Source organism: Carlito syrichta, unplaced genomic scaffold (assembly GCF_000164805.1).
Source record: "Carlito syrichta isolate Samal-C Ts95f unplaced genomic scaffold, Tarsius_syrichta-2.0.1 Scaffold308809, whole genome shotgun sequence".
In the NCBI taxonomy this organism is placed as follows: Eukaryota; Metazoa; Chordata; class Mammalia; order Primates; family Tarsiidae; genus Carlito; species Carlito syrichta.
In genome coordinates this window covers 276,749-420,927 of record NW_007252905.1, presented here as the reverse complement: position 1 = coordinate 420,927, position 144,179 = coordinate 276,749, and the positions used below count along the sequence as shown (strand labels likewise).

The following is a 144,179-nucleotide window of genomic DNA, read 5'->3' as shown; positions in this document are numbered from 1 at the left end:
AGGACGGAGTGAGGGAAAAGGGCGCCGCGAAAGAGGGACCCGGAAAAGGACAAGGGGGGGCAGGGAAAGGCTCCCAGCGCCACCGCCTCTGGGGTCGGAAAATTAAGTGGCGCCGCCTGCGCGCCCGCCCTACCTGCTCCGCACAAGAGACACCAGCTATGCCGCCGCCGACCACCACAAACTTCCCCGCCACCGGGGGAGGGCGCGCTGCCTCCATGCTCTCAGACTGGAGTTTACTGAATACTTGGTTTTCAGTGGTTTACTCAATACCTAGCCAGAGCTGTAGCAGTTTGGCTTCCGGGAGAGGAAGCCGCGGCGGGGCGGACACTTCCGGTGCCTTGTCGTGAGTATCCGGCCTACGGGTGCCCGCGAGCTCACGCTTAGTCCTCTCTCGTGTCTGCCCTGGGCTGCTTTTCCAGAAGTGTGGCGGCGAGTGGGAGTTTCTGGAGCTTTGCGTTACTGTTACTACACCTGAATGTAGTTATTCTACGAAGATTTGATTAAGAGGAGACAAAATTTTAAAAAGAAGATGGGTTGCCAAAAGAAGTTTGGCAAATTGTTTATTTAAAGACAGACCCATGTTCTCACAGGGCAGAGCACTCATAAAAATCAGTTTTGTGCCTGGGAGAAATTAGTCTTAGCACAGATCTTAAACTCAGTGGTGGAAGGAGACTTCAGGAACTTCACTCTACCCCACTGCTGTCATCTTTATAGATGAAGAAATGGATTCTTTGAAAACCTCTTGATTGCCCCTTCACATAACAATTCAAGATGTTTTATTTGTAGAAGCACATTTTTCATGACACTGAAACAAAGCAGTACTGCTTAGTAAATTATTCTCTACGGAGTTATTTTCATTTACAACTTTGATCTCATCTAAAATTTCCAGTAATATAGAGAATCGCTTGCCATTTTGTAAACAAAAAAAACCCCAAGTTTTCAATAAATAGAACGTGTGAGGGCTGGGTGAAATATTCTCAGTCTTAATTTTACTGTTAAACATTTTTTGTGTGATGTTCAATTGCTTTTTAGAAGTGGCAGAATTACTTAAAAATTATTTTTACTGTATTTACATGATTTACTATTCACACCAGTTTACTATTTACTATTATCTTTACTGTCTCATGTAATTATTGCCCTTGTTTTGTAATAGTAAGGTCCTCTTTCTTTATGGTTCATTCTAAAACTGATAATTACTAATGCCTCTTTCATTCTTTAAACTCTGAGAATAACCAATCTATATGAACAGAAAAACCTACCACTTATGTAATTACCGATATTTAGTGATACCCATAATGGTCATTGTGCTTTGACTTACTATGTTAAATAGTAAGCAGTTTAATAAGTGAGTCCAATTCCTGTTACTAGTTTAGCAACCAAACAAAACATTTCTAGGAGAAAATAATACATTAAGCACATTTCAATCTAGTCGTGCTTACCTTGCCATCTTATTTTCCCATGATCTCACTCACATTGTGCCCCATTCAGACTGAACTACACTAGCAGCTCCCAGGATATCAATTTTCTTTATTTTTTGAGTATTTGTATGTTATCTTTTCCTCAACTTCTTTTCTCTAGTTAACTTCTCATTGACCTTTGGTTTCATCAAGCCACCATTTCCCCTAAGAAGCTTTATCTAATGTCCACAAGACGGACATTATGTAGTCCACAACTGATGCTGTGTATTCCAATAACATCTTGTCATTCATTGAATTTAGACTTAACTCACTTTATTGTAACTTCCTGTTACCTGACCCCACCACCATCGTAAACTCTATATTTAATCTCAAAAATGATTTTTTATCTCCTTTTGTAACTCCAATTTCAGTTAGTATTAGGTTTTCAGAACAAATGTCCTAAAAGAACTAGGAAGTGGGTGGAAAGTGAGATGACCCTGAAGTCCTTCTAAAGACTTCTAGGTTCATTGTCCAGGGTCAAGATCCTCCTGTGAATTATGACAGCTGTTTCCCTTTTGTGGAGATTACAGAAAATAATAGCTGAAATTTAAGTTTCCAGAGGAAATCTAGGGAGATCATTGTAGATGGGAAGGGAAGCAAAGCAGTGGGAAGCTTCTCTCTCAAATGCAAAGGGATGGTGATCCCACACTCTCCTTTTTTTTCTACCCTATTTAAAGACTGGCTTTTGTCAAGGATGTATAGTGACAAGACCTAACTGTCTCCCCCACTGACATAGCTGCCTCCCACACTGACCTGAGTATCCAACTTTCAGCAATTTCTGAGGTTTTATTAAGGAACCTTCAGGGAAGAGCAATAAGAAAAGGTTAGCAATGAATCTTGCCTTAATGTAGATTGATTAAAGTAGGTAAGTATGCTGAATGTGGGGTGAGTTAAAAGTAAGATATAGATAACTTTGAAACATGGAATCCTCAGGGAGAGCAATATAGGTACAATTTAGGAGAAGAATAGACTGAAGAGAAAACTGGGCTCTTAAAAATAAGGGAGGCTTCATGTAAAGAGGCAGCAGAAATGACAGAATGTCAGCTCCCTTTTAACTCTGATGAACTCCTTTTAACTCCCTTTTATTTCTTGATCTGAAGGATTTTATCTGAGTCTCTGAAGATCCAAAGAAGGACTAATGTGTTCCTAAATATGGCGTATGTTAAGAGGTGGAAAAGATTAGTGGGAACTGGAGTTAGCAAGAAAAGCTTGGGAGAAGATGTGGAATGTTTACTGAACCTTGAAGGCCTAGTAGAATTTGAATAGGCTGAGGAGAAAAATATAGCAACCCAGGTAGGAAATATCCCAAGAAACAAAATCTTAGTGGCAGAAATAAGCATGGGAAATACAGGAGATAGTGAAAAAGAAATAAAGATAGTAGTTGACAAGTTAAGGATTAATCTGGAAAAACTGAAGAAGATTAAACAATATATAGCTTCCTTTATTTTATTTCTAAATTTTCTGAAGTCTGCCATCCCCATTTACCCTCTTGAAAGTCATCCCTAACTTTTAAACTGTCAGAAAATCTAGCTTCCTATCTTTCTCTAAGCTGACTTCACAAATATCTACAATAAGTATTTACGTTAATTTTGAACTCCTTTATTTAAAATTGGGAAAAACAGTGACATTTTGTGGAATAGTTAATGATTAAAAGCTTTTAACTCGGGTTCAAATATGGCTTCTGCTTTTTTTGTTGTTGTGTGATTGACCATTCAATGAGTTATTTCATATGGGCCCCAGTGTCCTCTTTGACAAAGAGGATATAAAATCTACCTCGTAGAGTTGTTTTGATGTATGACACAATATATTTAAACGTCCTAGCACGGTGTGTGCCACCTAATAGGATTAATGGTTAAGTTGCCTGCCTGTGTACTGTTGAATAGTTGGTATTTCCTGGTCTGAAGGATTTTATCTATGCTTATAATCTCAACGAGTTTACAATGCTTTTAACTCCCACATGTCCTCAAGCCTAAAATTTGTGAAGTTTCCTGAACATATTCTCAACACTATCTTGACTTTCTCGATTCATTTTGAGTACAAACTGGATTCATATTGCTCTAAAACCTCTTCTTTGTTTTTTATTTGTTTATATAACTGTTGTATTGAACAAGTTGGAATTTCTAGGGAACAAGCTAAAGGAAACATTTTTATTTATCAACACTTTTCCTGGGAAGGTATTTTTTTTCCTCTAAATTAAATTCTTGTTAGGTTTCAAAGTTTTTTTTGATCCTTCTCAGGTAATAAAATGTCTGGTGCTACTTATTATTAAAAACTGCAGACTCTTATCCAATTAAAGCTTTACCTAACTTCAAAGCTGGCTTCTTTTTCTTTTTTGTCTCAGCTCTTCTCCTGACCAGGCGCTGATGCTTTAAGCAGTTTTAACATTTGAGGCTGGATAAAGAGGAAGGGGAGCAAAGATGTTATTTAACAGTTGTCCTCAGTGAGCAAGCTGAGAGAGTTGAGAGGGTGAAGAAAGAAGCTGACAAATCCAGTTCTCAGAAAGAAATATCTCAGACAGCGGTGAGACAATAGATCCCTGCACCTGCCATTAAGAAAAGATGCTTTATATAACAAGCTTTTTTTTTTGGTAAAACATGTGCAGCTGATCATATCTCAGACTTTCTTGCAAAATACCTGACCACTACAGGGGTGGGGAAGGTTAGATGAACAGATGAGGAGTTATCTAGGCTATGGGCATTATTTCTTTATGAAGGGTATCTATGCCACAGGCATTGTGTGTGTGTGTATGTGTATGTGTGTGTGTGTGTGTGTGTGTGTTTTAAATGAGGGATTTATCTATGCTATAAGCATTGTTTCTTTATGAAGGATTATCCATGGGCATTGTTTTCTTTTTTGTTTATTTATTTATTTTTTGAGTCAGGGTCTCATTCTGTTGCTTAGACTGGAATGCAGTGATACAATCACACCTCACTGCAGCCTCAAACTCATGGACTGAAGGGATCCACACTCCTCAGCCTCCCAAGTAGCTAGGACTACAGGCATGAACCACCACACCCAGCTAATTTTTACATTTTTTTGTAGAAATGAGGTCTCTCTTTGTTGCCCAGGATGGTTTCAAATTCCCGGACTCAAGCAATCCTCCCACCTCAGTCTACCAAAGTACTGGGATTACTCACATCAGCCACCACGCCTGGCCTCCCACAGGCATTTTTAAAGACCTTGCTTCAGAAAACCCTGTTATGCAGGAGTCAAAGCTCAGTCATTAAGGTGGCTTTACTTCAAGATATTGTCACTTGTCATACAATAGGCTGTTTTTCTAAACTATGAATCAGTGTTGCAGTACAACTGTGAATCTGTGAAAGCTGGTTGTTAAAATTTCAGGAAATGTGAGAGATGATTGTTACCACAGCTATTTTTAAACATTAAATTATATAAACAAATAATCAAATAAGTTATATTAAGACAAAGGTAATAAATATTCAAAACTCATTTTCTAATTATTTTGCTATTATCTCCACTCTTGAGGTTATTTGCACCTATTGTATCTATGACTGAAAATATTATATATTGTTCTGCTACTACACATTTCTTCTCAATGCCTCATTCAGTGATGTCATGTTGATAGCTTGAAATTGGTCATGATGAGAGTATTTACACCATGGAAAATGGCAAATTATACAAATCAGGGTTTGATTTATTGTATTGTTAATTGTCTTGTTTTTAAAAAGTTATGGATTCTAAATGGCTGACTCTAAATGTTGATTCTTTTTCTTCTGGGGTACTTTTATGGGCATATAGGAATCCCCACATCACTGGGAAATTTTTCCCCTTCGATCACTAGCAGTCTCTCATCTGTAGTTCTGAGATCATTCCTTCTCCAGATTCAACCCCTTTTAAGATGACCCAGGAAACACATTCATTCTTTGTCTTCATCAGACCCTGAACATACACATCAAGCACCTCTTCTCTCTTCTGCTGTCAGACTATCTAGCTAACCACACCTCTGCCTTCAGCTAAATTGGGTACCAGTTTCTGTGTTCCTCAGATTCCAGGGGCTACATGTAAAGCTCTCCAAATAGTTGTCTTGAAGTCTGCCTCACTTGTGCTAGGGACAGGGAATGAGTGATGAGGTGAAACACTTTCCCTTTCCCTTTCCTATGTGCACTGTGAGTGTGTTGCTGGGGTGGGGAGTTAGTTCACACATCATAGCTATAACTGTCTCCAAAAGAATTCTTATGACTGGTTTCTTCAATTCATTAAATAATTATTTATATTCATTTATATATCCTCAATCAATATGCTTGGATAATGCTGGCAAAACCATTTTTAGTCTTTTAGCATGTGCTATCTAGGTGGTCTAGTATTTTGTGTAGAAGGCATTGGGTATTTGATGCCTGTTATATTGTTCTTAACCTTTGGAACTGAGTAAACCAGAAAAATCACATTTAAACCCATGGTACACTATGTTTTATAAATATCAGATTTGTCCTATTTAAAAAACATAAGGCATTTTTAACACATTCCCTCAAACTCAAAGTGTAGTTTTCCAAGTTCTATCAATTCCAAAGTGTTTCCCAGTTTCCTCATTTCAGTTTTGATCACAACCACAAATTTTGGTCTTCTTCTCTCACTTGGACTATTAAAATAGTTTTCAGATTGACCTTTCTTCTGCCATTCTCTGTTTCTAAACTTGTCCCCCATGCTCCCTTATAAAAGGGAGATGTAGTTCCGCCACTTCCCTGCAACTGTTGCTTCTGGCAATTTCCAGTTCCCTGAACGCATTAAGAATTCTCATTTCCTCTATTATAGGCCTCCTTGCTCCACCTATAGAAGTCTATGAATCTATGAAAAGCAAGCTCAGCTGCTATCTTACCCAGCGTTTTCACTCAGAAATGACCACACTGTAGCACTTTATTGCATTTAGTAGTGTTTCTTGTGTTAATGTTTGTTGTGTCCCTTCTGGGCTTCATTGAGGCAAGGAAATACATTTTATTCATGTTTGATTTTCTTGCTTATGCCCCAAATCCTAGCACCTAGCACAGTGACTTAAGAGATACATACTCAATAATTGTTTCTTGAGACTTTATGGCTAATACAGGAAGCCATGATCATGCCACTGCACTCTAGCCTAAATGACTGAGTGAGACCCAGACTCAAAAGAGAACCTTCACATTGTGACTGGATCCACCATTGTGATATATGAATTTGCCTTGTTAAATATTACTGTTCTTTTTTAAATAAAGTTTTAATTTAATTTAATTTAATTTTTGAGTCTTGGACTCACTCAGTCTTTTAGGTTGGAGTGCAGTGGCACAATCATGGCTCACTACAGCCTAGACCTTCTGTGCTCAGGCAATCCCAAGTAGCTGAGACTACAGGTGCACACCACTATGCCTGGATAATTATTATTTTTTTTTTTGTAGAGACGAGGTCTTACTTTGTTTCCTAGGCTGATCTCAAAACCATGGGCTCAAGCAATCCTCCTGCCTGAGTCCACCAAAGTACTGAGATCACAGGCATGAGCCACTGTGCCTAGCCACTATTCTTTTTTTTATTAGTTTGCTATGATATTTTTAGACCAGATGGTTCTGGGTTTATAGGTGTTGTGGTCATTCCACAGTATCAAGATGGAACCCACATCTAGAAGTTGATTCGGATGTGAAGATTAATGAACACACACTCACACACACACACACACACACACACACACACCATGAAGAAATGAAAAGATTTATTACTTACATAATGTGGCTTTCTGGGGAGAGCAGGACAGGCTCACAAGCTGATCCAAAAATGCTTGAGAGAGCTGAGAAAGGTGACAGGCTCTGCTTTTAAGGTCACTAGGAGATTGAGTGGGGGTGAGAGTACTGGCACACATGGCCTAGGCCTTGTGTGGTTTGAACATTCTGGAGCCACCAAGGAACGGTACACTCAAATGTTCTCAGCTTGTCTAGATGTGGGGCAAGAGGAGAAAGAGGAGTGGAGAGGTCGGAAAGTTGTCAGCAGATTCAACAACGGAATTAGGCTCTTTATTATCGTAGGTAGCTTTCCTCTTGGGTTTCCAATGCTAATGTGTTTATAAACTTTCTAAGTTCTTTTCAAGCCATACCATGGAACTTCATAGTTCAATTTCAAGACATATCACCAGAAAACACCTTTATTAAGTTATAGATACACAAGGAAATTCCAAAGCCAAACACAAAATCTTTTTTATTATCCACATTTTTTTTTCTATCATAAAAAAACAGAAATTCCCTGTAGCTTTATAAACTTTTTGGATCATTATTAAAACTTCTAAAACATGCCTTTCTTTTAGTCTTTTAGTGTGAAATGCTGTTTTGACCCAATTTACTTGTCTCCTTTTCTATGTCACCTATAAATAAATCATTAGATTTACTGCTTGCATGCTATTTTTTAATTAAAAATTTATACTTATGTAAATCATTAAAGCAATTATTTGTTAATTGCTATGTTTTCCACATTTAAAATTATTGTGACAGCACTTGAAATAATTATTTTAAAATTATCTTGATGCTTAATTATTTTTTATTTTAGTATGTCAGGTAACATTTTAACATCAGTTACACTGAAGTTCGGGGAAATTCAGATTGCTTATGTATTAATAAATTAAATCTATTCACAGCTAGTTATTATACTAAAGAAATAGGAAGAAACAATACTTCATATTTTTGTTTATTAAAGTCACTTGGATTTTCTATAAAATAAAGATGCAAAGAAAGTAAAGCATATCCTTTTTTTTCAAATGAGAATAATGTTAAATTATGGTATGTGGCTAATTTATTTCAATTAACATACATTATTGAAATTAGAAATAGTTTTTATCTTTTAAAGAATTTTATTTCTTTTAAAAATAAAAATGAAATAATTTTGTTGTTTCAAATAATAATACAGCACACACTAACTTTTTAAAAGTTAACATTAACCCAAGACAGATGCATATGAAATTTTAAGCAAATTTCTCCTTTTTAATTTTCTGTTTTTATTTTCAAGTTTATATGAGACTTTAAATTTTAGCTGTCAAAATATCTTTTAACAGCTCATATATGGTAACAATGATTCATATTGAGAATGCCTTATAAAGCCCAAACTGAAAAGAAACATTCTCATTTAATCTTTAAACTTTGGGGGTGAAGTCTCACCAATTTCCGGTTGGGTTCAGATCAGGGCATTCAGTACACGTAGAATACTTTGCAGAACAGTGATATGAAAAAGTATTTGATATAACACCCACAATTTGTTATCATTGCGGCTGTGAAATCACAGTTCACAGAAGAAAATTTCTCTCCTCAGTGAGAAGAAGCATTTATTTCAAGAGACACATCAGTTGGCTATGCTATGACACATTTTTTTAAAACATATTTGAAGTAATCTAAATTTTTTATCAGTTATAGAATAGTTACAGCATCTGGTGTTTGTAGAGAATTGGGCACCCATTCATTCCCTCCTTTATTTTGACCCAGCCATTTACCTCAGGAACCTACTTACACTATCCTTTTCTGTATTTACCAGTGTTTTCTGGAGAAAAGGAATTTTATTGTCAATTGTCAGACGGTCATGACTTATGAGGTCATGATGTAACTACCTTCCTTACAATCAAAGGTAATTGAGAAATAAGCCAAAACATTTTGTAAACCTAATAATATTGCAAAAATGTGAGCAACTTTTTGGTAATATTTTAATTTTATTTTTACATCTTTGGGTATTTTTCTCTTTCCTATGCTGGTTAATTTTATTTTGCCTGTGCCTGGCTGCAGTTATTTTTCAGAGGTCTGTTCTTTACCAAATTTTCTTCTCTTTCTATACTTCTTTTATAAGTACATCTGCTGCTAGTTGCATATCAAATATGCATCATTCCCTGCTACTTCCTTACCAAGAGAACCCCAAGTTTGTTTGAATTGACAACGTGCCACCTAAAAACATTTGCTTCTCTGGACTCTTTTAGCCAAAGCAGGCATGTGACACAGTTCTAGCTAATGACTAAGTGGATTTGGAGAAAGCTTTTATTCTAATATAGGTGCTTTAAGTACCCCTTTTTTGAAATGTGAATGTGAGATTAGGGTAGAACAGTCGTCTTGCTATCACAAGATAGCAGATATAAAGATGAAGGCACATATGCTAATGATGTGGAGGGGAGCGGTGAAAAGGTTCTTCTCAAAAGGCTTAAGTCATTTTTAAACTCTGGATTGTCTACCTCTAGGCCACTTTTTTTCTGAGACAAATACATCATAATATGCTATTAGTTTTCTGTTGCTTATCACTTAGTGTAATCCTGATTTCTCATTGATTTAATTACCTAAAACACATACATTTGATTAAGCCATATGTATTCCTATTGCTTATCTCTGCTTCCTCTTCAGTGTACTATTTGAAAATATAAACCACTGGAGGCAACATTCTATGTCATTTGCAAAGTCATAAATTACTTTTTGTTCAAAAGAGTTCAGTGATTTATTCTGGCATTTCTCTGTGTGATTTATCTGCAAACTTTTTCTGGGAGCATGATGTGATTTATGATTTTGGAACTTTGATGGCAGTTTGATTTCCATACACCATTACTTGACCACACTGTTGTCAATTCATGTTAATTGCTCCTGAAAATCCAGTCCAAATTAATCTTTTTGTTAATTTACAGTGTGGGAGGGCATAACATATTTTGTCAGACATAGATTCCAATTTGCCACCCTTTCTGTATTGAGGTTGCTTAGCAATGAGAAGAAAGTAGCTCACTTTGCAGACTAACTTGGAATTAATATCTGTGTACCTGTATCTATCGGTATATCTACATCCATATCTGTATATCAGATTGAGATAGCAAATAGTTATATAAATATAACTATTTCTATGGCAATGGCTTTAGTTTGTTTCCCAATTGCCATGGATTTCTATTTAATAGTTTAATGTGGAACATTTCCAAGTATGAATATATTTCTTCAGTCTCTTAGAAGATTGTATTAACCAAATATGCTCAGTAAGTCTGTTTTATTTAATAATGAAAAACTCTAACAAAATGAATTAAGAGGAGTGCGTTTGGATTATGCAAATACAAATCAGTACAACCATTCTAATGTCACTTGAAAGTCTTTAAATTGTTACCTTTTCACTCACTTATTCGTTCAACAGATATTTATTGAGCAGCTGCTACATGCCTGACATTGTTCTAGGCACTTGGGACATATCAGTGAATAAAACAAATAGAAATTTCTACTGTATCAGGTAAAGACAGACAATTGGAAAAAATACATAGGGCTGTATGTCAAACAGTGCTATGTGTGGAAAACAATTAGAAAAGGAAAAGTGGGATCGATAATATGCATGCTGTTGTTGAAAATTTTAGTTAAGGTCAATAGATAGCTTTTATTGAAAGATACTATTTGACCTAAGACACAAAAGCAGTGAAAAATGGATATCTGGGAGAAGAGCTTAACAGATGATGGGACAGGGGTAGAACGGTGGGAAGACAGTGTAAAGACCCTCAAATGGTATCATGTCTGGCATGGAGGAGGCCATGCTGGTTGGAGCAGAGTGCATGCAGAAGAAAGAAGTACAATATGAGTGGAGAGAGCATTAATTAGAACTTTGTAGCACATGTAAAAATTTTGGCACACATTTAGTGAAACAAGGAGTCATTATAGAGCTTTGATCAGGAGAGTGACATATTCTGAAGACAAGGTCAAAAGCAGAGGGACAAAATGCAGCAAGTGAGAGTCAAGGATTTTAGATTTTATGCCAAGTCCAGAGATATAAATCAGAACCATTCCGGACAAACTGAACATAAAATTATATTCCTCAGTGACTTTGAAAAGAGCACTTTTTCCTTTTGCAGAGAAAGTTCTACTTTCCTTCTCCCTTAAATCCACTCCAGTCATGCTTTTCTCCATAAGCCATAGAAATGGATATGTGTTACAACTGTTCTACGAGGTCAGAAAAGTGTCCTCTTGTCAAAAGCAACATTTTATACTGTAAGAGAAAAGAAAAATAAGTGTTGCGCCAAAATCAGCAGCTAGAGAGATGTTATCCCGTCCAGTGAGATAAGGAAAACTTCAGGTGGAAAAGATAATAGGGTCTTCTTTTGGGGGGAAGGAGTGTAGAAAGAGGGAGGAATGGGGAGATCAATTTTATATATTTTAAGTTTTCGATATCCATTGGGGATCCAGTGGAGATAATGAGTAGGCATGTGTTTAAAGTTTGGTAATAATGTCTGGACTAGATATATCTATTTGGTAAAGCCCAGTCTATAGGTAATATTTAAAAGTCCTTAGCCTGGATGTGATCACTGAGGAAATAAGAGTAGAGGGAGTAGAGAAAAGGACTAAGAACTAAACGATGAGGTAGTCCAGTGTTAGACATATTTTGTGGAAAACAAGTGTTCAACAAAGGATTCTACAAAATGTCACCAGTAAGATAAGAGGAGAACCATAGAGTGTGATGTACTTGAAACCTAGCGATGAGTTTCCAAGAGAACAGAATGATAGACTTTGTCAAATGCCACTGATAAGTCAAGTAAGATAAGACTGAGAAATGTCCATTGTATTTAGAACAAAGAGGTCATTATTAGGTTGACTATATAAGATATTATCAAATTTGATCTTTGTAACACAGAAAGGGAAGGGAGTTAACTATGATGCAAGACACTAGCATAAGCCAGACCGTCCTGGGGAAAATTGGACATAAGCTCACTCTATCATTAGTGACCTTGAAAATAAAATTTCTTCCATCTTTGCAAAAATACTTCTTTCATTTTCTCTTTAAAGTATTTCTCTCCTTTTCTCTTAAATACTTTTGGCCCCATGATCTAGGATAAAAAATTGCATTTCATTTATCCACATAAATGAACCAGTTTTGCAATTTTTTATCCTAGATCGAAAAATGTCTTCTGGACAAAAACATTACTGAATGCCAGGATTACACTTTATTTTATCTTCCACTAGATTTTGGCCAGCAAATTTTCAGATTTAAATATATGTATTTATTTATATGTCATATATATATTTGGGTATATATATTTATTTGTATGTCACATATATATTTGGGTATATATATGTATATATATATACATATGTACACACACACATATGCTTTTTATTATTTCAGTGTGAAGGTTGGCCTGATTTACCAGATCAGGGCTAAATAAACATTTCTTATAGTGGTACAGAGAGTAAATATTTTTGACTTTTCAGACCATGTGATGTATCTCCTAAATATTCCACTCTGTCATTAAAGCATGAAAGCAGTCACAGATAATGCATAAATGGATTTGCATGACTGTTCCAATATAACTTTATTTATGGACACTGAATTTTGAATTTCATATAATTTTGGCATGCTTTGTATATTAAACAACTGAAGAGTTATATGAAATTGCAAGAAATAATACTAAATGATTCATGTAACTTTTACCCAGTGACCCCAATGGTAAGATCTTGAAAAACTATAGTTCAAAGTCACAACCAGAATATTGAAATTCATACTTGCAAGGTACAAAACATTTTCATCACAAGGATTCCTCATGTTTCCCTTCTATAACCACACCCACTTCCCTCCCATCCTCACCCGTTAATTCCTAGTAGCCACTAATCTGGTCTCTAGTTCTATAATTTTGCCATTTAAGGAATGTTATATAAATGGAATCAGGCAATAAGTAACCTAATAGGATTGACCTTTTCAACTCAGCATAATGTTCTGGAGATTCATCTGGGTTGTTGCTCCATCAGTAGTTAAACATGCTTTTGTTGGCCTTCTCTGACAGCACTGTGTCAGGGGAATGGATGGTGCTAGTACTTAACTGCCAGGTGAAAATTTAAGTCCTGGTTCAGCACATGTCCTCTGTTGATAACTGGGGCAGGAGGTAGGGGGGTCATTTTTATTTCGGGGGGGTGGTGGTGGATGTTTTGGCTCTTCATGTGCTCTCCTTAGTGGGAGTTGCTCCATTACTACTGGAAAATGGTGAAAATCTTGACTCTCTACTAGGCTCTTTCTGGCACTATCCAGTAGGAAGCGGGGAGGGGCAACTTGTTATTGCTGAAAAAAATTTCAGGCTCCCATGTGGTCTCCATTGACACCATGATGGGGACAGGGTTCATACTGGTTGGCAAGGATAAATGACTTGGCTCCTACTTTCCCTTCTCTGACACCACCACAGGAGGGGTGTTGATCTGTCTTGTTATAGCCTCTCAGTGGTGGAAGCCTTTATATTACCTTTGCTGGCATGAATGGAGGTGGGACCATAGTTTTTCCTGCGGTCTTCAGCTGACGTAAAGGGATTTTATCTAAAAGTTTCCCATCTGTCTAGGCTGCCCCTTTCCTGGTTCTCTGGATAGAGAAAACAAAGGAGCTTTATTTGTCTGTGCTCCTTGTTATTTCTGGATTGTTGGTTTCTTTAGCACTCGGTTATGCATATATGTGGCAAAAACATCAAAACAAAACATGGAAATTAACCACCATGTCATTTTTAGAGTCCAAAAGTCCCTAGTTGGCTTGCTTTCTTTTCTTCATCTTTCAGTCTTCTCATGTTTGTTTTGTGTATAATATCCTGGATTACCACTTGTGCAAAGTAGGAAAAATAGGGAAAATTATATTACTTCATTTTTCCAGAACTGGAACACATCACATTCCATATAATTTTTATGTGCTACTAAACATTATTCTTATTTTTTTTTTATTTTTTAAAAATATAAAAACTATACTTAGTTCACAGGCCATACAAAAGCTAGTCATGAGTCAAATTTGGTCCACAGACTGCAGTTTGCTAACCTTCTGTTCCAGACTGTCATTACTAATAGTGGAAACCCATTATCTTTAAGTTTTTTTACATAGTCTATATTCTGTGCCTGGAGTTTCTAATATCTACAGTTCTCAGTAGTCTGATTCTGTTTGTTATTTCTTCTCCCTCAAAGGATTTGTCTTTCCATTGTTTGTGAAGCTAATTATTTGATCTTAATCATGCACCTAAGTTAAGGAACATGTTACTTTAGGTAGGATTTTCTTCAGCTTCCACTGATACCCAGGGGCATCGCTGACTCGGAACCTTTGCTCTAGAGTTTTGGCTAAGTGTAGAAATCTCATGCTTAGCTTCCTTTTGTTGCCTCTGGCCTAAGATCTAGTATCCAAATATTGGTACTGCTCTTGTCCTCATCTCTTAGAGGAGCCCAGGTACAGGTTGGGAGTGGATGGGGTACATAAAGTTTCATAATCTTTGTAGACCAGCTGTGCTTTCATGAATGAGCCATAGTGTGTTGAAGAAATGTGCTTTCTTTCCAGAAGCTGTGTCCCTTAGTAGGAAGGTCTTGTAGCATTCTCATTTGAACTAATACTGGAAGCAAAGGCAATGTTCTATTTCTGTATGTTTATTTATTATCTTTTCCTTTTAATACATAATATGTACATTATATTTTTCTAACACGATCTAAAGTTTGTCAATGTTTCCATTAGTCTCAAACAGTTTAGTAAACTTCATGATTTAACTTCTCAATATCCACTGAATTCCATCTTCCACATAATTTTTATCCTTTAGTCTCTTAGTTATACACAGTTTTAATTTTTATATTTTATTTTAAATGGAATTTTTATAAATTATGTGTGTACAAATATCAAATAGTTTCAAAAGACTAACAACAAAAAATAGTCTTCTCTGCCACTTTTTCCCTTTTACAGATTCCTCTCCTTGGAGGCAACTATTTTCAATATTTTTTAGTTTCTTCTGGTACTATCTCTTTAAAGAAAAAAGAGAAATAACTGGCTTCCTGCTTTCTGTCTATTTTTTACTATGGAAGATGTAACTTTCTTAAATAACCCATTCTACATATTTCCTCATATATTCACACATGGACATTATTCCTTTTCATAATATAATAGAATTCATTAGAATTTTGATTAAATCAGTATTCAATGTTTATATGATTATTCATAGCTGATTCAAATATTATACTATAATCATATTTCTAGAACTTTTTGTTTTTCCTGGAATTAGAATTGCCTTGCTTTTTTTATTTGCTTGGTTTTCTTTGTTCTTATCACTAATTTCTTTCCAAACTCTCCCAAATAATGAAGTTATGGCAAGAATATATTTTCCTACCATTTTGTGTTACTTACTGTCCTCATGAAGTTTACATTCAAGAATACTAAGTTCAAACATTTGCTATTCTAAATCACTAAGTTAAAACATTTGACATTCCAGTTCAGTACATTCAGAAACATCAGGTAATGTATTAGTTTGGGGTTTTTCTTGGAAATATCCAAGGAAATGGTGTCCTTTTGATGCTACTAAACTGTTAAACCACAGTTTTTGCTGCACAGTCATTTCTCTTCATTATCATTCCAGAACTTTTATTCACTTGAATTGGATTTCTTGTTTCCTGAATCCAGACTTGTTATTTTTCTTGGTTTAATTCTTCACTTTTGATGAGTATGCCTAGTACAAAATAAAAATGTGGAGTCTCTTGTTTAAAACTCCCATGTTGATCAGTAGTGGAATTGTACCTGTGAGTAGCCACTGCACATTAGCCTGGGCCATGTAGCAAGATACCATCTCAAAAAAAAAAAAAAAAAATTAAGACAGGACAACCAGCAGACCATAAAACCAAGCATGATATCCTCAGTGAGCATGAGACCCTGGTAACTGGACAAATCATACATACTCATAAAACTGCCTCTGTTCTCAGGGAATTTCCTGGGAAATTACAATCTAAAAAACTTATCTTCCCTGGGCTATTTCTACCTGGGGAAAAAATAATAGAAACTTGACCTGAAGAGTTATTTTTGGAGAGGAGGTGATTTATTGTGAGTTTGTGTGTGTCTGATAGTCTACATTCAAGTGTACATCATTTCACACTCCTGATTTAATTGTGACTGACAGACAATGAGGTCTAGATTTCCTTCCTAGCATTGCCTGACAGATTTGCCGATGTCGCCAGGGTAAAATGAACTCTCAGGCTGAAATAACAAGACATTTGAAAGCATAGTCATTTGAAAAGAAAAATAACAGATTAAGTTACAGATATAAACAAAATGTTAGAACAGATGCAACAAAAATTAAAGTAATAGACATAATAAATTTGGGTGATACTTAATCAACTGGATATTTAAAAAATTTTAAACATGTGAGGTACAATTCAGGGTTAGGCATACAAATGCTCATTATGCAAGTACCCTTGTTGATAAAGTGTGCCCCTCCCTCCCCTGGCAGTTTCCCTCAACTGCCAATTCCACCCTCCTCCCCTGGCAGTTTCCCACTACTGCCAATCCTTTTCTTATAGTATCATAGTTGTTCAAGATCTGCTTATGAGTGAGAACATATGGTACTCTGTTCTTTGTTTCTGTGATAGACCACTGAGTATGATAGACTAAATCCATCCAAGTTACTGTGAGATCCATATGTTTGTTCTTCTTTATGGCTGCATAATATTCCATTGTGTATATGTACCACATTTTTTTTAATCCAGTCCAGCTTCAGTGGGCAGCATGGTTGGTTCCATGCTTTTGCTATTGTGAATAGAGCTGCAACAAATATGCATGTGCGGGTATATTTTTGGTAGAATGATTTGAGTTCCTCTGGGTATAATAAGGGAATTACTGGGTCATAAGGAAAGTCAATTTTTAGTTCTTTCAGAAATCACCACACTGTCTTCCAAAGAGGTTGCACTTATTTGCATTCCCACCAGCAGTGCAGAAGCGTTCCTTTTTCTCCACATCATTGCCAGCATCTGTCATCATTTGTTTTATTAATGATGGCCATTCTTACTGGAGTTAGGTGGAATCTCAATCTGGTTTTGATTTGCATTTCTCTGATGATTAGTGAGGCTGAGTACTTTTTCATGTGTCTATTGGCTACCCATTTATCTTCTTTTGAGAAGTGTCTATTCATGTCTTTTGCCCACTTTTTAATTGGGTTGTTTGTTTTTTTCCTTTCGGCATGTTTTAGTTCCTTGTAGATTCTAGATGTTAGGCCTTTGTCAGATATACAATTGGCAAATACTTTATTCCCATTATGTAGACTGTTTCCCCACTCTCTTGATGGTTTCTTTTGCTTTGCAGAAGCTTTTCATGTTTGATGAGGTCCCACTTGTCTATCTTCACTCTTATGGTATGGGCAGTTGGGGTTTTGATCAGGAATTGATTGTCAGTTCCAATTTCCATAAGAGTGTCTCCTGTATTTTCCAAGATTCTTATAATTTGATGTTTTACGTTTAGACTTTTGATCCATTTAGAGTTAATTTTTGTGTATGGTGATAGGAAGGGGTCCTGTTTCAATCTTCTGCATGTGGTCAGCCAGTTTTCCCAGCACCATTTACTGAATAGGTTCGCCTCTCCCCAGTGTTGTTGGAAGCTTTGTCAAAGATGAATTGGTTGAGAAATTGAAGCTTTGCTTCCAGAATCCCTATCCTGTTCTATTGGTCTGTATGCCTGTTCTTGTACCAATACCAGACTGTTTTGATCATTGTAACCTTAGTAAAGTTTAATGTCTGGAAGTGTGATACTTCCTGCTTTGTTTCTTTTGCTAAGGATTGTTTTGGCTATTCATGGTCATTTATGTTTTCATATGAATTTCTGTATTGTCATTTTCAGGTCTGAGAGGAATGATGTTGGTAATTTAATGGGTATTGCATTAAATCTGTACGTTGCCTTTGGTAGGGTGGACGTCTTAACAATGTTGATTCTTCCAATCCATGAGCATGGAATATTTTTCCATTTGTTTGTGTCCTCTTGGATTTGAGTTCTCATTGTAAAGGTCTTTCAGTTCTCTGATTAGGAAGATACTGAGGTATTTCATTTTTTTTTTGTGGCTATTGTGAATGGGATTGTACTTTTTATTTGGTTCTCTGCCTGCTTGCTGTTAGTGTATAAGAATGCAATTGTCTTTTGTACATTTATTTTGTACCCCAAGACTTTCCCAAAGTCCTTTATCAGTGCAAGCAGGTTTTTGACAGTCTCTAGGATTTTCGAGGTAAACGATCATATTGTCAGCAAAAAGGGATAACTTAACTTCCTCTTTTCCTATTTGGATACCCCTGATTTCCTTCTCTTGTCTAATTGCTCTAGCTAGTACTTCCAATACAATGTTGAACAAGATGGGTGAGAGTGAGCAGCCTTGTCTTGCTCCAGTTTTCAGGGGAAATGTTTCCAGCTTCTGTCCACTTAGCAATATGTTCGCTGTGGGTTTATCGTAGATGGCCCTTACTATTTTTAGGTATGTTCTTTCTATACCTAGGTGTTTGAGGGTTTTTATCAAGAAGGGCTGCTGGATTTTAACAAAGGTTTTTTCTGCATCTAATGATATAATTATGTGCTTCTTGATTTTACATCTGTTGGTGTATTTAATTACATTTATGGTCTTACGGATGTTGAACCAGTCTGACATCCTGGGAATGAAGCCTACTTGGTTATGGTGGATGATTTTTGAGATGTGTTTTTGGATCTGATTTGCTAGAATCTTGTTCAGAATTTTTGCATCTATGTTCATAAGAGATATTAGCCAGTAGTTCTTTTTCTTTCTTTCTTTTTTTTTTTTTTATCTTTACCCAGTTTGGGAATCAGTGTGATGTTAGCTTCATAAAATGTTTTGGGGAGAATTCCATCTTTCTCAGTTGCCTGGAATACTTTCAATAAGATTGGTATTAGCTCTTCCGTGGATGTTTTGTGGAATTCTGCTGGAAAGCTGTCCAGTTCAGGGTTTTTTTTTTTGTTGTTGTTGTTTTTTAGTTTTCTTGTGACAGTCAATTTCCTGGGTTGTTATTGGTCTATAATCTACTGGATTTTAATGCTGATTTAAACCCGTATTAATGTACACAGTGTGGTAACAGCACAGTAGTAGGTAAATTAACAAATGAAATAGAATGAAAGACCAGAAATAGGCCTAAATGTGCTTGAGATTTTGGCATATGACTGTGGTGGCATGAGAGATTAATGGGGACAAGAGATTGTCCAATAAGTGAAGCTGGAAAAAGGCATATACATATGGTCAATGATAATATTGGATTCCTATCACCTTGAGATGAATTAAAGATTTACATATTAAAACAAACATTTTAAAACAAAACATCCTTTTTAAACATTTAGGGTTTTTTAAAAACATCTTTAGGCAGGGTAAAATTTTCTAGTCACAAGTAAACAATGGTTGCAAAAGAAAAAATTTTTTAAATTGACTACATTAAAAGCAAGAATGTTTTCTTCCCTCAGACCCAAGATAGCTGCTGAAAAAGCAAGAATTTTTGTTTATAAAAAGCTAACATAAAGAATAAAATGACAAATAACAAAGTGGGAGAATATATTGAAAATACACACAACAGGCTAGAATCAACAATGTACAAAAAGTCTTTTAAGAAAAACAGACAAGAGAAATAAGCTGGCAGATCACACAAAAATAAATGCAAATAGCTAATAAATATATGAAGGTGTTTAATCTCTTTAATAATCAGATAAATATACATTAAAACTATGAGATATCATTTTATACCCATTCATATCAGAAAATACCAATGCATTCTAATGGCACATTCAGCATAATTACTAGAAACAACTTGCATTTGTCTCCAAAAGCTGGAAGTTTATATACCCTTTGATGCACCATTTCATAGAAGTCTATTCCCAAAAGAAATTTTTTCACTTTCACAGTAGGAGTTATTCTTGATAGCAAAACCCAGAGAATTACCAAATTTAGTAGATGACTAAATTGTAGTGCATTCACTCAATGGAGCATTCTGTAGCGATAAAACTAATGAGAATAATAGGTGAAAATGTGGATGAACCATAGCAATAAGTGAAAAACTTACGTCTCTTCAAGTTATATATAGCTGAATCTCACTATATCAGTTTAAAACAATTAAACACACACACACACACACACACACACACATACATACACACACACGAACACATGCATTCTCTCTTTTTCTCTCTCCTTTCTCTCTCTTTCTAGAAATGCACATAAATGCAAATGCAAACCCATATAAAAATGAAAGAAAGGGGAAAAAAGGGAATGATAAACAAAGGATTAATGATGAACTCAAAATTCAGGTGGATGGTTAAGTCAGACTAGAGGAGATGGGGATGGGTTGGCGGGGGAAACCAGAATGTTAGATATAGTTTATTGACAATGTTCTAAATTTTATAAATAAAAGTATATCAGACATGAATAATGATGAGAACAAGTTACAACCTAAGGATTACGATTAATTCAGTTTTGTGCTCCCGACGTTAATAAAATAAAATATTCTCACATGAAGGTTTTCCTAGAAAGCTTACTTTCCACATTTTAAAAATAGAGTACAGAAAAAAATTCTGAGGGACCACGCCTGACTACACGATGCTCACTGAGAGGAAAGAACTTGTGCAATGGGGCAAAGAGAAACACATAATGAGTTTGATGTTCAGAAAAATAGAGCAGGATATGCAGACTCTGAAGGAAACTTGTGTACTGTAACTCAGAGATAGGGCTGTCATTTCAGAGGTTGTTTTCAATGACAAGAAGGGTGATGGTGTCACCATCCACACATGAATTCATTCCAATATGTCACATAAGTGTTAAGTCTCAATTTTTACTAGAATTCCTGCAGAACTATCACAAACTGGCCACTTCTGCTGCTGGAAGCCTTGTTCTACACCAGGAGTCAGCACATTCTTTTCTATAAAGGGATAAATAGTAAATACTTTTGGCTGTGTAGGTTATATATCACTGTTTCAACTAGACAACTCTACATAGATTTATGAAAATAGTCATAGATAAAATTTAAATGATTGGGTGTGACTGTATTCCAATAAAACTTGTGGCAGGCCAGATTTGACTCATAGGTCACAGTTTGTTAACTCTTGTCTTATAACTATCCATTCAATAGTTGGTCCCTGTGTCTTGCAGTAGGGGAATATGGATACAACATGCTTGCCATCTTGATTAGATGGTCTTTAGCCTATGTCTTAGAGCTATTCCACAACAGTTGCTTCAACTCCCAATATGAGAAGAAACAAAAGTCTGTGAGAGTTGCCAATCTGAGATGAAAATTTGAGGGAAAGTAAATGGTAAAAGGATTTGAAATGAAGATTCTTGGTTTTCTTTGGGAGATGAGACTTAACCGTGCTTTTAGAACTCAGGATACCTTTCTAAGGATGGTGTACAGAACAGTCTGTCTACACTTTCACTGCCTGTGTATTTGAAAGTTTGAACCAATTTGATAATGATAAAGCGCTTTATCCTACCAGTCATTCAGAAATTGTTTTAGAAGAGCTTTGAAGGATCTCTGGTGGTCTTTGGACATATTTTTCTCCATCCTACTTTTTAGGATGGATAACAATCTCACTTTTGCAGTTACTATGCTCAGTATCATCTGCGCGCACACAGACTAAAAGAGCAGCCAAAACATCTCCGTAGCCTGCTTTTCTGATTTATACGCTTGCCTAGAACTTTTACTTGACAGCTAATAGGACAAATGTCTTCAATATACCAATCACACAACTGGGGCACTTTTGTAGTGGGCAATTGGGGGTTTGTGGTGGACTCACCAGCTAGTTGCAGAGGTGTATGCACACATGTCTTTGGGTACAGCATTATATATGATAAGATAGTACTGACAATTAAGAAACAACACTGAATATTGGAAGCAGAACAAGGGTCAACAGTGACAGTTTAACCGACTCTATATTTCACTGCTGCTGAGGGAGGGATGATGACCTTGAGTAGACGTTTATTCAAAGAAACAGCATTGCCTCTGATTTAAAAAAAGAGACAGTGAATAGAAACAAAGACGCAGAGAAGAACAAGTTGTTTATGACAAAGGGGGTAATTATTAGTGTTTTAGAAACACTTTCCCTATGGTTAATAAATCCATTTGTCATACAATAACAATTAATTTTGTGGACTTTGGGCAAGTCCATTTAAGTCATGGGAAAATTATTTTGTGTAACAATTCACCAGAATAACTAAAATACTAGTTAAAATAATTTGGTATGTTAACAACTCTTTATCTGAGGAGTTGCTACAGAATTTTCTAAACATTTCACTTATGCAAAGCCTTTCAGAAAACGTCAACTGGCAAATCCTTTAGACTATCCCCAACAGATATTCTGAATGTATACAGATTTTTACTGCCAGTGGCATTAAACTTATTCAACTCACTGATGATCTCTTCTTTGGACTTTTGCAGTAGCTATTTGGCTCTGTTCCTACTTCTCCTAGCTGGCCCTTTCTTCATACAGCCCCTAAACACAAACTTGATCAAGTCATTTCCTGCTTCACACCCTGCAATGGTTTCCCACTTCCAATGGAATACAATTCAAACTCCTTGCTGGGCATACAGTGCTGTATATGACCTGGCCTCTGCTAAGTGCTTTAATTTCATCTTGTCCCCCTTTCTCCTCAGTGAGTATAGTTTTTCTCTTTTTTCCCTATAGTTTACTAAAAAGGTAAACAAAAGTCATTTGCTATCTCTTATTAATATTATACAATTTTGTTCAGAAAAGAAAACCAAATTTTACCTTTGTATAGCGTATTCTTAATGTTAAAGCTAACTTTAATGAAGCTTATAATTAATTGATCTAATTTTAATCAGTTTGACCATAAGGCGAGATTTCCATAAGTCTTTTATAAGCTATTACAATTTTTTAAATTAAATAACAGATCAATGTTCCAAGAAAATTCTATTATTCTGATGCAGGAGCCCAGATGCTGACCTTGCATTAATGTGCTTTTGATATTAATGTTTAATTTATAGACAAACCCTGAACTCATTTTAGCCCTCAAAATTGACCCTTGCAATTTCACATGCCTACCTCTTCTGTGTTAGTCCCTGGGCTTAAAGGGATTGAATAACTTAATTTCTGGCCTCATGTCTCACAAAGGCAGTTCATTTTGATTGTTGCCTTCTCTTGGGTCTGAAGATAAGGCCTTGACTGGTGTGTTTTAGTAGAAGTTGATGCCTTTTTCACACCCAGGAGCCAAAGCCCTGTAACTTAATAGCACTTAGGAAGCTTATTAAAGATGTTAAAAGACTCAGAACATTTGATCAAAACAGAATCATAGGTCATTGTAAAATAATATTCATTTAACCAAAGTGATAATCAAAAACTTTAAAAGTAATACAGAAAGTTACATGGATGTAAAAACCCAAATACTTTTAAATCTCAGCTTTCATAAGTGGTCAAAATCCTAAGGACAATGACATAGGAATTATCTTGACAAAAATGTAAAGTCTGATGTTGGCCACTGAGCAACAGATAAAGAAAAACTTCTGGTAATATATTTGTTCTCTTTATGGAAGGCTCATTTAGATAACCTGAAAGTCAAATATGATTAAGAGGGTACTTGAATTACTCAGACACAAAGTGTCTGTCCGAGGTTATGGATAAAACAAGAAATTGGAAGACATATTTTGAACAGGGCAATAAATGACTTAGTGACAGCATTAGAAGTTTTTTTGATTATGTGGAATAATTCAGACATATCAAGAAAACTCAAGAGTATAGAATCAAATTATACTGGAGGAAAGCATTTCTTTTTTTAGACTTTTAAGATGACCACTTCTGCTTGATGTCAAAACAGCAGCTAGAACTAGAGGAAAATATTGTAGAAATTGATGAAAAAGTTGAAGGAGAAAGTTATTGTCTTAAGGTCTTTTGTAGGAGAAAACGCTGAGAGCACCAAGAAACAGCAAAGTTGCACTTCTGAGATGTACATCTGAGAATTTTTTTAAAGAAACAGATTATAGAAAGAAAATCATTCTCTTTTCCTTACAACCTTCCTTATCAAAAATGCATCTTGAGCCGGGCTCGGTGGTTCAGCCTGTAATCCCGCGCCTTTGGGAGGCTGAGGTAAGTGGATTGCCTGAGCCCGCGGGTTCAAGACCCGCCTGGGCAGCGAGACCTCATCTCTACAATAAATCAAAAAATCAGCCGGGCGTGGTAGCGCATGCCTGTAATTCCGGCTACTCGGAAGGCTGAGGTGGAAGGATCGCTGGAGCCCAGCAGGCGAGGCTGCGATGGCTGAGAGCGGCCACTGCACTCCAGTCTGGGCAACCGAGTGAGACTCCAACTCAAACAAACAAACAAACAAACAAATACATCTTCATGTCCCCTACTTACTGATTTCTTTTTTCCTTGTTTCATTGGACCTTTTTCCATAATTTGAATCAACCTTTAGATAACTTATGAATTAGACAAAATTATTTTTTCTCAATAATGGCACAACTTCTTTAGCACATTTTATGTAGGAATTATATATGAACTAGAATTATTATTCTTAGTAACCTTAAATTTTAGTGAAAAACCTAGGAAGCAAGAATTCCTGAACTGTCTATCAGAGATGAGCATTTTATAGATGCGAGCATTTCACAATTTTTAAAAAACATATTTCCTCTTATCATAGTATTTTCTTTTCTTTTTTTTTTTTTTTGAGTTGGAGTCTTACTCTGTCACCCAGACTGGGAGCGGCCACCGCAGCCTCGACCTGCTGGGCTCCTGCGATCCTTCCGCCTCAGCCTTCCGAGTAGCCGGAATTACAGGCATGCCCTACCACGCCCGGCTGATTTTTTGATTGATTGTAGAGATGAGGTCTCGCTGCTGGAGCGGGTCTCGAACCCGCGGGCTCAGGCAATCCACTCACCTCAGCCTCCCAAAGGTGCGGGATTACAGGCTGAGCCACCGAGCCCGGCTCACAGTATTTTCTTAATTTGAAATGACCCAGACATTTATCGAGCATCCAAAGTAATTTCAAGATTTTAAATTACACAAAGCACATTTATGCTTCATTCATTTTTAATAATTTATCAAGATTACTTATAAGAACTGAGATATTAGACACAGCTAGTCATTAGTTTCTTGTTAGCCATTTATAGAGCTTGTGTGTAAGAGTTCACCTAAGTAAGAGACTCAAAGTTAATTACATGGGTATTTTTGCCAATAACTTAGAAGATTCAACTGTTTTTAAAATTAAACTAGCTACAATAAACTAGTCTTATTTATCACAAAAAATCAAACAAAGATCATTTTGTTCTTGGTAGGTTAAACTTTGGTGCCAAACCCCCAACACCTTAAAATATCCAGCAGAGACAAATATGAAATCCAGACAAAAATGTATGCTAACAATTTCAAAGACTTTTCCATTTTTATTTTCCTAATAATCTTAAAACCAGCTTGTGCATTCAAGATTTACTTAAGTCACATGAATGTGAAAATGCTTGGACTTAACTACTTATAAGCACTCTTTAAATTATAAGCCAGTTGGGTGCACTATAGGCACAGCATGCATAATAATAAATGGTATATAATAAATGCATATACATGTAAACACATCTAAACATGTATACCTATACATAAACAAAGATACAAAGATCCAATGGCTTTTACTTCAGGGCTCTAGTTATGAAGTAACTGTAAACTCATGGGTTGGCCAGCGTGGTGACTAAAGCCTGTAATCCCAGCACTTTGGGAGGCCGAGGAGAGAAGATTGCCTGAGCCCATGGGTTCGAGACCAGCCCGGGTGACTCTACAATAAGTAAAAAATTAGTCAGGCATGGTAGCCTGCGCCTGTAGTTCTGGCTACTTGGAAGGCTGAGGCAGAAGGATCACCTGAACCCAGCAGGTTGATGCTGGGGTGACTGTGAGCATGCCCCTGCACTCTAGCCTGGGTGACGGAGTGAGACTCCGACTCAAAACAAACAAACAAACATACAAAACCTCACTGATTTAACGAACACGTTCATATAGCTATACTTTGCCTCAACAAGTAATCCAATGAGGACTGTGAGCCAAATTTTGTATAAAGAATTTTATTGATTTTCAAAGGCCAATCCTCCTCAGATTCCAAAGAACACTGGAGTCAAACAGCACCACAGGAGAACATCAGTACAAACCAGGCCTGATCTACTTAGAACAGGGGCATAAAAGCCGGGGTACATGGAACTCCATCCTGCTTTCCTGTTCATCTGCAAAATGAATCCAACTGTGTTAGACAGCACTATAATTCAAAGACCCATGGAGAGCCCAGCCTCCAACCTCCCCAGACTCCAAAGAACACAGGGCCTAAACATCATTTCAAAAGAATAGCATTTTCCTTTGTTCCATCAGCTTATAACTATATTCAGACTAATTCTGAAGAATTCACCCAAGCAGGTTGCATTCTGTAATTGAACTCTGATTTCCCTTGATTATATTGCCAAACATAAACAATTATCAAAATACAATCTACTGCAGTAGCAATCAACAAGCCCCCAAAGTGTCCAAACTGAAACGGGGTACTTCTCACTCTCAGTTTGTCAGTTTGTTCAACCTTCTAATAGAAACTCCTGTGGAATTCCCCAAAATGAGAGAAACAGATCCTGCTCTCTGCTACCCACAACAGATGCTCAACCCGCTGGGGGACACAGACGTCAAATTTCGCAGGCGGTTATTCCCTGGCAATCAGTAACATGGTTGGGGACCTGCAACGAAAGGACCAGAAACCCACCTATGACCAATAAGAGCAGTTGCCAAGCCAGGAGCAACACTTTCAAAGTCAACACATCATTTTACCGTCAAGACGTCAGAGGTTCACTAGAATTTCTGTTGCTTGCCTCACAGAAAGTCAATCACTGAGAAGGCAAGTTATTGCCAGGAAAGAAGACTTTTTAATTGAGTAATATCAGAAAAGGAGAATGGGAGATCAGTCTTAAATCCATCTCTCCCGCAGGTTGAAATTGGGGGTTTATATAGTGAGGGAATAAATGTAAAGCAGCAATTAGGGAGGAGTAAGGAAGTGATTATGTTGAGTGAGGGGTATGGCATTTCATTGTCTGGATGCAACTTCTGGGGAGGTTCAGACCCTCTCTGAAGTGTCAGTTTCCTGAGGAAGGAACTCAGATAAGGCAAATGTTTAAAGTTTTAAGACCAGGAGGGTCAATTTATATGTTTATTAAACACACACACACACACACACACACACACACACACACACACACACACACACACACACACACATCAGTTCTATGGGGAAATTGGGCAGGTTTCAAATAGAAAACAACCCTGCCTCTTGAAGCCTCTCAAGAGAGCTGAAAGACTGGTGTTACCATCTCTACTCCAGATGAGGTGGTGGGAGAGATCAGGGCACTTTTGAAGCAGTTCCTGGGTTTTGTCCACAGAGCTTCATTATAGGCAGACATTTTTTTGTGTCTATCCTTCAAACAACTTAAATAGTAGAAAATAATGAAAGAAGTTTCAGCAGCAATAGCTGAGAAGCAGTGCAATTAACATCTGAAAAATACTAAGAAACTAGAAAAAAATGCTCTGATTTGGTTACTAAGTACACACACACACACACACACAAAACCTCACAGAATTTTAAATATATTTACTAAATAGACCTTGAAAAGGAAAAAGATTCTATCTTAATCTTATTTGTTGATTTATTTTCTTTCTTCCTTCAATCAGAAAAAAAAAATCATGAGTAGGAACCTAGACTCTTTGGTTTATTACAATATCTCTAGAAACTAGAAAAGTATTTGCAGCCAGGCTCGGTGGCTCAGCCTGTAATCCTGTGCTTTGGGAGGTTGAGGTGAGTGAATTGCCTGAGCCCCCGGGTTCGAGACCCACCTGGGCAACTTGGCCAGACCTCATCTCTACAATAAATCAAAAATCAACCGGGCATGGTAGCACACGCCTGTAATTCCGGCTATTCGGAAGGCTGAGGCGGAAGGATAGCCGGAGCCCGGCAGGTCGAGGCTGAGGTGGCTGGGAGTGGCCGCTACACTCCAGTCGGGGTGACAGAGTGAGACTCCAACTCAAAAAAAAAAAAAAAAAAAAGTATTTACAAAGTGTTGGCACTCAACAAATATTTGTTGAATGAAAGAACAACCTTAGCAACTTTTTGATGTAAGTGTTATAATTGTCCTATGGTATAAAGTTTAAAACTTAGGTTAATTAACTTGTCCAAGATCACAGCTAGTCAGTGCTAGTGCTGGGTTCAGCCACTGCTTTTAAATATCCAATAGCATCACATTATGTTTCCCCCTTTAAAATATCAGTCCTAATATTGTTTCCATTCCATTCCAAACTCTAACTGGATGTGGCCATCTCATTACTTTACACAGATCCTAATCTTTCACTCATCCAACCCAGCGAGAAACTTACTGATAGGATAATCTGTAAAGGCTGGTTTGCTCACATCTGTCTACTGTTCAAAAATGTCAGTGGCAGTCGGGGTGCCGTGGCTCATATCTATAAACCTAGCGCTCTGGGGTCTTGAAGTGAGAGGATTGCTTGAGCCCAGGAGTTTGAGACCAGACTGGGCAACATAGCAAGACCTCTCCTCTACCAAACCAAACCAAACCAAACAAAAAACCCTGGCGCTGTGGTGCATACCTGTAGTCCCAGCTACTTAGGAGGCTGAGGCAGCAGGATTGCTTGAATCCAGGATGTCGAGGCTGTGGTGAACTATGATCATGCCACTGTACTCCAGCCTGGGTAACAGAGTGGACACCAACTCAAAAAGAAATTTAAAAAATCAGTGGCATCCTATAAAAATGGATATTTCTGTTTATGTCAATTCTATGCTTCCAAGTTTATTCCTGTGTCATCTTTTAAGTTATCCAGTTACATTGCAAATTGAACTCACGCTCATATATGTGTGTGTGTGTGTGTGTGTGTGTGTGTGTGTGTGTGTGTGTATGTATATATATATGTGTGCATCTTAATTTACTAAATGAGTAAATTAACATGCTATTCTTCGATTTACAACAGACCATTTAAAGGCTTCTTAATCACAAAAGGAAAAAACTGAGGACAATTAGACTCAGCAAAGTTTAGTGATATTAACTGAGTTATTTTGTTGTCTTTGGACAGGATATTATACTTGAAACAAAGGTCATATAAGAGTTAACTATTAAAAAAAATACAACAAAGTGGAGCTTCTTGTTCCAAGTGACTACAGTAATCTTGGAACCTGTTTCCAAGATTATAACCTGTTTTATGCAACTCTAAGAGCCAAAGAAACCTTACCAAAGGATTAAAACTTGCTTAAACAAAGATCCTTTCATTTACAACTCTGCGGCTCTAAGAACAAGAAGCTCCAGCTTACAAATTTGCAGTTTTTTATTGATACTGGTTAGTTACTATGTAATTTCTAAAAAAAATCTGTTCTTACAGTTTAGAAGCAATGGTGAATGGAGATGTTGGTGAATGCTAAGGTAAAAGTCGTTCATTTATTTGAGTTGTTGTGGGTTGTGATCCAGGCACTTTTACTTGGAATAATACAAGGTAGATGTAAAGCTTAGCTATGAGTATATAAATTTGGGAGTTTTCTAGTTATCTTGTCTATACTTTCCTGATAAAGACTACAATCATATTTAATACAGGATTTTTTTTGTGCAACAGCAATAATATTGTTTACTTATGCACACACATAGATTTATGTTTTGAGTGTTCAAATATGTTTTATCTAGTTCTTCCACATCTCTCCTTCAAATTCTGATGAAGTCCCATGTTTTCCACTTTCCTCTCTTTCTTCCCTGAAATTCTGCAGCATTCGTTGTCTATACTATACACTCATCCACACTTAACATTCTCATATATACACTTCATTGGAGTTTTCTTTCAAAATTCAAAAGTGAAAACCTGTTTCTTTAAAAAACCAAGTAGCACAAAAGCATAAAAAGAAAAAAAGTTCATTTGGTTCGTAAACTTTTACATTCTTCCTATGCTCATGTAAAACAAATATCATTACATATAATTATATACATATGCTCTCTCCCTACTTTTCTTCACAAGCTTAGGATCATCATGTGCGTGACTTGACTTTTTACTGTATTTATTTAACTATGAACCATGGACATTCCTTTAGGTCAGTATGCATATCTAAATCATTCCTGGACTATAAATCCTTAAATGGGAACATCCAGTTCTGTAGAATGTGTTTCCAAAAGTAGAATTACAGAAATATTTTCTACTACTGTTTCCAACCCTACCACTTCTCCAGCCCATTTCACTGCATGTTATTAATCTTTTACAGTTCTGTTAATTTATTATAAGAAAAAAATGAGGATATTCTGCTATTTTCATCTTCATTTCCTGGGATGCTAGTGAGATTTAGCATTTTTCAAATAAAATTATTTTCATAATTTTTTTATACATTTGCGTTTCCTTTCTTACAAATCCCCATTCACATATTATACCCATGTTCATTTTCTGCTTTTCAATTTGCAGAAGTCATTTTTTTTACATTAGAGATATAATTCTTGCTTTTCATGTGTTTCAGATATTTTATCCACTTTTAAACCTTATTTTATTATTATGTAGACTCTGTAAATTTTTTCCATCATAGTTTCTTGAGTTTTTTTTTTTTGTCTTTTTCAAACGTTTTTCCTCACTCTAACATTTTCCCAATTTCTCAGATATTTGAATAACATTTTTTGCATTAAAATTTTTAATCCATTGCCCTTTTTAGATTTGAGCATGGTATTAGGACAGAATATCACTGTTTTTTTTTTCTTGTTAGATATAGATTTAATTATGACATTAAGATCCTTTATTAAATAAGCTTTAATTTTTCTGCTGAACTATTATGGAAATACTTATCACATATTACATTTTTATTTATACTGGATATAGTTATGAACTTAGTTTTGCACCAGCGACCTGTTTGTCTATTTTGGTGCTTATAATATGCTATTTTAATCAGATTAGAATCACAGGAGATTTTAGTATCTTCTATGGTAGGTGTCTACCATCTTTTTGGTATATAAATCTTGAAATCATTTTGTTCAACTCTAAATAAAAACCCAGATAAAAACCAGTGTCTCAATGAAATTATGGGTAAAGTTGCAGAACTGAATTCGTAGAGGTGAGCATATCACCTTGTTCAGGGATAACTTGCTCTAGGTATAGTATATTTTCTGAAGAGAAGTCACAACCGTTCATAATGTAGCTGAGCCACTAAGACAAGCTGACCAAAGTGGAAGGAAGATTCTCATAGACTCAGTCACACAGAACTCTTTCAAAAGGTTCTAAGGTTTACTTCACTGAGTTTTGAAGCATTGTCTTGTGTGTGGGTCCATGTTTCCTTCTTGATATCTAGTTCATCAGATCTGGAAAGAGGGCTACCACTTGCAGAAACCCTAAATTTACCTTTTCTCCATGCAGATCACTGAGCAACAGTTGAGCCATGACTGTTCTCTACTTATTGCTAAATTGATGCAGAACTGATTCATTATCAGTTCTGTTATTATTATTTTTTGGAGGTAAGCTCTAAGAAATACTATTTACACGGAAATGTAGTTGAGGGAAGGCATTTTATCATAGTAATGTCACTTGGTTATTTGAACCCTTTATAATTATATGTCAAAAATCAAATAGTGTTCTATCACCAAAGGTTACTATCAATGGACAATTTGACTTTTGTTCAAGTTTGTTGAAAGCAATACAAATTTTTATAGAAGAATTTGTTACTCAGTTATTAGAATCATTCAGTTTGTCAGTTTCTGAGAACTATAACTAACAATTTTATCTAGACTTATAAAAGGATTACTAATTATACTTGTTTCACTTTTTCTTATAGGCACCTTTTTATTTTTAAGCTACACTTAATAATATTGGTTTAAAAAATTAAATTGGGCATTGTCTATTGCAGGATTTCTTTCCATAGGCTGAAAAAGTCATATTTATCTTTGCCAAACTTAAAATTTTAAATCTGACTGGACTCTAAGAGGCCTCAAAAATTTTTGAACAGATTGAATGAAATACAGATTTTGGAGAATTTTATATCTATATTGATTATAAATCTCTTTAATGGTTAAATAGTTATGCTTCTCATTATGCCTTTAAAAGAATTACAGAATTTATCACTCTCTGAATAGGAGCAATTCATCTTAAATAAAGGAAACTGGATTTCCAAAGTTTAGAGTGTCGTTACCTAGAATGATTTTTGGGAACATTTGTCTTTCATCTGTATATAAGTAGATATTCTGATTTTAAGAGCAACGAAAGTTTCTGTAGGAAAGTTGACTGCAAAGGTATAAGATATTTGGCCACTACTAAGCAGGAGACTTAGAACATGGTCTCAAAAGATTCTAGTCCTGGAGGCATGAATTCTTTGACAAAAGTAAGTGAGGATGAAATGCACCACAGTAAGATTTAACATAAGAGAGATAAGTCTATTCTTTTGTAATATTGGAAAAGGAAATTATGCAAGGGGAGGTAGAAAAGAAGGATTAGCATGATGGTTAAACTGCAGGTATATTTTCAGACAGATTGGTTTTACAAAAGAGTCTAGATGGAAGATGAAGAATTGAAAGTGGCTTCCCTTAAAGCTATCCATGCCCGTGTACCCCTTGGAAAATTTGTGCACCCTAAATGTTCACATCTTGGGTTGAAGACCACTGTTCTAGACCACCTATGGAACTTGAAAAAGAAACATGCAAGATGAGGCTTTATGAAAACACAAATTGCCAACTCATCCAACAGGTTGTATAGGCGGAGGGGTATACTAGAAATAAGAGGGGAACCCATTCTTTCTTTGGAGAGAGTTGGACTGTGTGTCCCACTTTCACTGGCATGACTTAAAGGTGAGCTGTTCTTTCTCCTGAACCCAGGCCTAGATTGAACATGACTTTAATCTTTTATATTTGTCATCTGCAGTTTGAGAAAGAACGCATGCTTAAGATGTCTAAAAGGCAAAAAAAGACTGTGGCTGGAGGCAAATCAAAGAGAGGGCTTCATTTAAAAAGGAGCTGTACCCCAGTAAAACAATGGGTCAGCGAGAGCTAGGTTTGGGCTGTCTTAGTTCTCTAGTGTTGGTCATATGAGGTAACTATGAAAGCTCAGTAGAAGGAGGCTAAAAGTGTATGTTGAATATCTAAATTTGCAGGGAAAAATTGTTCATGACCAGTCAGAGGAGGTGTGTTTACCTCACCAAAGATACTTGAGATGCCAGATCATGAATGGCAGAATCTCCAAAGAATTCACAAAAGTGGTCATGAAAAGTCAGTTTTAAATGTCTGCCTTGGCCAAAGGTAACTAGGATGTTATTTCTTACCTCATTAACTATTCCCCTAATTTCAGCTCTGAAGAAGATATCACAGCTTTGTTCAATTGTGGAAGAAACAAGATGCAGGGAGAGAAACTGGGAAGGAAAATAGAGGAATAATCTGGAACCTCGTCCAGATAGGCTTTGAATCTGCTGTAGTGGGAAAGAAGGAGCTTTAGTAAAAACAAAGTATAAAGTGAACTAGATATGCTAATTTAGGACTCAGTCTTCTTGGAGGACTAAAAGTGACCAGAGGACTTTTTATTTTCTCCTTTGAAAATCAACAGGAAGTAGTGTGGCCTGAGATTTCACTTAGTATCAGGAACAAAACTGGCTCTATAAAACAAATTTGATAGGTGACGGAGGAAGAAGACTAAGTCTATTTTCTGCTATCACCACATAAGTTCCGTTTGTTCAAGATGCTTACACTTATAATTCATTTTAAATATAAATATTGCTTAGGAGCACAAGAGTGGATTATTTCAATTTTAAAGTTCTTTTTCAATAACACACCCCTTTAAAGTAACTATTGCCTTCTTCTCAGAAAAACACCAGGATTATAACTTTTATTCTCTGCAACTTTTCCTTCACTAACATGTGCTAATATTTCAGTTGATATATATTTTGCCATTTAACCTGTAAGTTTATGAATCATGGGAATAGATTTAGCTTCAGAGTCATGTCATCAATTCCAATGGGATGGAAATCGGTAAGACAGTCAGGAGCAAATCTAATTTGGAGTACTCTATAAAAGGATATTTTAAAAGTAGAATTTGTCATCTATTGTAATGATTATAATTTCAGATATGAATATAGAATTTTAAGTCTTTCAGAATAGTTATTTATTATGTGACAGGAAGTAAATGGGATTACATGTTCCATATTTGAAACAAGGATAGAAAATAGAAAATGTCTTAGGAGTTTCTGAATACAGTTACTTAGAGGCAGAACAAGGACAAGCTAGAGTTCAAGCCTGACAACTTTTCAGTTATTTTGTCTACTAGCAGGAGCTACCAATTATTAAAACTTACACGGCCATGTTTTCTTAAGCTTTGGCCCCCTTCCCTACCTTGGGGAGGTGAGTCTCCTCTTTCTCTCTAACTGACTTTCTAAGTAAGCTATATTTTCTAATCTAATAAAAAACTTATAATACATCAGGTTTTCTGACAGGTACTTTATATCATTTATCATATTTTTTATTATATGCCATGTGGAGACCTACTCTTTTTAGGATCTGACAAAAGAAAATTTAGATATTCTCTATTTGAGTCAATTTGAAGAAACCTAAAGAAATCTACTGACATGGTCTCCTGGCAGCCCCAAAGCTGTTTAGGTTATTTGGGTTTGAAAGTTAGAATTAATTTGGATGTGGCAGCAGCAGCTTGAATGTCTCAAAATGTCATCTCAGTTCAGTATATGATGTAAATGTTGGCAAGGCAGAAAAAGAATAGAAAAATGCAGACTGGGAAAGGTTGATGGGGGTATTTAAAAGCTGGGAGACAAGGGAATTGCATCTTCATTCTTAAACAACTTCCTGAATCACATTTTGCTAACTTTTTAATTATTTTCATTATAAATATATTCGTATTTCAAATTTTTATAGCTAGCTTTCACAAGTTTACATTCCTTTTCTTTTTGTGAGCATTAGCCACTTTAAGGTTCGTACATTTGTTGAGTAAAATAAAGTATTAATATTTAAGAAACTCAATGCTATACAAGTTTAAGTTTGGCTGCATGCATTGTATGCCTCCTGACACTGCAAGTTTCTTCATGTGATTTAACATTTTCTAAGAAATTCTAGTAACAAAAAGTTTTTTAATATGAATATCATCCACTGATATTTTTTGCCTTACAAATTATAAAGTTTTTTGTTATAGTAGTAATCTGTTATTTCATTTACTTTTATAAGAGGGTGAGGGTGGAATTGGCAGTAGTGGGAAATGGCCGGGGCGGGGGAGTAGCACACCTCGTCAATAAAGATACCTGCATAATGAACATTTGTATACCTAACCCTGATTGTACCCCACATATTTACAAATTTTTATTTTTATTTTTTTTGAGTTAGAGTCTCACTCAGTTGCCCAAACTGGAGTGCAGTGGCTGCTCCCAGCCACCGCAGCCTCGACCTGCTGGACCCCAGCGATCTTTCCCCCTCAGCCTTCCATAGCTGGAATTACAGGCGCGCGCTACCACTCCTGGCTAATTTTTGATTTATTGTAGAGATGAGGTCTCATCGAGTTGCCCAGGTGGGTCTCGAACCCGCGGGCTCAGTCAATTCACTCACCTCGGCCTCCCAAAGTGTGGGATTACAGGCTGAGCCACCGAGCCAGGTAAAAAAAAAATTTTTTTTTAAAAGAATATAACATAGTGATTTAGTGCCACAGTATAAATTTATTTGCATTTTAAATGGAAAAACAGCACATGAACTAGTATTATGAAAAGTCCATGGGAAGCATTTCATTTTGAAAAAGAAATTGGATAGTTCTTTTCCTATTCATTTAAAAAAAATCTCTGTGGGGGCGTTTTTTTCTTCATTTTCTAGTGGCACTCATGTCATTTGCTATTTGTGTGCTCCCATACTTTAAGTGTTCGTGTTAAAACTCATGCTAAGTGAGGTTCATTGGTATGGCTACCTAATATCTAAATTCCATATGAACTATAATGTCAGAAATATACACTTGAGTAGTGAACATATCTTTGATTTTGCTATAATACCTTTTGTTATAGTTACATGAGAAAATAAGATGTTTATACGTATACAGGAAGAGTTTAGAAGTTAGACTATTTTTTGAGCTTCTATTTTCCAGTGGTGACACTGATCGTATGCTCACCTCCCAAGCCAATGTTGGGTCTTAGCTTGTAAATATCTTACCTTCATAAAAGTATGCTCTCATTTGTGGGTATTTCTATAGGCTATTTCAATATATATTCCCAGAGAAGGCTAGGAAGAAAAGTGTTTAAGTGGCAAATTTCCAGATAAAAACATATAGTAAAATGTAACTATAATGATTATAACTATTTTTAGACAAGTAAACATTTTGTTCTGATGGCTTTTTGTATTATAGATAAAAAACAATTTACATCAGATTACTGGTCACAGTGACCAAGCTCATATTTGGTGATAAAGTACATTATCCATTTTAGATGATTCAGCTCCTAAACTCAAATATGTCAAAAAGGTATCATGTACTACAGATGTGTGAGATTTTAACAATATTAAAGAGCCTCTGCACATTATATATTAAAAAAGCCACAATTAAGCTTTCATTGGATTGTTGTACCATGGTGCTTACAATGACAAAGCACAAAAAGGGCCTATGTTCAAAAATACTCTGGTGAACTAATACTATACTTGCAGCAATTACTTCATATAGCAATTCCTTCTTGTAGCTATTACAATCTCCTAAACATCTTGACCTGTGGGTTGAAGATTCATAAGGATTTTCACATCAAGAGTGATTTGTCTTTTAATGAGGGACTCTTGAACTAAAAAGAACTTATAATACACAAGAATAAATTTGAAATTATAACAAGTAATAGGAATTAATTCTGAACAGAGTTTCTGCTCAATACCTGTTGCTTGACAGATTATTTATATTTACAAAAAGAGGAGATGTGAATTTAATAAAAGGAAGTGAATTATCTCAACCAGAACACAGTTTTATCACTGTATGTGGGACCACAGCCTCTTAGGCTTCATGTGAATTCACACTAATTTTTTTTTTAACATTTCGGTTCCAAATGTCTCATATTCACAAGTTTATAAGATATTCAGGGCATTATGATCATGAAGATGAAAAATAGTGATGCTAAAAATCTGTCTACACATTTTCTGATAGATATAATTTTCCTTTTATAATGCCTGTCCATCAATTCAATTTTTAAAGTGTTTAACTTATTAACATATAATTTATAGCATGTGGTAAGATTTATGACTATGTAAATTCTGTTCTTTTAGAATTTTAGAATTTCCTCCTAACTTTTCTAATCTCCTTATAACCTGAATAAACTCTATCAGATGTGCTGTTTCTATATTGTCTATTATATCCTTTTAAGGATTTGTGTGCCACTTACTGGTCATAACCTTTGTTCTAAATAACAAAAGGAATGTTCTCACAGGGAAGTGGGTAGATTTTCAGAACCTGTATGGCTCTGTTAAAATTTTGTAATTCTAGATGTGGTTGTGCAGTACAAGTGTCTTTGTGACAGCTGGTTATTGAACAGGAAAGCATTGAGTGATATAAATCTTATTTAGGATTATTGGGAAGATTATTGTCATTATTCTGTTTTCCCTTTGTTTATCTTTAAACATTTCCTTGCATTGTTTTGTACCTACTTTTGTTACCTACCTTTGTCTTCTCTCTCTCTCTTAAAATCTTTCCAGTTAACAACAAAAGTACCCACTGTAATACCATACCATTCTTTTTTGTGCATACAGTATTATGGCTAAAGTATCTATGCTAAAGTATCTATGTATACACCAAAGATATACCAGGTGTATACATATTTTATTCCTAGTCTTTAATAAAACTTTAATACCTACCTAAAGTATGTATTACTATCCCTATTCTACAAAGGAAGTATAAGATGCCATTCTCTATCAACTTCATCACACTATATTAAATCATACATTTATATTAAAGTCCATTTATTCTTTCATTCATTATTCATAGAGTATATGAACTCAACCAATATACACTGAGCACCTGTTATGTGCAAGTAATGGACTTAAGTACTCTGAGGATTACAGGGGCGACACATATCCTTGACCTCAGAGAGTTTACAGTTTAGATGAGGAAATAAGACCTGTGCATGCATAGCCTTATAGGTAGAAACTATAATCATCTTCAAGGTAATCTCAAAACCTCAACTATTAAAATTGTATCAAATACAAAAGTAAACTAAATAAATATTTGTTCATTGACAAAGTGAATGATTGAATAAATTGCACTGAAAGAGTAATGCAGATAAGAGTCTATGTGAATTCAGAACTAGTTGAAAAGATCATGAGAGGTTCCATAGAAACTGTGGCATTTGAGCAGAATCTGGGAATAGACAAGGAAAGTATATTTCAAGTGAGTGAATGTGTGTGAAGTAGGGTGAGTGTGAAGTGTGAAGTTGAAAGAAGGTTAATGTACAATGGAAGCAGCAGTGATGCAGAGGAAAATGTGGCTTTATATATCAGACTCTGAAGTCCCTTAGGAAGGACCTTGAAGGACTGGCTACATAATTTGTGGTATTCACTCAGCAGAGTTTTCACTGAATGATAAAAGAAATTTTTCTTAGTTGCGTACAGAACAAAGATAGTATGAGACTCCCATTTGGATTTGGGAAACAGAAAAAAAAATGTACTACTAACCATCTTTCAGTACTGAAAATATTTAATAAATGTGTTGAACTTTGTTCAAACTTTTTTCCCCAGTTGAAACCTTAAAAAACAAAATAAAACAAAGCAAAACTATCTTATTCTGGGTAGGTAAAGATTGTTATTCTCAATATCAGACAAGTGTTTCACATTTTGAATAATTGTTTTAGTACTATTCTCTTTTGCTGATTTGTCCAGCTCCAAGAAAAATTGATTTGGCATGATCTGACATGATAAACCACAATACCCAGTAGGAGTAGAAGAACATTTTTATTTGGACATGATGTAGAGAAATCGTCTGGACTTCAGTGTCTGCTAAACCTGTACTTCATTCTTGAATTCACCCTTACTAACTGAGTGATATTGGAGAGATTTGCTTATTTTCTACTCCTGAGTTCCTACCAGTAAATGGGATAACAATAGATGTCTCATAGGATTTTGTCAGGATTAACAATAATAATATAATAATATACATAATAATTATAGAATACATAATAATGTATATTATTATATGTATTATATATATGTAGATGGTACTTGGAAGATAGTAACTATTTTTTCCTAATTCTGTTCTGATTTCTTGTTTTCTAAAATAAGTTGATGATTCAATTTATCCAGCTATAGAAGAAATTTGACAGACTTTCACAAATTCCTTAGGTAGGGAGAAGTAATATAATATAGTGACTAAAAAGCACAGCTCTGGTTACCTGTAATCACCCTAAAGCTAGAATATAAGTTCCACGAGGATGGGGAATTTCGTCTGTCTGGTCTACTGATGAATCCCAAGACTTTAAAAAGTTTCTGACCAAGAGTAGGTGCTTAACCAAAACAGAGAATGTTGAATATTTGGGTTCACATCTTGGCTTTACCACATACTAGCTGTTTGACTTTGCAAAAATCACTTTTCAGTCTCAATTTCTTCATCTGTAAAGTAAGGATAATACTATTTATTTCATAAGGTTTTATGAGGATTGAGTCAGAGAATGCATGTGAACAAGCTTAAAGCCCCATCTGGCACATAGTGAATATGTCATAGTAGCTCTAAATGGGAATGTGATGAGTATTAATTACATTGTATCAACTACAAACAGGGTTGGAAAGACAGGGACATTCGCGCATAAGATAGAATTGCTCTCATTTAAAACTATTTTAAGTACTCCTAGCACCTTCCCAAGCTCTACAGTGGGAAATGTGGCCTCAGGCCATTCTGCTGTGGCAAGGTGGTCTTTAGGGGTATGCTTTGCAGGGTGAAAGAGGGAGCTTCTTCAGCAAGGGGAAGAAGAAGGGATCAGCATTGACTGCAGGGAAGATTTGCAGCCAAAATTCCTGCTGTTATTCTTTTCACGCCACGTATGGGAAAAAGGTTCAGGGGAACTTGACCAATGTCCCCCAAGTCTGTGTTACTGTAGGCTGCATAGCCTTCCTGCCATGGTGCGCTAATGAACATATACTCTCCCATAGTACCTCTGAGGGGTTGCTGTGGAGCAAATACAAATCTGCCATCTTTGACTGCATGGTTACCAGCAGCAAAATGGTGATTCTCCTTTGAGAAAGAGAAGGGTTTTCTACGTTTTGTGCCAGGAAGAATATCTATTTCTTGCCTTTTCTAAGACAAAACTTTGGAACAATAATGACATCAAAATTCAAATCTCTGGTCCATACTGTACATTTTGTGTGTCTTTTTTTATTGTGTTATTCTATTTTGTTTTGTTTTTCCACCTTGTAAGCATTTCTACACTGTCATCATGAAGAAATATCAGGATTGAAATCATCTGGGATGCTATTGACATCTCCTACACAGTTCTAAAAAGGTGAAGAATTTGACTTCAATTTTTAAAGAATGACCATTACTTAAGTCTACCCTATATAAGTGTATTTTCTGATGTTAGTAGATGCCTAAGGGGCGCTGGAATCACCATGGAATTTTCCTCCAGATCTTGTTATTCAGTGATTTCTTTAGCACAAAGAAAAATGACACGGCTTTTTTTTTTTTTTTTTTAAATTAAGAAAGGTAGGTTTACTAGAGGAAAGATATGCTGTGAAGGGCACAACTGGCAGGACAACAGTGAAAGTGTCTGCTGTCTGCTGACAACACTGCATTTTAAAGGCATTCTTCTCAGGTGTAATGAGAGGTCCTTATTAAATAATTATCAGATAAGCAGTAGCATTTTTTTCAGATGTCCAAAAGTAGATACTAGTGTTTTCCCAAAACTGTACTATGTCTATTCACCCATAGATGTGTTCTTTTATATTTTTTTCTATTGCTCAACTGAAGAATGATACCTGGTCTTACTGCTACAAAGATCTTGTGACCTACCTTGTAAACTGTAAAGCATACTTTTATAATCTTGTTATTGCCTGATCTTCTTACATAATTCTAACTGAAGGTGTTTGGATAGTGTGCAGAAAAGATATCTGAGTCTCCAGAGGAAAAATATTAGCTGCTATATGAATAACGGCCATAGTATAATTATTTAATTTTTAAAGAAATTGTGTAGGGCTGTCCCAATTCCAGCCAATAAAAGGTGTGACAGTTTATGTCCTTAAGGATATTAATTACAAGCTCAATAATATAGTTATTTTACTAGTTCATATATTGCCTCACAAAAAACATTTGACTGTTAATATATAAAATCTTAGCTTCTGTTTGGTTTCTAATTTGATGAATTTACTTGGCACAGGTACTTAATCCATTTCTCCACTGATTGACCGTATCTCTAGATTGACTATCAAACATTTTTGAGCATCAAGGATAAATTTATAATTTTATTTGTCTTTATCTCTCTAGTTAGAAATGTCACAGAACTATGACTCATAATATTCTTTGATATCTCATATGTATAGTAATAAATGTTGCCAAGCAGAAATATCAAAACTATTTCAACCAGTATATATATTTTCCAAATGATGCAAGTTAAAGAGCAATATGTCAAGAATGACTATTGTACACTTCTACGGTTTCATAAAAGTTTTAATTTTAAAAGTTTAAGCAATAGACAAAGATTTGAATTTTGTTATGATATTTTCTTATGAATTCTTAATTTTCTGTTTATAGTCAAAATCAATAATAAGGGAAAGGAAAGTATACTGGCATATTTTATCATAGTTCAAATAAAAGAGCTTTTTTGCCAAATAAATTGACAAACATGACCTTTTGCTTCTGCATTATTCTACAAAAAAACTCATTTTAATGACATTTATGTAATCACACTTGTTATGGAAATTGAGGATTTTCTTTCAATGATTATTGTATAAAACTTAAATATTTGTCTAATATTATGTTTAGTTTATCATGAGATAAGATTCATTTCCAAAAGGGTTTAGTAACTCAAATCAAGATAAGAAAGCCATAATTAATATGCTCTGATACAATGAAGATACATTATTATTTGAACCTGTTGCTTCCAAAATTCAGGAATTGCCAGTGAGCCATCATTAGGAGGTACGGCCTTTAAGAGGTGATTAGTCAAGAGGACTACTTCCTTGAGAGTAATTAAGGCTTTTATTAAAAAGATTTCATGCAGCCTTTGGCTAGCTTGCCTTTTTGCTTTTCCCTGGAAGCACCAAGGAGCCCTCACCAGACAACTAAACCTGCCAATACCTTGATCGTGGACCTTCCAGCCTCCAGAACTGTGAGAAAATACATTTCTGTCTTCTGTCTCAGGTGATTTTTGTTATAGCGGCACAAAGGGACGAAGACACAGTCCACAGCAGTTTAGCTATTATTTGTAGTTACACGAGAAAACACATCTGGGATAAAATGCTAGGTACTTGCATCTTCTGTTTATATGCTATATTTAGGTAGCACAATTGCTAGATCTATTGTCACCAAAAGATGCTTGTAATAACTGTCAAGTTATTTTCAGAAGATAAAAGCTCTGTGCCAGCACAATATCAAAAGAGAAGATGGAGACTCTTCAAGCAGCCCAACTTTCTTCATAATGTGTAAATAGTCTCAAGTTTCTTGATCATGCACTAGGAAATTCATGAACTGGAGAAATGATTCTAGTTCTAGTCCTCTGCTCCTAGGAACCTAGCAGTATTGAAGAGAGATGTGTCAATCATGCAAATAATGCAGCAATAACATTATAATATAGTATTTTAATACAAACAAAATAGTAATAATACAATATTCTAATATTACATTTATTTTGCATTTAAAAGACACACCCTCAAAAGTGTGGTGAGTGTTCGGTGAGTGGAGAAATCATTCGTAGGAAAATGATGAAAGATTTTTGATGACTTTGTCAATGAAAGATTTCAAAACATTGCACTGAGCAGTTGTTCAGTTTGGAGGTAATGGATGGAAGAGACAGTAGCTGGAAACCAAGAGAAAATGTGATGATAGCAGTTTAATAGAAACAATGAAAACAACCCAGAAGCTTGGCAGAAGTATAAGAAGTAAAATGATGTGAGATAATGCTGGAAGAGAGAATTGGAGTTAACTCATACCTTGAATGTCAAGCTAAAAAAATTGACATATTTTAGTAAGTAAGAAGAAACCTTTAAAATCTGTGCAGAAAATTGATGTAGAAAGAAATGTGCATTTGGAAACTTACTCTGCTACTGGTGTGTAATGAGTCAGAGAAAACCAGAGATCAGAGAGCAATTAGTAGACTGTTGTAGTGGTCCTGGCTTGCAATAAAGAAGACCAGAATTATGTTGTTGATGGGAGCAAACAAAAGACATTTTAGTATCAAGGAGGCTTTAAAATATATATGTCTTAGTAAGTGAGTTGAATGTGTGAAACAAGGAATCTGAGCAATCAGAGATAATTTCAAGATTTCAAGGTTAAATTCTAGTGGAGGAATGATTGTGCTATTATTAAATACGTTGGGGTCAGCAGGAGAAGCATATTTGGAAGGTAGTATAAGAAGTTTGATTTTGGTTATTGTATTATAGATAGGCTATAGAAATAAAACCACAGAGGTTTATTTCTCAGTCATATTGCATGTCTAAACAAATCAGTAGAAAAGTTCTTCCCAGTTAGGCTACTTAGAAACATATAGGAAAGAGAAAGAATGAACACTTTCACACAGGCTTTTTACCAACTGAATCAGCCTGAAAGTGATGCTCATCACTTCTACTCAAGATTGTGATATATTCAGTAACCAAAATATCACTGTTGGCACCTTCAATTACATTAATAAAGCTACACTTATTATTTTCACAAAGTGATTTGGAAGAATCTCACATGGAGAAAGTATTCGGTTCCATGACAGTAAGTCATTCACAATCTTTATAGATTTAGATTCTTTGTTGACCTGCAAATACCAGTCTAACTAAGGATCTAATTCTAGATTTGTTTAACTATTTCACTTTGATAAGAAATTGAATGAATAAGCTTTAGAATACAATTTATAATTATTGTCTACTGTATCAATGTAGTCACCTTTTTCCTTCTCAAAATCTTCCGGGGGAATGATGTTATAGTCACTCTATGTTCTAATCTCTAGCACTAGAGATTGTTAGGTTATTTTATTTTTATTTTTTAATTTTTGAGTAGGAGACTCACTCTGTTGCCCAGGCTGGAGTGCAGTGACATCCTTACAGCCACTGCAGCCTCGACCTGCTGGACCCAGGAGATCCTTCCACCTCAGCCTTCCAAGTTGCTAGAACCACAGGCACACGCCACCACGCCTGGCTAATTTTTCTGATTTATTGTAGGGACGAGATGTGGTCTCAAACCCCTGACTCAGGCAATCCCCTCACCTTTGCCTCCCAAAGTGCTGGGATTATAGGTGTGAGACACTGCACCTGGCTAAAGGTTTATTGTACATAGTCCTTGTTAATTTCTGGTAATTGTATGTTACCACATGCAGTGTTCTTTAACACCACGTTCACTCATTACAATTTTATCAACACTTGGAAGTTAGACCACGGACTTGAAAAAATTATAAAGCTAAATAACAAACCCATATATATATAATTCATGAGAGAATTTTAAGGTAGAAATCAAGTCAATGAGCCAGATTCTTCATTTTCCTATTTAAAAAAAAAACCAAGTTGAGTGCCTTTAGAAATGGTGTAATTCAGCATGACAACGATTTAACTCATAATGTAACTAATGCTACAATTATATATATATAATATTTTAAACTTGAATATAATATTCTATTATGTTACGAATTATTTATTATATATTTACGTTATATATAGGTGTGATGCACAACAAAGCTTTATTTAGACTATTGTGGGAAATTTTTAAATAAGTAAGTTTAAAAGACTGTAATTTAATTGTACCTTATTCAATTTGAAATGTTGAATCTGAATTCACTTTGGAAGAAGGGCCAACAGTTGAACATCACAAATAGGAATTTGTGTGCTTATTTATTTCGTTATGCAATTTATGACATAAAATTCATTATATATGTCTTTTTCTGTAAACTCACCAAAAACAACAAAAACATCTATAATTTGATAATCCAACGTATAATTCATAAGAGAGGATTTTAATGTAGAAATCAAGTCAATGAGCCAGATTCTCACTAAGATTGAGATGCTTCATTTTCCTATTTTAAAAAAAATTACAAGTTGAATGCCTTTAGAAATGGTGTAATGCAGCATGATAACAATTTAACTAATAACTAATGTCACTAATGCTACAACAAAGGTGCCTGACTCACAGTCAGGAAAAAGTGGACACCTTGTAAGATTCTGACTTCAAGCAATGAGTTTCACATCATGTTCAATACTGCAGTCTCCATCAAAGAAAAGTGCTTCATATGCATAATCTCTGCCAGAAACGTCCAATTAGCTAAAGAAAGAATAGGTTTCCAAACAGCACATATTTTCCAGAAGTCTAGGGTCTTTTAATTGAATACATGATTAATAGAACACAAGCTGCTATTGCAATATCCTGTGTAAGAAAATGACTGAGGTTAACTGAAAGCCACTTAGACAAAATAAAGGGCATATACATTTAATAAAAGCTCACTTCTGATAATACACAATGAAACTCTCATGGACACAAATTGCTTTTATATTTTAAAATAACCTTTTAGTACCAGCAATTACAACAAATAATAGAATTTTTATTTATTTATTTTTAAAAATAGCATCTTACTTTAGAAATCTACTACAATAAGAGATTGCATTACAAGGTCACTTACAACTGTTGATTTTCTAATGTTCAGAATTATAATTTTACTATCAGTTGCTTACAATTTATCAAGTTTCAAGTTACCATTTTTTCTTTTGTTCTTAAATTTAGGTCATAAAGGTACAAGCCAAAAAATTGAATTTTTAATTTTATGTTTTTAAAATAAAAATTTGTAACAAGGACTTTTCATTTTAGAAGATACTGACTTTTTATTATGGAACCTTAATTAGTACTACATTTAAAAGAATTCTTAGACAATGTATATGTACTGGAAACAAATATAGGATACACAGACTCACACTCACAGTAGCAATGAAAAAGGCACTGTTGAATTATACAGAAAATCACTTGAGTATTTGAACACAAAACAATGAGAACTGTAGAGGCACGTCACCCTCTTAAAGGGGTAAGTAATTCAGAGGTTCTCTGTTTAAAACCTCAACTGCATTTCTCTTGCCATATGTGTTGGATCCCACATTGGTCGGTGAGAGAATGGCACCAAAGTTGTTGCTGGAACGAACTAAAAAATGTGCCAGGTTCTGCATTGCACATGTGGCGGTGTTGCATTTCCGTTTTTCCACCTGATGACTGGTAACATTGAACAAATATAAAAGGTTAGAGACGTAGAATAGGGATTTCATACAGCCACTGACACCAGTTATCTCATATTTATGAAAACAAAAGGAAATATTTTCACACAATTAACTCAATACCTTAGTCTGCAAACATCTGGATGACAGATTTTTTTTGATACCTTAAAGAAGCAACGGAATCAATTTCTTACTGGGAGTCATATATATTATTCTATTATAGTTAGCATTGCATTTCCCAGTATAATTTTTTTAAAAAAATTCAGACTACATTACAGATAATAATAATAAAGTGTTTTTGTCATATATTTTTAAATGTCGATAGATTTATGTTTCTATATATAAAAATTTTAGGGTGTAATTTTTTTTTTTTTTTTTTTTTTGAGTTGGAGTCTCACTCTGTCGCCCAGACTGGAGTGCAGTGGCCGCTCCCGGCAACCGCAGCCTCAACCTGCTGGGCTCTGGCGATCCTTCCGGCTCAGCCTTCCAAGTCGCCAGAATTACAGGCATGCGATACCACGCCCAGCTGATTTTTTGATTTACTGTAGAGATGAGGTCTTGCTGCCCAGGCGGGTCTCGAACCCGCGGGCTCAGGCAATCCACTCACCTCAACCTCCCAAAGGCGTGGGATTACAGGCTGAGCCATCGAGCCCGGCTAGTGTGTAAAATTTATATGGAACTTGGAATATGTGGAAATAGAAAAAATATTGCTCACATCTTTCCAACAAGAATTAAGCAATATCAGTTAATTTTTAAGTTCCTGGAAGTCAGTGAATCAAAAGTGTTAGAAGGAAATTCTGCAACATGCAACAACACAGATGAACCTTGAGGACATTATTCTAAGTGAAATAAGCCAGTCACAGAAAGATGGATACTACATGATACCACTTATTTGAGGTATTTAAAATAGTCAAATACCTAAATCAAAGAGTTTTGGAATGGTGGTTACCAGGCCCTGAGAGGAGGGAAAAAGGGGAGCTATTAACCAATGAGCATAAAGTCTGAGTTAAGAAAGATTTATGAGTAAGCTCTAGAAATGTGCTATACAATATTGTGCCTATAATCAACAAGAATTTGTGATATATTTCTTAAGAGGGTAGATTTTGTGTTGAGTTCTCACCATACTGAAATTTAATATAATTAAAAAAGAGAGAATGTCAGGTATTGTACAGTCTCAAGAAAAGTCTACTTTATCACCTATCCAGATACTCTAACTATTGCATTATAGTTCTCTCACTCTTAGTATAAATACATGAACATTACCATTTTCTTGCCAGCTGCTTGGACCCTATGGTTTTTAACAATTTTAATGATAGGGCCACATTAAATGTTAGAATCAAAAGATTTTTATGTCAACGGTAAACATTTTGCTACACTTTTTTAGCCACCAAGACAATATAGACATGTCAGAAATCACAATCGTGAATTAAAGAATTCATTTAATTTTAACTTAGGTTTCAATTTTAAAAATTTATGACAGCTCTATATTTTTGTACTACATTTTGTTTCATAGTGTTTTCAAAATGATATTGGAAATGTGTACAAAATAATGACGTTGCTTCCTCTTTGCTGATTGTTAGGAAAGTTAGGGAAATGTTTTTGTTTTCAGCTCCATAGAAATCAATGTATTGGTGAAACTTAGAATAAATGTAATGTGTAAAGTGATACAGTTATGGAGTTAAAAACTTAATGTTCAAAAGTCAGTAGATACACATAATTTGGGACTAAATGCAATAGATTTATCTCAATGTGTTTACTTTAGAAGGGGACTATTTCATTTTCTCTGTTTTTGTATAGAGATAGCCTAAAAGTAAAAGTTTTTACTGTTTTAAAATTTCTTGGAAAACTTTTTAAAAAATCTTTTTTACTCTTATAGTTCCTCCTAAATACAAAAAACTCTTTTTACATTAGTTGAGTGTAAGAGTATGTTGACAGTTATTTAGGCAAAGGAAATACACTTTGGCCTAATTATTTTGTATATATAAATCTTATTAACTGCCTATTCAACTATTTTTCTTTGAAGTTGTGGTAAATATGACCAGTGTACATTAAAAAAAATGATTTAATGCTTTTAAGGGTGAAACCAATCATTCCATACCCTGTGCATTAAATTCTAACAGACAAAACTTTTCCTAAAAATTAGCAAGAATTGTAATTTGGCCTAAACGACACCTCAGATGAATCCATTTAAAGCACTAAAGAAAATTATAGGCCAAGATATGTTTAGCAAGTGGCTGGAACAGTGTGAAATATTCTCTATGCTAAATGCTAAGCAAATCAATTATAGGATTTTAAATTTTTCTAAATAAAATGTGATCTTATTTGAATTAGTTAGAAGGGCCATCATTCTACCTTAAAATATATTGAGTTTTTATCTTTGCTTCATAATTGTGAAATTGCCTTTCTAAACAAGACGTTTCGCCTAAATATACTAGTCAGCATGTTTAAAATTCTATCCAAAGCAATCATTAGGATGAAAAAAAAAAACCGGTTGAAATAATTAGTGAAAAGTATCACATCCCTACATTCAGGTACTTTTCCTTACTGACTACCTGTACAGATAAGGCCCATCTGCCTACCTAGGTAGTAACAAACAACTAAAACTACTGACCACTTATATGCATTTACAAACATGAACATTCCTGACTTTATGAGAATTTAAGCAGCGTTAACAATGAGTCACACTCTAACTCTTAAGTTGTTTCTCTTTGAAATTGTCTCTAAAGTGTTTTATATTTATTTATTTATATATTTTTAAAGATGTGGGATACAATTCAAGATTAGGTGCAGAAGTGGTCATCATACAGGTGAAGTTTGGGCCTCCCTTTGGTCCTCACTTCGCCTGGTTTGGGATCAGCACCCTCCCCCCAACCCCCCCCCCAGCTCTTTCTCCCTTGGTTGTTTATTTCTGTGATAGATCACTCAGTATGACAGACTCTAAATCCATTGCTCCTACAGGGAACTCCTAGTAATTGTAGCTTGGCCCCTATGTGAGTAAATTTTTGACTACTTTCTGATTGCCTTATGGGCAGATATTTTCAACAGAGCATAAAAATGTTGATGGGAAAGTATATGATCTTTTTGCCTTAATCATGAGCATTTGGTATGGTCTGCAAAGTCAGTTTGTTAATTCTTAATCCCATTTTTATATATGTATAAAAGTTTAAAAAATCTCAAATGAGATGATTGAATTTTATGAAGAAAATGACATTGAATAATCAATCTACATTAGCTTTATTTTTTAATGACTAAAATTTGAGAGATGTTCTATATGAATTTTCTTAGCTATTTATGAGAGTTATAGAATATTACATGACTTAACAGCACAGGATGCTAAATCATAACCTCTTAAAAAAAGAAAAAAAAGACCAACATACTGACTTCAGGAAACACATTAAAAAGCAATTTGAAGAATGTTTGGTGAGTATTTATAATAATAATTCAAAGTAAAATATTGTGAAAATAGCTTGAAAATAATTTGATAGTAAGTAATGTTATGCATTATTCTATTTTTCAGAGAGGTTCACCTCATAATAAGTAAACATCCATAGAGACATACAGGGTAAAGGTACTTAGTAAATGTCTATATATAATGAGAGAGAGAGACAAGATCAAGGTATAGACACACATAGTAGGTAATGCTGCTAATTTTCCTGTTGTCTTCAATTGTTCTGTTTATCCAAATGTCATGCCAGTTTTAAAGTTGTCTTTATCCATGAAAAAGCCAACCAAAAATTACAGTCAGTTCTGAGAAGAACATCCTGTAAACTAGATCAGCCCTGAAATAATGAAGACAATCCTATGATTCCTGCTATTATACATTGATGCTGTGGGAATCTTTACCTACTGTCATGGACTTCCACCCCAATGAAAAACACTCTAGAGGAAAACAAAGACAAGATATTGGTAATTCTCACGGGAAGAGTTTTAATATGACTTAAAGCATACTCTTTTCAAAGGTAAATTTAATTATTCTTGGTGTTAAAGAATGTGTAGTTTCAGTTCCATAAGACTATGGAGCAAAACTGATTTAGGTAAAAACAAATGCCCATTATACTATTTATGACCTATACATAGTTTTGAACTTAAGATTCTTTTAAATAAATGGAGAATTTAAATTTTAAAGGATTTCTATTAGAAAGTTATAAGTTCTGCTAATAGTTTCACCTGATATAGTTTTTAGACTTCCTTCAAATAGTCATTTAAATGACATAAAACCTTTCATAATAGGCCTTCCTAGGAAATCCTGATCACACGCTACCTAATAAAAATAATTTTAATAAGTATTAATTTTCATAAATAGCAGCTCAGAAGTAATCTCATGAAGAACAACTTTTTATAATTCTATTTTATTAACAGAATAGTCAGCAATACAGACTGAGACTCTAATAGAAAATGACTTTTTAACTAGTTAAGGTTAACATCTTCAGTATTTTGATTTACTCCCTGATTATTTCTATACACTTCAATTTCCAGGAAATATAAAAGTTTCCTTTTTTTTTGAGGAGAAAGTTTCCTTTGAGGAAAACAAAAATCTATGTAAATACACAATACAATTCTACCTGATGTTAAATGTAAATATGCTTTACTTAAGTTTCTCCAGTTATTTGCAGTGTCAGGGTAATGTAGTAGAAATTACTACCTTTTGGATTTTCCTTCTTTGTATTCCGGCTTTGCCCCTCTAATTTCCAGCAGCATATTTCTTGACAAAACTGGAACTATCCATTCCTGTCTGTCAGAAGTTTCATCAGAGAGATTTATCAGCCACTGGCATTATGCTTTAAAGAACGCAGAATTCAAGAAACAATGGAACAGCTGAAGGTACTGTTCTTAAGCATGATTTAGTCAGAAATCTAATGGCACAAGGGCTATTAATTGTGTTGCAGTACTTAATTCTAATTTCCCCACACTTTACAAAAGAAACAGAATTTTAAAGTTACCAACCTTTTGACAGGTATAGCTCTTAGATGTTGTAATGCAACAGAGAGCACAATGAGTGCTACTGGCAGCTTCAGGATGCACATTGCGTCTCAAGTTTTCTGAAAATAATAGTCCAGTACTAAAATCAATAAATTTCTTACAGTTCTAATTGATGCAATTTTAAATTAGAGCCTTTCAAAAATATTTTTAAAACATAATTTACAAGGATCAACATTTTTTATTGTATAGTCCCTTAATACTGTTCAATTTTCCAGTATTCTGTAAACAATCAAAAAATTATTTTATAATACATTATTCCATTAGTCCTTATTTGAAATAAACCATATGCTTAGTACCAAGTCTGGTTTTCCTTAAATAAATAATACTTTATCAGAAATAGAATATTCTTTACCTTTTTAATGTTTCGGTGTCAGCAATGTCAGCCAATGCCTTTGAGAGCAAGAAAGTCTCATGAAAAGAGCTCAAGCCTGCATCCAGTGGAGTATTTACCCCCTCATTTGGTAACTAGTAATCTCGCTCTTATATACCCCTTACACCTTTGTAAACTCTGACATTAGGCAGTTCAGAGACACTTTGTCATTAATTTCCATCCCTATAGATAGAAAGTGCCTCCCAGACAGCAGAAGCAGATGGGTCATCATCACATTAGCACATCAGTAAATATTAACGTAGCAAATACAGAGTATCTTTGTGCAGTTAATGGTGTGTCATACACAGCATAAATTTGAATTTGCCATCTTTTTTGTAAGACACAAATGAATTTTCAAGGATTAAATGTATGTGTTAGTAAGGAATTGATAAAAAGGTGTTTAAGAATAACCTCAAATATGTGCATATGCAAAGGGAGAAGCCAGAGATTTTGAGGAATATTCCTAAACCAAATGACCCTAGTGGCTTAATCCTATGAACACTCAGAAACAGATTGAGATGTAAGGGCAAGGTATATGAAAGGACATACAAGGAAAATCAAAAGCCATTTACAATAAGGTAGGGGTTGGATTAAAGGCATAAAAGCAGTAATTTTATAACCAGAAACTCATTTGTCAGCATTTAGAGATGCTGACTATATGTAGTCCAGCAGTTCTTTTGATGACTTTTTCCATTAGCATGTAGAAATATCACAATTATTTTGAAAGAACAATTTTTCGCTTTAGCTTCATAGGAAAATTATGAATGACTTGACTCAGCAGAGTACTCTAATTTGTCTTTTAGGATAATTTATTATTTTTTATTTTCTCCAAATTGTTCTTTCCTTTTTCTTGAATTTCTAAATTCTATTTGTTTTAGTCTAAGTTACAACAACTTAATATTATATGAAACAACTGAAATAAATTCCAACTGTCAGTAAAAATGTGCATGTCTGAATAATTTAAATAATACTGAAGTTCTTCAGGTAAAAAAGTTAAGTTTATTGATTTCATATACTTCTTAAAAGCTTAATAATATAGTTTGAGAGTATTTGGTAAGGTTCAGGAGGAAAGAAACAAAGTTGTTTTCAATCTTATTCTAATTATTTGGTGATTCTATAATTTTAATATTTCTGTGAACTTTACTGAAATCCCAAAAGGAAAGAAAAGATAAAATAAAGTGATTTTAAGACAATGACTTGTCTGTAAGACAATGTATTTAACAAGGTGAGCGATTGCAGTGATTTAGAAATGATATAGAAATCCCAAGATATTAATATTGTCTAACATCAAACAGTGCTGAGTCCTGGACCAGGACTTATGGTCTAGTGCTCATTTTCTGACTTTTCTGGCTTGTGGTCTTGTGTTCATTTAGTTAAAAAATGCTTGCCTCTAACCTATATGTTTTAAAATTTTATCTTCATAACTTTTTTCTCTGAGATATTAATGGTGCCAAACATAACGTTTAAACATGGATCCTTCTTCAATCCCTGAGAAATTCATATTATTAAAAAAAAAAAGTTACCTAGCAAAGAAACACAGAGACTTGATATTTTTTTAAGAACCACCATATGCCAGGCATAGTTACTTAATTGATATGTGATACCTCACTTCATCTTTACACCTCTAAGGTAGGTATCATTTGCCCCAATTTATAGATGATGAAACTGAGATTCAGAGACTATAAGTGATTTGCTGGAGGTTACACAGCTGCTCGGGGGCAGAGTGAAGTTCAAATTCTCATCTTTTTGTCCCAGCATGTTTGTTTCTTTGTTGAAAAGAATCTTTATTCTCATATACTAAATTGTCAAATGCTTTCTCTAAGTTGTATATCTTGTTAGAACACCCTGAATGATTTTATTATAGCCAGACATAGCCTTATGTTGGTTTTGTGTAATGCTTTGCAACTTTAAAATATCAGTCTGATTGTTGTATGTGGAGTGGATCAGAAGGTGGCAAGAGCGAAAACAGAAAATCTATTCGGAGGCTATGTCAGTGTTCCGGGCACGAGATGATGAGGACTTAGACCAGGGTGATGGCTGAGGAATCAGAGAAGTAAATGAGTTCAAATCATTTTCAGAATCGTAACATGATTTGACAATGAAGTAGGTAAGGAGAAATGGAGTATAAACATAAGTTTCAGGTGAGACTATAATTCATAATATGGATTAATGGGCTTCATCAAATTGTAAAAAGTAAAAGATGTTTTGTATATCTTTTTAAAAATAATTTTATTTTTTATCAAATTTGTATCTGTCACAGTTTTAAAAACTCAAACAATGTTACACAATTAAAAATAAAAATAGCAATTCTTTCCCTTATTTCTATCTACCCCTGAATTTTACTCTCCACAGGTACTCAATTTTGACAATTTTAGCTTTTCCTCCACATTTCAAAAATACTTACTTCTCTGGACACACTTGATTTATCGATTTTAAATGCTATATGTTGACATCCTACATCAGAGGATGAAGATTCAGCACTTAACATTCTCACTTGTCTTCTCTACCACTCTCCTAAAATAGTTTAATTAAAAAACTGGGGTTATATCAATATTAGATATATGCTTTTTATATTTACATTTTAAGGTTTTTGTTTTAGGAACTTTCAAATGTACATACAATTTTAACAGTTATCAGCAAATGTTCTATCTTTTTTCCTTTATTTTCCCATCCAGTTTTCTCTGACCTCACTCTGAATTAACTAAGACAAACCCTAGAGAACATGTCATTTTACCTGTATATCTTTTGAGTGTTATACCTGTAAAAGACAAGGAAACTTTATACATCATAGTATAAAACCATTATCAAACCTAAGCATGAAATATACAAGAATTCCTTAATATCATTAAATAATTTATTCAATGTTCAAATTTTACAGTTGTCTGGAAAAAAAACTTGTAACTGCTTTGTTGGACTCAGGATCTAAATAAGATTGTTTTGATTGCTCTGCCTCTTTTAACTCTTTTCATATATAACTTTCTCTCTTTTCTTTTTCTTCCTATTGTTTTATTAAATAAATTATGTCATTTTTTGTGTAGAATTTCCCACATTCTGGATTTTACTAATGACATGCATACCGTGGTATTATATAACATGTTCCTTTATCACTTGTATTTCCTCTATACTCCTAGTTTGATCTAGAGGCTTGATCTAATTCAGTTTTCTTTATTTTGGCAAGAATACTTCTCATATGATCCTGTATATTTCCTATTGTATCACATCAGGGAGCACATAATATCTGGTTAAATCTGTTTTAAAGTATTAAAATGATCAGTGAGTTCAGATGGCAACCAAATTGTATGTTTTGAGTTCTCCTTCCACCTTTCACCTGCTGGTAGTAGTATTAATAGTTATTGGTGGAATCATTGCTTATTAGGGGTTGCCAGATAGTGATAGTCTAATTCTATTATTCCTTTACCATTTATTCACTGAAACTCTTTAATAAAGGAAACATCCCTCATTAACTATGTGGTCACCTTGAGGTAATTTCATTTACTTATTTATTTGTTTGTTTGTTTTTATGGCAGAGTCCAGCTTCAGCAGGTTCAGGGTTTCCCGAAGGATGAGCAGCGTTGGTGAAGGAATGAACACAGACCCAGTGCTTGTGTGGGACTGCTCATTTATTAACAGCAAGCGTTATATACCTTTTTGTTACATAACTTTTAGATATCATACATCATTCAAATTTCCCAAAACAGGTTTCTTAGAACATAGATGATAGTTATGTGCAACCTTCTGAGTATTCTTCTCATATTTTTACGATTAGGTGGACAGTCATGTGAAACCTTTTACGTACTCTTCTCATACCTTAACAATTAGATACAATTATTTTCCTTAAAGATATGAAGCAAAAAAGTATGCGATTATTCCTTTAAAGTTAAATACACTCATTACACAGAAACGCCATTACACTATACTTAAATACCCATGATCTTTCAAAATTAAACATAAACCTTCTGTTAAAACTAATGTCTAATCTTTTCCTAGACATCACGTAACAGCAAAGGTCAACCTGTTATATATTTAACTATAGCCAGGTACACTTCAGCAAATATTTTCTGCCCCAAGGGACTAAACTTTTATTTGTGTAATCATAGAGAAACCAATCTTCGGAACACTGACATTTCTCGGGGTCCTGCCGATACAAACTGCACAAAAATCTACAATTAGTGGGCCTCCATCTACAGCCCCATATCTCTCTGACTCATCTCCAATCAAGACCAAATGGTTCCAGTTTGCTTTTAAGGAACACATGATATTTAAAGTTTTTATTTATAATTCCTTGGCAGGGGAAGTGGGTTCCTGCTCATGCACTGGCAGGATGACCTCCAGGGCCCCTATAATACCAGCCCCAGTTTCTTAGCATAATGTTGGGGGTTTCCCTTAAGGGTGTATAAAATTAGTCTGGTAATTTAATGGGGATATCTAGGTGTGTCAGGCTATGATTTTTCCTTTCTGTGCTATAACCACAGGGTGAGTAGATAAAATTCCCCGCAACCCCCCGAGTCTATTTTCTGTGGTTGATTAGCAAGCTGCAGTTTCTCAACCCCTAGGATTTCCACCGGCAGCATGACTAAACAAAGCAGGAGAAGCAGAACCGCTGCTTTCCTGGATGTACCATGCCATCCGGAGTCATCAGTCTCCTTGGCCATGTCAGAAGGCAGACCTTTGCAGTCGGTCCCTGACATTTTTGAGTAGGAGTTTCACTATCGCCCAGGCTGGATGGAGAGCAGTGGCACGCTCACAGCCACCACAGGCTCGATTTGCTGGGCTCAGACAATCCTTCCACCTCAGCCTTCCAAGTAGCTGGAACCACAGGTGTATGCCATCACACCCAGCTAATTTTTTGATTTACTGTAGAGACGAGGTCTCACTAAGTTTCCCAGGATGGTCTCTCACACCTGGGCTCAGGCAATCCTCTTGCCTTGGCCTCCCAATGTGCTGGGATAACAGGTGTGAGGTAGTTTCAAAGCATAAGCAAGATACATGTTTTTTTTTTCTTCCCCTTACCAGTTTTCAGAATGCAGTAGTGAGTTGATTCCCTAGCATCCTCCAAAGCTATCAAACAGTTTTTTTTTAAAAGTCTCATGAACCCATGTGTTTTAGCATATATGTATTTTGATCTCCTTTGTCTTTTTGATGTTAAAATTGTCCTATGCTGGACCAATAGTAATCCCTTCCAGTTGCCTTCAGTGTCTTTTTGGCATTACCTCAGTACTTCGTTTTATAGCTTTCTTAGTAACGTGTATGGTTTTATGACTACATAAATGTTGTTCACTACTAAACCAAATAATATGCTATGATTATATTTCCTTTTTTTATTCAACTTTTTTCTTCTAAGCAATATTTGTCTCCTTTTGATTGTTTATTTTTATATTTGCAAATTATCTCACAAAGTGGTAAAACCATTTTCATACAATAATATTTCATTTTACACCCTCCCTTCCACCCACTCCCATTTAGGTCTCTTTCCTTATAGCCTCTGTCCTCCTACTTTTTTCTGAGCTGTCTGGTTTCTAGGATTGCTGCACAGTTGTTTCTTCCATTTGTCGTCATATTGAAAAATACTTCCACCATTCTTCTGTTTTAAATATCCCATTCTAGCTTTCTTGGTTTACATCCTTGTTTTGATGGAACACATTCTGCAGTAGCTTCCTGGGAATGAGCACATGAAAAATTGAGTCTTTTTTCTTTTCTCTTTTTTTTTTTTTTAAATTATAGAGTTGTGGGGTACAAGTGAGGGTTAACTACACAAGTAGACTACATGCAGGTGAGGTTTAGGCCTCCAACTGGCCCTCATTTCTCCTTATTTAGGACCAGGTACCTTTTGTGTTGTTACATGCCTCTCTCCGCTTCCACCCCTGGCAGTGCCCAGTGACTGTCACTCCCTCTTTTGTGCTAGTGTTACTAGTGTTCAGAACCCACTTATGATGAGAATATGCAGTATTTAGTTCTTTGTTTCTGTGATAGATCACCTAGTATGATGGTCTTCAACTCCATCCAGTTTGCTGCAAAGTTCATGATTTTGTTCTTCTTTATGGCTCTGTAATACTCCAATGTATATATGTACCACATTTTCTTTATCCAGTCCACTTTTGATGGGCACTGGGGTAGATTCCATATTTTTGCTATTGTTCTGAACATATTTTTATTTTGTTCTCACACGGTTGAAAATATGTATAAATATTCAGTTCTAAACATATAATATTTATTAAAAACTAAAAAGGCATTAATTCATTGAATTTTAACCACTAATGTGGCTTTAGAGAAAAGCAATTTCTGACTCTTTGTTTGTGATTTTTAAAACCTATTCTTTGTATGAAATTTCATACTGATATGTTTTGGTCTAGGTCATTTTGGTTGACTGAGCTAGAAACTCAATGTATCTTTTAATTATAAACTTGTGTCTTTTCATTCTGGGACATATTTTAAAATTATTTATTAATAAGTTTCTTCTCTCCATTCTCTCTGCACTCCTTTCCAAAAGGCTTTTCTGATTTAGATTTATTAAATTAATCTTGTATTTATTTATACATTTTTCTCACTATTTTTCCAACTCTTTACTTTTTTTAACTTCTTGGAAATTTCCTAAAATTAATCTACTAACTTTCCTGTAAAAAAATTAACTTTGACTATCACATTTTTAATTTTCAAGAGATCTTGCTTTCCCAATATCCTTTTATAGCATTCTACTTTTGTTTACATGATTTAATGTGCATCCTTATCTCTGAGGATACTATTTACAGCTTTTTCTTTTTTTGTTTCTTTAAAAATTTTCTTCTCTTTGTGATCTTCGTTAAATTCCCACCCTTGCTTCTGAGTATTTTTTAGTCTTTGTATTTCTTACTGGAGCTTTCTTTAAATGTCTGATGCTCTTTAGTGGTTCATTTTTAGACATTTTTTTATTGGTGATGTTTTACAACTTTAAAGGTCATCAAAATACAACAAAGCACACATAATTAAAGTGCATAATTTAACCAGTTTTGACATATATACACAGCCCTGAAATCATCACCACAGTCAGTGAAGCTGACATTTTTATACTCCTAAAAGTGTCCGTGTGTCCTGTTGTAATTTATTTTTTGTTCTGCTCTTCCATCCCCCTCTACTTCCCAAACCTCTCCTCAGGCAACCACTGACATGCTTTTTGTTTCTATACATTTGTTTGCATTTTCTAGAATTTTAAGTAAATTAGGTAGTATAGCACACACTGTGCCATGTCAGACTTTTTTTCACTCAATGTAATGATTTTGAAATTTATCTGCATTCTGTATTAGTAGTTTTTTTATTTTACTTGCTGAGTAGTATTTCATTGTGTGAATGCCACAAAGTGTTTAATCATCAACCTGTGAATGAGCTTTTGGATAGTTTCCAGTTTGAGGCTATTACAAATAAAGTTGCTACAAATATTCATGTACAAGTCTTGTGTTGACAAGAGCTGCTCTTTTCTCTTATTTAAATGTGTGGAGGAGAGATAGAAATTCCACTGATTTTTATTGGTAAGATGCTACAATGCTGATTGGGTATTATATGTACGGACATGGCTTGACAGCTGGTAAATTTCACTGTAAGGTTATTGAGTAGAAATGTAATCATTTATCCGGGAGACTCTCAAATATCAGTACTTGTGATTCTTTTCTCTGGGGACTTTGACTTTCCATTTTTCAAAAAAAAAGCAATTATCTAACATTTTTCTTAAGAAGAGAATATTCTTAATGGATAGGAGGTCAAGTTGGGGAAGAGGATTTAATATTTAATTGATTTTTCCTGCTTTTAATTTGGTGTTTCATTTGTTCCCTTTGTAGTGATTGGTTTCCAAAGATCCAGGGTTTACAGGTTTAATTAATCCAGAGATTAAACTATTGTTAGAGTAAGGGAAAGTAGTTAACTGGATGCTTGGAGGGAAGTAAAAGGAAGGGGTCTCTCTTAAGGCCTATAGTCCTAAAGCACATAAAAATCTCTACTCTTAGTTCTGTATTTTGCTTCTGAGTTATCTGGGATCTAAAATTCTCTAGGCTTTTAGAGACCCTGTAGCAATGTGGAGCAATTTGGCTCACTTAATACTAACATTTTCTTCTTAACCAAATGTAGGACTCTGAAAAGTAAGTCATTATCTCTCCTCAGTCTTTTTCCATCTTTCACATATTATGTGGATATCTTCAGCTGGTTATTCTTTTCTTTCATTCTCTTTGTGTTCTTTTTGTTTCTTTAACTCCATTTTAATATCGCCATGGTTAAGTGAAGTCTAACATTACATGCTGCTTTCTTCAAGAACCTCTCTGTGGCTTTCATAGGTATTTAGACTTATACATTAGATCAGTATTTAATGATTGTATCTTTATACTTTAAAAGTGTCTTAAACAAACTGCTTTTTATTTTTCCTTTAATTTTTTCAATATTGTTCATTTATTGATTTTAGACTTTTTCATATTTTTAAAGTTAATTTTTAAATATAAAAATTTTAAAAGGAACTAAAATTGAAAAGTAGGAACTGACCATAAAATATAAGATACAAAATTATTTACATATGATGATGGAACTACATACAATGTTTGCATATAATAAAGAAAACATAAAAGTTATAATAGTATTTGTGTTAGAGTACTAGGTATGACTGACCTTTCTTTAAGCATTTTTAATGTTGCTATGTAGTTTTAAAACCATCTTGTTAATGTATTGCTATACATAGTTTGAAATTATTATCCTTGGTCTAAATATTTTCAGAGAAAAAATATGTTTTAAAAACAGAACTACTTAGTATCAAATAATACTTTTTCTATTTGACTCCACTATGAATGCTTGCATAGATTATTTTCTATGCAAAAAGCTGCAAATTAGCAATCCTGGTGATTTTTCTAGCACTACCTTTCTTTCTTTCTACTACAAAATAACTTTGCTGGAGAACAAACTAGAATTGTCATTTTTAAAGAATTATTTTCTTCCATCCTTAAAAGTGTAGCACAAGAATTTTTAAGAGAAATGTCTTTTCCAATACAGTATTCACATCTTCTTTTATCAGATTCAAAACATGTGAGTAAAGTTTTGATAAGTGACGGGAGCCTACCTCACCCCATCCCCACGCACTTCGTTGAAGTCTAGGTTAGTGTGAGTGATGCCTTCTCACCTAGGGCTTAATTTTCTTTCTTATGTTTTTCAATACCTTTGAGGATACACACAATCTTTGTTCCGGCCTTAAAGAGTACTCACCACCCCAACTTGTGCAATTGTACTAAATAAGTAATTTTTATGTCACTCTCCTCTCCCCTACCCCTTCTGAGTCTCCAGCGTCCATTTTACCATTTTTTATGTCTTTGTCTTTGGTGATTTGGGCAACTTAGTTTAGCTAAGCGAGAATATGCAGTGTTTGGTTTTCTGTTCCTGAGTTAGTTCACTTAGGATGATGTTCTTCAAGTTCATCCATTTATAGCTGAACAGTACTCCATAATGTATATATCCCATATTATCATTATCTACTGATCAGTTGATAGGCATTTAGGTTGATTCCACATCTTTGCAATTGTGAATTGTGCTGCGATGAACATGGGGGCGCAGGTGTCTCTTTCGTATAACAATGTCTCTTCTTTTGGGTAAATTTCTAGTAGTGGGATTGCTGGATTGAATGGTAGATCTATTTTAAATTTGAAAAATCTCCATATTGCTTTCCATAGAAGTTGTACTAATTTACACTCCCACCAACAATGAGTATTTCCTTTTCTCCCTAACTGTGCCAGCACCTATTGTTTTTGAATTTTTTACAATGGTCATTCTGACTGGTGTAAGGTGGTATTCATTGTGGTTTTAATTTGCATTCCCTTGATGATGAGTTATGGTAACTACTTTTTACATATGGTTGTTGGCAGTTTTTATATCTTCTTTTGAAGGATGGCTGTTCATGTCATTTCCCCACTTTTTAATGGGGTTATTTGCTTTTTTTCTTGCTGATTTGTTGGAGTTCTTTGTAGATTCTAGATGTTAGTCCTTTATGATATGTATGGTTTCTGAATATCTTCTCCTATTCTGTAGGTTGCCTATTTGCTCTGTTGATGATTTCTTTTGCTGTGCAGAATTTTTTAGTTTAATTAATTCCCATTTGTTTATTTTTATTTTTGTTGCATTTGCTTTTAGGATTTGAGCCATGAATTCTTTGTGTAGACCCATATCCAGAAGAATTTCCCCTATGTTTTTTTCTCGGAGTTTTATGGTTTCAGGTCTGACAGTTAAGTCTTTAATCCATCTTGAGTTAGTTTTTATATATGGGGAGAGACAGGGTTCAAGTTTCATTTTGCTGCATGTAGCCAATTTTCTCAGCACCATTTGTTGAATAGGGTGTCCTTCCCAGTGTATGTTTTTGTCTGCTTTGTCAAAATCAGTTGGTTGCAGGTTTTTGGATTCTCTATTTTATTCTATTGGTCCGTGAGTCTGAAGAGCTTAATTTTACTTTTATGCTTTTGTGGAGAATTCAGTATTTCATGATTTACATCTTTATATTTTAAGTTTTTCAATAAATGATTTTAACCAAGAACATATGTGCTTTTTTTCTATCTTGTTTTACTATTTTGAAAAAAGAGCATTTTTAAGGACTTCCAAGATCTTATTACTTCAGACATACAGATTAGGAGCTTTCGAAAGGTGTGATGTTTCCCCCTAAGAAAAACAAATGAACAACAATCTCTGTGTCAGAAGAAACCTTAGGGATAATGTAACTCTCCGTTAATGCCTGAATTATTCATTCAATGATTTTTAGAGCATCTATTGGGTACTAAACCCTTACAATAGTCTATTTGGGGATTTGGGTGACTAAGTAGAAAATAACGATGTGTCCAAACTGCTGGAGAAAAGCGATGCAAGAGTGTGTGGCTTAAGTAACAGAAATGTATTGTCTCATTGTGCTTGAATCCAGAAGTCTAAGATTAAGATGTCAACAAGGTAGGCTCATCCTGAAGACTGTTCCATGCTTCTCCCCCAGTTTCTAGCTTGCTGGTCATCTTTACTGTTCCTGGGATTGTAGAAAAAACAATGCTGGATCTCTGCCTTCATTTCTACATGGCAGTTATCCCTGTGTACATGGCTCTTTGATCAAATTTCCACTTTTTATAAGTACACCAGATATATAATACTATGTGCCCAAACTATCCCAGTATGACCTCATCTTAACTAATTCATCTGAAAGTTCTCTGTTTCTAAATATAGTTGCATTCTGAGATACTGTTTGAACATCAACATAAGAATTTTGGGAGGACACAAATCGACCCCTAATGAGTTTTCTAGACATTGTACATTTTTGTTTTTTTAAATTCTTTCTTTTACCTGAATAGGTTTTTTCTTTCTAACTTTTTCAGTGGAGTTGTTTCTGTTTTATGTTCAATATATTTACATTATTGTTACTTTACATTTGATTAAATTTTTTCTAGTGATCAAATATATGTTCAATTTTAATTAAGGTTCTACAAGCACTTGAAAAAAAGGCACAGCCGGGCTCGATGGCTCAGCTTGTAATCCTGCGCCTTTGGGAGGTTGAGGTGAGTGGATTGCCTGAACCCGAGGGTTCGAGACCCGCCTGGGCAACTTGGCGAAACCTCATCTCTACAATAAATCAAAAAATCAGCCGGGCGTGGTAGCACCTGCCTGTAATTCCGGCTACTTGGAAAGCTGAGGCGGAAGGATTGCTGGAGCCCAGCAGGTGAGGCTGTGGTGGCCAGGAGCGGCCACTGCACTCCAGTCTGGGCGACCGAGTGAGACTCCAACTCAAAAAAAAGAAAAAAAGGCACACTTTCAATTTAAGGTACAAGATTTTCTCTCTATATATCTCCGCATTATCTATTTTATTTTTAAAAAATGTTTTTTTCAGTCTTCCAAATTTTTTTTGTACTTTTCATATTGCCATGTCTTGAACCCTAAGAGGAGAATTAAGCTCCTATTACTTTAATGTTTCTTCCTATTTATTGTTGCATCTCCAGTATTTTCTGCTGTATTAAATGTGCTTTATTTACTAGATGCATAAAAATGCATTGCATATCTTCACTGTGAATTGTTCCCTTTAGTATGTTTAAAGTAAAAAAACAGAAAGCTATGTCATGTTTAATGCTTTTTGTTCTGAATTCTACTTTTTCAGATATTATGGTTATTACTCACTTTTCTTTCCTTCCTTTCATCTATCCACTCTCCTTCTGTCCTCCACTTCTTCCTTTTCCTCCCTCCTTCTCTCCTTTCCTTTCTTCTTCTCTTCTTTCTTTCACATACACTGTACCCATTCTCTTATTGTTACATTTCTGTATAACTTTGTATTTAGTGTGTTTCTTATACACAGCATAATATATATGTTTGGGGTTTTGTCATATTCATATTCACAATGACAAATATTCTGTAGTGCTTAATATTATCACACTTTAGTCCAAGCATGTGAATTTCCTTGGAAATTTAATCTGTACTTTATTTCTGAAAACTCTCATTTCCAGTGGTTTAATTTTTGTTTATATGCTCATATGCTTTTGAACTTAATCTCTGAGAATCTTAAGAGTTCATACTGAGGATTTTCTCTAAGAGAAGATTTGGTTTCATCTGTCACTATTCAGAATTTGCTAACATCTGGGATTATTTGGCTCCAGGGAGTATCTGGAATAATATAGGAGACTCACATTAGCTCCCTAATTTTGAGATGAAAGCAAAGGTTAGGATTTCAAGATCCCAATCCCTGTGTCAATATTTATTCCCAGGGCAATTTTCCTTCACTTACTGATTACTCATGACTCTCTGCTTAGATTTAAGCTCATTGCCTAACCTCTTTACTCTCTGAAAGTTTCTTTCCTTCTAATGAACTTGGTCATAAAAATATGTTTGTCTTCATTTATCTAAGTTCTAGTTGTCTTTTAGTGAGAAGATACTAAATTATAAAGTCATACTTTAAGAAACAGAAGTGTGTGTCATATCTTAAAGACTTCTGAGCTATAAGCCAAATTCCCCTCTAGAAAGGTTGTAAGACTATATTCTTCCAGAAATGTATCTGTTTATTCTTAAAATTGTCAACACAGAATATTATAATATAAAATATATTTGGATTACATGATGAAGGAAAGTAGTACCTTTTGTTAAGTAGAATTTTTTGATTAGCAGTGAAACTTAAAAATGTGGAGTGTAGTTTTTGGATATTTATACAGTTTATTTTTCAACCACCTGGAAATATGGATTTAAATATTAGGATAGGTCTGTCCTGGAAATGTAGAAAGCTTTGGATGTAGAGTATAGAATCCAATAATATTTTGAATTTAGTAAGCAAAAGTTTACTGATGACCATAGTTAGTATGGTTTTAATGACAGGTAAGGACAGAAGCAGATAAAATGGAATAGAATGGCAGTCCTGATAATTATCACTGTATATAAAAGGATCTTAACATATCAAGAGTCATGGTTCCTTTTGAGACTATGATGGAAAAATTGATTCTTTTTTGTGTGTGGGGGGGATGGTCATATGCACACACAATCTTAATTTTGAGTTCAATATCTAGATATTTATATTTCCTCTGATAACCAGCTTTGTACATATTCTTCTCCTGCCACCTCATTGAAGAGTTTTCATCATAGCAGGAAGAAGAAAGACCAATACCTTCAGGAGAGGTTAGGGGTAGGTTAAGATAACACATAAAAAACAAATAAACCTGGCACTTACTAATCACATATTCAATAAGTGTTGGTTTTTTAGAAGTCAGCAGGAAAGGAAAGTTTAGTAAGACAGGAGAGAAGATAGATCATTGTTGGTGTAGTGTCTCCAGAGAAGACACTGGGAGGCAATGGGTTCACAGATGTGGGGAAATTTTAGTCTTGTAGGGAGGAGGGAAATGGACTTCCCACAGATGTGGGGAAATGTGTGTTTATTCAGAATCAGCTTTATACAATATCTCACTTAATCTTCAAAGAACTCTGTGAAGCAGGAAATGTTGCCTTTTAAGATGAGCATTTTGAGTGTTTAGAGAGGTAAGTAACCTTTTCAAATTCATGTTAGAGAGTGGCAAGGTGAAAAATATAACCCACGTGTGTCAAACACCAAAGCTGCCACACAGTTGGAAGAATTATAAAGAAGTTAAGGAATTAATTTTACTATGACTAGGATTGGAGTTCTAGGGGAGGTAAATGAGGGAAATTTGGGTCTCAGTTTTTACTGGCAAATGACAATAAACAATCAGTTAAGAATGGTCATTAGCCTGACATTCTCCTCTTTACTGACTTGTCAGCAATGTTCCTCTTATAACCCGAAGTGGTGCTCGCACAGATCTACAGTAACTTGCTTGGTCCTACTCTCTGACCCCTTCTAGTTTTGATAATAGTGGAAGGTGGAATTGGCCAGATTTTCAAATATGAGCTAAATTAAAGGGAGAACAGAAATAATATAATCAGGTGCATTAGCGCAATCTGTTGTCTTCTCCCAAAGACACTGAGCTTTGCTGTTTTTTACTTCTTCCCTGAGCACTTTCCAGAAAATACAGAAAGAGACCATAAACCTTTGATTTGGTAGAAACCTTAGGACTAACCTTTTTAAAAATTTTTTACACAATATTATTGTTTGCTTGGTTCAGATGAAACTTTAGCTCTTTGAAACTATTTTGTTGTTTTTGTTATTGTTGTTGTCTTTGCTCCACATTTAGGAAGATTTTAGAAATACTATTTTTTCTGTTTATGTTTGAGTTCTATGCAATTTGATCTCATGCTAAGTTAAGATATGATCATATTAACTGGCTCCAAATAGTCATTTCTCTTAGTTATAAATGCTTAGTTATGAATTCTGTGGTTGGATCTACTTATAGATAGGGGTTTTAAGTGATAATGTATAGTCAGAGGCTTTGATTAGGATTTGATTGTTAAAACAGATCTTATAATTACTTAAGAGGGATATGATTTTGTCATAGCACTGCTCAAAGAAGTAGCATACAGTTAAAGATGAAATCTAGCTATTTCATAACCACTGTTAAAAAGTTTAATAGCATATGCCAAAAATCCTTTAAGTTTAGTGGTTTTATTGTAAGTATAAATTGATTGGGTGACAAAATTGCCAAGCTTACTGACAGATTTTTGCACATAGCCTACGTTCTTCTCCTCTGACTCCCAGAGGAACAAAACAATGAAGCAACTAAACATGTAGAACAAGGAAAGAGAATTTTTATGTTTCAGCATAAATGAATTGAAGTTATTTCTGGCATTATGCTTTTGCCTGTGGGATTACTAGTCAACACCTATGTGGACTGAAATTATTTTGAGTTTCTGAAATATTTTGAATTTTAGAGGCTCACAGCTACAAAATTTTGTCTATAAAAACAGGCAAAAAGGTGTGTTCATATGTAGGCAACCTATGTCTCTTATTCTTTGCTTCCTTTGCATTTCCAGAAATTAGTTCAGTTTGGGGGATGTAGATCTGGACAGAAATGCTTAGTGAGATCCAATTCTAACCTGCCAACCTTTGAAAGAAAACAGCAGATCTTATGAGTGATTATAAGGCTGATACAATTGGAGATCTGATATTTTCCACAGGAATATAAGTAACGGGAGGCATCTTGAATTCCTCTTAACCTGGCCTTCAGGTTTTGTCTGAAAATTTTGTTTACTGCCACATATCCTTTGAAACCCTGGAGAAAAATCTCCTAAAGTCAATTTCAAATTAATCCATACTGGGACCCAAAGGCTTAGGGAGTGCTATTGAGCTTGCCTGGAATTGATCTCACCTCAGATATTTGGAACGTAATAAAGTCTAATTGATCTTGGCATACTTCATATATTCCCTTTATCAATGGTTAATTTCCAAACTTAAAATTTTACTAGTATGTTTAAAAGTATTGTAAGGTATGCAAAAAAAGTTGAGTCACCAAATATATGATGGTTCTAGAAGTAATTTGAACTTTCCTGAGCTGGGTGAGAACTGTCTTCAGTAGATCTGCAATGGGACCAGGATTATGTTGCAAGTGGACTATAAACCACACTTTGAGAAATTGCACTAATAAAACACAGCAACTTGTTTATTTCCAGCACACTGTGAACTTTGTTACATCTGTGCTTGTACCTTTCAGGTTACTAAACACATTTTGCCTTATCATGTAGTTGTCAACATTTCTTATCTATTGGCTTCCGAGCTGCTTGAGGGCTATTCACTGCTAACTTCTTATTTATTCAATGCTTCTTGCATAGTGTCCTGTACACATTTAGATACCTTGTTGTTCTATGTGATGGTTAAGAGCCAGGACTTCGGACACTGACGAATTGGGTTAGAATATAGGCTGTGTGCTTGTGAGCAAATTAATATCTCTTAAATATGTATTTCCTCATTTATAATACTAGATAACAACAGTTAATCTTGTGTGGTTATGTATTGAAGTAAATGGCAATGCAACAAAAGCATTTCACACAGCCCCTAGGACATCATAAGCTCTCCATACATTGGTAGCAATTTTATGAAGAAAAATTTTGTTATCTGTATATGCTAATTTAAAAACAGTAATTCATATAAGCAAAATTATTAAAATAAAGCATAGTCCCCTCCCAGAGATAATAATCTTCCCTCCCAGAGGTAACAAAGCATAATACTTTGATGACTATCACCCAACATTCATTTTTAATCTATATCCATAGCAACTTAAAGTAATCTGTCTATATAAATTTAAAATAACATTATACCATTCATACTATTTTTGTAATATGGCTTTTGTTTTTTAAGAACATGCTGTTAATACTTTTTCATGTTAATACATTTTATTTTGTAATTTTAAATAGTCAAATTTTATTCTTATTGTATATGTATAAAATAAACAATTCTATATTGCTGGACATTTAGGTTTTTTTCTGTATCTTTTTGTATTTTACTAAAACAAAGGGGTGGTGAATATTCCTTTGTACATTCTTTTGTCTATATTGTTTTTCTTAAATTAATCTTTTTAGAACTTGGGTTGTTATTTAAAGACTATATACATTTTTAGAGATTTGATGGTTACTACTAAATTGCTATTGAAGTGTATCATTTATACTTTCATCATCAGTGAGAGAAAGATCTTTACCAATGTTGAGTATCATAATAAAGAAATGTGATGATTTGATAATTAAAAAATAATTACTTATTTGCATCTTGAAATTCATCATTAATTCAGCAAATACTAATGGGCATCTCTTGTTACAGGCACTGAATATTGGGGAAGGGGAAAGTGATTAGAGGTGAGCAAGGAAGATCAAGTTTCTACTTTGATGGAACTTAAATCTTAACAAATTTAAAGGTATAAAATATGTAGTAATTAAAGATGTGATGATGAAGAACACATATCTAAAGCTGCTCTAGGGCCAGGGTGTTAGATTAGGCCTCCTGAAGTGACACAGATAAATTGAAGGTAGTCAAACTAGGAAGGGAGGGACATGCAGGGAGGCACAGAAATAAAATCTTTCCAGACCAGTCAATGTTTAAGTATCTGAAGAAAACATAGTTTGGTCAGTGCATTGAGTACAAGAGAATGATTCAAAATGAACCTTGAAGGGTAGTCAGGGGTTAAATCCCATAAGGCCTTGGAAGGCATATTAAGACTGTGGAGTTTATTTTAACGATTGGGTTTTTCATTTTTAAAAGATAACTCTGGTCAAAGTTTGGGAATGGAGTACTGGAGAGCAAGGGTATGTATGTGGCACCCGTGTGGAGGGTAGCAGTGTGGATGGGGTGGCTTGCTATGTGTATTATTCAGAACTCTTTGGTTACAACTGATACAAATCTAACTCAAACCAGTTTAAGCAAAAGGGAGAGTCTGTTGATTCTTATAACCAAAACATGATGAGTAAAAGTTTCAACTGGGCCTTAGGGACAATAGAAACCAGAGACTCCAATATTCTTAGTAGTCTATTCCTCTTTCCCTCTCCCCAAATTTTCCTGTGTTCTGCTTACTCATATATACATGATGATACTTCTTTAAAAAGTGAATGGTCCTTAGTTTCCATTATTGCCAAGAGATGAAAAAGGAAAGACGAAAAATGGATGTTGAATTTAGCAAATACATACACACTCATAATTTTTTTTTCTTATGCCTCTCTTTACCATTAGACTAGGTATCTTGGACTGGCCTCCTCCACATGGCTAAAAGCAAGGCCACTGGCAGCTCTTGTAATGCAGATATAACTGATTTACTATCTGGAAAGGGACAAACCCTGTCCATTAAAAAATAGATTTTATTTTTTTATAGCAATTTTAAGTTTACATCAAAATTGACTGGAGGGAAAGAGAGTTTTCATATACCTCCTGCTCCCACAGCTGTATAGCCTCCCACATTATCAGCATTCTTCACCAAAGAATACATTCAATTTTTATTTTTTTAATTGAAACAGGGTCTTACTATTGCTCAGGCTGATCTTGTACTCCTGGCCTAAAGCAATCCTCCTGCCCGAGATCCCAGAATTCTGGGATTACAGGTGTGAACCACCACAGTCAGCTCAGAAAGTACATTTGTTACAATTGATGAACCTACATTGACACATCATTATCATTTAAAGTTCTTAGTTTACATTAGGGTTTATTTTTGGTGTTGCACAGTCTATGTGTTTGGACAAATGTATAATGACATGTGTCCACCATTAAAATATCATTTAGAGTAGTTGCACTGCCCTAAAACTTCCCTGTGCCTCATGGAAGGCAGTATGACTAATAATAAATGGATGAATCAAGTTTATGTTATATTTAAGTGATAAATGTGTCTTAGGGCTTTGATTCCTTGTGGTTAATAAATGGCTCAACTTGCAGTGAGGTGAAGGTAAGGGATGATGCCGAATATGGTATCACAGAAGGGAAAGGAAGAGAATACTTTAAAAAGGGAATGGTCCTCAGTGGCCGCTATTGCCAAGAGGTGAAAAAGAGAGAGGAAAAGTGGATGTCGAATTTGGCAACACTAAGTTCATTGAACATCCTGATGAAGAATGTGGAGCACAGGGATTTGACCGGAAGCTGCTATGGTTGAGTAAAGAGATGAAGAATTAAAGGTAGTCATTACAGGCAGTTTGTTCAAAAAGTTCTTTGAAGTTTATCATTGTTGAAATACATTAATCAGCTTGCTAATTTATTCTTTTATGAACTTTTTTGTCTCTGTTTCCATTGGTGGTATTGTTTTCTTTTTTATATATATAAGAGCTATTTATAAGGCTATTACATTTTGTATACATGATTCAGTTTCTCCCAGATTCTTGTTTTTTGTTTGTTTGTTTGTTTGTTTGTTTTTTGAGTTGGAGTCTCACTCGATCACCCAGACTGGAGTGCAGTGGCCGCTCCTGGCCACCGCAGCCTCGACCTGCTGGGCTCCAGTGATCCTTCTGCCTCAGCCTTCCAAATAGCTGGAACTATGGTGCGCACTACCATGCTCGGCTAATTTTTTTTTTTTTTTTTTTATTGTAGAGATGAGGTCTCGCCAAGTTGCCCAGGAGGGTCTCGAACCCGCGGGATCAGGCAATTCACTCACCTCGGCCTCCCAAAGCGCGGGATTACAGGCTGAGCCATCGAGCCGGGCCTCTTATTTGTTTTAATGGCCTTTATTTGTTTTTCTTGGTTGTCATTGCACTAAATTTTAACTTTTTGATATACATATTTTGCCTCTGGTTTTAAGTAGGCTTCCCTTATATCCTATAAATAGTCACAAATTTTTTTTTCTAGAACTTCTTTGGAATTTCATTTGGGATATAGAATGAAGTAGAAAGTTAATTTTTTAAAAATTTCTTTCAGCAAATTTTCTTTAAAGTTGCTTCTCTTTCAAATTATCTTTCTAATTCAAGTTACCAAATGAATGACAACTTCTCTGTATGTTAAAACATGCTTCAGCTCACAAAATAACACAATCTTGACAGATGGGCTATAAATAGTGGCTTTTTCTGGTAGTTTGAAATAAATCTGAACTTTGGATCAGTCATGTTACTAACAGCTCCCCACAGGAGTGAAGGAAATGCTCTATTTCATGTAGGTGGATTTATGGTCACAGTTACCGTTAAATACAAGTGAACCTACTATTAATGTCTCTGTGGTCATGTATTCCTTGCTAGTTCATTTTGTTTCCAAATGAAATACATGGAAAATGTGAATGTTACTTCTGTAGTGGAGTAGAGCAGTCAGCCTCAGTTATGCCTTTGAAAATTCAGGGTATACAGTATCAGATGGTGCCGGAGGTCTGGTCACAAAACAGGTAAAAATCTAGTCAAAGGAAAATTGCTTGGAAATCTATGACTAGGTACTTATCACTGCTGGAAAGGTGGCTATGTCTGTGGCTTTTCCTGAAGCAAGGTTAAAAGATACTCATTGTTTCACACTGGTTTACTTTTGGAGATCATGTCTTCTCAATACAAAGTCACATGGTTGGCAACTGGGCCAAGATTTGAACTGGTTCTACTACCAGTGCAAATTCTTCTGAATACAATAATGCACCCTGGATCTGTCTTCCACTCAGTACAACTGTATCTGTATGTGCTCTTTAACACAACTCTCTCACCACAATTCCATGGAATTAGGCGAGTTCTTCAAAGATCAAGGCACTGAAGACCGCTTGTGAATTAGCCTTAGGTAAATTTGCTAGTTTACCAAAAATGTTGTTTTAAGGATTCATCTGCATGAGCATACTGAGTGATTCTGTATATGGTTTCCCCTTAACATATTTTATTTACTGTATTAAAAGAATGAATATTTTCTTCTTGAATATATTTAACAGCCTATTGAAGAGCATATTCACCAAGAATATATTCTTTGTAAATATATTCTTCTTAATCATGTTCTTTATGAATAGATGCTTCTTTCTCTTTTTTTTGAGCTGGAGTCTCACTCTGTCACCCAGACTGGAGTGCAGTGGCCGCTCCTGGCCACCGCAGCCTCTACCTGCTGGGCTCCGGCGACCCTTCCGCCTCAGCCTTCCAAGTAGCCGGAATTAGAGGTGCGCGCTACCACGCCCCGCTAATTTTTTGATTTATTGTAGAGATGAGGTCTCACCTGCCCAGGCAGGCTCAGGCAATCCACTCACCTCAGTTTCCCAAAGGCACGGGATTACAGGCTGAGCCACCGAGCCCAGCTTCTTTTTTTTTCTAACAAATTTTATTAGAGAAGGAAAAGAGGAGAGAGAGCTGGCATGGGCAAGATAAACTGCCAATATATTTTTCACATATAAGAATATATTCCATTAATTTACTCTTCTTGATTACGTCTACAATATACTTTATTATAACTTGCTCTTTATTGACATATTTATGTTATAGCCTATATTAAATACATGCATTTTATACATTCTATACATTTATTAGAAAATATTCATAAAAACAATAAATCTAGGATTCAGACTTTAACAAACTAAAAAACATTTTAAATATATTTAATGAGGATATGTATATTTAAAAATAAGATTTCTTATAAAATTTTTTTTATAAATTTGATAAAGTTTGTCACTTGGTAAATTAATGTTGTAACTGACCTCAGTTTCATTCTAATATCAATTTACTCATGTAGAAAAGCATAATTTGCCTATCAAGACTTGGAACAAAAAGTACACTTTTGTTACATTATAATTTTCATTCAGCCTCACTTACTTGGATTTCATTATGATTCAATAAAGGCTAATTTAAAACCAATTATAATTTTTAACATGATATTATAATCTATTTCCATAAATTGATAGTTATTTGAATTTTTTAAGATTAGTTATTTATCCAGGTTGAATAAGCAGAATTATTATTGTCTTTGCTTAAAGGAAAAAGAGATGTGTAACCCAGCATAAACCTATGACACTTTCTCTTGATTCTAACATTTTAGAATGGTCTGGATTCTCAGTCTCCAAACTACTACGTTACATCATAAGCATTGATTGATAATAATTTACTATTCTTACTGCAAGGAAGTGGATCTTATCTGAATATGCGACTTTCTTATATGTTTAGCCTTTATTTTCTAAAATTTATGGTAAAAATGAACTAAATTTGCACCATCAAAGTCACAAATGTTAAAGCAATTCTGCAATTTTATTTAGCACAACCAAACAGAACAAAAAAAGATCAAAATCAAAACGAAACCTCAATACATGAAAATAGAAAATTAGCCTTCTTTAATGTGCAACTATGGCTTTCAGGTTCTTCATGATAACAGAAAATACCCATCTGTCTGCTTTTTTCCATAGGTCTTACATGAATAACCACTGTCTGTGAGTTTATATAAATATGGAATTGGGAAAATTGTTCTGCACAGGTGACTTAGGGATTTTGAAGGAAGACCATTTTCCTCAATATTGATTTTTATCAAGAAAAGGTAGAAGCAATATTGAAGTTCGTTATTTAAGAAGTACTAGAATTTGCTGATATTTGAATTCAGTATAAAGACAAAAACTTACTCTAAATATAAAACCCAAACTGCCAACTTTTCTATTTTTTAAAAAAGAAAATTTCATTTGTATAGAACTTGATGAGTCAAATGCGTTTTTAATGTTGCATAGAGAAGGCTTTTAATTTGTATGTTCGCTTTCTCTTGTCTTTCTCTTATGTGTATAATCTTATGCCGCATTCATTCAGATAAGAAATTACAGCATTATATTAAAGGTCTTAAAATGTCTCCTAGACCAAATATATTTGCCTTTTTGGTTTCCAGTGTGCTAAAATTATGTGAGCCAGTCCTATTAATTAAAAAACCAACAAAAGGCCCTTATTAAAATTTGTTTCTGCCTGGGACATATTAAATTCAAAATTAAAAGGTATTAGTATATTGGTATGGATGTATTAATTAGATTTTTGTCAACTAGAAAAGAGTAGAACCAAGGCATGGAACACTATGGAAAATGAGTCAGGTAGAGTGCCACAACTTATGCCTCTGTGAAGTCAGATACACTATGGATTTATGGTATGGTCGATAAGGGAAAAGAGCTGTTCTTTGGATTATATCTTCTCTCAGATTTCTTATAATGCTAAAATTCTATGGTTCTCTCATTATAGAAGTTCCTGAAAGGCAGTAAATATAATTTTTTAGGCCCTAACATAATTTTGCTATGTGCTATGGTCACTTAGTAAATAAACTTTATCTTATTTTTGAAACATTAATTAATTCAGTTATGAAAGTGCCAGTTTTCACTGCTCAGCAGTAATTTTATCAGATTGAAAGAAATTTACCTATAAGGAAGAAGTTTGATGCATATGATTCCTTTAGTTTTCTTTGGTCATTAGTAGATATTCCTCAAACCTTCTATGTAAGAACTGGTCTTGAGAGTAGGCAGATAAATGCCCACCTAGTGGATGTGACCTGAAAGGTTTTGCAAAATTTTGTTTTGCTCTGCCCTATGTCCCTGCCAATGGAAGTGTCCATTATTAACATTTTTCTTTTGCATGAGATAAACAAGGTAAGAGCTTTCTCCTGTATTCTACAAACATATACATTTTTTTCTGAGTGTGAGGAAGATCAGTTATTCCTTAATCAGAATGATGTCTTAGGTTAGCTGACATCACACTGAAAAGCAGCAAGATGAGCACTCAAGGGATATGTCAGAAGAGTTAAAGGAAAGGGAGAAGAAAATGGGGTTGAAAATAATGTTTCCATAGTAATTAGTCTTTGATTTAGCCTGCCATTTCTTATATAGATTAAGGAGCGAGCGAAAAGTAAATTACAAGAAAAATTTGACTCTCTCAAGATGACAGGTATATATTATGTAGATCTGTGCACACATGTATGAGTTTCTTAGAGTGTATCTAGGGAGTTTAAACTGTTTATAGATATGTGGTGCAACTCTACAAGCTATCAGCTGTACCTATTGAACAAGTATATTGCTATGTATATAAGATAGTCTGATAGTAGCTGATATAATATTAGCCAATCTACACATATTTATTGAACCTTTATATATATAATTGTGTGTTTTTAACAGAAAATATTTAATGCGTCAACAGAGGACTGCAGGAAACTTTACCCTTTTGAGGGTATTTCGGAGTTAGTGCATGTTATATTTCATTGAGTAGGTAACTTTTTACTGTGGTCCAGAATGCAGAAAAGAGTCAATAAACCTTAAAATAATACTTAATAGTGCTCTGAATATTGGCAGGGCTGATGATATGTCAAACAAAAAGTATATGAGTAAATTATATCTATTAGCAATTCTTCTATCTAACCAGGAACCTTTTTGCCATTATATAATGAACTTGAAGTCATGCACATTTCCACAAACTCAGAACTATAGCCCGGTGAGTAGTGAAAGTAAAATGTTGTTTAGTTAAGTAAACCAGTGATTAATGAGTAATAATTAATGACCTTTTGTAAAAAAAACTTGAGAAAAACAAAGTTTATGAGCTGCAGTCAACCTGCATCACATTTCTTTCTTTAAGTTGTGTTAATCAAAACTCTTCTTATAATATAGATAATTTGCAAGCAACTTAGACGATAAGATGAACTTAAAAGGGTTTCAATTCATATTTTGATACACATCTATTTACCCTAAATCATAATATCATTAAAGGAGCTGCTTTAAAAATTGTTTGACTAACTTGAGATAATACTTAGACTACTTGGGATACTGATATCAGTTCTCTGCAGTTCCAAGTTAAAGGCAAAATTGGCAATTACAGTATCTACAAACTTAAGACTCAGAAAGCTAGTATGAATATCTCAAAGATATATTTTTCTAATTTTTTTTCTTGTTTTTTTGAGACAGGGTTTCACTCTGTCACCCAAGTTAGAATGCAGTGGCTTGATCTCAGCTCACCGCAGCCTCAATCTCCTCAGTCTTTTGAGTAACTGGGACTATGGGTATATACCATCATACTTGGCTAATTTTTCTACTTTTTGTAGAGACAGAGTCTTGCTTTGTTGCCCAGGCTGTTCTCAAACTCCTGGGCTCATTAAATCTTCCTGCATTGGTCTTCCAAACTGCTAGGCTTACAGGAGTGAGCAAACATGCCCAGCCCTTTTTGTTTTCTAATTTTAATTTTTATTCAGCTTTCTCTGTAGTTAAGCAATGATTTTGGTGCTTGACTTACTCACCTCATTTTTGAGTACAGAGCAGACTTTTATCAGCTCTATTTTCTACTTCATATACAATAACATTAGACACAACTGGGTTGCATGGAGGAATTCCTTGTGTTTTATCTACTCTAAAAGTGCCCTAAAAGCAGGCTACCAGGCCACTTTCTTCTTCTACATGGCCCGAAGCCATTCACTCTTTTGAGGTTTTGTCTCTTGATTTTCACAATAGAATGCTCATTTGTCTACCTGTAAACAGATGGAAAATAAGATATTTGTGTGCTCATGTGTGTGTATGTTAGTGGTTTGGAGGACAGAGTTGCGGAAAGACAGAGTACAGGAGACAGAACTGTTTTGAGAGACAAATGATGGCTTGGTCCTGTAAATATCTAGTATATAATCTTAGGTTAATCACTTAATGATTATGGCCCCAGTGTCTCTCTCTGGAAAATAATGTAATCATCCAATCCATCCATGTTGTCTTATATACTGAGAAAACACCAGGTTGGAAACAATAGGAGAGGAGAGGGTGAGAAAAGTTCAAGAAAAAAAAAATCAAGAATGATGTCTCCCTCAATGTCAATTGCCTACCTCAAGGATTCAATCCTGTCTTCTATATTCCCAGGTGGAAAATGCTGAACTTCTTAAAGGATCTCTGCTTATTTTGTGCCAGACATTTGCTCTTCCATTCTCCTGTCTGGAATGCCTTCTTCTTCTGTCTACCTAAATTCTACAATCAAGTTCAACTGGAGTGCTATCTAATTCTTGAAATCTTTTTTATTTCCTATGTCAAATATGATCTTTTTCTCCCATAATAATAGAAACTAATACTTATTGAGGACTTTCTGTATGCCAGGCACAATATTATAATCTCTGCACATATTAATTTATTTGACTCTTACAACACACCTCTGAGATAGGTACTTTATTTAATGTCTTCTAAAGCTACGTAGCCTCTAATCACTTAGAAAAAAGTATTTTCTGTATATATATTAGGTACAATGATGCGTTGCTTAATACATCCTGAGAAATGTACTATTAGACAATCTCATTCTTGTGTGAACATCATAATGTACTATACTTATACAAACCTACATGGTAGAGTTTACTACACATCTAGGCTATATTGCTTTTAGGTTACAAACCTGCACAGCATGTTACTGTACTAAAAATGTAAGCAATTGTGCCATAATTATATTTGTATATCTAAACATATCCAAACATAGAAAAGGTACAGTAAAAACATGGTATAAAAGATTTTTTTAAAAGAACCTCTGCATAAGACACTTACCATGAGTGAAGTTTTCCGGACTGGAAGTTGCTCTGGGTGAGTCAGTGGGTGAGTGGTGAGTGAACATGAAGGCCTAAGACATTAGTGTATGTTACTGAGACTTTATAGACACTGTACACTTAGGCTTCACTAAATTTATTTTTAAAAATCTTTCTTCAATAATAAATTAACCTAGCTTACTGTAACTTTTTTTTACTTTATAAACTTTTAATTTTTTCACTCTTTTGTAATAATACCCATATTAAAACAAATACATTATAAAGCTGCCAAAAATCTTTTCTTTATGACTTTATTCTATGTTTCTTTCTATTTTTAAAATTTTTATTTGCTTTGTAAACTTATTTGTTAAAAAACTAAGACACAAACACACATGTTAGCCCAGGCCTACACAGGGTCAGGATCATCAATATCACTGTCTTCCACCTCCACACCTTGTCCCATTGGAAGATCTTCAGGGGCAATAATACATATGGAGCTGTCACCTCCTATGATAACAGTGCCTTCTGGAATGTCTCCTAAAAGACTGGCCTAAGGCTGTTTTGCAGTTTACTTTTTTTTTAATAGGTAGAAGAAGTACTTTTTTTGTTTTGTTTTGTTTTGTTTTGAGTTGGAGTCTCACTCTGTCGCCCAGGCTGGAATACCGTGGCTGCTTACGGCCACCGCAGCCTCGACCTGCTGGACTCCAGCAATCCTTCCGCCTCAGCCTTCCAAGTAGCTGGAACTACAGGCGCACGCTACCACGCCCGGCTAATTTTTTGATTTATTGTAGAGATGAGGTCTCGTCAAGTTGCCCAGGTGGGTCTCGAACACGTGGGCTCAGGCAATCCACTCACCTCAGCCTCCCAAAGGCACGGGATTACAGGCTGAGCCACCGAGCCCGGCTAGAAGTACTTTTTAAAATAAAAAGCATAATATAGTTAATACATAAACCGGTAACATAATTGTTTGTTTTCATTATCAAGTATTATATACTATAATAATTGTATTACTCTGCTTCTATATGACTGGCAGTGTGGTAGGTTTCTTTACTCCAGCATCACCACAATCATGTGAGAAATGCATTGTGCCATGACATTATAATAGCTATGATGCCACTAAGCAATAGAAATTTTTCAGCTTCATTATAATTTTATAGAACCATCATTGTATATGTAGTCCACAATTGACCCAAACATCGTTATGCAGCTTTTAATTGTATATAATACATGATATGGTACAGAGAGGAAGGATGGGGAGACGTAGGCAATCAAACAAAGGAAAAAGAACTATTTCTTCTTACTGAATTAGAGTAAAAACATTGAGACCACATGATACTAGATGGCAACTTAGAATAGAATGCTTGCAAAGGAGATTAAAAAAACAATTATGGATTCAAGGACGTTTTAGCAGGGAGAACTGACAGAATTTTTAAAATGACCATTTATAAAGCTCTTTCATTGTTTTTTCCCACTCAGTGGTAGATCGCTAAACCAAAGGATACGCCTGTTATTTTTATCTAACTCATTTGTGTTGATATGACTGTCACAAAGAGGAAATAAGATGAGGAGGCAACCTGTTGTTTATACTTTTATTATATTTTCTAATTTCTGCCTTTGTCAGAGGGAGAATCAGATCACTTAAGATTCAGTGCAGATAAAACAGATGCATGAAAATGAGTTTGTATCATAACTCAACATGCCATGTTTTCATCAGCCCTAAGGAAATTTAATTTTCTCCTTACCTGAAGAAATATGTTGGACAAATTTTCTTAGGCAAACTTATGTTTATTACCATCTGACAGTTCATATTGTTAAAACTTTAGTATATCCAAAAAAGAAAAGAGTTAGCTAATATTGTCTTTCTTTGTATATTCAAGTATGTTGTTTTTATGAAATTTCCCTAATTTTTCTATGTATTAACATCATAATTGATAAATTCAGTGACAGCCTATTTGATTTTCACATCCTGAACTCCAATAAAATGTATGACTCACATGGACCTGTAGGGATATTTTACATTTATAATTTTTTATTTTGTATTCCTAAATTTTATTTTGAAAAATTCATTGCTTAGCAATGCTGAATGTTAAAGTAATAATTTATTCATTTATTTTAGAAAGGATATTATTTTCCACTCATTTATTCAATAAGAATGTATTAATTATTGGCTAACAGAGCAGCAATTTTCTTTTTTAAAATTTTGTTTTAAATTTTAAAATTGTGGGGTACAATTCAGGGTTAGGTATACAAATATTCATTCTGCAGGTACCCTTGTTGATGAGGTGTGCCCCCGCTTCCCCAGGCAGATTTCGACTACTGTCAATCCCATCTCCTCACCCCCCACCAGCAGTTTTCCGCTACTGTCAATCCTTTTCTTATAGTATTGCAGTTGTTGTTCAAATTCCACTTATGAGTGAGAACATGTGATACTCAGTTCTTTGTTTCTGTGAAAGATCACTCAGTATTCTAGACAAGAATAACAGTTTTCTAGGTGTTTTGGAACTTTTTCTATGGCACATATAGAAAGTAGCTACTTGTATTTAATACTAGAGTAAACAAAATGACTGCTCTCAATTGGAGTTGACCAATCTAGGGACTCTGGTTACTCCAGGCTCAGACAGGCCATCTTTTGACTGTGATATTAATATCCCTCACAGAAACAAAGAACAGAGTACCATATGTTCTCACTCATAAGCAGACTTTGAACAATTATAATACTATAAGAAAGGGATGGGCAGTAGTGGGAAACTGTCAGGGGAGGGGGTTGGGATTGGCAGTTGAGGGAAACTGCTGAGGGAGGGAGGGGCATACCTTATCAGCAAGGGTACCTGCGTAATCAACGTTTGTATACCTAACCCTGAATTGTACCACACATCTTTATAATAATAAAAAAAATTCTCACAAAGTTTTTAACCCGTTCACCGAACAAGTGGCTCACAATTTGGAAAGTTTTGTTGTAGAGGGGAACAATGAATAGCATAGCGTATCTTTTCTGTAAAAGATTATAACCAGTTTAGAGATATATACACATTTATAATGCACTTGCACCTATGTTATCTGATAGGAGTACACATAAGGTAGCCTGTGTCCTCAAATTAAAACATGTAGAAGAGAACTAAACCTTACAAAAAGTGTGGCATACAGGCTGGCCCAGCTAAGCACAGCCTATATCGGTATCTGATAAAACAATAACTAACAAAGTATACAAATTTAAATGAAGACAGATGAAGAAATGATAGGGGAGACTTCAAAGAGTGCTGTTTTTGAATGTGAACTTGAAAAATAATGGGGATTAGATAACAGAGAAAGCAGAACACATTCTAGCATGGATGAAAGAACATGAGGGAAGACATAAATAAGTGAGTTTGAAAAAGTAACTGATAGATACACGTAGGTGGGTATAAAAATGAATATGAGCATGTAAAAAAATCAACTCTAAATGGATTAAAGACCTAAACATAAAACCTCAAGCTATAAGAATCTTAGAAAACGCAGGAGACATCCTTATGGGAATCAGAGTAAGCAACCGACTCCTGATCAAAACCCTAGTTGCCCATGCCATAAAAGACAAGATAGACAAGTGGGACCTCATCAAACTGAAGCACTTCTGCAAAGCAAAAGAAACCACTAAGAGAGTGGGGAGACAGTCCACAGAATGGGAAAAAATATTTGCCAACTCTATATCTGACAGAAACTCAAACATGCCGAAAGGAAAAAAAACAAACAATCCCATTAAAAGGTCGGAAAAAGACATGAATAGACACTTTTCAAAAGAAGACATATGGGCAGCCAAAAGACACATAAAAGTGTTCAGCCACACTAATCATCAGAGAAATGCAAATTAAAACCACATTGAGATACAACTTTACTCCAGTTAGAATGACCATTATTAACAAAACAAAAACAAAAACAAAACAAACAAACAAAAAAACAGATGCTGGTGAGAATGCAGAGAAAAGGGAACACTTCTACACTGTTGCTGGGAGTGTAGATTAGTACAACCTCTGTGGAAAATGGTGTGGTGATTCCTAAAATATCTAAATATCAACCTTCCATACATCCCAGAATCTCCCTTCTGGGAATATACCCAGAGGAACTCAAATCATTCTATGAAAAAGATACCTGCAAACACATGTTTATTGTATCATTATTCACAATAGCAAAACCATGGAACCAACCATGCCGCCCATTGAAAGTGGAATGGATAAAAATATGTGATAAATATACATAATGGAATATTATGCAGCCACAAAGAGACAAAATTAAGGACTTCACAGTCACTTGCATGGATTTAGAGTCTATAATACTCAGTGAACTATCACAGAAACAAATAACTGAGTACCACATGTTATCACTCATAAGTGGGCCCTGAATATTTTCATAATACTCTAAGAAAGGGATTGGCAGTAGTGGGAAACTGCCAAGGGAGGGAGCGGGGCACACAACATCAACAAGCGTACCTGATCTCAAACCAGGCAAAGTGGGGACCAAAGTGAGGCCCAAACTTTACCTGTACAATGACCACTTGTATACATAATCCTGAATTGTACCCCACATCTTTAAAATAAAAAAAAAAGAATATGGATCTCATGACTTGGCCCATGTGGCTTTGTAGAGTCATTGACTGTGGGTGAATATACCTCTCTGCTCTATCAGTATTGGCAAGGCCATTTGACATGTTTTTGGTCTATAAAATGCATTCAGAATAATATTGTGTGGGTTCAAACGAAGCATTAAGGAGCATGGCTTGTTTCTACTTGCTTCACTTGTGCTTCTGTGATCTGAGAGGAATACACATCAGGTAGCCTGAGGCCCCAAATTAAAACATGGAAGAGAACTAAACCTTACTAAAAGCTCGGTATACAGGCTGGCCCAGCTAAATCACAGTCTGTATCTGATGAACAGCCAAACAGCAGAGCTGTGAAAATACTTGCTGTTTGAAGGCTGCAATTGTTTTTGATGTTGTTTGCTATGCAGCATTATTGCACCAAAAACCTGACATAAACAGGAATGGGTACAGTAAATGTAGTTTTTCTATAACAAAGACATGAAATATATATTGCTGGTTTTGAAAGCATATGGCTAGAAACTATAATGTGAGCTGGAAAAATGATGATTTATGTTATACGGTGGTTAAACATTTGGTCAACAGTTTATTTGAAATAACCTAGAAAACAAAAACATGGCCTAATGAACTTATGACATTGACTAGGAGGTCTTGAGGAAGAAATGCTGGAACATGAACTCGTTGTTCCTAGCTGCAAATGAGAAGGCACTACAAAAAAGAAATGTGCTCAGAAAATGACTTGTGGGTAAGCAGAATTGAAAGGGAATGCAGAAAATTTAGAAGTCTGGGATTGGAAAACAAAATTGTTTCTCATCACACTAAAGATGTGACCATGGAGGAATATCCTCAGGATAGAAATCATACTCAAGGACTACCCCTTAGAGACAACCTCAGAACAAAGATGTGGTCTTTATAAAGACTTGTGAAAAAGTCAAGATCATGCCTAGCAGATTCTTTCATTTGGATAAAACGGCTATTAAGATCAAAGTCCCATGAATACCTGATATTCTCAAATATCTGTATTTTAATCTAGAGAGTCAGAGATATGACTCAAAATAAATTACGAATGTGGTTTTCGACGTATCTTATTGATAATTATCAAATTCCTAGAAAACCAACAAAGTTTTTGAGAGTGCTGTGTTGCCAAATGTGCTTCCAGGCTAGATTAAAAGAAGTGACTAAAGAGATGTGAAAGATCTTTGGGTCCTCAGCTTTTTACAGATAACAAGTAAGCTAATAAAGATCTTCAGGTGTCAAAGAGGGCATATTCTTTAATGTAGGCAATGAGGATACAGCTATATCGAGAAATTGACCAGAGGGGTATGGTGATACTCAGAGATAGCTATAATTAGGGTATAGACAAGAAACATTTGCCCAGTGGGATTTTGAAAATTGCAATAAGCTGGGGCTGCTATGTACATTCAATTTTCTCTTTTTGAACAGGGTCATTAAATGTGGTTATGCTATTCTTGTTCCCAAAAAGAAAAAAAAAAAATGAGAAACTGTTCTTACTCAAAAGAAACTAAATAAATATAGCAACTAAATACAATGTGTGGCACTGCATTGAATCCTGGATCATTAAAAAAAAGTTATAAAGGGCAATACTAGTACAATTGGCACAAGTTGAATACAGATATTGGGTTCGATATTAATAGTGAGTCACTGTTAAATGGTCATAATTTGATGACTGTATTCTGGTTATTCTGCCTTTCTTTTAGAAAATACATACAGAAATATTTAATGATAAAGGACCACAATATCTCCAAATTATTCAAGCGGTTTAGGAGAAAAATAATGCATATTTCTCTATCTATCTGTCTATCTGTCTATCTATCTATCTTTCTATTATCCATCTATCTTTCATCTATCTATCCATCTACTATCTATTTACCTAATCTATTGAGAGAGAGAGAAAATGAAACCAAATAAAACAACATGCAAACTGATGGTGACTTCTGGGTTAAAGTTCCATGAATAATCCATGTAATTTTGCAAGTTTTCTCTGTTTGTGAAGTTGCATTAAAATACAGGTTACCAGAACAATACATGTGCCTAAAGGGACAGAGCAAATAAATATAACTCTTTATAAAAGCTGTTATTTTAACAAGATTCATTTTTAGCTTGGAGTGATGTATGACATGAACTGGTGGAAAAGTAGATATAAGCAAGCAGGCAGAGAGTGAAGATGTGTTCAACTAAGAGTCATGGACTTTGGTAAGTGTTTTGGTTTTTAGTTAAAAGAGTGGGTATGTTTGTAAGTGCTTAACTGTTTGGTGTTCACATGTGCTATACAATGTGTTTTGTGAAAGGGTCATATAAGCAAAGTGACCCCCAAACTCAAAAGAAGCAGAGAAAGCAGAGAAATCCAAGAATGAGATAGACAAATTCAGTTTGTGAATATAGGGTAATTTATTTGGGGGAACTTACAGAAAAAAGCATTGAGAGGCTTCAAGATGGGTACATCTTCATACCACAACCCTCTTGAGGAAAGTATCCATGCTCTGGAAGGAATGGGTAGGTGGCTGAGAGAAAGCTATAAGCGTCACTGCCTATGATCTCTGCAACAGCATCAAGGATTGTTTTTGAGAAAATGCAAAAGTTAAAGTGCATAGATGTTTCTAAATAAAGATCAATACATCTTGGAGGCATTCCCCAACTTGAAGTTAGTTAAGAGTCCCATGGCAGACCAGCATCTAAAATAGAGTCATTCTTGTCCTCACACAACAAATTTTTCCATATTTGCTAAATGAGAACTTTATTAAACTTATCTTTGCCCATCTCCTTTGACTTCTAGTACTTTTCCATAATAATGTCTTGAAGATTTTTATAAATTAAAAAAAATAGTTTCCAAGTTTCTCTTTCTTTTATATTTCTATATTATATTTCTATAATGCTGTCTCCTGAACTTCCAATCGTCTTTGTGGCACTTATAGTCTGCTTTCTTTTCTTGAATATTATCTCATTCTCTTGCCTATATAATAAATGTCACAGTCTCTCTTAGTGAATCCTTTTAAACTGTAACACTTTCCTGATTCTCCAAGCAAATCCAGTTAGACACCCACATCTCAGCCCCTAGATTTGTGTCAAACCCCAAGTGAGTTAATGAGTATAGACAGGGGCGAGAGTGACTATAATAAATGCTAATCTACTAACTAAGCCCAAGTCAGAGAATGCCTTTAAAATGTCTCGCTGATGTGTTTCTCATTATGTAGGAATACCTATTCACTGTAAGTTTTGTCTTTCTTCCAAAACAACTCTTGATGCTGTTGTAGAAATCATAACCTCTTATCAGCAAGGGTGCCTGAACGAAGCATATTTATATATCTAACCCTTAACTCTACCCCACAATATCATAATAAAAATATTGACTATTAGAAAAAAAGAAGAAATCATAGGCTGTGATGCCAACAGCATTTTCTCTGCCATCTACATGTCCCCACACAGGTACTTATTTTCCAAGATGTAAGTCCAGGGTCAGGGGAGTTGTGGTATGGACATCTACCTGTTTTGCAACTGCCCAAGACCACACTTTTGTCTGTAAGTTTCCCCTAATAAATCGCCCTGTACCAACAAACTGGATTTGTCTGCTTCCTTCTTTGGCTTCTTGGCTTCTTAGGCAATTGGTGTTATTTTGCATACACAACCCTTTCGTGGAACAGACAGTGAAGTAATTGCATTGCAATGAAGAGAAAGAGACTAAGCAATTTACAGATCTTTAGAACACCTGTTATTAGCAAGAATTCAGAATTAGCAAGAACTTCGGAGAATAAAGGTAGTTTTTCCAATGCTGATAGAAAAAAAAATCATGTATAAGCAACCTTACCGTGACAAACAGATTGTGAAAATTTAAGTTTGTCCTTTGTGCATGTACTGTGGTGTGGGCCAGAAATAGTATGTGTTAGTTGGAGATGGGCAAAACTCTTCAAGAGGTTTGTCATTCCAAAAGGGTTGTGTGTGTTCTCCAGGTCTATCTTTTGGTTGGTTTTTATTCTCAGACTTGGTGCCACTGAGTCATTAAGGTAAAAACCTCTAGGTTCTTGTTTTGGGGTTTCCAAAGGAACATGAATTGGGATTCCAGATTTCAAATATGTGAAAAATATACATAAAATGAGACGATTGTGTGGGAACTGCTGCTCCATCTGATTAAATATTTCTTAATCAGTGATGGGAGACTTTGAAATCACAAATATAAATAATAGTACCCAGATACACATCATGCCTTCAATGAACCCAAGTGATTTTAAAGCTGTCAAAAAACCTAAATATTTTTAACACTAATAGAAAGAAAGGAGTATAACCAGTATGCCTTGAAAATAAATTTCTTTGATTCTTTTGAATTTAATAATGTATCAAGGCAACATGAAACTATGGCAGTCTAAGTGACTGAAAATGAAGATATTTGTCCTCTCTGAAAACTATGGTGGTGTCCTGGTGGCCATTTATCTGTATGACAATGGTGTTCCAGCAAGAGGGACATTATTTTCCTGGTGCTTACTTCCTAATTATGATGTTTTTCAATTTTTCTCACATATCTTTGTCCCAATACAAAGAAAAAAGATCAGTGTAAAAAATGAAATGAACTTTCCTATGAGAGCTATAATTACAGAATGCAAGATTATAACTACATCTGGGCCCAATGTTTTGAAATTACATTAAAACTGTCATGCTGCAAATACCCTTATAAGGAGAAGCACCCATTCCTCTGGAATGATAACAAGGCCCCATTACTTGACTATATAAAACAGGTACACCTAGGTATAAAGAGTCAAGTTTTATTTTCATCAAAATGAAAATCAACTATCCAATTAATTGTATAAATCCCAGACAGAAAACATATCTGCCCTTATAGAACCAAAAAAATTGAAGAGTATTATCTCATTCTCTTGCCTATATAATAAATGTCACAGTCTCCGGACTTCCATACCTCACAAAGATGATTATTCCAGAGAAGTCCCAAAACTTCAATGCTCTTATAGATTGTCTACTTCTATTCCAAGGGCAATTAGATTTTATCCCAATATTCTGCGATTTCCTCTATACAGCAAATTGCCACGCCATTCAATTGTAAAAAAGCATAGTTTTTTTTCTTATTTTTTAGTGACTCTTTTGCACATATTTTTCAAATAAAGCAAAATGTGAAACTCAATCTTCTGAAATCAGGGATTAGTTGTACCAAATTATTATAACCCTAGCTCTTTCTGTGAGATCTCGACTGGATAAATGCCATGGTCTTCCCTAGGAAATAAATTTTTACAAATTTTGCAAAAAGCAATATTTGGTGATAATTAGATAATGAGAGGATTCAGTCTTGATGATGAAAGGAAGGCATTTATCTATAAAGTACTACCAATTACACTTAAATTAACCTTGAAGTTTCTTAGAAATTCACAAGAAGTTAAACTTGAGAAGCAAAAAAGGAAATTCCTGCAAGAAAAAAAGGGAGAACATTTTGTATATAAAGAGCCAGATGAATATAAACAATAAAGATAAACATTCATTGATCACTTATATACAAAACCCCACCATGAGTGCTATGCTATATGTGAAGAGATAGTGCCATTTATGATTAGTCATCACTTCAGAGAGAAATGATCATAGAATTTGGACTATTTTATCTAGCAAATATTCTAAGGAGATATGAGAGAAAAGAGGCAACACTGTCTCAGTAGCCCAAGTAAATATAGGCCAGATGATGACACGATTATATCCACAGAGCCCCAAGGCAACAAGTCAATTAAATAAACCTCTCTCCCTGCCTTTCTGATCTAGATGCCACAGTCCTCTGTTATGGAATGATCCCAAATTGTGTAACTCTAGTCTCTTATCTGAGATTCAGACTCACATCCCACTGCCCACCAGATATATACCCTTGGATGTGACCCCTAGGTCATGCCTGAGCATAAGTATGAGTTTGAGTATGCTTATGTTGAAATTGAGCATATGTTTCTCCCTACAAATACTCTTTCTCTTGTATTCTCTATCTCAAGTACTGGTACCACCAAACTAGAAACTGGGAGTCATTCTCAATGCTTTCTTCTCTTCTTTCACCATATATTCAGTAAGTCAATGAAGATTGATGTTAATTATAAATATTGATTAATTCTCAAAAATGTGTTTAAAATAGAGGATTCTACCTAAAATGTTTTATTTTAGATCCATATGTTTGTAGATAATTATAAAGTTTACTTTATTGTGACATTTGTTAGTATTAACTATGAAGACAAATTTGTTGTCTTGATGTCATGCTATTTAATATATGATATTCACCCTTTATTTTAAATTAATATTGAGAGAAAAAGCATAGGTTGTTAAGAAATAAGTTCAAAGATGACATTTTGTTGTATTTGGCTTTGGGAAGTAATACACCAAAACACAGATTGGAGTTTATTATAATGTAAATTTTTAAAATAAGAAAAATTGATATGATGTTTGAACTTTTTACACTTAAAATATTTTAAGTGTCAAATGTCCATAAATTTCATTTTATAACATTTGATGGAACTGAGGAAATAAGAGAAGTTTTCTATTATCATATTTCTTTGAGTGTAAAAAGTCTACCTAAGTAAAATTCTCCACTATATTATTCCTTTTCAAAACTTAATTTTGAAACAATGAAATAATGAAACACGGTACTATGTAAAAATTTAGAATAGGTGAATGAAATGTTCTCAGCTGATGAAGGTAATCTTGAGGGAAATTTGTAACATTATTAATTTTATGATCTTCATTAGGTTATATTTTGACATCAATGTACTTTATGCTTTCTGCCTTTATCTTCGGTTCATTAGAGGTATAAATAAAGCAGCATATGACCACAAGTAAAGATAACTTAAAATTGTCTAATGATCCAAATGAGCATGCTGACAAATGATATTCAGCTGAGTGGTAAACTGAAGGAGAGGTGAGTCACATGCATGCTTATCTGATTAAAACTAGTCTCCAAGCACTCAGTTGATATTTATTCAGAGCTCTAGACTGTTCCCTTTATATAATTTAAACAATTATTTTATTACATATCCCAAAGTAGAAATCGAAATGGATACCATTCTGACCTTTAACCACATGTAACCAATTAGGAAGTTCTGAGGGGCAACTCTTGGTGCCTCCCAGCTCTAACTAACATGTAGTGGCTCCAATCAGAAAAGTTATGGCTACCTCAGGCCAATTTGCTGAATTAAACCCTGGATAATCAAAGGCAGGGAAAGAGAAGACTGGCAAAGATTCTTTGCAGACACAAAATACAGGAATTAGAGAGACAAGGAAAAAAAAAAAACAGATGTAAAGCATACAACATTAACATTACTCAGAAGTATACTACATTCTTATGACATTTTTGAAGAATCAATTCCAATCATTGTTTCCTACTATAACTTTTTCATTGGAAAATATGTCGTGATCCCTGTGGAAAATAGCATAGAAATTCTCAATTCTCAAATACAACCCATCCAGAGATAACCACATTTAAGTTCTGATTTAGGTCTTCCAGTGTTTTATCTAAATAAATACATTGGTACACACACACACACACACACACACACACCCCCCACATGAATAGGTAACTTAGGGTCGTTGTTAAGAGTCTCTAAGATCAGACTTCAGACTTCCTGGGTCTGGATTCTGGCTCTGCTGCTTACAAGCTGTGTGACCTTGCACAAGTTATTTGACCTCTCAGCACTTTAATTCCCACATCTTTAAAGTTGGAATAATACCTATTCCTGACTTGTACTCCACATTTTTATAATTAAATCAAGTTATAAAAAATAAGGTTGGAATAATAGCATTTATGTCATAGAATTTTAGAATAATTAAATAGGTTAACTATTTAATAATTAAATAGGTTAACTATTTAATTATAAAGCTTCTAAAACAGTGTTAGAATATAAAAAGCAGTACATAACATTTATATATTTTTATTATCTCTGTGTATCGTTTTACAGAAAATGGTATCACATTGTGTATATTATATTAGAGCTTGTGTTTTTCCAGTCTGGTGCTAACCCTTTAGGAAAATCTGCTTCCTCGTTCTTTTCTTCTATATTGGGGTCTTTTTTTCTATATCCAGTATATACCAGTTTATTTTCTCCATCCTAACTATAAATCAATTGAAACAAAACAAAAATATGATACATGGGTCTAAAATATTAGGGAATCCATTGGTAAGCAGATTTCCTAATCATAATCTCCAAAGAGATAGACTTCTCCTGTGGTCATTGGATTATGCCAGCCTTCCTCACATGAGCCAGTAGGGAATGGAGAGGATAGACCTGCTATGCTAATGGAGCACCATCTACCCAGAAGGCGCTAATAAGAATGAGTAAATAATAGAAATATTATTCTTTTCTTTCTCCTTTTACCATGGAAATGTTTTACTATTGACTTTTATATGCTCTTTTAAAAATTTTTATGTATTATTTTTAATCTGACTGTTGAAGCATCCTAACAAAGTACTTAATGTTAACTAGAAATATGTATGTGTCACCAAATTGATTCTCTTTGCACATTTGCCAAACATATAACCTAAAAAAAGCAAACTGGATATACTTTGATGTGTGAAGATTTGATAACTATGGCTGTATTCAAATGATACAAAAGTGATTAATGTTTTCAGATCAGTTAAAAATTAATTGATTTGGTGACAAAAGCTCATTCTATTTGGTATCACAGCTCTGTGTAAAGTGGGGAACTGATCAAGTATGAATATCTAATTCTCCTGAATCTTTTATTATTGGGAATTAAAAGAGTATTGAGGATTGGAAGAATATTCTCCAATAATATGCTACCCTTCAGTGAATGTTGATTGTATGCTAGTTTTATATGATACATTTAACATTTCTTATCTAATTCTACTGAAGTAACAATGGTTGTGTAGGTCACTTGTTTATGTGGTCTCACATCCATTCTCACTTGTCTTCTAATCCATTCTGTATCCCAAGAGATTGATTTCTGAAAACCAAGTTTCCTAGCTCCCTTGCCAATCTGACTTCCTGTTAGATATTTCATGTCTTTGGGAAGTACTGGTGTAAGGTTGGGATTGTAGAGAAGGAAAAAGCCAGGGCATTTCTCCTCTTCCCTGCTTTCAGTGGTGCCTCTGACAGAGTTCTATGTTTTTAAGGACTCAGGTACCAGCAACTCAGCCCTTTATTCTTTCTGATACAGCCTTTGGAGTGGGAGTAACTTCCTACTGTTGTAAATCTCTGGATTGCCCACTGACCCACAGTTTGGCTTTTAAACTCATGATTACTTTGTAACCAGTTTTTAATATTAAATTATTTGATTATATTTCCTATTGTGAGCTCTGTTTTTCTTTCTGGACCTTGACAAAGACAGATTCTGTCTTCATTTTATAGATTGATTAAGTGACACTTGTATAAAAGCACATAGCTAGCTTAAGAACAGGCTTTCAAACCAGTTGTACCTAATTTTAAATCCCAAATAGTTAAACTACTATGCTACATCCAATAGATAGTTCAAAAATGAATAGTTTACATCGATCACCTCTTCTTACTACTTAATTCAAATTGCCTGTTATGGCTTTAACTAGCTATTATCATAATTTAATTATCTATCTCTCCCAATAGCTTCTGAGACCTCTTGAGAGCAAGCACATATTATTCAGATTTGTATCCCTAAAACCTACCACTGTGTTTGGGATGTAGTAGAGTCTTAATAAATATTTGTGGAATCCATTAATAATCATTGTCATTGGCAGAGTGACTATTTTATTTCCAGCATCTGTGCTAGGGGTCTTATATAAATTTTATAGCTCAATCTTCATAACAATCTTGCAAGGTGGGCATAAATATTTCTACATCACGGATAAGGAGGAGTAGGCTCAAGGAGTTTAAATAAGTCTTGACTAATCTGGGATTAAGCCCAGGTTAACTGTATTCCAAGGTCTGACATTTTGCCATATCTGGCTGCATCTCTATAGCAATGAATGTGAACGAACAAATATATAATAGATGACTTGAGTAAAGTCAAAGACTTTTATTAAATGTTCAGTTATTTTTGTAGCTTTATAAACAGATACATTCTTGTCTCTATAAGAAAAAGGAGCAGTTCAATATTTAATTTCCATAAAAATAATGGAGATACATATTTTCAAACCTAAAACTACATATATACAGACAAAAGGAAGAGAAGATTGGGATAATAATCTAAAGAAAGTAAATGGTTCATATCACTGTCAAAGAAAAATCAAAACTGTACAGTTAAGTGATTAAAGATTTATTCAGGAACTATTACAAAAGGAGAAAAGAGATCTTAGTATAGAACTGAATTCAATTATGAATACAGCATGGACAAGTTGGTATTTATAGTCAAGGAGAAGATTGGGGGGGGTCAGTGAATGGAAAATTACTAAGAGGAACCATTGGGATAAGGGGGGATTCTGGCTAACCTGATAGAAATTTTGCTAGAAGGATCAGATATTACCTGGGGTGGGGGATAATGGAGGGATGAGGAATTTAATAAAATATTGAGATGATCACATACCAAGAGGGAGGGATTCTCTTTAAACTGACATAGCAAGATTCTTGCTACAGTTGGGCAGTGCAGGATGGGACACAGAGATCAAGGCATATAGGGCTTAGAGGAGCCTGACTAGCCTTAGGTAAAAAAGGGCATATTGATACCACATGTGTGGAAAACATTTATTAGTCCCATGCCTATCTAATAATTCTCTATAATTACTTGGTTTGGTATTTGCAACGTTTCCCTAAATATAGAATTCAGGTTTCATCTTTACTCTTCTATCTTTTGATCTATCATCAAGAGTTAGGACATTATTCAAAATAATAGGGTAGTTTTTTTTTTTTACTGATGGATTTTTGAGGAAGGTTTTTGCTTGTGTTTCTGTGAAATCATATGTGTGGATAATATTCTATGACCCATTTAAGTTTCTTCCCTAGTTTTTCAGAGCGATGCTTTCCTAGTACCTCCTCAGAATGTGGGAAGTAAAATAATACTCATATTTGTAAGGTTGATTTGCAGAATCCATTATTTTATTCTTTGATCACTAATGAAAATGAACCAATAAAATAATTTGGTAGGCATCATACAAAATGTCATTGTTGATTCTAGATGCTCTTCACTGGCACATACTTGCTTAGTCTGTTATTGGTTGAAATTGTTTCAGCTGGATACTGCCCAAGAGGCCGTTCTCCTCTCGCAGAGCTAGGAACCATTTGAAGATCCCGGACATATATGATTTTCATAAGATTTTTGCTGGTGTGACTCTCTTTTTTCCCAGGGACAGGATGGTCTCCTAAGTCTTCTTCATGTATGTACTACTAGCTTTGCCATAATAAAGTAAGGTTTTTATTTCACTAACTCAATAGTACAGAATAATGCAAAATTAAATGCGTGCATTCTTTTTCCCAGCTGATTTCTAATAATCACAAAGTGTGTCAATATAGTTAGCACTGCCACAAGAGCACAAACAAGATTGTTTTGTAAAACATTGTGTTCTCTTGTGATTGAGCCATATCATTAAGGGCTGGCAAACAATAGGTGTCCAAACCTCAAAGAATTTCTGTTCAATGGATGTAGTGTTACAGTCATGCAAGAGAAAAAAAGGTTTAGAGATCTGCTGTACAACAATGTGTATACAGTTAACAATTCTGTAGTGCGTACTTAAAAATGTGTTAAGAGAGTCGATTTCCTGTTGTGTGTGTTTGTGTGTGCTTATGTGTGTGTATCATTACAATCAAATAAACAAAACAGAACAATCCAGAGCTGTCCAGTAGGCATGGAAGAAAGTTAACCAAACATGCATGAGAAAGCTTACAGAAGCATTACCTGTTTCCATTTGAATGCTGAGAAGCGGTTCGAGAAATAAAATGATTCTCTAATTAATAAAGCTTCAGTAGTCATTTCATTAGCAGTGATGATTGATACGGATTTGTCAGAGATGCTATGTGGTCCTGAGAGCAGAAGTCACTGTGTAAACAAAACTGTGCTAACAAAAGGGGACTGTTTACATGACTGGCACTCCCACAGCCTCCAGGAGATGAAGAAACAGCACACACAGTTTCCTGTTTTGGAGCCAAAGTGGTCAACAATGACTGCAACATTAACTATTGGATTTCATGGATTTTGCTGAATAAATGGAATATATTTTCTTCATTCACTTATTTATTTTTCTCCTTGAAAACTTTTAACATGTATCTGAAAATATGTTTTCACTGTATAGGTTGACAAATTTGGGAAGGTTTATGGTTAATTTAATCATATTTAATTATTTTCAAGTACCTAGCTTTAAATTCTACCTCTTACTTCAGTCAAGACATCTCTCAATACAGTAAGAACATTTTGAACAAATCTTCAAGACATAGTGATAAAACCTGCTCTAGATGGTTATTTAGTGGCACGTTTCATGGGAAGAAGGGCATAGAATTCCTCTATGCGTTTTTCTGTGATAGTAATTCTAGTTTCTAGGCCCTCTAACTGCATATGAAAAATAGATATTTAGAATAGTCAGTTTTTAGTCACTTTAAAAGAGTGAAGACAATTTTGACATGGGAGAGAAAGAAGTTACTTCTCTTATTGCTTGATAGGATGACTATATTGGGCTAAAATAATGGCAAGATGGGATAGAAGGAAGAAAAATAGAGGAGAGAGATTGAGTTCAAATGCAAGAGAAGAAATAAATGAGAGCAGTTGAGAGGGTTATGATTAAACTACATTTGGTATAGTATAATTAAAGTATACCAGTTTCTACTCTTTTGAAAAGTTATCCCATTCTATCCGTTTCCCAAAACCAGTGTGATGTATTTGCACTATTGTTGAGGTGATTTGGAATTTTATGTTGGAAGATTGCAGCATGAGTTCATATGTATTTAGAATTGCCAAGAGTGTCTCTATAACTTTCAATGATAATCTATATACCAAACAAGGCATATTTCATCATACACAGTTTGATTCTATTCCAATGTGTTTTATTTAAAAGTTTTAGCTTTCCCAATAAAAGTATAAGTTCCTTGGGATCTGGGTCCAAATTTCTCCCATAGAAACATAATTATAATATATATATTTTTTATTCATAGGACAGCTTGCCTGTATTGTTCACTGCTAAATTCTGGTGCTTAGCACAATAACTGGCACCTGGTATACTTTCAATAAATTTTTTTGTGTCTGTGAGAGAATGAGTAAAGAAAACTAAACTAACACGTAATTGTGAAGTGGCTATTGCCTTAATGTGTGTGTCTGGGATTCAGCACATTTGTAGATGTGAGACAATTATGTTTTTAAAAAGTTGTGCCAGCCGGGCTCGGTGGCTCAGCCTGTAATCCCGCGCCTTTGGGAGGCTGAGGTGAGTGGATTGCCTGAGCCCGCGGGTTCGAGACCCGCCTGGGCAGCGAGACCTCATCTCTACAATAAATTAAAAAAATTAACCGGGCGTGGTAGCGCATGCCTGTAATTCCGGCTACTTGGAAGGCTGAGGCGGAAGGATCGCCGGAGCCCAGCAGTTCGAGGCTGCGGTGGCCAGGAGCGGCCACTGCACTCCAGTATGGGCAACAGAGTGAGACTCCAACTCAAAAAAAAAAAAGAAAAAAAAAAAGTTGTGCCATTCAAAATCACTTGTTGAATACATATTTTTTATAGGATTCTAATTAATTAATGCTAGACATGCTGTTAAAATGTCATTCTGGCAGCTAGAATAACTTGTCAAAGTGAAATACTTGTTTTGACACAAAATATTGTTCTAGTCTCAAGACACAAAATAAAATATTTGTCAAGGATTTAGTAGAATTTAGTGGCATTTAAGCCAATTTTTTGTTTTACATATAAAAATGTGTGCCTACATAGTATACATACATGTAGATCTACATATATTAATATCTATACCTATTACCTATAGCTACACACAGATCTCCATTTATATGTTTGATTTCCTCCAAAATCTTATATCTCAACTTGAAATTGTAGTATTCTTTTCCAGATCAGAGAATTGTTTGTTATTTCTACTTAGGCTACATCCATGATTAAAATTCCAAATCTCCCCAGGTTTCCGCGAATCATCAGTGCCCCAGAAATTGTTTCCCTTCCTGAGACTCCAGGGAAATCTTGGAATGCAAAGAACTTAAGAAGGAACCCCGCCAAGTAGAGATTTTTGAGCCTTGGTAGGATTGCTGAAGCAGATTTTTAGCACAAACACTAATCAAAGTCTCTGTGTTATTAAGAGTAGCTAGTTTCATGTAAGTCCAAGGAGCTCACTTTGGTTCTATTTGTTTTGGCTAAAGAGTTGAAAAGCTTTGTTTTACCCATGTGGTCATTATTTTGCAAGGGAATCATAACAAATTACTCTGATATCTTTCATCTCACTAAAGAGTAACTAACGTTATTTGAAGTAACTTTTTCAATAGAAAATCAACAACTAGTCTCTAAAGCCATCATTTTCTAGTCCGTAACAAAAACTTCCCAGGTATTTTTGTAATACAATGGATTTCAATTACTGTTGTTCAGATTCAGTACTTTCTTCAAAAGAATAATGATTTTGTCATTAACAGATTTTTATTTTCTTAAAAGGGTAGAACTAAAATATATCAAGCTTTAAAACATAAATACCTTGGAATACTCAGAAGAGCAACATGGGAGAAACTGAGAAAAGAATTGAAACCCATAGAGTAAGATGTCTTTCCAAGCTGAAGGTATGGAACTTTTTGTGGATATATTTGCATGTACACTATTTTTTAAACCTGAACTGAACAGTCCTTGTAAAATTTTTTATCTCTATATGGTGATCTAATATTAATGTCATGCTATCTGAACTATGGATAATTTCTTACTTTAAAGAAGTTTTTATAAGAGAGGGTGTGTCTAAATAGGATTATTGATTTAGGTAATTTAATCAGAAATCGTTTTGAGGGGCTTAAATGGAAGACAGAATCTTAAAAAGTTTTAGGTACACATTATACTGTGGCAGAATTTATTTTTCTAGATCAAAGGCAAATTTAATGCTCACCCTTGCAGGGCTTCTAACCCAGAGAAATGTGGGGGTCATTCTTGGAAAATGGCTTATTGGACATAAATACTTTGTTGATTTGTATGAAAAGATTACTTCGCAGTGACCCAGTAAAACAAAAGTTTTCTTCAAGCTTTGGCAACTTAACAATCATTCCTTACAAGAAAAATGCCCATTTTGTCAGCTGTTCTGGTGGTTTTGACTATTTCACAGAAAATTCTCTTTTTATAATCAAAGTCATTTGACATTCAAACAAAATTTGAATATATTGTAAACCAAGGGATCTGGGGATTTTTCGTGATTCTACAGCTAGTGCCTGCAAGTGGTTTCCAAACTAAGACACTGCTGCCCATTTTATCCCAATCAGAAGCTTGTTTTTCACGTATGTATGTGTAGGAGAAATCTATACATGTGCACAAAATTAGAGAATTATGATATAAATCAAGAAAACTACTTTTGCCTGAAATGCTGGATTAATTATAAAAATAAATACAAGTTTCCCCTAAATAATCTCTTAATTCTAATGTCCTTCTCCTGTAGTGAGTAGTTAAAAATAAGGATCTGGGTTCAGGCTTTCTGGGTTCCCTTGTGAGTTCAGCTGCTTATTTACTTATTTGCGGTGTGACACTGAATAAGCTGATTAACTTCTTTGTGCGTCAGTTTTCTCATCTGAAAAGGGTAATAACAATATTTCCACCTCATAGGACTTTTTAATGCCTGAAACAATGACTGGAATATATTAAACATTCAAAAAGCATTAGCATTATTATTAATAGAATTTGTGGATAAAAGTCAAGTCGGATGTTACAAAAATAGGTTTTAAATTTAATTTTTGATCATTTTGGGGCTTAGCAAGATTAGATATTGATGTGAATGTATGACAAAATATTGCAAGCACAATTTCATCAGGTGAAAGTGAGAGACAATTTCTAATCAAGTTCCTTTGCTTCTGGGAATCTGCCAGGGGATGGGGGTACCTGCATAATGAACATTTGTATACCTAACCCTGAATTGTACCTCACATCTTTAAAAATAAAAAACATATAAAAAAGAAATCTATTCATTAAGCAAAAATATTTAGACAGCATAAAAGAACTGTCCACAACAAATTTGCTTCAAACTTTATTGTAAAAATAGAGTTTAAAGGGCATTATTGTTAAAAGCTAGTCTGGCTAGCTCTATAAATAAATATATAAATTATTTAGCACTGGACAAAAGTCAGGATAGTCACTGATTTCTTTTACTCTGTGAACAGAATCAAATAATTTAGTCAACACTTCTTGGTGTTTTAGGGCAAAAGTGTTGAGGTCATGATTCATATATTTCCTTTCTTAAAATGTTAAATCAAATAAATTATTTTCCCAAATCTGATTTGTACTTGATTTAGTGGTTCTTGTTTTTAATTATAAAACCGGAATTACAAAACCACATGAAAATTATTTACTCTCAATAATATGCTCTGCAAAGTTTTGTAGTGGGAAGAGAGACATTCCACAAATGGTATTTAATATAGAAGATAAATAGAGATACAGCTATTTTATCTTGTCACCATATCATAGTTTTGACTCGTTTTGACTCATACTAAAGTTGCTGTTCAAATTTCTAGATTTTTTTTTCCATCTAAATTTTTATTTAGAGTTTCTCAAATTTGTTGATACAGATCACTTTTGTTTTAGGTGTATTCTGTGATCTGAATGTTTGTGTACCCCTCCGCCCAATTCACCCAATTCATATGTTGAAATCGTAGCCTCTAAAATATAATTGTAGTAGAAAGTGTGGGCTTTGGGAGGGATTTGGTTAAAGGGGTGGAAACTTCATGAATGGATTCAGTGCCCTTATAAAAGAAATAGGAGAGTTTCTTTGCCCTTTCTGCAATGTGAAAGCACAGTGAAAAAATGACTGTCCATGAACCAGTATGTAGGCCCTCATCAGACATCGAATTTGCTAGTACCTTAATCTTAGACTTTTCAACCTCCAGAACTTTCAGAAACAAAGTTTTGCTGTTTATAAATCACCCAGCTTACAGTATTCTGTTATAGCAGCGCAAATGAACTAAGCCAGTGTAATGAATCCTAATATATTTCATCTTACTTTCAGTTCTGGCTTCTTCAAGATGTTTTTGATATTCTGTCATTAATTCAGTAAACTTGTATTGGTACCTACTATTTGTCAGGCACTTACTAGGCACCAAAGACACAAAGGTAAATAATATATGGTTCCTATCTATGAATTGTTTAAAGTATAATGAGAGAGGAAGTTACAGTCATCCAAACATAAATAAAGTGCACTGTGATAAGGACTATAATAGAGGTAGGTACATAGTAGGAATGAATGATCAAGACTACCTGGAAATAAAAGACAAGGAAGTCTTCACAATGGAAATGATGGAAGAACTGAGTCTTGAAAATTGATTATATATTTACAAGTATAAAAGAAGAAGAAAGGTATTGTAAGTGAAAGGACATCATGTAAAAGGCATTGAGGGAGGGAATTTCAGGAATAAGAGATATTAATGGTATGGAATGACTCAGAGACATAGAGTAAGCTGATGACTCATAAGTAGCTAGTGGATTTGAAAATCAGGAAGTTATATATGACCTTTTATGGAGTGGCTTCAGAGAACACCACCTGTTAACAGGCTGAAAGGTGAACGGAAGGTTAAATAGTGTAGGCAATGAGTCAAGACTTTCCTTCCAAGTAGATTTATGGTAGCTAGAGTAGCTACCATCAGGGCTGAGAGAAAGTTTTTGTTTTTGTTTTTAAAGACATAAGTACCTTGACTATATTAATAGACATGTGGGGAGAGAAGCAGTACAGTGTGTGAGATTAAAATAGAGTAGAAGGAGCAATAATTGATGGGTTAGAATCTCAGAAATAGGAAGAATGGATTCAAGAGCATGAGTGGAGGGACTTCATTGCACAGTAGAAGAGACATCTATTGTTCTAAACTATAGGCAGCCGGTCTCGGTGGCTCAGCCTGTAATCCCGCGCCTTTGGGAGGCTGAGGTGAGTGGATTGCCTGAGCCCGCAGGTTCGAGACCCGACTGGGCAGCGAGACCTCATCTCTACAATACATCAAAAATCAGCGTGGTAGCGCATGCCTGTAATTCCGGCTACTCGGAAGGCTGAGGCGGAAGGATCGCCGGAGCCCAGCAGGTCGAGGCTGCGGTGGCCGGGAGCGGCCACTGCACTCCAGTCTGGGCGACAGAGTGAGACTCCAACTCAAATAAATAAGTAAATAAATAAGCTATAGGCAAATTTCAAGGGTCAGGGATAGAGGTAAGTTTGCAGGTAACATTTCTGATATCATTTGCTGATCATAAAGAACATGTGGCTGGACTGGAGACCGGGAAACAGAATAATCTTGAAGGGGATGTGTGAGGTAGAAAATAAATTGTGTGGTTGACTCGAGACTAAGGGTGTGGAAAGTGTGAGAGGTGAAGATTTTAGGAATTTGAATGTGTTGGCTTGAGAGTATGTCCAGTGGTATCCCAGGATATGTGTGCCATCAGAAACTATCTTTAATAGGCCAAGAAATAATCTGTAAGACATATATGATTGGAGACCACAATTTAAGTTTACATAAATCTATCTATAATTTGATTTTGAAGCAGTAATTAATCTATCCAACTATACTATTTCTAGTATTCAATTCTTCTGTTTTAAAATTTCTTATTAAAAGCTAAGTTTTTTTTCTGATTTAATAAGTCTATCAGAATTTTAACTTTCATTTTTTTAGTAAAATCATACTTGCGCCTGGTGATCAAAATCATTCTATTTGTTAAGTTACCGTTGATGTTGTCATGGATTGCATCAACCTTATTGTGTTCTGAAAGTATTTCAATATATAGGAAATGTGATATGTTCAACATATGGAAATTTTGTAGTATGAATATTAGGTAAAAAGCAAGAATAAACAGAATCAAGAGTTTAAGCATGTCAGTTTGATGAGCTCCCACTTGTCTTTCTTATCTCTTATGGTATGGGCACTTGGGGTTTTGATCAGGAATCGGTTGCCAGTTCCAATTTCCATAAGGGTATCTCCTGAATTTTCTAAGGTTCTTATAGTTTGAGGTTTTGCATTTAGGTCTTTGATCCATTTAGAGTTGATCTTTGTGTATGGTGATAGGTAGGGATCTTGTTTTTTCTTCTGCATGTGGTCAGCCAGTTTTCCCAGCACCATCTACTGAATAGGTTCTCCTGTCTCCATTGGGTGGAGACTTTGTTGAAGATGAGTTGGTTGAGAAATTGAGGTTTAGCTTCTGGAATCTCTATCTTGTTCCATTGGTCTCTATGCTTGTTCTTATACCAATACCAGGCTGTTTTGATTATTGTAGCTTTATAACAAAGTTTAAAGTCTGGAAGTGTGATATCTCCTGCTTTGTCTTTTTTTTCTTCTTCTGAGGATTGTTTTGGCGATTCATGGTCATTTATGTTTCCATATGAATTTGGGTATTGTCATTTCCAGGTCTGAGAAGAATGCTGCTGGCAGTTTAATGGGTGTTGGTTAAACATCTTAACAACATTGATTCTTCCAATCTATGAGCATGGAATAGTTTTCCATTTGTCTGTGTCATCTTTGATATTTTTGAGCAGTGTTTTCTAGTTTTCATTGTAATGGTCTTCCATGTCTCTGGTTAGGAAGATGCCAAGATATTTGATATATATATATTTTTTATGGTATTGTGAATGGGATTGTGCTTTTTGTTTGAGTTTCTGTTTGTTTGTTGGTGGTGTATAGAAATGCAACTGTCTTTTGCACATGGATTTTATACCCTGAGACTTTGCCAAAGTCCTTTATCAGTACAAGGAGATTTTGACAAATTCTCTTGGGTTTTTGAGATATAGAATCATGTCATCTTCAAAGAAAGACAAGTTGACTTCCTCTTTTCCTATTTGGATACCGCTGATCTCCTTCTCTTTTCTGATTGCTCTAGCTTGGACTTCTAAAACTATGTTGAAAAAGAGGGGTGAGCATGGGCATCCTTATCTTGTTCCGGTTTTCAGTGGAAATGGCTCCAATTTCTGTCTGTTTAGCAGTACAGTGGCTGTAGGTTTCTTGTAGATGGCTCTTACTATTTTGAGGTATATTCCATTTATGCCTAGATGTTTGAGAGTTTTTATCAAGAAAGGGCGCTAGATTTTATCAATAGTTTTTTCCACATCTACTGATATAATCATGTAGATTTTGTTTTTACATCTGTCGATGTATTTAATTACGTTTATGGTTTTACAATTGTTGAATCAGCCCTGCATTCTGGGAATGAAGCCTATTCGGTTGTGATGGATGATTCTTGAGATGTGTTGTTGAATCCGATTTGCTAGGCTCTTGGTGAGAATTTTAGCATCAATGTTCATCAAGGATATTGACCAATGAAACCACCAAAAGAACGGGGAGACAGCCCACAGATTGGGAAAAAATATTTGCCAACTGTTTGTCTGACAAAGGCCTAACATCTAGGGTCTACAAGGAACTCAAATGTGCTGAAAAGAAAAAAAAAAAGCCCCATTACAAAGTGGGCAAAAGATATGAATAGACAGTTCTCAAAAGAATACATACAAGGAGCCAACAGATACATGAAAAACTGCTCAGCCTCACTAGTCATCAAATACATGCAAGTTAAACCTACACTGAGGTACCACCTAACTCCAGTCAGGATGGTTATCATCAATAACTAAAAAATCAACAGATGCTGGAGAGAATGTGGCCAAAAGCGAAGATTTCTACACTGCTGTTGGGAATGTAAACTAGGGGAGCCTCTGTGGAAAACAGTGTGGCGATTCTTAAAAGGTCTAAAAATCGACCTTCCATAAGCCCCTGCAATCCCCCTTCTGGGAATCTACCTAGAAGAACTCACATCACTCTATAAAAAAGATACCTGCATACATATGTTTATTGCAGCATTGTTCACAGTAGCAAGAACATGGAACCAACCGTGCTGCCCATCAAAAGAGGACTGGATAAAATAAATGCGATACATATACATGATGGAATATTACACAGTCATAAAGAAGAACAAAATCATGAACTTCACGGCAATCTGGACGGATTTAGAGTCTATAATACTGAGTAATCTTTAATATAAACAAAGAACTGAGTATCACATGTTCTCACTCATAAGCGGACATTGAACAATTATCGTAATACTATAAGAGAATGATTGACAATAGTGGGAAACTGCCGGGAGAGAGGTGGGGAAGTGAGATTGGCAGTAGTGGGAATCTGCCTGGGAAAAGGGGGGGCATACCTCCCCCTTTTCCCAGGGGCATGCAAGGGTACCTGCATAATGAACATTTATATACTTAACCCTGAATTATACCCCACATCTTTAAAATAAATAAATAAATAAATAAAAGGAAAAAGAAAAAAGAATTGAAGTGAGCTGATCCCCCAAGGCTCAGGAAAGATGCCCAGAGTGGATGGAGCCTTATTTGCATTGCGGTTGAGGATCCCTGAAAACACTCTAGCCTTGGTTTCTATACCCCGAGATCGCTGAACTCAAGTGTTGCAGAGCACCTTACTGAATGAATGAAGACATAGCTCAGATTGTCCTGGACATTTCCTCCATTTTTTAAGAGTGCAGAATGTTGAATTCTCAGTTAATTTTACCCAAGAATAACAAGCAAAAGAGGGAAAGTGTGGGCTTGGCCAAGGTCATCTGGGGACCTATTTTCCTGCAGAGAGAACTTAAACAAATTTGCTACAAAAACAATGTCTTTGTGTAATCCTATATTTTTTCTTTCCATTAAAGTCTATGTAAGGATAGAAAGTGTTGTAGTGCTGAAGACCTATTTGAATCATTGGCTATATCTTTCTTAGAATGAACGTTTCTATGTATATTCAAGGTATGCTTATAACATATTGTGGAGGCTACAACTACTTATGAAATTACTCTAACTTTGAGTTTTCAGAGAGAAAACTCACCATTACAAATAAGAAGAACCACATTGTAAAATTTCATGCAAATTCAAAGGTTACTTAAGTTGGAGACAACCAATCTTACGTAGAAGATATTTTTTCAACAGATGACAAATATACAATTTTACAATAAATTTTTCTATGTTTTCTAATATTTTTCTCTAGATGTTTCTGTTGGCAATAACATGTGCATATGTATCCAAAACACTATCTGGATCTTATATGAATTCCATGCTCACACAAATAGAGAGACAATTCAACATCCCGACATCTCTAGTTGGATTTATTAATGGAAGCTTTGAAATTGGTAATGAATTATTTTTACACTTCTTTTTGTATTTTGTCTTATCTAAGTAACTAGTTTGAACTTTATTCTCATTATTTGCTGCTTTAGACCATTTAATTTGAGTTATGTTTTCTGAAACTGATTAAATAGCATGACTAAACTTGGAATATGCTAAGAAACAATTCATTGATATATCACCCCAAAATAACACCTAAATATTGCCATATGTTCCACCACTGTCCTTTTTATTTTGAGAGATTCTGGGTTATCTAGCATGAGTGGCAGAGTATTTGCAGTGTCTATATTTAAATCTATCATTTGATAACCCTAAAGGAAACTAGGGGCTTTGCCTTTGTATTTAGAAGATATTATGGGGATCAAAAGTATTTGTTTTACAATTGAAATGCAAACGTTTTTTCTTCTATTGTGTCCTAAAAGTAGACAATTCTCTTTTCTAAGTTCAGAGAGAAGAAAAAAGTTTGCTTTCTTGTCTCCCTGGATTTATTTCAAAAGTAGCCTCTAGGGAAGAATAAAGTCTACTCTTAGGTTCTGATTTTTGTGTATGACTGGAAATATGTGAGGGAAAGTGAATGAGGGAAATAAAGACTTGCATGAACAAAGCTGTATAGAAATATGAGTGTGACTCCTTTCTAGTTTTATACTAGCTTCTACTTTCTTCAAGGTGAAAATTGTCTTTAATTTATTTAACCAGTATTTGAAAGAAAAATCAGGGTTGAGGAAAGGCAGAACTGAAATAGGTGATGTTTCATCTTGTCTCCTACTATTTCCCTCCCTCAGATCTTAGTTCCACTTGTATGCTAGATTCTGGCAATGGAGTTAAAACTAACTTCTTATATAGTCTTTGCATAGATTTATCTTACAGTCTAACGGACAATATAGATGTAAATAATAATTTTAATTGAATGCAGTAAGTTTGAATATATATACATTCCTATAGAAAGAGAAGAGGGGATAAATCCTCACTTAGGGAAGACAGACTACTAAAAGATAAATAAAAGTTTTCCAGTTATAGAAATAGGGTTAGGTATATGTAAAAGGAATTCTGACAGAAGAAGCAGGAAGGTGAGACAACATAATAGCCTCTGTGGGGAACAACATTCAACCCAATATTATTGGCTATCCAAGATTAAGGTGGAAATTCTTAGAACATGAGCCTAAAGAAATGGGCAGGGGTGAGAAATGGGCCATGGACACTTTAGTGTTCTTGCTATAGAGTTATCTTTTTATCCTCTAAGTGAGGGAGGGTCACTAAAGATTGGAAGGAGTCATTAATCTTTCTGTGCAAGGACCCCTTTGGCAATCTTATGCTATATTATCTCAGGATAATAATCTTAATTGCATAAAATAAAAATTACATGGGTACAACGGAAGCCAATTATATTGAAATAGATTTATCAAAATACTAAAACAACTTGTCATATAGCAATATTTGTACTCAACACATTAAATAAAATATAGTACTAATTTTCAAGTAATTATTAGTGTCAATATTCTAAGGTGTTTCCACCAACCATAATGTAATCTGCAAATAGCTGTAACTTCTATTGGTGACAATCAGTGCCAAAATTATATGTCTGTGTTGTAATTATGTGAGTCTGAAACGCTAGAGAACTATCTGCGCTGGAGCTATTGATAAGTGAGTAAATAGGTGCTTGTTAAAACTAGAGAGAGAGAGTAGATGAGGTTATTCAGGGAGAAGATATAGGGTGATGAGTGCAATGGACAGAAAATAGATCTTTGAAATTTATCAATATTTATATTGATATTTAAGGTACAGATAGAAGTAAAGGATCCCATGAGGTGTTAAGAAAAGGAATGGTCAGAGAAATAAGAGAAGAACCTGGAAAGAATGGTGTAGAAACCCCCAAAATTTACTAAAAAAAAAAAAACCAACACATATCAACAGTGTCAAAAAATTTAAAATATCTAGTTAGATAAGGATAAAAAATAATTTCCTGAGTTTCATAATAGAGATAATTGATGTCCTTTGCCAGGAAACTTTCAGTTTTAGCAGCTTTAGAAACTAGAAAGCAGAGGAGATAGCACTGATTCTAGGAGAGACTAAGAGGAGAAAAATGGAAATCTGTGATTATAGATGAATGTTCTGAGAAGTTTGGAAAGAAACTAGAGAATATCTGTAGAATAAAGTTCAGCAGCAAGGAAGAAGCTGAAAATATATATAGGAGGCTTTAATTTCTGGAGTAAATTGCTAGGAAAAAAATGACAGTACCCAGGTGGTGTGTTGGGTGTTGGATGGTCAGATGGCTACCACAGCCCTTTAAACTGAAGGAAGGTGGTAAGGCCATAGGATGGAAAACTCAGATGCCTTCTTGTTTGATTGCCCCAAATTTCATGAAAAAATAAAACACTAGTAGCTGCGCTCGGTGGCTCAGCCTGTAACCCGCGCTTTGGGAAGCTGAAGTGAGTGGATTACCTGAGCCCGCGGGTTTGAGACCCGCCTGGGCATCCCGGCGAGATATCATCTCTACAATAAATAAAAAATCAGCTGGGCGTGGTAGCGCGTGCCTGTAATTCCGGCTACTCAGAAGGCTGAGGCGGAAGGATCGCCGGAGCCCCGCAGGTCGAGGCTGCGGTGGCCGGGAGCGGCCACTGCACTCCAGTCTGGGCGACAGAGTGAGACTCAAAATGAAAACAAAACAAAAAACAAAAACAAACAAACAAAAAACACTAGTAACTATTTCTACCACTAGTGGGTGGTGGTAAGTGGCTTGAGGAGAATGATGAAGATCTGAAATAGTGTTGAGGGTGGGGAGAGGAAATGTATAGATGCCAATAAAAGTATCACTTAGTATTACATTTTCCCAGTCACTTTTACAGGCAGCATTTTGCATGCCCCTGACAAAAACTTACATCTTTCCCCATCTTTTCTCATGGTGATTATTTTACTGACAGAGCAAGGCAATATGAAAGATGAACTCACTTTTATGTGAAGAGGGAAAATTCCTTCTTTATTTTTTCAAAAATAGCTATGCATTTCAACCAGTGGTCTCTGGAGACACTACCTTCAACATGATTGGCTTTGATGATGGAATTTAAAAAACCTACAGAGGTCAATATGGCTGCTGTAGCTAAAGAGGAGGGGGCACTCATCATTATATAATATACAGGCTGGCATCTTGCCTCCGTACAAGGCAGATTAGAAAGAGAGATTTGAAGAAAGCTCTTCAAAATATACCACATCACTTATTAAATTACTACTTTCTTGAGGAAACACATTTTTGAAATTTTTATCATCTTGAGTCATCATAGAGACTTCCCTTACATATGACAGGAGCAGGGTAGATATTATTTTTTGAATTTAAAAAAATGCATGGTTTGCAAATAACTTACTCATTTATTTGGGCTTTTCAGCCCTTTACTGCATACTCTTCAAGGGCCTGTCCATCTCCAATTAGTTTCTTTTTTTTGAGTTGGAGTCTCACTCTGTTGCCCAGACCAGAGTGCAGTGGCCGCTCCCAGCCACCGCAGCCTCGACCTGCTGGGCTCCGGCGATCCTTCCGCCTCAGCCTTCTGAGTAGCTGGAATTACAGGCGTGCACTACCACGCCCGGCTAATTTTTTTATTTTATTGTAGAGACTCGCCTGCCCAGGCGGGTCTTGAACCCACGAGCTCAGGCAATCCACTCCCTTCAGCCTCCCAAAGGCGCGGGATTACAGGGTGAGCCACCGAGCCCGGCTCCAATTAGTTTCTTTATCTTAAGATATGGGGGTAAATTTTTCATTGACATATTTACTCCTCAAATCCTGATTTGCTTGAGACATAGTAGGAGAAGTGAGGATTTACTTTTTTAAAAAAGCTTAACTACATTATCTAATCTAAGGAAAGAAGTAGAAATAAAAATAGATTCCTGACTTGGTCATCTTGAACAATATAAGTTTATCTTTGAATTAATAAGTTGCAAAACACATGCCGATCTCAAATTGACTTTTGCTTCTCTTTTTGAACGCAAGAAGACATTATGTGTTCTGTGAAGCAGGCATGGAGAGAGAGGTCATATGCAAGCTGATACTGTACTTACTTTTGCATATCATTTCACAAGTTTAGATAATCCCAGAACCATTATTTCATCTTTTTCACTGACTTCTCTTCTCTTTTTAAAAATATGTTCATGCTCCATAGATATCTGTTTATGTGTACATCTACATTGCGAAACAAAGCCCTTCAGGGCAGAGATTGTGTCTTACTCATTTATGTTTAATGCATCCCCAGAACAAATCCCAGTATTTAAGATAGTTGCTATGCAATAAATACTAGAATGTAAATGATTGTGTGAGGCTGTTAATTAAGACTTTGTTTATACTTATTGAAATAAGTATTCTCTACTTTTTCCTAGGAAATCTTTTGTTGATTATATTTGTGAGTTATTTTGGAACCAAACTGCATAGACCTATAATGATTGGTGTCGGATGTGTGTTTATGGGCCTAGGGTGTTTCTTAAAGTCACTACCTCATTTCCTCATGAATCAGTAAGTATTCCAGTCTTTGATGATTTTTAGATTCAATTTCACCTGCAGGAAATGAAGCTTGTTCTTTCCTCTCTAGAAGCAATGTTTTCAAACAGCACCAAGCACTGTAATAGGAATGGGAAGACACAGATTCTGTTCCTTCAGTCTGTTTTGGGGTCTTGGCTGTCTCACTTCCACTTAGGAAGTCACATTTTGCCAATTTATACAGTAGAGATTTGGGACATTTCATTCATGGAGTTAAGTCTGATGGAAAAGTAGGACCAGTGAAAAGATGGAATTTCTCCTTCTCAGGATTATCTAGAGACTTCTAATTACAATGAGATGCTGCTTAATTGTAGGTCACCAAGAGACAGGCAAATCTGAAGGCTGATTTTTAATTTGATTTTTACCAAAGCATTTATGTACACAATTTTTTTTTTTTTTTTTTTACAAATTGAAGGTTTGTGGAAACCCTGCATCAAGTAAGCCTATTGACATCATTTTTAAAAAACAAAATATGTTCACTTTGTATCTCTGTGGCACATGTTAGTAATTCTGATAATATTTAAAACTTTTACATTATTATTAGCTCTGTTATGGTGATCTGTAATCAGTGGTTTTTGGTGTTAGCATTGTAATTCTTTTGAGGTGCCACAAACCACCTCTTATAATACAGTGAACTTTTTCAATAAATATTGTATGTGGTCTGAGTGCTCCACATCAGCCATTTCCCCATCTCTTTCCCTCTCCTTGGGCCTCTCTATTTTCTGAGACACAACAACATTGAAATTAGGACAATTAATAACCCTACAATGGCTTCTAAGTGCTCAAGTGAAAGCAAGAGCCGCGCATCTCTAACTTCAAGTCAGAAACTAGAAATAATAACCCAGTTTTTTTCCATTTGATTAGCTTCTTTGTATTTCTCACTAATTCATCATCAAACTTCCCACTGGTAAGACAAATGTCCTCTCAAGAAACTTATCCACATCAGAGGGCATCACTTTTGTCTTTGGAATACTTCTCATAAAATCTTCAGTTCTCCATCTGCAATCTGAACTGGGAACTCTCTTGACCTGCTGTATTACCATTTTCTGGAATTTTTTCTCATTATTATCCTTGGGAATTTGCTTTTTATCTCTTTCTTACATTCAGTTATTTATTTTCTGGGTGTCACATCTATTTTCTTTTTTACTCTTGCTTCTTTTTATGGAGATAATAATCAATAGCCTTCTTGAAAGTGCTCAAGGGAAGTATAAAATGTAGCACTTTCTACATCTGAAAATATTCTGATTTACTCCCACACTTGAGTGATAGTTCAGCCAGGGTAAAATTCTAGATTGAAAATATTTTCCCTAGGGATTTTGGACATTTTTCTAATTTTCCTAGCACCGAATATTATTATTGAGAATTCAATGCCATTGTAATCTCTATGGTAAGTTTTCTTTATTTGGAAATGATTGGGATTTTCTTTTCATCTCAAGTCCAAAGTTCATGATAATCATACTGGTATAAATTTATTTCTTCATTGTGCTAGGTACCTTCAGTTTGGACTCGTATGTTCTATTTCTTTGATAATATCTCCCTCACACCCCAAATATTTTTTTGTTTTCTCTTTCTAGAACTTCTACTACTTGAATATTGGAATTCTAGATTATGTTTGGGTTTTTCATATCTTTTATCTCTAACTTTCTATTTTCTTGTCTTCTTGTTACTTTCTTGGATGTTTAGCTTTATCTTTCAAGCTTTTGAATGGCTTTCTAGCTTGTGTATCACATTTTTAATTTTCAAGAACTTTTTTCATACTTTGAATGTCTCTTTTTTTAGGAACATCTTATCATTCTTACAAGAATGCACTGTCTTTTCCTATTTAAGTTTTCTTCATCTGTCTTCATTTTCTCTGGCTCTTTCAAATGCACAGTTTTTTGTTTGTTTATCTCTGTCTTTACTGTTAGAGGCTTCATTCATCCTTGGTTTATCTATTCATATTTTAGAGGAAGGAATAACAACAGCAAGCTACCTGGAAGTTCTGCGTGTGTGTGTAGGACTCGGCTAATAGAAGACTTCTTTATAGAGTGAGGGCATAGAGACCAGTTGTTTTATAAATGGTTCAGAATTGTTTATTTATAGTTGTTCTAGACAGGGATTTTTCAGTCTCTTACTTGGAATGTAGAAACTTGGCTACCAGACAGGTAGGAATGGGAATGTCGCTTTTTTTCTTTAATATCCTCAGCTTTTAGTATGGCCTCCCTATCGTCAATGTGCCTGTCTAGAATCAATGGATGTTTTCAGTTGGAGTGACAGGGATGTCTCTGGGAGTCTAACTGTTCCTTAAATAAACTTCAAATCAAAGTGTTTAAACTTTTCTGTTTTTTGGATCATGCTCACTTTTGCATTTATAAGTATCTCTTTTTTTTTTTTTTTGAGTTGGAGTCTCACTCTGTCACCCAGACTGGAGTGCAGTGGCTGCTCCCAGCCACCGCAGCCTCGACCTGCTGGGCTCCGGTGATCCTTGCGCCTCAGCCTTCCAAGTAGCCAGAACTACAGGCACGCGCTACCACGCCTGGCTAATTTTTTTGATTCATTGTAGAGATGAGGGCACGCCAGGCGGCCCAGGCGGGTCTCGAACCCGCAGGCTCAGGCAATTCACTCACCTCAGCCTCCCAAAGTGCGGGATTACAGACTGAGCCACCAAGCCCGGCATTTGTAAGTATCTTGCCTGAAACTTTCCAGGGATTTGAGGCATGTGTTTGACTGCTTCCTTGCAGGCACTTATGGTTGAGTTTCTCACATCTTCTGATTCAGTGACCACTCACTTATCTACCTTCTCATTTTAAAAATCTTGTTGGATTCTCTCTTATTGTCAAATTTCTCATTCTCTTTAACCTTGTGGAATTATGTCTTTTTCTTTTCTGTTTAAAATGAGTTTGCTGCCATTTTGCTAGTATTTTGGTAATGAATGGACTTTGAGTTATTAGATTTTAAGTGGATAAATTAAATAAACAAAAGTATTTAATCTTTGTAAGTATTTTTGAAGGGATCAGGAGCTTCTCGGCAAAGAGTTTTTACTGTACTTTTATTATCATCTGACTTAAGACAATGTCAAGTAATATTCAGCTGTCATTTACATTTCTTTCCACCATCTGCTAAAGGTGTTATTTCTCTGAGGTTGTCCTACCTTACAGGGTCATGAACATAGAGACAGATAGAAATCTTTGTCCACAGTTCACAGCCAAACTCTGTGGGCATCACTGGGCAATTGTAATAGGGGGAAGGTATTTTGATCCATTTTATTATATCCTGTAGCACAGAAATAAGAACTATTGATGGCATTCAAGTACTCTTTAGCTCTTGTGGAACCCAGAAGGACAAGTTTTCTTTTGGCATCTTCTTATCTAATAGAAACACTGAAGGCAATCCAGCATAATTTCTAACAAAGAGAGACTCAGTTGTTCATATTTTCTCCATTCTTGCAGCCTGTAACTTATTTTCTGAGAAAGGATATGTGGATTGTGTGATAATTTCCTTAAGTTAAATGGTCACTGCCGATTGATCCTTTCATTCTTATGAGAAGAGAAAAAGTCATTATATTATTCTGTCATGGCGATTGAGATTCTCCTAAGGTCTTTCATGACAATGGGCAAATACTTTGTTTTTCTTGGGGATTTATTAAACACATGGAGGAATTATTGTAAGGATTCTCAGAAAGTGGGGGCCATGCTTCTTATAAGCAAACCTTAGAGAATCCAAAGTTGGAGACTTGTTTTTGTGTGTTTTTATTTCCTCCAAAGTCTGTCTTCTTAATTATATTTTATTAAGACTTATTTTTTTAAAATTTCTTTCCTTATCTGACAGCAATTATTTCTAAGATATGACTACCTAAAAATCACAGAAGGCTGATATTAGATAATCTAAAGACAGATTACTCACATGCAAATAATTGTAAGGCAATTATAAAAAGATTACACATTTAATGTGAGCAAGTATTTTTTGATGCTCTTAATTCATGATATAATAGAGTGGCAAAGATGAAAAGACATTTTTATTGGATTTGGATGTTGTGCCATAAGGGAAACAGGAGTTAATAACCTGTACATTGCCACATTGTCCTCATTATCTCCTTGACATAAACATGTTTTTCCTGTTTTCATACAGCTATGAATATGAATCTACAGTTTCAGTTTCAGGCAACATATCCTCAAACAGTTTCTTGTGTATGGAAAATGGAACCCAGGTTTTAAGGCCAACGCAAGATCCATCAGGTTGTCTACTTCATTTTATTGCTTTCTTTTCAGTGAATTTGAAACTGGGCACTTTTTTCTAAGGGGTTCAAATGAGATAATGGTTTTGATTAAATGAGTAAAGCATATGAACAAAGGTATTTTCTCTCTTCAAGGATTTTGGAAAGGATCACAAGGGGAATAAGAATAGCTAATAACACAGAATGCTATTTATCTTATATTTGAATATACTTTTTCTTTTCTTGTCTTTTTAAAGTCTGGGTCTTACTTGTCACACAGGCTAGAGTGCAGTGGCACAGTCATAGCTATACACAACCTCAGAGTCCGGGACTCAAGTGATCCTCTTACCTCAGTCTTCCACATAGCTGGGACTATAGGTGTGCACCATCATACCTGGCTATTTTTTTTATTTATTTATTGTAGAGACAGGGTGTCTATATATTGCCCAGGCTGGTCTCAAACTCCTGGACTCAAGCAATCCTCTCTTCTTGGCCTCTCAAGGTGCTAGAATTACAAGTGTGAACCATTGTATCCTGTCTGAATGTATTTCTTAAGACTAATTTGTTTCTTAAATTGGTTATTTAAAAATGAGTAAAAGCCATCTATCCAAGGACCACGTTAATCTCACAGAAGAAAACATCTTAGAAGAATGAATGTATGCTGATTATTTGGACTATATGATTATGTAAAGAGGAAATAGAGAAGGGGTGAAGTTCAAGAGATATGAATTCTATCACTGATCTTTCATAGCAGGGAAAGCAAGAGAGTATGCTATAGTTCTGAATTACTTTAGTCTCTTTAGTCCCTTTCTGCTGAACTAGGAACTTGTCTTTCTACTCCCCTTTTCCTCTTTGGAGATGCTACTTTGTAACACAATGCAATAGTAGTGCTTCTTCTAGCATCCTGTAGGCCCAGGTAACAAGATACTGGCTCTGCCCCTCCATACACTAGGGAAGCTACACAATCTTTTGGTGATATTTGGTTTGGAGATGATTCTGCTGACTTACCTCAGTTATAAACCTTTCCTCCTGTGTTGGGAAAATTTTTATTTTGGATTTATATCTGTGGAAGTTGTAGTAGTCTCCAAGACTGGAAATTTCACTGCCATTATAGGAAACCAAAATAGTTTCAGAAAGCTAAAGACTAGCTTCCCCAGCAGCTCTGTCAAGGAATCCTCCCTGAAAAAAGAAAAACAGTGACATCCACAGTAGCTATTTTGAACTAGCTTTTGCCAAAGACTGACTTGGGTGCTAGTCTGCATTGTAGTGGATATAGCAACATCTTTCTGTTCTGGTACATCTCCAGGAATGCACACTGATAGTATCACTCACCTGATGTTTTCAGTGTTGCCCTAGATTAGGACTAGAGTTTGCCAATGATCTCTAGGCACTAATCACTGTGCTCATCATTCAAAAAAATCTGAATACCTAAAAATGGAGATTACAATTTTCTGAACTGGAAATGACTGAGAGACAGAACTCACAAGACGTTCCTGAACCCATTTGTGATCAGGAACTCACATGCAGCACTCAGCCAGTTTATAGGAGGTGAGAGTACATTGTCCTTCACTTCCCAGAAAACATCACTTCACAGAGCTTCCTCACCAGGATTTTGGATTAGAATATAAATGGAAAAAACGTAGATATAAGTGTTTAGAAATCTCTCTATCTTTCTCACTTTCAATTCCCATGCAGCTGTTGCTCCAAAGACTGGTATGAATTTCTCTACAGAGAGTTGTTTGGTGGTACAGCCAATAGGCTCTATAGAGAAATGGTGATTACTTTTCAATTAAATATTTTCAGTTTCCATAAAGTAATTAGAGCTATAGAGAATACAAATTTCAGTGAGACAATGGTTTAAATCTTATAACGTCAATTCTAGGGAATGATATTTGTGGGTTTTCTTTCTTTCCCCAACTTTGTATAGGAATAGGTAGTATTTGTAGTACACAATTGGGTCCCCTAGTTGAATCTCTTAGGTGAATAAAAAGCCTTGATATTTAGTGTCTGTCAAATTCTGTGGTGTAACAGTCCCATCAAACTACCATGGAGTTGTCACTAAATGCTGAATTGGAATACTCATCTCTTTCAACCCAGTAGGAACTACCTCTAGCATATCACTCAAACTTGTCCATACTTAAGTATTCTGCCGGAAAATGCAATAGGATTGGCCCAATGATTCATTGCTAGTGTAGTAATATAAATCATTGACTACCGTGGTCACAGAAGAACAGTGAAATGCCTAAAGAAAACCTAGAATTAAGTATCACTAACATTTTACTACCAAAGGCACTGATGCAATATCTCTTTTTACATTTTAATACAGAATGTATGAAGGACGTTAAATCATTCATGTGGGTATATGTACTAGTAGGAAATATTATCCGTGGAATGGGTGAAACTCCTATCATGCCTTTGGGAATTTCCTATATAGAAGATTTTGCCAAATCTGAAAACTCTCCTTTATATATTGGTAAGTTTGAAAATCTGCCTTATCTCCTTTTCAAAGTAGCAACTTCCTTGAGGGTAGAAATTCATTATTTTTCTGTGCTCAGTGGTTTCCAGAATGATATGCAGTGCCTTGGCATGGCTGGTCATCAATAAAAGTTTGCTGAATGGAGAAATATATGCTAATTCCAAATGACCCATATTTTAAAAAATCTGCTTTCAGCTATTGGAAATTTCACAAATCCTAAGTTCACTTTGACTCTTTCCTTAGCATCACACTATATCCAAACTGTTATAAGATTTATTTACCAGTGTTTTCTCTAAAATGTCCTTTATATTAAAAACCTTTCTCACCCTTTTCACTATCGCTATTTTTGTTTAAGTCCTCATTACTTCATCTGTAGATTATTGTAACTTCTTTATTGGCTGTTTTATCATTAGTATTTTCCTTTGTCAATTTCTTATACACATACTTGCAGCATAATTTTTCTCAAACATTATTTTAATCATGTCTGTCTACTATGTTCCTAAAACATACCAGTCTCCCTATTTATTAAATCTGATCTCTCCACTTATTACTCATGGCTCTGCACCCTATTTATCTATTTCGTTTCCCATATAGTTATCTCTTCAACACAGTCTCTCCATATTAGTCAGATTTCTTCATATTTTTCACAAATATATGTCTTTATATTTGGGGTTACATTTTTTGAAATTATCGTTTTTAAATCGATGTACGTCACCTGGCACAATAGACAACTTCAGACCCGCCTTCTTATGTTGTCTTCTAATCTCCTAAATGATCTTAATTTATTCTGCATGACTTGCATATATTCTTTAGTTATTTCATCTAAGTAGGTCATAAACTCATAACTTTGAGTTTAGTGACATTTTCCTATTAATGTAGGCATATCTTCTAAACATAAGAAATGTTAAATAAGGTGAGAGAAGATAAGAAATGTTGAATAGGATGACTATAGACCATAGTCAAGATGGGTTAAAGTATTTAGGCATCATTACTCCACATAACTTTTGGCACTTTTGGGCAACTCACTCACTTGGCAATTATGATTTTCAGGGTTTTTCTATTTAGTCCTTTCAAAATCCTACTTATGTTGAAAGAATTCAAGCAATTTCCTACAGTAAATGAACAAATGCCTTGTTATAATGTGGATTTATTTATTCAACAAATACTAGAATCTATAATATATAAAATAACTGTGATAATCTTTATATGTATTAAGATGAATAAGATAGGTTCATATAAGGTCAGTAAATACATATCTACATAATTATAAGTATTACACATATAGTATGTGTGTGCACATATATGCATGTATCTTCAAATAACTATAAGCCAATTAGCTATAGATCAAGAAAACAGATCTATATATGGCTCTGGAATTTAGGAGAGAACATAAAAGCTAGACAAAATTTGAGAGTCATCTACCCAGAGACAATAAGTGAAAACAAGAGGAAGAAATGAGGTTTTTATAAAAGGACCCATATACAAAAGGAACCCCAAATAATCACAATTTATTTACAAATAATTGTGTATTTACTCTTATGTGCTTAAACTTCAGTAGGCTTTAAAGTACTCACCATTTGATACAATACACCTATCAAGATGCTTTTTCACTACTCAAAACAATTTTTGAACTCATCAGTTTTAATGTCTTTTAGTGCTTCTGCCATTTGTTGTTTCACTTCTTCCACACTGGCAAAACATTTCCTTTTGAGAACTTTTTTCATCTGAGAAAACAAACAAAAAGTCACTCGTGACAAGATTGGGTGAATAGGGAAGGTAGGGTGCAGTAGTCATGCTTTTTTTGGTCAAAAACTGTTGAACAGGTGCAATGTCATGGCAGAAGAGCAACAACTCAGGATATTTCTTCCACGAGGCAGCCTCTCACAACAACGCAGGCGGGTACACTCATGCTTATAGGTTCCTAGAACACTTACCGAATGAGGAAAGCTTGTAATACAAGCGATCTGCCCTCTGCAAAAAAATTAATTTCTTCTTTTGGGGTCCCCATCATTTATTCTTAGAGATTCTAGAATAAAATACTGGGAAGCACTCCTACTTTGGGAAGAGTATAAGAAGAAAAATAAACAAATAAATAGATAGTCATAAAGGAAGAAATTGAACAATAAATGTATAATTTTTAAAAAATTTCTTAGGAGGAAATTGTCAAAAGAGGAGTTGGCCAGAAATGTCAAAAAACCTAGATAGCTAAGAGGATGAAGACCAAAAGAGGACAATGGATTAATAACAAAGAGACCACTGGTACTACCTGAGAATATTTGGAAGATAATGTTAAAGGACTTAAGTAGAGGCAGAGAGTGTAGTGAAAAGAAAGCAGAGTGGATTTGAAATATTGTAGAATCATCGAAGAGGGGATGTTTGAACAGGCACGAGAGAGTGTGTGGTAGAGCAAGACCTCAGAGAAGATAAAAGGGATTGGTAATCAGAAGTCGGATGTGTATAGACTGGGCTTCTCCATATCTTCTCCACAGAGAAGACAGAGGCAATACTCAAAGACAAATTTGGAAATGAAAATAAAGAGAGTTGAAGAAGCTCTTATTTGGATTTTCAGTAGGCAGAGAGAGCTTAGGATAGATGCTGAATTGTAGACAAGTCACGAAACAGCTGATGATGGAGTCCCAGTGAGTAAGAATTCAGGTGAGAACATAGAGGACTGATAGACATGGGAAATAAGAAAGTGAAAGATAAGAAAGGAGATTATGACAAAATTGGAGAGAAGTATCTTAATAATGAGCACCTAGCCAGAAGGAAGTTTCAAGTTGGAGATTTGAAAGTGGAGTTTTCCTGAGGAATGCACCACATGAAATTCATCACAATAAGGTGTTACTTTAGAATTCCTTTAAAAGCATGCCTGTGGAAAGCATCAAAAGAATCTTGCTCTATACAGTGGTTTTGTCAATAGCGTGATCGTAGCTGGGATTGCCTGTGCTGCTACACAAATCTTTAACTGTGACCCAGTAAGGAGAATTTGGAGGCCTAGTGGAAGTGCCCTTAGATTATGAGGCTTATTTTTCATCATTTACAGAAACAAACATCGGTTATAAACACAACAGCCTTAATATCCTTATAAATTGAATATCTAAGTCAAAAAAATTCAAAGCAAAAGTAATTTAATCTTCAGGCTTTTCATAGACCCAGAATTCTTTATGTAAGTATATAATTATACTATAACCTTATATTTTTGTTTATTTTTAGGGTTTATACAAACAGGAACTATCATTGGTCCTTTGATTGGGCTTTTGTTAGCATCATTCTGTGCAAACGTTTATGTAGACACTGGATCTGTGAACACAGGTAATTCAAAAAAATCTACGTATACAGTATTTAGTATATGTAAAATATCTCAGGTATGTTATCACATATAATCATTGCCTTACTTGAAACAAAATTAGAAAGGTTATCTCCACTTTAAAAGTGAGCAAACTGGGGTGGAATAGTTTAAATAAATTTTTATATACTTCAAACCAGTAAGCAATAAACAAGAGAGCAAGATAAAACGCTGATTTTCTGATTCAAAATCCAATGCTATTTCTACTGTATCTCAACCATAATACTTGGTTTCAAAAGATTTAAGTACATAGGTTCAAATGTTTTTTAATCAAGCAATCATTTGTGGGTAATGAAATAGGACTTTTATTTAGTGAGCACCTAATTTAAATTGCTTACATGATGGGACAAATAATCAGACTAATTTTTAAGTAAACAGTATTATAACACTGCATATTATCAGAAAAATTTTATGAGTAATTATATGAAATTTTATACCAGATAATTATAATTTTATTAACTTTCTGTAGTTCATACAGGAAATACTGAGTTAAGCTAATAAAAAATATATATTCCTTTACAGATGATCTGACCATAACTCCCACTGATACTCGTTGGGTTGGTGCATGGTGGTTTGGCTTTCTGATTTGTGCAGTAGTGAATGTGCTTACTGCCATTCCTTTTTTCTTTTTGCCCAAAACACTTCCAAAAGAAGGACTAGAAGATAATCCTGACATCATTAAAAATGACAAAGAAGAGAAACAAAGAGAAGAGATCAAGCAAGAAAATAGTGGAATCACTAAAGGCAAATATTAAAAAAAACCTCTAATAGTATATGATTTACTTTTTATTTTCTACAGATGTGTCTTTATTTTAGTCTAACACTATAATATGCTATATTATGTTAAGACAACTTGTTATTAACAGTCACTGGTGAATTATTCCTGTGCTACTATTTGAAAATACGTGGCATAATCTGGAGGCTGCACTATTTCAGATCAACCTTTATATACATTTTTATGTCAGTCTGAGCATATTTGGTCCCTTTTGTTTTAAAAAAATTATTTTACAGAGAACATAGGCCAAATTTAAGAAATAACGTATAGAAATTTAAGCTTATAACAAATGTAGGAAAAATGTACATCAGTCTTAATAGGAGTATAATTTTATAACAAAAATGTTTGCTTAACTGCCAGCTTCCTGGAAGTTAAGGCAGAAAAATAAAACATGATGTTACCTAATTTTCTATATTGTACAAAGGAAATAATAATAATATTTAAAAAGAACATGTTCCCCAAGTCACAAACTGTAAAAAAAAAAGTAAAAATAAAAAAATTATCATATGGTATATGATACTGGTAATTTTGAACTACACAGCGGTTTTCCAGCAAATGCAGGTGTATATTTCATACAGCTTTTTAATAGATCCTTGGTAAAAGTTCAATGCATGATTTACAAAAGATATTTCTGTGGAAAACTAAGCTAATATAGTCTAATTATTCAAGAGCACTGATTCTCAAACTTGACCGCATATTGGAATCACCTAGAAATTTTTAAAAAATTACTCATCCCTGAAAGTTCTGTAGTAAAAGGTCTAATTTAGTTTTTATTAGTGTGGGTGTGTGGCCTGGTCATTGGCATTATTAAAGAGTGTTTATTTGGAGGATTCCTGTAAAAGGAGAATAATAATGGTATTTGTTATTATAGAATTGTTATGTGAAAGTAAAAGATATTCTGGAACATGTTACTACTAATACTGCTACTAGGATTAACATTTTTATTGATGCTGTTGCTATTTCTACCATTACCCATAAATTATAATACTGATTTGCACAGAAGTTTTATTAACAATTACATTCTCAAACCACAATTAAAATAATCTAATACTTGGATCATTTGAAACCAATTCAGAATCTTGCAAATTCTCAGAATCATCATGATTATATTTGTATACCTAATCCTGAACTGTATCCCACAATTTTAAAATAAAATCACTGAAATTTAAAACATATATATATATATATATATATATATATGTACATATATATGTATATTTAAAACTCTTCTTAAAAGATTGATATAGACTGATAGGCCTCTTGTGATTTGTAAGATCAATCCAATTTTCTTTATTTTCCTTCTCTTTTTTTCTTTTACTTTTTATTTTAAAGATGTGGGATAAAATTCAGGGTTAGGTACATAAGTGGTCATTGTACAGGCAAAGTGTGGGTACCCTTATTGATGTTATATGCTTCCCCTCCTCTGGTAGTGTCCCACTACTACCAATCCCTTTCTTAATAATATAATAATGTCCAGGGTCTGCTTATAAGTGAGTTCATGTAGTAAGCATATCTTTGTTTCTGTGATAAATCACTGAGTATTATAGACTAATTCCATTCAAATTGCTGCAAAGTTCATAATTTTGTCTTTCTTTATGGTTGCATAGTAATCCACTGTGTAGATGTACCACATTTTCTTTATTCGGTCCACTTTCAAATGGCAGCACCATTGGTTCCATGTTTTTGCTATTGTGAATAATGCTGCAATGAACATGCGTGTGCACATATCTTTTTAGTAGAGTGATTTGAATTCTTCCAGGTACATTCTCAGAAGGGGGATTCCTGGGTCATATGGGACGTCAATTTTTAGATCTTTTAGAAATTTTCACACTGTTTTTCCACAGAGGTTATACTAGTTTACATTCCCACCAACAGTATAGAAGTGTTCCCTTTTCCCCACATCCTCTCCAGCATCTATTGTTCATTGAGTTATTGACGATGGCCATCCTGACTGGAGTTAGGTGGTATCTCTGTGTGTGGTTTTAATTTTCATTTCTTTGATGATCAGTGAGGCTGAACATTTTTTAATGTATATATTGGTTGCCTATATGTCTTCTTCTGAAAATTGTCTATTCATATTTTTGGCCCATTTAAAAAATTTTTAATTTTAAAGATGTGGGGTACAATTCAGGGTTAGGTATACAAATGTTCATTATGCAGGTAACCCTGTTGATGAGGCATGATCCCCTCCTTCCCTACCAGTTTCCCACTACTGTCAATCTCTTTCTTGTAGTATTATGATAATTATTCAAGGTTCGCTTATGATTGAGAACATGTGATACTTGGTCCTTTGTTTCTGTGATAGGTCACTCAGTATTATACACTCTAAGTGCATCCAAGTTGCTGCGAAGTTCATAATTTTGTCCTTGTTTATGGCTGTGTAATATTCCATTGTGTATATATACCAAATTGTTTCATTCAGTCCTCTTTCAATGGGCAACATGATTGGTTCCATGTTTTTGCTATTGCGAATAATGCTTCAGTAAACATGTGTGTTCAGGTATCTTTTTTACAGAGTGATTTGAGTTCCTCTGGGTATATTCCCAGAAGGGGGATTGCAGGGTCATATGGAAGGTTGATTTTTAGATCTTTTTGGAATCACCAAGCTGTTTTCAACAGAGGTTGTACTGGTTTACACTTCCACCAACTGTGTAGAAGTGTCCCCTTTTCCTTGCATCCTCTCTAGCATCTGTTGTTTTTATCTGTTGCTTTTTGAGTTAGTGATGATGATCATCCTTACTGGACTTAGGTAGCATCTCAGTGTGGTTTTAATTTGCATTTTTTGATGAGTAGTGAAGCTGAGTATTTTTCCATGTATCTGTTGGCTGCTCATATGTCTTCTTTTGAGAAGGGTCTATTCATATCTTTTGCTCACTTTGTAATGGGCTGCTTGTCTGTTTCTTTTTGGCACATTTGAGTTTCTTGTAGATCCTAGATGTTAGGCCTTTGTCAGAGATACAAAGTTATATATACTTGTTGGCAAATATTTTTCCCAGTCTGTGGACTGTCTCCCTGCTCTCTTGATGGTTTCTTTGGCCTTGTAGAAGTTGGTCAGTTTGATGAGGTTCCACTTGTCCATCTTTTCTCTTATAGCATGGGTACTTGGGGTTTTGAACAGGAATTGGTTGCCATTTTCAATTCCCATAAGGATGTCTCCTGCATTTTCTAAGGTTCTTATAGTTGGAGGTTCTACATTAAGGTCTTTGATTCATTTAGAGTTGATTTTTGTGTATGGTGATTGGTAGGGGTCTTGTTTTAACCTTCTGCGTGTGGTCAGCCAGTTTCCCATCACCATTTTCCCAGCACATTTACTGCATGTGGTCAGTCAGTTTTCCCAACACATTTACTGTGAATACGTTCTCCTCTCCCCAGTGGTTTGGTGGTGAAGTCTTTGTCGAAGATGAGTTGGTTGAGAAATTGAGGTTTTGCTTCCAGAATCTCTATCCTGTTCCATTGGTCTATATGCCTATTCTTGTACCAGTACCAGGCTGTTTTGATTATTATAGCCTTATAATAAAGTTTAAAGTCTGTAAGTAGAATACCCCATTTTTTTTGTTTTTTGCTGAGGATTGTTTTGGCTATCCATTTCCATGTGGATTTCTGTATTGTTGATTCCAGGTCCGAGGACAGTGATGCTGGTAATTTAATGGATATCGCTTTAAATCTGTAAATTGCCTTGGGTAGGATGGACATCTTGACAATGTTGATTTTTCCAATCCATGAATATGTAATATTTTTCCATTTGTTTGTTTCATCTTTGATTTCTTTGAGCAGTGTTTTGTAGTTTTTGTTGTAAAAGTCTTTTACTTCTCTGGTTAGGAAGATGCCAAGGTACTTCTTTCTTTTTTTTTAATGGCTGTTATGAATGGGATTGTGCTTTTAATTTGGGTTTCTGTTTGTTTATTGTTGGTGTATAGGAATGCAGCTGTCTTTTGCATATTTATTTTGTACACTGAGATTTTGCCCAAGTCCTTTATCAGAACAAATAGGTTTCTGAAAGATTCTCTTGGATTTTCAGGGTATAGAATCATGTCATCTGCAAAGAGGGATAACTTGACTTCCTCTTTTCCTGTTTGGATTCCCCTGATTTCCTTCTCTTGTCTGATTGTTCTAGCTAGGACTTCCAATACTATGTTGAACAGGAGGGTGAGAGTTGGTATCCTTGTCTTGTTCTGGTTTTCAGGGGAAATGGTTCCAATTTCTGTCTGTTTAGCTGTATGTTGGCTGTGGTTTTATCATAGATGGCTCTTCTAATTTGAGGTATGCTCCATCTATGCTTAGGTGTTCGAGGGTTAGGGTTATGTTGGCTGTGGGTTTATCATAGATGGCTCTTCTAATTTGAGGTATGCTTCATGTATGCCTAGGTGTTTGAGGGTTTTTATCAAGAAGGGATGCTGGATTTAATTGAAAGATTTTCTGAGTCTAATGATATAATCATGTAGTTCTTGTTTTTACATCTGTTGTTGTATTTAATTACGTTTATAGTCTTGCAGATGTTGAACCAGCCCTGCATCCTGGGATTGAAGCCTACTTGGTCATGGGGGATGATTTTTGAAATGTGTTGTTGGATCCAGTTTGTCATAATCTTGTGGAGAATTTTAGCATCTGTGTCCATCAAGGATACTGACCTGTAGTTCTCTTTTGTTGTTGGATCATTACCTGGTTTGGGTATTAAGGTGATGTTGGCTTCATAAAATTATTTGAGTAGAGTTCCATCTTTCTTGATTGTTTAGAATACTTTCAATAGAATTGGTATCAGCTCCTCCTTGTATGTTTTGTAGAATTCTGCTGGAAAGTCATCTGGTCCAGGGCTTTTTTTTTGTAGGTAGTTTTCCTATGACATAGTCAATTTCCTGGGTTGTTATTAATCTATTTAGGTTCTTAATTTCTTCTTGTTTCAACCTGGGGAGGTTGTGTGATGCCAGAAAGTCCTCCATTTCATTTAGGTTTTCAAGTTTGTTTCCATCCAAGTGTACATAGTTATTTCTTATAATCTTTTGTATTTCTTCAGGGTCAGTTGTTACTTGAACTTTTGCATTTCTGATTGTGTTTATTTGGTCTTTCTCTTTTTTCTTGGTCAATCTACCTAGGGGGTCCATCAATCTTGTTTATTCTTTCAAAGAAGCAGCTTTTGTTTCATTGCTTTTTTCCTGTGATATTTTTGTCTTCTATGTCCTGTATCTGGGCTTTTATTTTGGTGATATGGCTTCTTCGGCTGAAGTGAGGGTTTTGGTGGTCTCTTCTTCCAGCTCCTTTAGGTGACTTGTTAGGCTGTTAACTTGTGATCTTTCCATTTTCTTCATGTGTATTCACAGAGACATGAATTTCTCTCATAGTATTGCTTTCATAGCATCCCAGAAGTTTTGGCAAATCCAATTTTCAAAATTAGGAAGGAGCTTAGTTTATGATTAAGACATATAGAAAATAAACTTGAACTATTGACTCATCTATTAGGACAGGAATGTTAATAAATGTGGTTGATATAAAAAGCTCTAAAGAGCTCCAACAACAACTCTATCTTCTGCCATGTATGTTATTCATTAATATGAATTCTATAACTATAATTTATTTATTTTTATTAACCTGTGCTTTCTCATCTTCTAAACTGTTTATTGATATTTGTTCCAGAATGAATTTTAGACAATTTATTAAGCAAAGACATATAGTACAAAATAAGGAAATCAAGGCAAAGATCACTAAGGTACAGAAAGTAAAAAGAAATTAGAAGTGAAAATTTAGCCCAAATGGCAGCAGTGTGAACCAGCACATTTAATAGAGGCCCGCCAAACATTGGGCTCTAAAATTTTTTGAACAGGGATAATTTTTGGTGAAACAACTTACATAGTCCCTAGAATGTACCAAATGAATCAGCATCTCTGGGAGTGGGTGTTGGTATTTTAAAAAAATATTTTAACGTGGTTCTAATTGTGAAACCTGTTGTGTACCATTAGCAGAACCATCAAAACTATTGTTTTGAAGAAGTAGAAAGTAGAAAAGTTCCTGGTACTTGTGCAAATTTATATTCCAATAATTCCCAAATATATCTTCATTTCAAATGTTTGAGAACTGACAAAATCAATATTTGAGTGCAAGCTTCTTTATCAAATTGATTTCCTTCCAGACTTTAGGGAACAGAACAAGCATCTTTCATTGAAGATAATCTCTAGAGAAGAGAGGATATTAATAGGAGGAAAAAAGAAGATAAAGAAATGGCTTGGACACAGACAATATTTTATTATGATATAGTTTTGCTCTAAGACACAATAGTGACTCATTGAAGGCAAATCGATTGTGTTCTGATTCTTACCTAGTCAGTTGCATCTCTGACTTCCAGAAACTATCAGAACAATGCTGTAATGTTCACTTTCAAAGGTCAAAAATAGTTAACAAATATGTGTGCATTGCAAAACTAAACAGAATTTGTGAGGAAGACTGAAAAGCCAGTTACCAAATGCAAAGCCAAGTTAGTTTGACAGTGTTGTTTTTCTTTTATTTTAGATTTTCTACCATTCATGAAAAGTCTTTCATGCAATCCAATTTACATGCTTTTCATATTTATAAGTGTGCTACAGTTCAATGCATTTGTTAATATGATCTCCTTCATGCCTAAATATCTGGAACAACAATATGGAAAATCATCTTCGGATGCAATCTTTCTCATTGGTATGTATATTTTTCTCTGCATTAATAGCATACTTTTCCCACCTCATGAAATGGTAAACAGTGTGATGGTGAGTCTAGGAAACTCCTAAATTGAAATCTTTTAGAATATTTGTCTCACTGGTATATTTCTCCCCTCCACTCTCCAAAACAAATCAAGAAAAATGTAAGGAAAAGAAGAGACCAGATATATCCTGATTTTTTTCTCTCTTCTACTGTCTCTCTAGTCAGAATGCAAATTCACAATATTTATGAAAGTCTTAGGGGGTTCAAAAATTAGATACACTTTTCAGATAGGCTGTCTGTACACTTAAAAAAAAAGACAGAGTTAGCTCATGAGGATTCTGGGAGCTGATTTTACTCCCAGATTTTACTCTTTTGACTCCAATTTATGGTTTCCATATTCCTTAGTTTCCTAGTCCCCCTGGTGGTTTTAGGTTTCTCTGCAGCCACATGAATTCTTGTCTTGTGACCACACTAACCCCGAGGTTCTATCCTATCTTGAGTTTTTTCTGGAATCTTTTCACTGTTTTGAAGAGACAAGATCCCAGACTATCTGCATAGACACTATCCCAAGTGCTTGTGAAAAGTTTAGATACTTGAAGTTCCCTCTCAGACTCTAAATCAGATTCCATGGTATTGGGCTCTGGAATGGACTAAAATAAGCTTTCTTAAGAATATGATTCACTGAACCAAACAGTTGTATTGTAAGAATTCAACCTAAGGCTGTCTTTTTTTTCTTTTCCCTTTTACTTTTCTTTTTGGTGGGGGAGGCAGGGGACATTGAGACAGAAAAAGTGGTGGTCAGTAGAAGTAAGATTTGAAATATACTTGATAGCAACAGGTTCAGCAAAGTTACCCTTTAAAATACCTTGAGATGAAACAAAATCTTAGGAACCAGAGTGAGAATAAATAATATAAAAATTATACAGAGATAGACAGAAAGATGGATAGATTTTCCTGTTCCACAGAATGGAGAGAAAAAAATGAATAAGTTTTAGGTCAACCTTGACTTGCCACTTCTATCTGGATCCTAAGAAAAGAGATATTGATTACAATCCCATCTATATGAAATGTACAATCTACTGCAACTAGTTAAGTGAATGATGATAACAATTTTTCAAGATATACTTTGAAATAATGGGGGTATTTTTAAAAATCCCTGTATGTAGTGTGTAACTAACTGTAAACTAAATTCAATCATCCTTCTTCACTGTGAGTTAGACCTAGTTTCTCATGTAAGACACACTAGCTAAAAATGATAACACATTTGTTCTTTTGGTAGGCCACTTTGTAAATAATATTTTACTTGCATTTATAGGTGTTTATAACTTACCTCCAATATGCATTGGATATATAGTTGGTGGTTTAATCATGAAGAAGTTCAAGATTACTGTCAAAAAAGCTGCCCACATAGGATGCTGGTTATCTTTACTTGATTATCTTCTTTATCTTGCATGTTTTCTCATGACCTGTGATAATTCTTCAGTTGCTGGCATAACCACCTCTTATGAAGGGTATGTAGTTTTCTAATAAATGTCATACTCTTTCAACAAACACCTAATACTATATTTTCTATAATGGTAATGAATGACCAGATCATTTGCTTATTGGAGTTAATGGCACTGATCCATGGTTTTCCTGTATCTTTCCACCATCTGTCAATCATAACCCAATTCATCCAAGCTTATAAAGAGGTTGGGGACATATCCCAAGGTGAGTAAGTTTATGATTTTATGTATTTGTGTGTGTGGTTGTCTTTGTGAACAAAGACACAGAGTCAAATATGCAATATGTCTAGTAAACATTAACATGGATATCAAGGAAACTACCTATAGTCTCAAATTGTATTAGGAAATGTTAGCCATGAACTTTATACTCTCCTAAATGAGTAAAATTAAAAGTTGACTCGACAGTCAAAATAGCCTTTATATTTTTCCATTATGTGTTTAAGGTTGACATAACTGAATCCTAATACATTATAAATTAATTAATGTATAAATGTATATATTTCATTTGTATAGTTAGGTAGAATGTATTGACTAGTTTAGATTTTGCATTTTGAGGGTTATCTGGATTTACTGAAAAGTTTTCCATAGTGATGTAAATTTTAAAAACTTACCTGTAGAATATATTTAGAAATTTAGTCATCGCTAAAAATGAAATAAAGATATTCTAAAATGTTCTTTAAAAGCCATCAAGGATTATACAATTAAAATAATTTCAAATATAAAATGATAAAGTCATTTTATACACATTATCTGATCTGAGTCTTATAAACTCCATTTACGATAGGTATTCTTATCTCCATATACAGATGAAGAAATTGAGATTCAAAGGGATTCAATGACAAAGAGAGTTCATGGTAAATCCCTTCAACCACATCAATATAGAAACATGGATTTTAAAACTGGAAAGCATTGTAAAGATTGTCTCTGTCTCCAATTATGCTGGTTCCCAAGCAAAATGTATAGAAAGTCACACTGTGATCTAGTCTGAATTCAATCTTTAGACTCCCGTGCTAGCATTCTTTTGATCACATTACAAGCTCTGGGTACTTTTGATACTAGTAGACTGTATTTGTTTAGCTCAAGTACCTATGTTTCTGGAGCTAAGCATATCATCCACATTATAAATGAAACTTTCAAGTTTGTTCTGTCTTCTTACTTTCCACTTTATGGATCAACCACAGAGATTAGGTCTTCATTTTTGAGTTCTAATAGTAACTGGAAAAAGCCTCCCACATGTTAGGGGCTCAATCAATGCTTATTTATTACCTATATGTTTTTTCTGAAACAAATCATTGAAAAAATGGATATGTGGTCATGAAAGCAAGCACATCTTATGCCAGAACTATAGTACATAGGCTGTACAATAATGACTGGAAGATTTCTCCTTCCATTTGAGGGAGGGGAAGAAATGTAACTGGGATTGAGATGAAAAGAAAAAAAATGCTTGAATGGTCTTTCAATATCTGTGGCATTATTTTAAATCATTTCAGAATTCAACAAGATTTATATATAGGAAATAACATCTTTGCTGACTGCAATACAAATTGCAACTGTCCACTTAAAATATGGGATCCTGTGTGTGGAGTCAATGGCTTGTCATATATGTCAGCTTGTCTTGCTGGTTGTGAGAGATCCGTTGGAACAGGAATAAACATGGTAATAAATCCAATTGGCCTTTTTTACAGAAATATTTTGCACTGCATTGATATTTTCTACTTATAAACTGGGTCTACATTTAATTAGAGTAAAATTGGTTTTTCCTCAAAAACAAATTAATTTTTTGTGTGTGTGGAAAAATAATTTTTTGTATGCTCACTTGATTATCTTTTATTTCCTAAGTCTTATGTAAAATCTTCATAGTGTCTGAACACAACTGTAATTTTCAAGCAGTTTGTATTATCACTCAAATAATTTGGTACTAAAACATTTTTTCATTGAGATAAAGTTGGCAGTTTTATCTCAATTATCCAGCTATTTGCTTTGTTCATATTTTTCCTTTTTTATATGTGTATGCGTGTGGTTTTTGTGTTTTTCACATTCTGACAGTTTTTTTAAGAAGTTGGAATTAGAAATATTTTCTTGTTTCCAAAATATCACAATACTTTTAATGTTGGTTGGTGATCAAAGTAAAATATAAATTTTAATTCTTAAGACCTGGAAACCCTATAACAATTCAAAAAAGTTTCACTTAACTGTGATTTTGAAATAAACCATATTTTTCTAAAACAAGGCTTTATTTGTAAGCATCTAAATATTTCAACCCAGTATTCAGAAGCAGATTGTGTTTATCATACATAGTATTGTGGCAAAATAGTTTGTTTTTTTTCCCCCAAAAGATATATCTTTAGAAGCTTAGTTATTACAAATGTACTTCATATAATTTTTTTAAATACCATTTTTCTGAAACTACCTTTCTATCTTTTGTTTCATGCTATATCCTGAGCATCATCATAAAGGAGATGGGAATAAAGGAAACAGCAGTTTCCATCTTCATCCAACTGGTTATGCACAAAATACTTGAGTTTTGTGTTCAAAATTTTTCATCCTTAAATAGGATATTATTTTTTGACAGGTGTTCCAAAACTGCAGCTGCATTAGAACATCACAAAATTCATCCGCAGTTCTTGGTCTGTGTGACAAAGGGCATGACTGTTCCATGATGCTACAGTACTTTCTAATCATATCGGCAACGAGCAGTTTCATTTATTCTTTAGCTGCCATACCTGGATATATGGTTCTTCTGAGGTACAGGAATTATTTTATTTATTTAGATTTCTTTCTGCTCATTTATTAGGGTAACTTTTTGAAAGAAATTTACTTGGAACCCATAGTATTTAAGAACTCAGTGCTCGACTAAACCATTTATTGTGCTTTTGCACTAAGCATTGCTGAATTTTATAAAATTTTAAAGTTAGCAATTAAAAGTTTATCTGTGGCCATTTTCTTTCCTATCCCTCCCTATTTCTTTTCTTATTTCTTAGGGTAAATGGGTGGACCTCTCACTGTGTAACAAAATAAGAAACACATAGATATCTTAGGGTCAGCTATATGAAATGGTCATTTTAATAGGTAAAGAGTGAGTGCTGGCAGCCATTTTCTAAAGTTCAACCCATAGAACCCCAGATAGTAAAGCTGTCAGAAGTGGGTTTTTTGGTGTGGTTTTTTTATTTATTTTTTTACCACGGTCACGTGATTTTTCTGATCCTTCTGAGGTGGATTCTCTCTCTGAGGAGGGGCTGCCTACCCCAGAAGAGGCAGCAACTCTCCTTCAGGATGTTAATAAAGTTGTAGTGACAATGCCTGCCCCAGAGGGTTTGCTGACTTCCTGAGCCAGATCTGCAGTCAGGGCCTGGATGCCAGAGGCAGTGGAATCTCAACAAGCCTCTGGTGTCATGTGTGGTCCATGGGACAAGCCCCTCTTCAGACACAGAAGTTTGTGTTCACCTCCAGTTTCATGCTGGGCAAGCCTAGGGTTCCTGAAAAGCAAGAGAGGAAAGTACGTGCTCCCTGCCTGCTATTTTCCACCCTCACACCTTGAAGACAATTTGTTGTGCTTCAGATGTGTTCACAGGAACAAGATCTTATAATAATAAAAAGCCTACAGTGCAAACAGAATACCAGGATAATGACATATCTTTGTTTGTAATTAATGGCAGAAAGGTTTGACAGTCGATTCCATGGTGCTGCTGACAGCTGAACCCTGGTCCTCACCACACATGTAGACTGGTGGGTTGCGAATGTTCTCCTAAGACTCCCAACAGTGCCTGCTGTTTCGTGGGTTGGGATACAGAGATGCTTATGTTTAAAAATGAAAAAATGTTTGATAAATGACTGTTAATTCCAGTTAACACGTAGAAAAATTCATTCATACTACCAAATGCCTACCCTTCTAAAAAAGAAATGACGTCAAGATCTTTTAAGAGGAAACTACAGCTGAGCATTGAGAAGTTGAGGAAAGAAATAGTAGTTTGCATCTGTGCTGAATTTCCCTCCTCAAAATACTACTTTAGGAACTGCTCTGTTCCAATAGTACATTTAATAAAATATACAGCATTTTAAGACAAACTGTTGATTCTCTCTCTCCCTCCCCAAAGCACATAATTTTTTTGTGTTCAAAACAACATTTTTCAAAGTTTTATTAATAGCCTGAGACTTCTGTTTGACTCTGGGATAAAACACGAGGCATTTTGTGTTATCTTCACTTATTGTTGTTTTGTATATTTCTGCTGCTTAAACTATTTAAGATTGTTTCTCATACACAATATATTGAATTTTAAATGTGTACATAAAATAATTCATCTATTGTATTTAGGAGACCATTTTCATTGCATGCAAAGTATTAATGTTCTTAACCTAAAGTAGAATTAAGCTAAAAAGTACGATTTCCTTTTGTGGGATCCATTTGTTTTTTAACACCATTTTATTGAGGTATGATTGATATACAAAAAGCTGCACATATTTAATGTATCCAAGTGAGCGCAATTAATTTTTAATTCTCTCTTGCTTTCTAAACTTAAAGTCCTTTGAGTTTTGGAAGAGATCTGCTGGTTTCATTTGTCCTGTATTTTAAGGGTAGTTTCCAACATGGTTTTATTATTATGAGTAAGGGATGTTTGGGGTTTTTTGCCTCCTTAATGAAGATATGATAAGTAATGCAGTAGAAAGAGTGGTGGAGTTGGAACATTTATAACCTTCATGATGCAAACTTAATAGGTTTGGGCAAGAATCTTTAAAAAATGTTGAAGTCACAGGAAAGTTTGAGAAACTAGAGGTTTTTATGGTCTCACAGTCATTCTCCTCCCCACTCCTACTCAGTCATTGGTGGTCAAAGTTTTTCAGTGTAATAATTAATACACAAATTTCTTTTCTTATTGTATATATATTATTAATTTAATTATGTTAATTAAAATCATAATTAATTTAAATATTGATTAATTTAACTTTAATTTAATTTAAATGTTTTTCCTGTTTCCATTGGATTGGTCAAGTTTCTATTTCCTCTATTTGGAAATTTTCTTTGCTTTCTGATTCTGCTGATAAATAGCTCCCTGTTTCTAATAAATTTAAATAGACAAATTTCCATACCCACCCCCCCAAAAAACTATGGTAATTTTTGACCTCTTTATTTTTCTTTTATTTATGAATATATATTTTTTTTTAGGTGCATCAAGTCTGAGGAGAAGTCCCTTGGTGTGGGATTGCATGCATTTTGCACAAGAGTATTTGGTAAAAATAGTTATTTTTTCCCAACACCATATCAAACAAATAAATTACTAAGCAAATAAAATAATTATCTCAGGATAACAGTCTGGCAAACATCCTTCCTATATTTAAACAGCACTTCATAATTAGTATTAGAATGAAGTAAACAAAGAAATGAAGAATTTCTTTTACTTGTAAAGGTCTATCTGACCTTAATTACACTACTATTTTGTTAAATTTGAAAAGTAAGTGAACACAAAATGCTTTGTTATAATAAAATATACAGATTATTGGTCCAAAACATTTTTAAAAATATATAACGTTCAGAATCTTTAATTCATTGTTTTACTCTATCAATAATTTTGTTGCATTTTACCCATTGATTCCATATTTTTATAATTTAGAACTTTGCACTAAAAGTAACATAAAAACAAAATTCAGAGCATTAGATTTATATTTTGTTAAACTTTGTTGTACATTAGAAATACTGAAATATTTTAAAATAAAAAATGTATCTTAATTCTTATTTTGTTGATAGATTTTTTTCTTTCTTAATTGTAGCTGGCATTCCTGCACCGATATATTTTGGAGCTTTAGTGGACTCCACATGTTTACATTGGGGAACTCTAAAATGTGGTGAGACAGGGGCATGCAGGATATATGATTCCACCAATTTCAGGTAAAGATAATCATTTTTAGAATTGTTTTCTAAGCATACACTATGCATAAAATGGCACCATTTATATCTAACTTTTTTGACAAGTGACAAGAATATTTATGACTTTATTTTCAGAATAAATACTGCTGCTATATCTCATTTCTTATTTATATAATAAAATTTTAGTTTCCCATTATTTCTAAAATGTTTGCTCAACATAAGCATAACTGATTTCCCTAACCTAGCCTTTCAAAAGTTTGTTTGTTAAATTGTTAGCAATTAACACATTACTGAAAGTAGTATCCGTATGTAAGTTACCTATCCAAATTATATTACTCTCTAAAGCATTTTTGTTACATCCTTTATCATTTCATCATCTTACTAGCCTGAAGTGTCACCTTTTCTCAACATCAGTCTCTGATCTCCAAAATGCTATTTGTGTTTTCACATTAAATCTTGCTGAAACAATATTGTTCATGTTTCCTAATGCCTTATTTTTGGTTAATATTTCTAATTTTGAAAAAAATGCTTTCATTTTGCTGTTTCTATTTTCGTGTTTTTAATATTTGAATTCTATTTAAATTTCTATTAACTTCTCCTGATGGATCGGGTGGTAAATCTATTTTTAGTTCTTTAAGAAATCTCTAAACTGCTTTCCATAGGTATTAAACTAGTTTGTATTCTCAACAACATATGAGCGTTCCCTTTTCTCCACATCCTCACAAACATCTGTTTTTGTTTGTTTGTTTTACCTTAAATAAATGCCATCCTGACTGGTATAAGGTGATTTCTCATTGTGGTTTTGGTTTACATTTGTCTTATGATTAGTGATATTGAATATATTTTTATGTTTGTTGACTACTGTGTGTGTCTTCCTTTGAGAAGTGTCTGTTTATATCCTCTGCACATTTTTTAAAGGGATTATTAATTTTTCTGTTGGCTCATTTGAATTTCATAAGTTATGGATATTACGTCTTTGAGAAATGTAGTTTGCAAATATTTTCTTAACTTCCATAACTGTTGTCTGTTAATTTTGTTGATGATCATGATGCGGATTTTTCAGGTCATCCTGGGCTTTGAGAGTGTCAGTTCAATGGGTCGGCCAGCCAAGCCCCAGAAAGGGTCTTCAAGGACTGGTAGCCCCAGAAGTGTCAGTTCTAATAGGCTAGCAAGCCTACACCCCAGAATATTGGCTCTAATGGACCAGCAAGCCTAGCCCTCTGGGTGTCTCAGTTTTGAAGTCTCACCTTCTTCTGGCAGCTCTCCTGGTTCAGCCGGCTCCCTCAGCTGGCAAGCCAACCTCTGGGGTGCATCGCTTTTCCGGCTCCAAGAATCTTCTGCAGCTATTCAAGTCGCAGCTCTTAAGGGTCAAGGGTCGAGGTTCTTATCTCTGATCGAGGTTCTTGTTTCATGCCCAGAAAGAATGAAGGGCACAGCCAGAAAGTGAGAAAGCAGGATTTATTGAGAGGATAGAAAAGCTCCCCACGCCGACAGAAGATCCAAAGCAGTTGCCCGTCTAGGGCGGAAAACCTAGAGCTTATATAGCCCTAAGTTAAAGCCAATTGGCTAGCACTAACTGTGAGCTACAGCTGTTCTGATTGATCAGTATTAAGGACCAATCGTCAGGAGGTAGAGGCCTGACAGTGAGCTGATTAATTGTTTTTCGATTCCAGCAGTGAGTACTTAAACTCTAGCTTGAAAGGCTCATGGGGAGCTTGTTTACCAATGCTGAGCCTGAGAGGCCTGCCAGAGTTTGCTACATTGTTACCAGAGGACCCACCTGTCTGTTTGCCTAGCGTTTTTTTCTAGTTATCTCCTCGTCAATCTTTTTTGCTGTGCGAAAGTTCTTGAGCTGGATTAGGTCCCTCTAGTACATTTTGGCTTTAGGCACTTTTGTTTTTGATGTCATGGTCAGGAATTCATTGACTACCAGTGTCTAGCAGAGTTTCCCGAGCTTTCTTCTAGAGCTTTTATAGTTTGAGTTCTTGCATTTAAACCATTAATCCTTCTTAATTTTTGCATATGGTTAGAGGAAGGGGTCCAGCTTCTACAAATGGTTAGCCAGTTTCTCAACATTTGCTAAATAGGGCATTCTTTCCCCAGAGTTTGTTTTTGGCAACTTTGTCAAAGATGTGATGGTTATATGACAGTGGTTTTTTTCCTGGGTTTTCAATTCTGTTCCATTTGTCTGTGTGTCTGTTTTTGTACCAGTACCATGATGTTTTGGTTACTGTTGCCTTGTAGTAAAGTTTGAAGTCTGGTAACATGATACCCCCAGCTTTGTGCTTTTTCCTTAGGATTGCTTTGGTTATTTGGACTCATTTTTGCTTCCATATGAATTTAAGTATTTTTTTCTAGATCTGTGAAAGATGTTGATAATTTAATAGGGACTGCATGGGATTGTCTTGGGTAGTATGGACATTTTAATAATATTGCTTCTTCCAATCCGTTAGCATGGAATGTTTTTCCATTTGTTTGTGTAATCTTTAATTTCTTTCAGCAGTGTTTTGTAGCTCACGTTGTAGAGATCTTTCACCTCTTTCATTAGATGTATTTCAAGGTATCTTATTATTATTGTACCTATTGTAAATAGTATGGTGTTCTTTATCCGGTTCTTGGCTTAAATGGTGTTGGTGTAGAAAAGTCACTGATTTTTGAGCGCTGATCTTGTAACCTGAGACTTTACTAAAGTCATTATAAGTGCTAGAAGTGTTTTGGTGGAATCTTTAGGATTCTTTAAATATAGAATAATATCATCTGCACAGAGAAATAATTTAACTTCCTCTTTTGTTATTTAGATACCTTTTATTTTTCTCTTGCCTGATTGCTTTGCCTAGAACTTCCAGTATTATGTTGAACAGGAGTGGTGAGAGTAGGAATACTTGTCTTGTTTCAGTTCTGAAGAGGAATGCTTCTAACTTCTGCCCACTAAGTATGATATTGGTTGTGGGTTGGTCATAAATGACTCTAATTAATTTGATAAATATTTGTTCAATATTTAGGTGAGTTCAGGATTTTATCATGAAAGAATGTTGGATATTATCAAATGCTTTTTTTTTGCATCTATTGAGATAATTATGTGGTCCTTTTTTTTACTTCTGTTTATGTAGTGAATTGTTCTTGCTAATTTGAAGATATTGAACCAAACTTGCATCCTAGGAATAAATCCCAGCTGATCATGACTGAGAATTCTTTTGATGTACTACTGGATGCTGTTTGCAAGAATTTTGTTGAGATTATTCGCATCTGTGTGCATCAGAGAAGCTGACCTGTCGTTTTCTTTCTTAGTTGTATCTTTGCCATTTTTTGGAATCAGAATGATGGTGGCTTTATAGAATGAGTTAGGGAGAGGAGTCCCTCCTTTTTAATTGTTTGGAATAACTTTAGTAGTTTTGGTACCAGATGTTCCTTGTATGTCTGTTAGAATTCAGCTATGGAATTGTGAAACCATCAGGTCCCAAATTTTTATTGGTGGATATTTTTTTTAATAACTGATTCAATTTTGTGGCTCATTAGTGGTCTGTTTAGGGTTTCACTTATTTTAATTTTTGAATGTTGTGTGATTCCAGGAATTTAGGGAAGCATTCTTAATAAATACTACAATAAAACTGCTGTCACTGTCAGTATTAAATTTAAGGTGAAGATTCTATTTGGTGTAAAAAATAAGAATGATAAAATATAAGAAAAAAATTAAACTAAATTTGAATTTCTCAATGATAATTTTTTAAAAACCCAAAAAGTTTTGGATAAACATTAGAATAAATAAAAGAGTTCAACAAAGTTGCTTATGCAAGACTGACATGCAAAAAACTGCTATTATGTTTATGGAAATAGAATATCATAAAGATATTTTATTTTTTATATCTGTCTATACTGTTTTGTAATATTTAATGTATTTTAACATTTTTAAAAAATAGATACATCTACCTTGGATTGCCAGCAGCACTAAGAGGATCAAGCTATATTCCAGCCTTACTGATTCTAATTCTTCTGAGGAGTCCTCTACCTGGTGAAAATGCTTCTTCAGGAACTGAGCTTATAGAGACAAAGGTCACAGGGAAGGAAAATTAGTGCAAAGATATACACCAAAATTCCAAAGTTTTGAATGAGGCTGAACTGAAAACTAAATTGTAATTACCCCAATATATTATCTGTCTCAGAATTGGAAGACACACTGTACAACTTAACTGTTTTTAAAATCAATAGAGGTACTGTAGTTAAATTTTCTTGACTTTAAGAACCTAAAAAATAGTTTTAACTCAAGATAAAGATGTACACTAATTATATTTCTGAGGTAGTAATGGCACTTGAGATTTTCCTAGGAGAGACGTTTATAACTACCCTCCAGACAAGATTTTTAGAGCCAGCTTTATTTTTATGTTAATATGAAAAGTTTTCTTTTAACTCATGCAAAGTAAAGGTATATTTTCTACATATTGTTTTCCAAATAGTTCTAAATTATCTGTTATGAAAATCTATTTAATGTCATTGAATTTGTGCTTTGATACTGGGATTATTCGGTATCAAAACTGAAGTTCTCATTCTGCTCATGTGAACTTTTAGATATTTTATTAAAACTTATCACTTCTATGTGAAGAAAGCCTACATCTTCTTATTCTATATAGCAATTGTTCTTTAACTTGTATTCACTCCAGATATGATTCTTTTATTGCTCATTAGTATGCCATCTTTTGTTTTCAATTCTTTCTCTTCTTTTTTACCCCTGTCATATATTTTGTCATTTTGTTCAGAGTACTGACAAACTTGATAATTTTATTAAAAATCATGTGGCAAAGTGGCAAAGATTGTTGGAATTTCTTTTTTTTAGCAATCAAATCTGGTGACTAAACTGTTTCTTAAAAGCAAGTGTCTGACTCAAAAGATAGAGACAATATTATTAGTAAAACTCCAGTCTTTAAAGGCTATTAAGAATCTGATATTGTCAAAGGACCACTTTCCCTGATTAATTAGAACAATGTTTATGCCACCGGTTGTGTCCTGAATTAGAACAAAAACACAATTTTCCAAAAATAATCTTAGAAAAATGAGCCGGTCTCGGTGGCTCAGCCTGTAATCCCTCACCTTTGGGAGGCTGACGTGAGTGGATTGCCTGAGCCCATGGGTTCGAGACCGCCTGGGCAACTTGGCGAGACCTCATCTCTACAATAAATCAAAATTAGCCGGGCATGGTAGTGCGTGCCTATAGTTCCAGCTACTCGGAAGGCTGAGGTGGAAGGATCGCTGGAGCCCATCAGGTCGAGGCTGCGGTGGTAGGGAGCGGCCACTGGACTCCAGTCTGGGTGACAGAGTGAGACTCCAACTCAAAAAAAAAAAAAAAAAAAATCTTAGAAAAATGAAACTTTTAAAAAGTGACTTCTGTTATAAAACTAAGGTTAATAAAGGCAAGATGTATATTAAAAATGAAATCTGCCATATTATTAGTTTGGAACTTATGAATAAACTCAAAGAATGAAAAGATTTTAGTACACGAAGCCTTACTGACAGCATAGGGCTTTTGATACAAGACAGTAGAACAAACAGACATGCAGGAAGGAAGGGTAAGAGAAATAGATGTCAATATACTATGGTTATTTATGTGTAATATATAGGGAATGAGAGTGTCTGAAGGGATAGAACAGGATGAAGGGGGCTGGAAACCAGTATACACTTAGAAGGAACCTGAAGTGTGAGTTGCTGATTCAGAATATGGAATGGTAGCTGGAAAGCAGGCCAGTGAATTGAAGGACTTTGTAAAGTTACTTTATAGGCTGATATGATTTCCTCAGTGATTGGATGTGTCTTCTGAAAAGAAAGCAACTGAGATAAGGAAGGTTAGATAAAAAAGCTTAGAAAGATAATTAAAAGTAAAGTTTTAGGTTCATGAAGTTTGAGACTTCATCGCTAGATATATTAAAAATAATAAAGATTCAAGATGGAGGTAGCCTTGAAACAAGAGAGAGGAGCTAAAATCACTAGAAAAGAGGAGTATAACTTTGAGTAGCTATGACTGCAGAAGTGAGGTATAGTGTTGCTGTCTGATGAAATGAAAATTGGAATTGCATTTTTTGTTGGGGGAGGAAGTGGTAAGAATGATCTGGAAGCTAAAATGAGGACCGTACCTTATATTCAGAGAGTTGTAAGAAAGGTAAACAGATTTCAGATGAAGCAGGTTAAGTTTGCTTAGTTTGCAGTGGTGAAGAGAATGTTTATTTATGAATTGGAGTCTGAGAGAAAAAGTGGAGAATGGGAAGTATATGGAAATTAGAAGTAGAATGAGAGGTAACTTTGAATTCTGGTGTTTTTGGGTGACTGACATAAGCGGGAGCAAAGGACACAGTGAGATTAGTTCTGAGGTATTCAAGGCAAATAGTATTGGTGAGACTGTGAGTGTCAAAATTAGAAGAGGTGCTGACTGGGCTCCCTGGTGACCCCTTGTCATGGAGGTAAATTGAAGAAGTGGAAACAACACAAGAACTCATAGTCCCTTCTTGATCCCTATTGATAGATTTGAGGTGATCAAAGAAAGCTGAGTCTTACTCTGTGCACAGTTCATCCACATGAATTTCCTCAATGGAGCATCATAAGCCCAGAAAGACATTGTTTTGGACTTGCTGCCTTGAGCTAACATATATCCCTTTCTGGGGAAAATGGTATTTTACTCTGAAAGCACAGAGTTCTTTCTTGCCACTTCTTGCTGGGGAAAGCAAGTCAGAGAAAGTAGGTGTTGGAAAGATTTGGGATCCCTTATGACCTTTGTTATTGGCATATTTGAGGCCTGGGGAATTCAGTTCTTATTCTGAGTACTAGTACTACCTGAATGAGGATAGAGATAATGGCATACCAGATACATGTGGAGGAGAATGAGGGAACAGGTAGTGAGAAGTCTAGGATCAGTAATATTCTTATTTCATATCCTGGGGAGTCTAAAGTTAATGGAATTAGAAATAGTGATTAAATGCATTATTTATAATTCTAAATGTAACCAATATTTGCAGGAACTTAAAAAAACAACTTCAGAAACAGAAACGTAAAAGGAGAGGAAATAGTCATCTCCCATATTTTATATATGGTGGTAAAATGTGTTTTAAACTTGATTAATTAAAATCTAATGGTGTAAACATATTAGTTTTATGGAGTGCACTACTAGAGGACTAAAGACAGAACTGCTTAAAAGTGGTTAACTCTGGGGCATTGGACAAGTCATAAGAAGGATCAAAGAAAAATACATTTAGCTTTTTTGAGGACCTTTTGTGATCTTTGATTTTTTTTTTCCTGTGCAGGTAAAACATGATTAAAACATAATATTTTATAAAGAATTTTACATCAGTGAAAACAATAAAAAATAAGAAAATGCATTTCATAGACGGGGAAGAAACTGAGCTTCTAAATTTTAAGAGTTGTTGAAGATTTCCAAAAAGTGTTTATGGAACAATTGTTTTTTCATTTCATCTCATTTCACTTCTCATTTTATTGTTTGGTTATAGGTTGGTGTGTGCATGGGAGGAGGGTGGTAACTAAGTTGCAAGCTATAAAATTCAAATAGAATTCAGGTTGGTATATTTATATTAGGATGAAAAATATACACGGAAAACAATCACAGAACAATAATTAAAAGTACTAGGTAATTTCAAGCATATGTATATATGCGAGTCACTAAGTAACCAGAGTTTTTTGCATAAGTTTTCAATACAGGTCTTGGTGGGAAATTACTCCAGGTTGATGAAGAGAAAGAGCAAAATTCAATCCTTATTACGGGAATAATAGGAGCAATTATAAGAATGTCTCAGCCGGGCTTGGTGGCTCGGCCTGTAATCCTGCGCCTTTGTGAGGCTGAGGTGAGTGGATTGCCTGAGCCCGTGGGTTCGAGACCCGCCTGGGCAGCAAGACCTCATCTGTACAATAAATCAAAAAATCAGCAGGGCGTGGCAGCGCATGCCTGTAATTCCGGCTACTTGGAAGGCTGAGGCGGAAGGATCGCCGGAGCCCAGCAGGTCGAGGCTGCGGTGGCCGGGAGCGGCCACTGCACTCCAGTCTGGGCGAAGGAGTGAGACTCCAACTCAAGAAAAAGAATGTCTCATTTGCTGCTGGCTACAGTTACAGTAGTTACAATTTAGGCCAACGATATTTGGCAGAATCTTGCTAATTGGACAGAAATTTCTTTCTGAACAAAGTAATGAAGCTTTCTGAGGAGACACTTTCCTTCCTTCCTGAGTTGTGGATATTAGGTCTTGGGAAGCAGCAGCCATCTTGCAACCAGATAGCAACAAGCAAAAGCAAGAAAAATAACACAGGAAGGAAGGGGAACTGGGAGACAGCTGCAGGTTCACTACACCATGCAGCAATGAACACTTTTAATAGAAGGAACAGTGCTAGATGTTGTGGAGTTTTCAACTTATAAAATTTAAAGAGGTCTACATAAAAAATAAAAAATATAAATAAAAAATGAGCATAAGAAACAAATATGTACTTAGAATGAGAAAAAAAATCACAACAAATTCTATGTGATATGCTTTAGGACACAATCATGTTTTTTATAAAACCCTACAGCAAACATTATAATTAAATGGAAATATTAAAAATTTTTCTATTTATGTCATGGATGAGAAGTATCATTTCTATTCAACATTATACTTCATGTTTTAGCCACAGAAATGATAAGAAAAAGAATTAAAATTTATGAGTAAGAAAATAAAAAATAAAATGCCAGTGACATGTTATATATGTAGAAAATTCAGAAGTGTCAATGTATACATTTCAAAATTAATATGTTAATTTTGATGATTTAGCTAGATATAAAGACAATATAACAAATCAAATATAAGTTTGTTTGTTTTTTTTGAGTTGGAGTCTCACTCTGTCGCCCAGACTGGAGTGCAGTGGCTACTCTCAGCCACCGCAGCCTCAACCTGCTGTGATCCGGCGATCCTTCCGCCTCAGGCGCAATAAGTCAGTGGCAATTAGAAGATGATATTACTAGAGTGTGGTAGTTGGTGTAGTATCAAAAAAATTGAAATCTAAGAAATAAATCTTATAGTAACTGTCTATCCTATCCCCAAACTACAAAACACATTTAGAGAAATTAAGATCTATATCTCGTTCATTGTTTGAAAGACTTGATATTATAAGAATGTTCATTCTCCAAAAATTTATGTATGGATTCAGTGAAATCTCAAACAAAATCTCAGTACTTTTTGAAATGTGGAAATTGACAAGATGATTTTAGCCTTTACATTAAAATGTAAAGGGCTAAGAATAACCAAAGCAACCTTGAGGATAATGAAGTTGGAGAAGACCCTAACAAGTATTAAGTCGTATGAAGCCAAAGTAATTGAGGTAGTGTAAAACTAGCAATCAATCTCCCATCTTTCCAATTGCAGGTATCTTCTTCACCTCACTTGGAATTCAACACTAGTACTGTGCTGCTCCCCTACCTAGATACTCTTCTCACCTCACTCAGGTTCCAGCACCTCATATCAGATCTCTGCCCTGCTTCTCTCCCACAGAGATGTCTTTCTCATCCTGTTCATGTTCTGACACACATTCCAGGATGTCCCAGGTACAGATGTCCTCCTTGCTCTCTGTGATGGTAAATTTTGCGTCAGCTTTGTTGGGTCATGATGCCCAGAATTTTGGTCAAACATCATTGTAGATTTTATTGGAATGGGACTTTTGCATGTGATTAACATTTAAATCAGTAGAATTAGTAAAGCATATTTCCTTCTATACTGAATGAACTAATAGAAAAAGACTGACCTCTCCCCTAAAATTATGCAGCAGACTGCCTCTGGACTCTTCTCCTGGTCTCTTGTTTGTTTACAGGGATACTCTACGTGTGTGTGTGTGTGTGTGTGTGTGTGTGTGTGTGTGTGTGTGTGTGTGTGTAGATGACCCTTGAATAACAGGTTTGACCTGCTAAAGTCCATTTTTTTTTCAATAAAATTTTTTTTTCAATAAAATTTACACCTACTTGAAAGGTTGAAGTGGAAGGATCACAGAGCCCAGCAGGTCGACGCTGGAGTAGCAGTGAGCATGCCACTGCACTCCAGCCTGGGCA

General features: G+C 34.9%; 3 protein-coding genes across 3 annotated transcripts in view; 1 reads left to right on the top strand and 2 right to left on the bottom strand.

The window, feature by feature from the left end:
* The window catches only part of PYROXD1 (pyridine nucleotide-disulphide oxidoreductase domain 1), a 28,874-nt gene extending 28,637 nt beyond the window's left edge, over positions 1-237 (bottom strand). Inside the window, exon 1 of the mRNA XM_008065829.2 lies at positions 134-237. Coding sequence (XP_008064020.1) covers positions 134-217 — 84 coding nt within the window. The 5' untranslated portion in view covers positions 218-237. The remainder of the gene's footprint in view (positions 1-133) is intronic.
* Positions 238-29,333: 29,096 nt separating this feature from the next.
* SLCO1A2 (solute carrier organic anion transporter family member 1A2) lies at positions 29,334-138,928 on the top strand. The gene is made up of 15 exons (XM_008065827.2): positions 29,334-29,575; positions 97,133-97,254; positions 104,653-104,794; positions 109,149-109,281; positions 113,413-113,519; positions 115,824-115,970; positions 119,187-119,285; positions 119,842-120,063; positions 126,593-126,757; positions 128,076-128,271; positions 129,756-129,921; positions 130,838-131,010; positions 133,427-133,491; positions 134,029-134,146; positions 138,043-138,928. The coding sequence occupies exons 2-15, from the start codon at positions 97,195-97,197 to the stop codon at positions 138,194-138,196; spliced, it is 1,947 nt and encodes a 648-aa protein (XP_008064018.2). The 5' UTR covers positions 29,334-29,575; positions 97,133-97,194; the 3' UTR covers positions 138,197-138,928.
* IAPP (islet amyloid polypeptide) lies at positions 46,274-51,489 on the bottom strand. The gene is made up of 2 exons (XM_021716420.1): positions 51,410-51,489; positions 46,274-46,463 (listed from the first exon to the last, which is right to left on the bottom strand). The coding sequence occupies exons 1-2, from the start codon at positions 51,487-51,489 to the stop codon at positions 46,274-46,276; spliced, it is 270 nt and encodes an 89-aa protein (XP_021572095.1).
* Positions 138,929-144,179: the final 5,251 nt, after the last annotated feature.

What these genes read in the sequence shown, in the direction of transcription:
- SLCO1A2 (XM_008065827.2), top strand. Translation starts at nt 97,195, where the DNA reads ATGGGAGAAACTGAGAAAAGAATTGAAACCCATAGAGTAAGATGTCTT. An exon ending in AAACTCTCCTTTATATATTG is followed by an intron (nt 115,971 to 119,186) that starts GTAAGTTTGAAA and finishes GTTTATTTTTAG; the next exon opens with GGTTTATACAAACAGGAACT. An exon ending in ATAACCACCTCTTATGAAGG is followed by an intron (nt 128,272 to 129,755) that starts GTATGTAGTTTT and finishes AAATCATTTCAG; the next exon opens with AATTCAACAAGATTTATATA.
- IAPP (XM_021716420.1), bottom strand. Translation starts at nt 51,489, where the DNA reads ATGTGCATCCTGAAGCTGCCAGTAGCACTCATTGTGCTCTCTGTTGCA. An exon ending in AGAGCTATACCTGTCAAAAG is followed by an intron (nt 46,464 to 51,409) that starts GTTGGTAACTTT and finishes CAATGTTACCAG; the next exon opens with TCATCAGGTGGAAAAACGGA.